The 144,179-nt window shown below is 35.0% G+C and overlaps 8 protein-coding genes and 2 long non-coding RNA genes across 30 annotated transcripts; 6 read left to right on the plus strand and 4 right to left on the minus strand.

The window, feature by feature from the left end:
• Window positions 1-17,191: 17,191 nt before the first annotated feature.
• Window positions 17,192-18,890, minus strand: LOC140008103 (uncharacterized). 2 transcript variants are annotated; one of them, XR_011815510.1, is made up of 4 exons: window positions 18,766-18,890; window positions 18,574-18,666; window positions 18,410-18,443; window positions 17,192-17,666 (listed from the first exon to the last, which is right to left on the minus strand). XR_011815510.1 is itself a non-coding variant. In XM_072051685.1 (3 exons), the coding sequence occupies exons 1-3, from the start codon at window positions 18,726-18,728 to the stop codon at window positions 17,328-17,330; spliced, it is 528 nt and encodes a 175-aa protein (XP_071907786.1). In that variant the 5' UTR covers window positions 18,729-18,884; the 3' UTR covers window positions 17,192-17,327. The 2 variants fall into 2 exon arrangements, 1 of the variants encoding a protein (XP_071907786.1); XM_072051685.1 differs by having other exon boundaries at window positions 18,574-18,884.
• A 1,828-nt stretch (window positions 18,891-20,718) lies between these two features.
• On the minus strand, window positions 20,719-26,384 carry LOC113719169 (uncharacterized). 5 transcript variants are annotated; one of them, XR_011816186.1, is made up of 5 exons: window positions 26,131-26,384; window positions 25,957-26,012; window positions 22,981-25,786; window positions 22,749-22,827; window positions 20,719-21,164 (listed from the first exon to the last, which is right to left on the minus strand). It is a non-coding gene; the product is annotated as an uncharacterized lncRNA (long non-coding RNA). The 5 variants fall into 5 exon arrangements; XR_011816184.1 differs by having other exon boundaries at window positions 20,719-24,618; window positions 25,700-25,786; XR_011816185.1 differs by having other exon boundaries at window positions 20,719-22,827.
• Window positions 26,385-26,691: 307 nt separating this feature from the next.
• LOC140008104 (transcription factor E2FA-like) lies at window positions 26,692-29,020 on the plus strand. Of its 10 annotated transcripts, none has more exons than XM_072051689.1 (12): window positions 26,692-26,812; window positions 26,912-27,004; window positions 27,135-27,211; window positions 27,366-27,477; window positions 27,564-27,649; window positions 27,719-27,805; window positions 27,943-28,029; window positions 28,110-28,154; window positions 28,250-28,298; window positions 28,447-28,548; window positions 28,678-28,754; window positions 28,839-29,020. In XM_072051689.1, the coding sequence occupies exons 8-12, from the start codon at window positions 28,114-28,116 to the stop codon at window positions 28,945-28,947; spliced, it is 378 nt and encodes a 125-aa protein (XP_071907790.1). In that variant the 5' UTR covers window positions 26,692-26,812; window positions 26,912-27,004; window positions 27,135-27,211; window positions 27,366-27,477; window positions 27,564-27,649; window positions 27,719-27,805; window positions 27,943-28,029; window positions 28,110-28,113; the 3' UTR covers window positions 28,948-29,020. The 10 variants fall into 10 exon arrangements, with proteins under 10 accessions (XP_071907790.1, XP_071907791.1, XP_071907792.1 ...); XM_072051690.1 differs by having other exon boundaries at window positions 26,694-26,827; XM_072051691.1 differs by having other exon boundaries at window positions 26,700-26,812; window positions 26,959-27,004.
• A 13,957-nt stretch (window positions 29,021-42,977) lies between these two features.
• On the plus strand, window positions 42,978-44,576 carry LOC140008789 (uncharacterized). Its single transcript, XM_072053667.1, has 2 exons — window positions 42,978-43,852; window positions 44,111-44,576. The coding sequence occupies exons 1-2, from the start codon at window positions 42,978-42,980 to the stop codon at window positions 44,574-44,576; spliced, it is 1,341 nt and encodes a 446-aa protein (XP_071909768.1).
• A 10,252-nt stretch (window positions 44,577-54,828) lies between these two features.
• LOC140008790 (protein MAIN-LIKE 1-like) lies at window positions 54,829-55,536 on the plus strand. Its single transcript, XM_072053668.1, has one exon. The coding sequence runs from the start codon at window positions 54,829-54,831 to the stop codon at window positions 55,534-55,536; it is 708 nt and encodes a 235-aa protein (XP_071909769.1).
• Window positions 55,537-55,582: 46 nt separating this feature from the next.
• LOC140008105 (uncharacterized) lies at window positions 55,583-57,087 on the plus strand. Its single transcript, XR_011815511.1, has 6 exons — window positions 55,583-55,753; window positions 55,829-56,072; window positions 56,171-56,640; window positions 56,734-56,823; window positions 56,892-56,975; window positions 57,059-57,087. It is a non-coding gene; the product is annotated as an uncharacterized lncRNA (long non-coding RNA).
• Window positions 57,088-68,607: 11,520 nt separating this feature from the next.
• Window positions 68,608-78,637, plus strand: LOC113691805 (replication factor C subunit 3). The gene is made up of 11 exons (XM_072053843.1): window positions 68,608-68,824; window positions 68,918-69,028; window positions 69,120-69,152; window positions 69,803-69,971; window positions 71,656-71,837; window positions 73,344-73,480; window positions 73,657-73,755; window positions 76,416-76,485; window positions 76,572-76,646; window positions 77,311-77,356; window positions 78,289-78,637. Exons 1-11 carry the CDS (start codon window positions 68,741-68,743, stop codon window positions 78,345-78,347), a joined length of 1,065 nt encoding a protein of 354 aa, XP_071909944.1. The 5' UTR covers window positions 68,608-68,740; the 3' UTR covers window positions 78,348-78,637.
• Window positions 78,638-81,146: 2,509 nt separating this feature from the next.
• Window positions 81,147-97,919, plus strand: LOC113692228 (uncharacterized). 7 transcript variants are annotated; one of them, XM_072053845.1, is made up of 7 exons: window positions 81,147-81,620; window positions 85,543-89,577; window positions 90,320-90,438; window positions 90,974-91,043; window positions 91,116-92,296; window positions 95,401-96,883; window positions 96,994-97,919. In XM_072053845.1, exons 6-7 carry the CDS (start codon window positions 96,284-96,286, stop codon window positions 97,249-97,251), a joined length of 858 nt encoding a protein of 285 aa, XP_071909946.1. In that variant the 5' UTR covers window positions 81,147-81,620; window positions 85,543-89,577; window positions 90,320-90,438; window positions 90,974-91,043; window positions 91,116-92,296; window positions 95,401-96,283; the 3' UTR covers window positions 97,252-97,919. The 7 variants fall into 7 exon arrangements, with proteins under 7 accessions (XP_071909946.1, XP_071909945.1, XP_071909947.1 ...); XM_072053844.1 differs by having other exon boundaries at window positions 91,116-92,269; XM_072053846.1 differs by lacking the exon at window positions 90,974-91,043 and having other exon boundaries at window positions 91,116-92,269.
• Window positions 97,920-98,822: 903 nt separating this feature from the next.
• LOC140008791 (uncharacterized) lies at window positions 98,823-100,029 on the minus strand. Its single transcript, XM_072053669.1, has 3 exons — window positions 99,576-100,029; window positions 99,350-99,528; window positions 98,823-99,182 (listed from the first exon to the last, which is right to left on the minus strand). The coding sequence occupies exons 1-3, from the start codon at window positions 100,027-100,029 to the stop codon at window positions 98,823-98,825; spliced, it is 993 nt and encodes a 330-aa protein (XP_071909770.1).
• Window positions 100,030-118,767: 18,738 nt separating this feature from the next.
• LOC140008792 (uncharacterized) lies at window positions 118,768-119,737 on the minus strand. The gene is made up of 2 exons (XM_072053670.1): window positions 119,098-119,737; window positions 118,768-118,976 (listed from the first exon to the last, which is right to left on the minus strand). Exons 1-2 carry the CDS (start codon window positions 119,735-119,737, stop codon window positions 118,768-118,770), a joined length of 849 nt encoding a protein of 282 aa, XP_071909771.1.
• Window positions 119,738-144,179: the final 24,442 nt, after the last annotated feature.

Below are 144,179 nucleotides of genomic sequence, written 5' to 3' on the forward strand. Positions count from 1 at the left end.
ACAAGTTCCACAAATGTTACTGTAAAATCATAATTTTTAAGAAATGTAGGTAGTTTTTTTAATATGCTTTTACCTAAACAAACCTAGGCAAAGTTGAAACTATAGGAATTTGCATCGTCAGCAGGTAGCAGGCCTCTCCGTGGCTACTTCCATATCCTAGCGCAGGTAAATAATTTGATAAATATTGTTGTACTAATTTTTGTCATATTTCTCCAAAATCATTTTTTTTAACAGAAATTTTGAACATTCTTTAAATCGTTGTAAATGCCCAAGCTTTTACGACGCCCAACTTTTTGTTTCCCTGATGTTATTTATTATTTTGAGTATATCGTTTTTATCAGTAATATACGTAGGAAAATTCTCACGCATAGTAGTAATTTTTTAGCAATTTATAGTTTAAGGACCAATTTTGTGGTTTTCTGAAAAATACTCACTTAATAAGGGGTTTTAAAAATTCTCTACCTTAAATTCCTCTGTAGAAACATTCTAAAAAAAGATATGAACAAATTAATTTAAAGAATTGGAAAAAACTCAAATGAGGTTTTGACCTACTAATGCAGTTAAAAGGAGACAGGTATTTGCGTAATTTTAACTCAGTTTTAAATTAGATTCTTCACCATTAACTCATTTGGATACTAGTAAACAAATTTCTAATTTTAGGCAACGATAAACAGAAAAAGAAAAATGCTACACATGAACGTTAAAACATGACTATTATTGGACATGTATCATAATTATAATCCATCCCAATAATAAAATGTTAACAATAATCAAAAAATTCTGAATTGCATCAAATACTTCTTGTTAACTCGCATATGGTCACGAAAATCAATAAACATTGACATGGATCCCAAATTTACATGCTTTTAGTCCACTCTACTTTTATGTACATAGCCTAATAAATAATATTAAACTCTAGAGAATTACTTGGAGATACGTAATCTGTAACATGAAAATAGCTGGCATGTTGGCATAGTTGGTTAAATCAATGATTTGCCACATGCGGTACTTCTTTGTTTAAGTATTGTAAATCTTATGCTGAGACTCCTTGTGCGATTATAGGCATCCTATAAGTTGGATGGGACAAATATATGTGTAGTTGTTTGAGGGTTACAAACATCAAATATATATATATATATATATATATATATATATATAAAGATAGAGTAGCCCTATTGGTTAACATATTGGGTATATCTTCTACTCCTTTTGTATGGCTGTTGGGTATGTTGTAGTTGTTAATCTTTTTTTTTTTTTTGGATGGGTTATACTTGGTAATACATGTTAGATTCACATATATAATTTCGGTGCAGACTAAGTATTTGATTTTAAAAAATTGTGGAGTCATTGTGGAAGAAATTAGCTAAATAGGCTTCAATAAATTATATAGCAGGTTCCATATACAAAAAAAAAAAAAATTAGAAGTATGGATGACAATTGGAATACTTGGGAATCATCTTCAAATTATGATGATGATGACGACGAAAACTGCCAACTCATCTAGTAGGCAATGCTTTTTCTATTTAATCCTATGGCTGAATGAGTAGCTAGATATATATTGCCTCTACTATGCAGAAATAGCATGCTAACTAGCAAAGATTATGTACAAGAAGTGATTCTGTGAGGACCCAAAAAAGTTTATTTTATATTTTCTCTTATTTTGAAAATTTTAATTTTAATTTTATTTTATTTTACTTTGCTAGTCTTAATTTGATAGTGATTTTAAAGGTTAAGTTAAAATTTTTCTCTTTTTCTTTTTATATTTTAAAGCATGTTAATTTTTATAAAGTACTAAGATAGTTTGACTAACTAGTGAGATGTATTTATTATATTTGATGGACAAGAACGAGTGTGGTACTAGAGGGATTATGTGATTAGAAATGTTAAAAGTGTATTAGAGAAACCCTAGTTATCTTGGAGATTAGAGACAACAAGAGAGACAAAGAGATAGGCTTGAAGCATGTGATGCCACTTGTCTATTCTCTAGAGCACCTTGACCAAGACCAAGTTTCCTTCCTATCCAACCAAACTATCATTCCATCACCATTTTTCCTTCTTTTCTTGCTTGTCTTGGTCGAAATTTTTGAAGAAAGAAAAGAGATATATTTAAGTCATTAACTAGATATTAATCCTTACCTTTCCCAAGTGTCAATCATCCATGGAACTTTGACCAAGACCAAGACAACTTTCTTTCACCATTAAGCTTCCATTTTACTATTATTTCTCTTCATTCTTGGTTTGGCTGGCCGAAATATTAAGGGAGAATGGGAGAGAAAAGAAACCAACTTCTAACCTTGATTTCTTGTTCAATCCATTAGAAATCCAAACACCAACCCTAATCCACATTGATTAATCTTGAGCTAAGCTTGGAGGGGAGCGTGGTGGAGTTTTTGGGAGGAAGAAAGTTCTTGTCTTGCAACTTATTTTGGGGGTTTGAGATATTATACTAAGAACTTCTCTTTTTCCTTCTTACTTTGCCATTTAGGTAACATTTGACTTTATTGTGATGGATTTCATAGAAGATTCATGATTTTTCTTAGTAGGTTGAAATTTTCAGCTTTGGGATGTGTTGGTTAGCCTTGATATGAATGGTTTAGTTTTGATATGAGGTTGGATGAACTTTTAAGCTTTGACATAAGGTTTTCTAGATTCTATATTCGAATTTCCAGTTTTAATGATAATTTCCAACTTTCATTCGAAATTTTCCGCCCATGAATTATTATTTTCCAGCTTGCTATGAAAACTTTGGGCTGTCATGAGAATTTTCCAACTTGTACATGTATTTTTGGCTTCACTTGAAGGATTTCTAGCTTTTGGTGTTAAATTCCAAGTTAGGGTTTAAATTTCCAACTTAAATATATGTCGAATATATGCTAGGTAATGGCCTAATATAGCTAGTTTTGTAGCTGAAATAAGGACCCTTTGTAACTTATAATTTGTGAACTTGTTTGGGGCTATTTTGCTATGAGATTATAGCTTGAAATTGAAGGAAAACGTAGGGAAAAACGGGGGAGATGCTGTCCGTTTATTTTCTTGTAGTATAAGTGAGAGAAAGTGATAGTGGGAATGTGATTTTTGATAATTTGGACTTAGGTTGCTTAGAGATGCTTGAGTCTACTCTAGCAGCTGTATATGAGTTGAAATTTTGCTAACATTCATACATTGTGCTTGGCGAACGTGATGACTATTTTACACATGATGTTTAGTTACATATGTCAAGTTTTAAACTTAAAATATTCTACTCGTTTTCTTTCCAAAAAACAAAGAGGGGCGTGCATGTATCTTGCATAGGGTTATTAAACCATGAGATTTATTTATATAAGTTCTATTTACATGATCTTCCTTTGATATTAACAAACGAGGATTAATGTGTACATTTAGAGCATTTTTGTTTTCCTCTTGCATATGATTTTTCTCAAAACATTTGTTACAATCTATTTCTTTGCATGTGTGTTAGTTTGAGTCAAGACAAAAGGTTTAAAGGAAATGAAATGAGTTTCTTTAAATCATTTTCAAGTCGAACAACTTCCAACTTTGCACTTTGAAAGTCTTAACCTTATTTCTTCAAACGTTTGACTATAATTGATGCTCTTATACTCCAAATGATTTTTGCAATGTGACGACCCCACCTCTCCCTAAGGCGTACCAAAGGGTTCGGTGGATCGCCTGTCCAACTCTCGCCAAGACTCACTCACTCGGATCTCACACATACATCCATAGACAATAATTAACATCACAATTCAAACTTATTATATACATCGATGTACAAATCCATATTGTACCTAATCAGGAGTTTTTAACAGGAGTCCTTGTAGCAGAGGATTAATCCCGGCATGGCAAAACTCCTGTTAGTTTTAATACATTGGTTAAAAACATATCTTTATACCATCTAAAGTCTGATAATGTTGGACATCTTAAATTTGTTAAAAATGTTTTATTAGAATTTAATTCTTCTTTTGGATTTCCTATAAAATACATTACTATGGTTACAATTAAGAATTCTGCAGCATCTGATTAAATTTGAATATTTCCTTGATCATCTTCAATTTCCTGTGTATGATCTAATATTGATAATTTATCTTGAAGTGTTAAAGCATTATCCCACCAATTTTTTAATTGTCCAGTAAATCCTGAAACTAATAATGTTGCAATATTTCTTTCTTGAATATTTTTAATTTTATAAGCTAGTCTAGCCATTCCCATTTCTTGCAAATTATTTAATACTTCATATTCTGCTTTACCATCTATATTCCATTAATAAATTGAATCTCCATCATATTTAGTAGTACGAAATTTTGATCTTTCTTCATATTGAATATCTGGAGGACTAGGTCTTGGATAATAATTTCTGGTACTTATCATTTTCCAATCTTTGTTACTATTTTTATTATAGATTCTTTTCCTTCTTATTTTATTTATTTGATTGCCTTCTTTTTCTACGAATTGTTTTTCTATTGGTAAGATCATATTTTCTTCTTCATTTTCTGAATTTATTGATTCTTCAGATGAATTCTCTTCTTCTATTATTTTTTCTAATGTATTTATCTTTAGAGTTTGGGGTGTAGTTAAATTTTGTAATGATTGAGATATTCTATTTAATATATTATCTGTACTATTTGTTTTTTGACTATTAATATTTTGGATTAACTCTTGTTCTTTTTCTTTTGTTAAACTTCTAGGTTGAAAATGAGGTGCTGAAATATCATTAGGGAATTTAGATTCTGGTTTCTTTATAGTATCTATTTTTGTATTTAATACTTCCATATGTTGAGAAATTGTATGGAGAATTTGATTAGTATAATTATTTTGTTGATAAATTTTCTTAATATCTTCTAAATTTATTGTATTGTTTGTACTTGATTCAGCTTCTCTACCCTTTTTAAAAGGTGAATATGCATGGTACTTTGAACTCCATGTGAAATAGTATTGGCCTTGTATATTCTTCCCCCCTTATTTTTTTGAGATAGGTTTGAAATCCCATAAGAACATTTGGAGGTAAAATTTCAGGTTGAGGACCGAACCATTTCCACCAATGATTGAACCAAATTGGAAATTCTCTGCTACAACTTTCTTTGAATGTAAAGAACCATGAATGATTGAATAGTCAATACAAAAAAAACACGATACCATGCCATTTTGTAATCTTGATAAGTAAATCCATCTGGAATGAATCTTACTGAGAAAGATTTCTTGGAATAAAGAGAAGTCTATTCATTAGGAGAACAAACTTTCTTTATAATGCATTTTGAATGGCTGATAATGTTTGGTTTTTTCCTGTCTGGAATAGGGAATATTTCTACAGATTGAGTATATGTAAAAATTTATTATGAAACGTGATAAGATTCTTAACCACAGGGGACAAACTCAAATGGACGAATCAATCACCTACTCCAACAACTATGCCAACCACTACAACAACTTTGCCAACCACTTCAACAACTATGCCAACTACTCCAATAAAGAAAGAAAAAGAAAAAGTTGTCAATATGGTATCCGAAGCCATTACAAATGACTTTTTGATGAAAAAAATGATGCAGGACCCAAAGATGCTTAAAGAATATTTGGACTATCTACAAAAGCAGGATAAGAATGAAGAAACCGACAGAATTGAGGAGTCAGCAGGATCATCCGAATCTACTTTCGATCCTTTCATAGGACCATGCGGACAAGACCCAAATGACTTTTGAATAAAGGTGTCGGCCACATTTCAAAGAAAAAGCAAATGAAATTCAAATGAAAATGAAATGCAAGCTCGAAGAGCTCTATAAATATATTCAACATCAGAAGAAGAGGCATCGGCGAAAAAGAGGCGAAAAAATCAGTACAAAAGTCATCTTTGTAATCCTCATCCCTTATCATTTCAACCACTCTTGTATTCCACTACCTTTGTTCCAAATATTTTTAATAAAGAAATTCAAGGTTCAATTGTCTGCAGATTTCAAGAAGTACCTTTATATTCTACACTCAATCAGATTACTCAAAGAATCTTTCCTCAAAAATGCTTTTGGCAGCCTGATGATCCTTCCAAAACTTTGGATTATTATGAATTAATTCTTACAGATACTCAATCTGTAGAAATATTCCCTATTCCAGACAGGAAAAATCCAAACATTATCAGCCATTCAAAATGCATTATAAAGAAAGTTTGTTCTCCTAATGAATGGACTTCTCTTTATTCCAAGAAATCTTTCTCAGTAAGATTCATTCCAGATGGATTTGGATTCTTCAAATATTTAACTAAATTTCCACGAATGATTGAAGATCTTTGGTAGTAAGGTTCAAATAGTAATGAAATAAAGAGATGGTAAAGCAGAATATGAAGTATTAAATAATTTGCAAGAAATGGGAATGGCTAGACTAGCTTATAAAATTAAAAATATTCAAAAAAGAAATATTGCAACATTATTAGTTTCAGGATTTACTAGACAATTAAAAAATTGGTGGGATAATGCTTTAACACTTCAAGATAAATTATCAATATTAGATCATACACAGGAAATTGAAGATGATCAAGGAAATATTCAAATTCAATCAGATGCTGCAGAATTTTTAATTGTAACCATAGTAATGTATTTTATAGGAAATTCAAAAGAAGAATTAAATTCTAATAAAACATTTTTAACAAATTTAAGATGTCCAACATTATCAGATTTTAGATGGTATAAAAATATGTTTTTAACCAATGTATTAAGAAAACCAGATTGCAATGCTTCATTTTGGAAAGAAAGATTCATAACTGGACTACCAAGCTTATTTTCACAAAGAATAATGGATAGTTTACAAAAGGAAATGGGAACAGATGTAATTTCATTTGAAAATATTACTTTTGGACAATTATTTGCATTTGTGAAAAAAGAAGGATTAATGTTATGTTCAGAATTAAGATTGCAAATAAAATATGGTTCTAAAACAAAAGAAGTAGGATTTTTTTGTGATGCATTTGGAATTAAAAGAATTAAATCACCATCAGCATACAAAAAGAAAGTTAAAAAATATAATAAAACAAAAAAATATAAAAGACTTAAAGAAGATAAACCAGAAAGAAAGAAACAATTTATTAAAAGAAAAATTGTTTGTTATAAATGTGAAAAAATAGGACATAAAGCAAATAAATGTAAGTTAAAAGAAAAAATTACAGAAATCTGTGCAGAAGAAGAAGAAATTAAAAATAAACTAATAAATTTATTAATAAATGAAAAAGATCAAAGTTCTGCAGACGATTATTATGATGATATATCTAGCACAGAAAGTGAAGAAAATTGTAGTTGTTCTAGTACTCCAAAATATATAAATGTTATAACTAAGAAGGAAGATAAAGAATTCCTATTAGACATAGTAGAAAAAATAGAAGATCCAGTAGCTAAAAAAGAATACTTAGAAAGATTAAAAAGACTAATTATCCAAGAAGAAAAAATGCCAAAAATAATAGAACCTTTTAGCATTTCGAAATTAATAGATAAATATCCAAATATAAATATAATGAAAAAAGAAACTACCAAAGATCTTCAAACAGAAATTAATAATCTTCAAATACAAGTAAAATAATTACAACAAGAAATTATAGAACTAAAAACAAAAGATTTAGAAATAGAAGCAAAATTAACATTAACAGAAAATCGGCCTTCAACTTCTAATTCTAAAACAGAAAAAATAAATATATCAGAAAGACCAACAGATGAAATTCAATATTTAAATACTATAGAAAAAATGACAAAGAATTTTGCTGTAATATATAGAATATACTATAGGCCTTTATCCTCACATTTAAATCCTAAATTTATAATGACCCCAACTCTTAAAGAAGAAACAACCTTATTACAAGTAGATGCTAATAGACCAACAACTTATACTCCAAAAAGATTAAAATGGAATGAAATTACTATACCAAGTGAATTTGAAATACAAAATCCGCAAATAGCCAGAAATATAGAACAAACTGATGTACAAGATATTATAGAAAAACCTGATGGTAAAACTTTAATAAGATTTTCATCATTAAGAGAAAGACCTAATTCAACTTATTCTTGGCTAACACCTAGACATTCTAATTATGAATCAACTGAAATTAATTTTCCCTTAGAAAGTACCTCAACTTTTAAATATAAAACTCCTGTTCCAGAAGTCATAAATCAAAATCAATCAGAATATTCCCCAACTCATTCACAAATGAAAGGAGAAATAAATGTTATAAGTAAACCATATAAAATAAATCATAAATATTTACAAGAAGATTTTGATGATGAGGAAAATACTAAAAAAAAATTTGGTTTTTTCAATTAGAATCAGAATATAAAGAAAAATTAATCTTAGAATGGAAAGATGAATTAGAAAAGCAAAAATTTGATTTTCTTTTCTTTACTTGGTTGTCATTCTATATCTCAAAAATAGGAATAAATAATGTCTATAATACACCACAAATAAATGTTCAAACCAAATTATATAAAAAATGGAAATTAAAAGATGATCAAATAGTAACATCAATACATCCCCCATTACAAGAAGTAAAAATAAATATAGGAAAAGAAGATATAATAGCCTCACCTTTTAAAAAGGGTAGAGAAGCTGAATCAAGTACAAACAATACAATAAATTTAGAAGATATTAAGAAAATTGATCAACAAAATAATTATACTAATCAAATTCTCCATACAATTTCTCAACATATGGAAGTATTAAATACAAAAATAGATACTATAAAGAAACCAGAATCTAAATTCTCTAATGATATTTCAGCACCTCATTTTCAACCTAGAAGTTTAACAAGAAAAAAAGAACAAGAGTTAATCCAAAATATTAATAGTCAAAAAACAAATAGTACAGATAATATATTAAATAGAATATCTCAATCATTACAAAATTTAACTACACCCCAAACTCTAAAGATAAATACATTAGAAAAAATAATAGAAGAAGAGAATTCATCTGAAAAATCAATAAATTCAGAAAATGAAGAAGAAAATATGATCTTACCAATAGAAAAACAATTCGTAGAAAAAGAAGGCAATCAAATAAATAAAATAAGAAGGAAAAGAATCTATAATAAAAATAGTAACAAAGATTGGAAAATGATAAGTACCAGAAATTATTATCCAAGACCTAGTCCTCCAGATATTCAATATGAAGAAAGATTAAAATTTCGTACTACTAAATATGATGGAGATTCAATTTATGAATGGAATATAGATGGTAAAACAGAATATGAAGTATTAAATAATTTGCAAGAAATGGGAATGGCTAGACTAGCTTATAAAATTAAAAATATTCAAGAAAGAAATATTGCAACATTATTAGTTTCAGGATTTACTGGACAATTAAAAAATTGGTGGGATAATGCTTTAACACTTCAAGATAAATTATCAATATTAGATCATACACAGGAAATTGAAGATGATCAAGGAAATATTCAAATTCAATCAGATGCTGCAGAATTTTTAATTGTAACCATAGTAATGTATTTTATAGGAAATCCAAAAGAAGAATTAAATTCTAATAAAACATTTTTAACAAATTTAAGATGTCCAACATTATCAGACTTTAGATGGTATAAAGATATGTTTTTAACCAATGTATTAAGAAGACCAGATTGCAATGCTTCATTTTGGAAAGAAAGATTCATAACTGGACTACCAAGCTTATTTTCACAAAGAATAATGGATAGTTTACAAAAGGAAATGGGAACAGATGTAATTTCATTTGAAAATATTACTTTTGGACAATTATTTGCATTTGTGAAAAAAGAAGGATTAATGTTATGTTCAGAATTAAGATTGCAAATAAAATATGGTTCTAAAACAAAAGAAGTAGGATCATTTTGTGATGCATTTGGAATTAAAAGAATTAAATCACCATCAGCATACAAAAAGAAAGTTAAAAAATATAATAAGACAATAAAATATAAAAGACCTAAAGAAGATAAACTAGAAAGAAAGAAACAATTTATTAAAAGAAAAATTGTTTGTTATAAATGTGGAAAAATAGGACATAAAGCAAATAAATGTAAGTTAAAAGAAAAAATTACAAAAATCTGTGCAGAAGAAGAAGAAATTAAAAATAAACTAATAAATTTATTAATAAATGAAAAAGATCAAAGTTCTGAAGACGATTATTATGATGATATATCTAGCTCAGAAAGTGAAGAAAATTGTAGTTGTTCTAGTACTCCAAAATATATAAATGTTATAACTAAGAAGGAAGATAAAGAAATCCTATTAGACATAATAGAAAAAATAGAAGATCCAGTAGCTAAAAAAGAATACTTAGAAAGATTAAAAAGACTAATTATCCAAGAAGAAAAAATGCCAAAAATAATAGAACCTTTTAGCATTTCGAAATTAATAGATAAATATCCAAATATAAATATAATAAAAAAAAGAAACTACCAAAGATCTTCAAACAGAAATTAATAATCTTAAAATACAAGTAAAACAATTACAACAAGAAATTATAGAACTAAAAACAAAAGATTTAGAAATAGAAGCAAAATTAACATTAACAGAAAATCAGCCTTCAACTTCGAATTCTAAAACAGAAGAAATAAATATATCAGAAAGACCAACAGATGAAATCCAATATTTAAATACTATAGAAAAAATGACATTCCAAAAATGGTATGCTTTAGTAACCATCACAGTAGAAGATTTCAATGAAACATATGTAACTCTAATAGATAGTGGAGCTGATACAAGTTGTATTAAAGAAGGAATAATTCCTACTAAAATTGTGAAAAAACAAAAGAAACATTAATGGCAGCAAATGGAGAAAATTTACAAGTAAAGTATTAATTTACAAAAGGATCAATATGTAACAATGAATACTGTATTAGACATAATTTTATAATTGTAAAAAATGTACATCATGATATAATATTAGGAACACCTTTTTTAATTCAAATATACCCATTTTCGGTAAGCAATGAAGGAATTTCAATAAATATAATGGGAAAAACTGTTATCTTTAGATTTCTAACCTCAGTAAAACAAAGAGAATTACAAATATTACAAACCTCTTCTATTTACAAAGCAATAAATAGTATTACTAAAATACAACAACAAATAAATTATATAAAGGAAGAAAAATCTTATTTAAAAATTGAAGAACAATTAAAAGATAATAAAATACAAAAAAGAATCTCGGAAATAGAAGAATTATTACAAAAAGAAATATGCGCTGATATTCCTAATGCTTTTTGGGATAGAAAACAACATATGGTAGAATTACCCTATGAAACCGGATTTAATGAAAAAAATATTCCAACTAAGGCTAGACCAATGCAAATGAATTTTGAACTGTTAGAATTTTGTAAAACAGAAATAAAAGCATTAATAGATAAAAAATTAATAACACCTTCAAAATCACCTTGGAGTTGTGCTGCATTTTATGTCATGAATCAAGCTGAAAAAGAAAGAGGAGTTCCAAGATTAGTAATAAATTATAAACCATTAAATAAAGTATTACAATGGATTAGGTATCCAATTCCTAATAACAAAGATTTGCTCAATAGATTATTTAAAGCAAAAATATTTTCAAATTTTGATTTAAAATCAGGATATTGGCAGATACTAATAACACCCAAAGATAGATATAAAACAGCATTCACAACACCTTTTGGTCATTATGAATGGAATGTAATGCCATTTGGATTAAAAAATGCACTATCAGAATTTCAAAATATAATGAATGATATTTTCAATCCTTATAGTTCATTCAGCATAGTATATATAGATGATGTATTAATATTTTCTGAATCAATAGAACAACATTTTAAACATCTGAATATATTTTTAAAAATAGTTAAGAAAAATGGATTAGTAGTTTCTACTCCAAAAATGAAATTATTTCAAACTAAAATAAGATTTTTAGGACATAATATATATCAAGGAACAATAAAACCAATTAATAGAGCTTTGGAATTCGCAACTAAATTTCCAGATGAAATAAAAGATAAAAATCAATTACAAAGGTTTTTAGGATGTCTAAATTATATAGCAGATTTCTTTCCTAATTTAAGAAAAGAATGGTCTATATTATTTAATAGATTAAAGAAAAACCCAAAACCTTGGACAGATGAACATACTCAAAAAATAAAATATCTAAAAGCAAAAATAGAGTCGTTACCATGTTTAAGTCTGCCTCATCCTAAAGCATTTATGATAGTTGAAACAGATGCATCAGAATTAGGATATGGGGGCATATTAAAACAAAAAATAGCAGAATCAAAAAAAGAATTAGTTAGATTTCATTCAGGAACATGGTCTGACCCTCAAAAGAATTATTCAACAATTAAAAAGGAAATTTTATCAATAGTTTTATGCATATCAAAATTTCAAGATGATTTATATAATAAAAAATTTTTAATTAGAATAGACTGTAAATCTGCTAAAGAGATTTTACAAAAAGATGTTCAAAACATAGTTTCAAAACAAATATTTGCAAGATGGCAAGCCATTTTATCTGTTTTCGATTTTGAAATTGAATTTATTAAAGGAGAAAATAATTCATTACCAGATATTCTTACTAGAGAATTTTTACAAGGACATGGATCGTGACATTATGGCTCAAAGAAATGATCGAGAATATACAAATTATTTAAGAACCCAAAGAGATTCTCCTAGACTCCTAAACAAAAAAGCAGTTCTTCAATCCAGAGGATATCAATATTTTATTCAGACCAGCAATGGAAGACAAAGCATTCCAGCCTATCAAATTTCCAACCATAATACAGTATATATTCAGCAAAGCCATTATGCAACCCTTACACCAAAAGAGAGAGCTTTTCTTCTCCAGAGAGAAATTCAAAGAAACACTATTAGAATTCAAGTTCTTTGAAGAGCAGGAAGAAATGAAGAGATTCTTCAACATTACAAAGATCAGAATAAACAATTATCTAACCAACTTAAGGATGTTGTTTATTAATTTTGCAGGATTATGGATTCAAAAGCAGGAAATTCCAGACCAAAGACTCCTTAGGATTATGAGATGAGTCTAACTCCTGTAACTCAAAATAGATTCCAAATACTACAAGATTTCCCAGCATTGACTTATAGTCAAGCTGCTTGTACTCCAACTTCTTCTCAAATAAGACCTCTTCAACAAATTCCAAAACCCTCTGAAAAATCTAATGAAAATACCTATTTCACAAAACCATTTACTCAACATATCACTTTAACCAGATTTCAAGAAGTACCTTTATATTCTACACTCAATCAGATTACTCAAAGAATCTTTCCTCAAAAATGCTTTTGGCAGCCTGATGATCCTTCCAAAACTTTGGATTATTATGAATTAATTCTTATAGATACTCAATCTGTAGAAATATTCCCTATTCCAGACAGGAAAAATCCAAACATTATCAGCCATTCAAAATGCATTATAAAGAAAGTTTGTTCTCCTAAAGAATGGACTTCTCTTTATTCCAAGAAATCTTTCTCAGTAAGATTCATTCCAGATGGATTTACTTATCAAGATTACAAAATGGCATGGTATCGTGCTTTTTTGTATCGACCATTCAATCATTCGTGGTTCTTTACATTCAAAGAAAGTTGTAGCAGAGAATTTCCAATTTGATTCAATCATTGGTGGAAATGGTTCGGTCCTCAACCTGAAATTCTACCTCCAAATGTTCTTATGGGATTTCAAACCTATCTCAAAAAAGCAAGGGGGGAAGAATATACAAGGCCAATACTATTTCACTTGGAGTTCAAAGTACCATGGATATTTTGCTGGAGTTTCAAAATTAATCAAGAATTAGAAAAACCACTTCCAATGTCATTAGTCAGAGAATTCAAGATTAAATGATGGACAGGATTTAATCAACAGTTTGGAGACCAAACAAACGTGATAAGATTCTTAACCACAGGGGACAAACTCAAATGGACGAATCAATCACATACTCCAACAACTATGCCAACCACTACAACAACTTTGCCAACCACTTCAACAACTATGCCAACTACTCCAATAAAGAAAGAAAAAGAAAAAGTTGTTAATATGGTATCCGAAGCCATTACAAATGACTTTTTGATGAAAAAAATGATGCAGGACCCAAAGATGCTTAAAGAATATTTCGACTATCTACAAAAGCAGGATAAGAATGAAGAAATCGACAAAATTGAGGAGTCAGCAGGATCATCCGAATCTACTTTCAATCCTTTCTGAGGACCATGCGGACAAGACCCAAATGACTTTTGAATAAACGTGTCGGCCACATTTCAAAGAAAAAGCAAATGAAATTCAAATGAAGATGAAGTGCAAGCTCGAAGAGCTTTATAAATAGATTCAACATCAGAAGAAGAGGCATCGGCGAAAAAAAGGCGAAAAAATCAGTACAAAAATCATCTTTGTAATCCTCATCCCTTATCATTTCAACCACTCTTGTATTCCACTACCTTTGTTCCAAATATTTTTAATAAAGAAATTCAAGGTTCAATTGTCTGCAAGCTTCCGTTATCAAAGGCTACTCTAATATTGTAAGTCCAATTTTACATCAAATTTCTATGAACATTTCAATAGACAGTAACCTGGGTAGAAGTTTAACCCGCTTGCGGGTTTAAACCTTTTTTTCCACACCTTTCCCTTTTCTTTCAAAAAAAAAAAAATACAGATCCCCTCCCCCCCAAATTACACTTTCCTTTTTTTTTTGGTACATTGGAGGGCCATAGGCCCGATTACAGACTAATTAAACGCGGGGAAGCAACTCCTCTGATATCATTACTTATAGCTCTCAAACGCAGGGAAGCAACTCCTCTGACATCATTACTTATAATTAAACGCGGGGAAGCTCTCAAAAACTCTTCCAATTCTCTTCCAATTCCAACTCGAAGTAGGGCTATTCCTTCATCAGATTGTTGAACTAGCACTTTCAGTCCCCCTCTTCTAACTCCAACTCGAAGTAGGGCATCTCCCAACATGTCGCAGGTCCAAAGAAAAAAGCAACAAACAATAGGTACTCTGTTCTATTCACACTTTCAGTTTCAATCGTTGAAGCATGAAAATTTTGGTTTCTGCATTTAGACTTTGCATTAGACTAGGTGCATCACTTGTATGGTATCAATGTTGGACTTGGTTGTTTTCTTACTCTAGCTTGTTCCCTTGAATCTTTGGTACTTTTGTGGATAATTTCCTATTGTGTTGGATAATGTAGCTTTTGTCTGTTTTTTGTTTGATTTTGCAGTATTTCTTCTTATGGTTTTTTGGATGATGCGAAAAGGGGAAAAATGTTGTGACGTTGTGATGATATATATTGATATTTTTGGATGATATATTGTTGTTTTGGAGATGTTTTTGGATGATATATTGCTGTTTTGAACTCCAGCAATTTTTCCTCCCTTTGATGATGCAATGATTTTCTGTATTCATCCACCCTCAAAATGGTAAAAATAAAAAACAATTGTTGCATCCCGCACCTTGAATAATTGTTGAAGCTAGAATGCATAAAAATGGAAAACAGGATTTTTTATTGTTGTGTTGTTAAGCACTATTCTTTTTTGTTGGTTTGTGGTAGAATCTGTTTTTTTTTTTTGTGTTGTTTCCGTGGCAGTGGTAAAGCTTTGCATTTGGGAAAAGACTAGCCATAAAACCCGCAAGCGGGTTAATCAATACTTTGTCTTCATGCAGGCCAAACTTTGAGGATTCTAGAACACTTAAAGATGATTAGAAATTTTACAGTTGGCGACGATGTGGTCGAAGTACTAACTGGCAGTGGATTTGAGAACCTGCTAAAGTTTACCGGTTTTTGTGGTATACACTGTCATTACTTGGTTCAAGCTTTTGCAACCAAGTATAATTCTAATACCCAAAGCTTCATTTTGGGCCAAGAAAATGCAGTCAAACTCTACTTTGGTTTGAGGGATATCCTTCAGATTACCTGCTTGCCAATCAGTGGCATCCCCCTTGTTTGCCAAGAAGCTCGGGGGAAAGAGATTGCTAATGAAATATTCCCCAATTTGGTTGTTCATTTTGAAATGAAGGGCTTCCATTTGAAAACGTTGCGGGACATTGCTACTCTCAAGGCTTCTGACAAAGAATTTGCACATCCTTTGGACATCAGGGTGCGGGCGACAGTATTGTATTTGCTGGGATGTTTGATTTTTCCAGATTCCTCTTGCACTCATGTGAGGGCTATATATGGATACTTTGTAAAAGACATCAACAAAATATCCGAGTATGCATGGGGGGAGACATGCTTGGTTGAGATCCACCATAGTTTGTCAAAGTTTTCATCCAGGAATGTATCAAAGGAAAAATACCTCATTGGCGGTTCGATGTTTGCATTAATGGTAGGTCATATTCAAGCACCCTTCCGTTTGAGATTTTTGCTTTCAATTTTACTAATGGTTTCAGGAAAGCTTTTTTAGCTGACATTTTTCCTTCTTTTTGTTATACTTTTTACATTCCAGATTTTTGCTTTGGAGTATATCAAGCCGTTGAGGCCAATGTTTGGAGTTGAAAATCTGCCTTGCTCGTTCCCGTTGTTTTGTGGCTGGGCTGAAAGCTTAGAAAAATTTTAAAAAAAAAAGAAATATGAGTATTTGAAATATGAAGAAAATTTTTTTTAAAAAAAAATCAAGATGCGAACTGGAGAAGCCGAGAGTGAGAAACGGAGGAAGTGAAATTGAAATGAAATGTGTCGTCTGCACTTTCTTTATGCTAGGGTTTTTTTATTTAATCTGATTTTATTTTTTAGTTAAGTATAATTCTACACAACAATACCTCATCCTTGGGCTGTGGTGTAGTGGCAACGTACCTTATTGTTGGCTCAGAGACCTGAGTTCGAATCTGGCAGTCTCCATTCTTGCTATTATTTTGAACTTATTGTTGGCTCAGAGACCCGAGTTCGAATCTGGCAGTCTCCATTCTTGCTATTATTTTGAATTTGAGGTTATATTGTTTGAAAATTTGAGAACCGCCGGTTCGCGGTTCATACGGGTTTTAGCGGTTCGTGCAGTTCGTAGCAGGTTTCCATTACCATCCGGGTTTGATATTGGACCGGACCGGTAGCATGGCTGGTTCGCGGTCGGACCGGTCGAACCGGCCGATCCGGTCCGGTTCTGAAAACATTGTATAGATCACAAGCGCACCTGATAATTTTAGGACCATGTATAAAATATTTAGATCACAGGTTCACCACTAAACTTCATCTCAATTGCAAATAACCACTATCAAACTACAAATCTCTACAGTAAAAGAGCAACAATTTAGAAAACCAATATTAATACAAAAGGTTAGCAAAAGGTTTGAGCATTACAATTCATTATTGACACCAAATTGCATAAAAGTAACAAGTTATAGCGATGCACCAAATTCACACAAAAAAGCCTTTAAACCTCGGTTTAGTAGAAATGCGATTCTAGGTACCCGTTAAGTGAATTTGGGGCTCCCATATGAAAAGTAAAACCTTTAAACCTAGGGTAGACACTCGGTTTTGGGGGCAACTTTGCCACGGAAGCTTTCTTAAGAGGCAAATTTGCCTCCAAATCCTCAGCCTCCTCAGCCGCAGCCTCCTCAGCCGCAGCCTCCATAGACATCTCTAATTTTTCAAGCTCTGTTGCAAGTTTTTCAGAAATTTGTCCATGGTTGTCCATGATTTTTGAACCAAGCTTAAAAGGAAATAGATAAACAACAACCACCACAACGACCACCACCATGGCGCCCACAGTTCCTCCGTTCATCTGAAGAGAAATAGATAAACGGGAATTAATTCTAACTCCCACATAATGAAAAAAAAGCTTGAATGCATGGCAGGAGGAAAAAACAATTGATGGAATATCCTATTGCAGCAGAAAAGAAAGATTCAGGCATCATAGGTGCAAAAAGAGGAGCTCAACAATTAAAACAGCATTAAAAAAAAATTCAGCTGAACAAATACAAAGAGGAAAAACCAACGGCAAAAAGAATGTCTTACACATATCCTACACAAATACAAAGAGGCAAATACAAAGAGGTGATACTATAGACAGAGAGGAAGGGATATGTTTTGTCATACAAGTGGATATGTTGTGTCATGTCCTGCATATCTTGAATTTTGCTTGAGTTCATTTAGGCTGTTTTTGTACCAACCATTTGTTAGACTGTTTAGCTGCATATCTTGAATTCACAAGAGGTTATTGTAGTTACATTAAAAAAAAAAAGTTACACAGGATATTATGTCAACATCTGTGCTGAAGATGTTTTTTTATAGCTGTGAAAGACAAAAGTGGTTCAAGCACCAGTGTAGTAGCTGAGGTTCCACACATCCGGGAGGAAGGCGATGAAAGTGGCTCTAGCCAAAGGTAGGTTTTTTCTCCCGTCTTTTTTTATTTGAGATATTTATTTTAGGGTTTATTAGATTATTAGTGGACTGGAAAAAAGAGTAAATTGCTTGGACATAACAGGATTTGAGTCAAGGCCAAAGATGGTCGAGAGAGTTGCTTACAGTTTCGGGAACAACAGGATTTAAGTCTAGCAGCCTGCAGAAGAAGAAAGAAGAAAAAGGAGATGTATGATCACTGGTCAGCACAAAAGCCCGCCGAAGTTGCAAGCTACCAAAAGGAAGATAGTACAAACAGAAACCCTAAAAACCAGAGCGTGAGAGAAAACCTTCTCTTCTCCTCAAACGATGAAGAACGCAGAGAGGATTCTAAAGCTGAAGAACGCACAGAGGAGAGAGGAAGGGAACGGTCAGAGGTGATACTATAGACAGAGAGGAAGGGAACGGTCAGGTGAGCAAAAGGAAGACAGTATAAACAGAACATTCAAAAACGTCTCAGAGAAAACCTTCTCTTCTCAAACCTTCTCTGCCGTATGCTTCGCCGCTGAATGTACGAGAGTTCCCTGGACTAGCAGTCTAGCAGCCTGCAGAAGAAGAAAGAAGAAAAAGCATATGTATTTGGTAAAAAAATGATCACTGATCAGCATAAAACCCGCCGAAATTGCAAGCATCCCATCAGCATTTAATGCTTCAAAATATTACATCTACTACCCTTGAGGTTTGACCAAATTACAAATCAGGCTCTGAAATGGTACTATAAATATATTGGGTTAATTACAATTTATCCCCATTAAGAATCTTGATTTTTTCACTTTACCCCAAAAGCTTTGATTTTGAGCATTTAACCCACCGTCAGCCCAAATTAGCAACTGTGACGTTAAAGCATTGAAGATAGCAAACATGGAAAATTCTTCCTCCTCACAAAATCAAAACCTCCAAAATTTGGAAATTTATGACAAAATTACAAATGAGGCTCCGAAATGGTACTATAAATACGTTGAGTTAATTACAATTTGTCCCCATTAAGTATCTCGGTTTTTTCACTTTACCCCAAAAGCTTTGATTTTGAGTAGAAGTGGCAATATGGATAAATGGTCCATAATTGGTTTTGATTTAATAGATGGTAGATGAAATTTATCCAATCCATTTGAATCCATTTAATAAATGGATCTAAATGGATTAAATAAAAACCAATTATCCATTTATATCCATTTAAATATTTTAGTTACTTTTTTTTTGTTTCACCATTTCTTGTAATATGAGGATACTCTTTTATGACCGTGTGAATTTTAGGCATATTTGGGTGAGAAAGAGGATAAAGTACTATAAGTGATAAAAAATTTATAAATTTTAAAAATCAAATCAAATTTAAAAATTTAAATGTTATACTTGCATAAGAAATAATACAATAATCATAATAATGATAAATCTCTGATTTTTCCAAAGACCTGGAGTTGTCAAAAAGGTTTGTTTTATTTTATTTTTGTCAAAAAATATTTTTTGGGGTGATTTGGTACACCCAAACTCAATACCGAGTGGCGACTCCTATTTTTCTTAAAAACCCTTTTTAGACTAAATTTTGGACCCAAATTGTCGCATTTTTAAAAGTTCCATTCTAGGTCTTTTTTTCACTTATTTTTAAATAAAAAACGCCATCTTTTGTAAACACCCACTTTTATTTTTCCATCGCGAAAAATGGGGCGCGACACCCATTAAGTATCTCGATTTTTTAACTTTATTCCAAAAGCTTTGATTTTGAGCATTTAACCCCCACCGTCGATCCAAATCAGCAACTGTGACGTTAAAGCATTGAAGATGGCAAACATGGAAAATTTTTCCTCCTCACAAAATCAAAACCTCCAAAATTTGGGAATTTACCCAAATTTTCCATTTTCTAATATTTCTACAAATATGCAGAATTATGCATATCCCTCAAATCTACCCAATATTAATGTTTTGTTAAACTCTACATAACAAAAATATGAAATATAATATTCAAATATATTTTAGTTACACACAAGTTGGACGGGTAACCAGTATTTTAGAGAGTTACCATAATCTCCTGAAACCCGCATGCGGGTTTAAAGAGTATTCGGATATTCTGATATGCACCTACGCAAATCGAATCAACCGGATATCTTATCCATATCCGATTTTTGAGGGACTAGGAGAGGTTCACCACACGAATGCGCGGTGGATAAATGCCCAATTATACCTACTTAATTTGCAAATTATTATGTAGCAGATGTAAATGATAAACAAAATATTCAGAGTTGTGTTCTTAAAAATTATATATAATTAGTTCAAAATTGTAAAAATATGAAATTCAAGAGATGAAAATTATTATACAATACCATTAAAAAAGGCAAGAAAAACATGATTATAACATACACAACTGGCCATTGACCCAATATACAAATTATATTGTGCTGTCCTCAAAATTTATGAATGAAATCTCATTCTTAAAAAGCATCAACAGTAACATATTTGCATTAATTAACATAATTAAAAACTCTTTCTCAACATATCTTGTCTTTTGAGTTTTTTAGGAAAGCGACCTCACAATATCTGCACAGCTTTGATGCTAGAGAGGTTTTACAGCATCATGGGATAAAGCCAATCAAATGAAAAATAAAATCCTCCAAAAAGTATCAAGGATACACATCATAAAGAAACCTCATTTTTTTCTTTTTCTTTTTTGGGTACATTGGAAGAGGTCATAATCTCTTAAATAGAAACAAAATGAGAATAAGCATCTGCTAACACATACGTTTCCAACAAATCTCGCATCTCTGCAGGGATGTCATCAAGAACTTGTAAACCTAATGGACCATAAATGCTACACTTGGCCAATCAATTTGTATATTGATTGCATTCCCTCCAAATATGACTCAGCTAACAGTAGCTTTAACTCTCATATCTGAATAAGAAGATTATGATTCGCTGAGTTCTGATACCTAAATTTTTTACTAAAACTTCATGCAAGAAAAAGACCAATCAAATGGATCTACATATACCATGCAATAGTAAGGGCATAGATGACTGGTAATATCCTTCACATCATGCAAGTCAATCTCACAACTATTATTTGGAGTTGTCCCATGCTGTTTCAAAAGATGCAAGCTGAATTGCTAAATGAAAGTAAGAGGTTCACCACATGCCAAAAACTCGTCAATGGTTTCCAAACAAAATTTACTCTCAGTTTCGACGTTATGTACAACTAAAAACTAACTAAATTTAAGTGCAAATATCTGCTCCAAAATCTAACTTGGCAAGTTTTCGTATAGGAGAGCAAAAGAATCAAGAAGATTTCTCAATAAAGCAGGACAAAAGGAAGTTTCTAAAAATTTTCAACTTAACTTTGATGCTCTTAGCTCAAGGACAACAAAAAATTAGAACAACCCACTAAAATAAAATATAGAAGAAACTTTTCATGAAAGGGAGAGGAAGGAAAGAAAATATGATCGGTATTCAGATGAGGAAGGGAGAAAAGATATAGCCAGAGAAGAAAGAATGAAGTAGAAGGGGAGACAACATTGGAAAAAAAAAAACTGTCTAGAGCAAGCTATAACCTTGTAAGCAACTCAAAAACAAAGATAAGATATGAAGTAATTTTCTTTTATACTGCACATTGGCCAATATTTACAGCCTCAAAACCAGCTAGAATTCCTCAAATTCAAACAAGTTGGTATCTTATTATTTTCTTTATTAGTAAAAACAAAACAAATAATATCATACTTTTCCATTCCAAACAAATTAATACAAGGTAGACCATAAAACTGCCAAGTAGTCTAAATTTTCATTATAAACTATGTGGCCAATATCGAATAGTAAAGCTACAAGTCAAAGCACAACTGCATAAGCAAATGCCATAATGAGCTTCAAGAGAAATAGGAAAAGACTCACATGAGAAATTTACGAAGCACTGACAATTATCAGGTTGATACAATTTTGGAGAAAGTCAAGGAATGAAATTTGTGAAATCCTTGCTATCAATACATCTTTAAGGAAACCAATCAGACACATAATATTATGCAGTAATAATTAGCCTTTGAATTGCAGTAGCATTTTTAAGGGAAAACATGACTAACAAATTACCCTTTGAATTGCAGTAACAATTATAATAGTAATAACTACTCTATGCTCAATTGAAAATGCATTTTAAGCATCCAATCAAATTGTTAGTCCTCTTTTACATCATTCATTTAGCAAAATATTTGATCTAAAAGCCTAGAGAATTAGCACAAACTACAAGGTGAGAAAACATATATATGTCTAGAAAAACTAAAGCAATATTGATTGATCTCTTTCAACTATTTCTTCCTTTAGATAATTGTTTGCCTTTTCTTCAACATCTACAGCTTCTAGAAGAATAATCTACATTATTTAAAAAAACCCTCAATATATGGCTATCAAAGACTATATTAGAATGATTGATAAATTTAGCATGTCAAATGATAGAACACGAGTATAATGCATAACAATTTTGAGAAAAGATATCCACCTCAAGAGTACTTCAAACTGAACCTCCCAGCTTCATATATGATTCAGATGCATAACAATTCATCTTGAGAAGGCAATAGCTAAAAAAGAAAAAGAATTGGTAAAATTAACAATTTCAACACCCACCAGACACTTCGTGGAAACCACTACATAGCACAAAAATCAGAAATTTGAAATTCAAAGTTAAGGTAATCTAGAAAGATGACCACAAAATAAAAAGAAAAGACGATAACCTGAAAAGCTAAATCTTTTTCTCCTTCTTTTAGTATTTCCTTGTGATTTTCCTCAATCTATCAAATAGGCAGCAATCTAAGATTATGAGGAGCAGCAAAACTAAAGAAGCAAGCAAGAAATTAAAAACTTCAGAAATGAAAAGGAAGCAGAAACTTGAAGGTCCAATCTAGTGTAAAATTGGAAAAATGACAAGGAAATAAATCAACAAAAATTCACAACCTGAAAAGTTAAAAATTTTTCTCCTTTTAGTAGATATTCCTTTCATTTTTTCGAACCGTTTTCACATTTGAATACTATAACGTTGAGATACCAAGAACGATATATTACATACACTAAAAAAATGACTTCACCAATAATGACTAACCATAGAAAAAAGGGCTTTAAAAATCTCATTTGGCAAATTCACATACGAAATAAAAGCTCAAGTAAGATATTGTCAATAATATTAAAAAAAACCCATAAAAGTATAAACAAACAATTATTAGATCAAACTTGGCTGTTTTGTCTTACCATTACTATGGGCAGAATAGATTGCTATTGTAGACAATGAACCACATAGTTCAATCGTCAACTCTGCTTTACCCAACTTGCTCACAAACACTTCTAGAACAAAGCCATGTAATTAAATGATAATGCTCAAAATGTAAAAGCATTTGATAAAAAAATTGATCTTCTAGTTTTTGAAACATTAATGAGGTGTTATCAAGATTAAAATGCAAAGAAGAAAAGTAAGTTTGTAAAATCTACCCATTAAACTGGCAAAACAAATTGTGTAACCTAACCATGCTATGATAATAACCAAAGTAATAGGCTCTTTGACGGGCTAAGAGAGCCGGGAAAAAAAAAGAAAGAACAGGCCAAAAAAAAAATTGCCCCAGTCCAACTCATCATTCAAGAGTAGAAAGGCAAAGAAAATTAAAAGGCACAACTATTTAATATGTTATTTTTAACTTTCACAAGCAAATGTACACGTGGAGTTTCTATTCTAGCTTTGTAACCTTCAATTGTTGAGGAAAACAATCTATCAAATAAACAAAAAAACGCAATTAGGAGATAATCTAAATCCTATCAGCATATACATTTAAGAATCTAGGGAAGGGAAAAGTTTCTCTTATTCAGGGGGAAATACCCCCAAAGAATACAAAATCAGTCTGTTTACCACCATGTATGCATTATCTTCAATGAATGTCGCACTGGTAGCTATTAAGTGGTGAATTTTTTATTTTTTATTTTTTGCATTGATAGTAAAGAAATTGTACATGAGCCACTGTAAATGAATCATTCTTTTCCGTAGGACCAATAATTACAATAAGAAAGCAAACTATGAACCAAAAGGTAAATACATCAAGACATTGAAACTGCATATAAACAAGCTAACAAATGAATTTCAAATCAAATATTAAATAATCTGCAATAAATGAAAATTTCTTACTAAAAAATTCAGAGACTACAAAATTACAAGGATCTCATGGTAAAAGAAACATTAAGTAAACAACAGTACATCAAAAGACTAAACATACCTAATTAAGTAGAAAAAGGCTAAACATAGAACAAACTTAAGTAGCCTTAAAGCTAGTGAGAATAATATAAGCAGCTTCCCTCCTATCTCTACCAGCAATCAGCTTAACACAAAATGCCTATTAAAAACACCAGATCAGTTTTGGATACTCAAAAAAACCCAAAAAGAAAAAAGAAAAAAACATTGCAATCATGGGCTCTGAACCAAGTATAATCCTTGCATACATAAAAATCTTTCCTTCTTGTACAAGATGATGGCACATAAACATTAAGAAACAATATGATTTTCCATTGATTGCCTTCTACACAGAATGTTTGAGACAAATAAATAGAGGAAAAAGTAAAAATTTGGAACCTATACAACAAATTGAACAAAAGGTGAGATGGCCAAAAAAAATAATCATAGTTAAGAGTATGGCCAAATATACATATTTTGGCAATCACTTTTTCCTCATTGTGTAACAGAATTTCTTGCACTGCACATATGTAATTTGAGAGCAAGGACTTTTTGGAATTTGATACACCAGACATGGTAAGCTCAACCAAAATCTCAATATTGTACTGAAGCAAATTACAGCATAAAAACTTTTGGTTCCGCTGCAAAACTCAGACGCCTATAAGGCATTTTAGCAATAAGTGTTAACCACACTTGTAAATGCAACTACACCACTCTATGCATACTCTAAATACAAAGTCACAACTATTGCAATGGAAAAGTAATGACAAAGACATCTATTCCAAGCACAATTCAAACAGGATCTCCCAGTACCATGTATAACTTGGATGCATAACCATCCGTGTTAAGAAGGCAATAGTAAAGAAAAAAGGCAAAACTAAGAAATAATACCTATAGCTACTTTGTGAAAACCAATGAATAGAATATAACTTGAAAGCTGAATTTCAGGTGAGCTGCAAAGATAATTGGGGAAAAAAAGATCACAACCTAAAAAGTTAAATCCATCTCTTCTTGTGGATATTTCTTGCGTTTTTCCTCAATCTACTAAACAGAAATCAAAATATGACATAAATGGAAAATAAGACTATTAGCAACAGCAAAACTAAATAACTAAACAAGAAATTAAAACATATAATCTTCAATGGAAAAGCCAAAAAAAAAAAGAAGGAAGCGGAAACTTGAAGGTCCACTTTTGCGTAAAATTAGAAAAATGGTTGGAAAATAAACTACAGAAAAATTCAAACCTTGAAAAGTTAAATCTTTTTTCTTCTTCCCGTTGACTTTTCTTCCATTTTCCCCTCAATTTATTAAAAGAAAAATGAGATCCCTATCTGTCCAATAGACAGCAGAAATGAGATCGTTAACAGCAACAAAACTAAAGTACTAAGCAAGAGATCAGAAATCAAAAACTTTTCTTACAAAAAAAAATGGAAACAAAAATTTGAAGGCTAGAGTAAAATTGGAAAAATACTGAAAAATAAATTAAAGAAAATCGCACAACCTGGAAAGTTAATTCTTTTTCTCCTTCTCGTGGACTTTCAATCCATTGTCCGCAATCTATGAGAAGCAAAATGTGATTGTGAGTAACTGTAAATTCAAGAAAACAAAGAAAGAAACAAAAACTAAACGAAAAAACATCAAAGTGCCTTATTTATTCTTAATTTTTGTTGATTACCAAAGAAGAAAAGAAGAAAGAAAACATGTAGATGAATGATAGATCTGGCCATCGTTTGACAGAGAGGGAGAGCGAGAAAGGAAGAGTGTTCATCTGAGGTTTGAGGGAGACCGAGGCAGAGAAAATGAGATGGGAAACAGTGGTAAATATTTGTCGTAGTATGTTTTCTTCTTTGGAGGCACAATGGAATCCAAAGTAAACTCACATGGGGAGCACAAGTGACTTTCAGACGAACACTCTCTAGCCAATAACGATTGGCCACATCACCAACACAAGCACCTCTTTTGAGCCATGGCATTCGCTCTTTTATATATGTGTTAATAAACGTCACAGTTGCTAATTTGGACTGACGGTGGGGTTAAATGCTCAAAATCAAAGCTTTTGGGATAAAGTGAAAAAATCAAGATTCTTAATGGGGACAAATTGTAATTAATTCAATATATTTATAGTACCATTTCGGAGCCTGATTTGTAATTTGGTCAAACCTCAAGGGTGGTAGATGTAATATTTTGAAGCATTAAATGCTGATGGGATGCTTGCAACTTCGGCGGGTTTTGTGCTGATCAGTGATCATTTTTTTACCAAATACATATGCTTTTTCTTCTTTCTTCTTCTGCAGGCTGCTAGACTGCTAGTCCAGGGAACTCTCGTACATTCAGCGGCGAAGCATACGACAGAGAAGGTTTGAGAAGAGAAGGTTTTCTCTAAGACGTTTTTGAATGTTCTGTTTATATTGTCTTCCTTTTGCTTACCTGACCGTTCCCTTCCTCTCTGTCTATAGTATCACCTCTGACCATTCCCTTCCTCTCTCCTCTGTGCGTTCTTCAGCTTTAGAATCCTTTCTGCGTTCTTCATCGTTTGAGGAGAAGAGAAGGTTTTCTCTCACGCTCTGGTTTTTAGGGTTTCTGTTTGTACTATCTTCCTTTTGGTAGCTTGCAACTTCGGCGGGCTTTTGTGCTGACCAGTGATTATACATCTCCTTTTTCTTCTTTCTTCTTCTGCAGGCTGCTAGACTACTATCCTGGGAACTCTCATACATTCAGCAGCGAAGCATACGGCAGAGAAGGTTTGAGAAGAGAAGGTTTTCTCTGAGACTCTGTTTTTGAAAGTTCTGTTTATACTGTCTTTCCTTTTGGCATATGTCCGCTGGTATTTGTGTAGGATATGTGTGGTCAGTTGTTTATGCTTTTTAGTTGCCATGCATTCAAGCTTTTTTTTCATTATGTGGGAGTTAGAAAGGGGATATGTCTGGAGGAAACGCATACGGATCAAAGGTCACACCTTCAACTCCTTTGTCCAATGCCAAAGGAGGAAAAGCAAGGAGCTGCCGCAATGACAGATCTTTGGGTATGTTTCTGTTTGTGCCAAAGAGGTTCGCAAAAAGTAGAAAAGCTAGTAGCATGAGACAAGTTATTTTCTTATTTTCCTTTCAGGTCTTCAGACAAAAAATTTCGTCAACTTGATAAAGCATGCAGAGGATGGAATTCTTGATTTGAACGAGGCAGCAAAGACGTTGGAGGTGAATAATTTGTGTTCATTATATGTCTTACTTGTAGTCTGATTCAAACTCAGTTTTATGATGTCTCAGATGTCAAAAAGATGGATATATGACATTACAAGTGTTCTTGGAGGTTGGTCTAATTGAAAAGGAATTGAAAAGTACAATCCGTTGGACGTAAGTTTTTTCATCTTTACTAGGACATGGGACATTTTGGCATTTTTTTGTTTGTTTCTCTCCCTCATCAAGTTAAAATTTATCAAGTAAATGAAGCTTTCACAACTTACATGGAAATTTCTAAATTGGCTTCTCAGGGGCCTTGGTGCGTCAAGACAACCAGATCTGCAGGCAGAAGTTGAGAATCTTTCCATGGAAGAATGAAGATTAGATGATCGAATCAGGTTGTGTAGTTTGTTATCTTTTTAAGCAAACCGTGCTCCTGAAGGTTGTAATATCATGCTAACGCTTAGGATTGTTACAGAGAGATGCAAGAAAGATTGAGGGATTTGAGTGCAATCAATCAGAAGTAATTTGTCCTCCTGCACTTGATTACATTCTCGAATGCAGTTTGTAAACTTCTATACCATGTAATGCTTGTGTCTAACATTTTGACTGCTATAGATGGCTTTTTGTGACTTTCGAGGATATCAAGGCTGTGCCTTGCTTTCAGGTACTTTTTTATTATTTTGTTGTGTGGCAATTTCTATTTAGTGTGCTGGTAAGACAAATAAGAAGGAAAGAAGTTCCTACTTTTATGTTGCATATTTGTATGTTTAAGTTTCTTCATCGAAGTAATCCTGGATTTCTTTGTATGGCAGAATGAAACTATTATAGCCATTAAAGCTCCATATAGTACTGTTCTAGAAGTCCCAGATCCTTTTGTGACTTGCGAGGATATCAAGGCCGTGCCTTGCTTTCAGGTACTTTTTTATTGTTTTGTTGTGTGGCAATTTCTATTCAGTGCGCTGGTAAGACCAATAAAAAGGAAAGAAGTTCCTACTTTTATGCTGCATATTTATACTTCAAGTAACTAAATTGTGTGCATGCAGGCGGTTGATTATCCACAAAGGAGATATGAAATGACCCTCATAAGCACAATGGGGCCCATTGATGTCTACTTTATCAGGTAATTGTTTTTAACTTTCACAAATTCTTGATCTTTTGATAATTCAAGATGAATTCTCTTTTCAGTTAACATCTGCCATTGCAGCCAATTTGAGGATGTAATTGATGAGCCCATTCAAACGAGATATGGAGGATTTCGTGGGAATGAAGCTTTTTGGTCCAAGTTGTTCAAGACTAATACAATTTTAAGTTAAAACCATGAACAGCTGTATTTGATTTGAACATGTTACCTATATATATATACTTTTGCCTAGAGAATTTTTTGCCTACTCTTGAGTGGAATTTTTTGCCCCAAAGTTCAGCCAAATTACAAAAGATCCCTCATATATAAAAGCATATAACATATTATCGCTTGCTGTTACTGTGTTACCTTTGACTGTTAAATAAAGGATGATGTCAGCATCATTTTCATTAATAATTTTAACATTAATCATTAACACCGAATGCGAGTTAAAAAGTTTTAAACAGTTACCCTAAAATCTCTTTAACCCGAGGGTTTAGGGTTTAGGGTTTAGGGTTTAGGGTTTATTTCAAACGGATGCTATTTCAAACAGAATAGTAAAGAAATAAGGCATAAAATGTATTAATTACACAAAAAATCCAAAACATCTCAAATTACAAATTAAATTACACTCAAAAGAATCATGATTAACAATTAAAGAGAAGAAATTATCATAATTTTAAAAAATAAAATAAATAAAAATCGGCCAGGGACCTAATTGCAAAAAATCAAAAGTTTTTAGGGTCAAAATATAATTATGATAAAGTTGAGGGACTGAAATGCAACTAAATTAAGGACCTAAGTGAACGAAATTTAAAGTTTTCTGGGCCTAAGTGAAATTATCCAAAAGTCCAGGGGTCAAATTGCAAAAACCGGCATCTGATAGAGAAGGGCCAAGCTATTGGGTCATTTTATTTATTTGTGTGGGCCAAAAACGGTTAGGCCCAACGACAAGAACCCATCGGCCTTACTTTAAACAAATGGGTTTAACCCACAAATCTATTCCTAAACCCAAACCTAAAAGCCCACGAAATTAAGAAAAAAATTAAGATTTGTGCCTGTACCGGATCCCTGTTCTGAGCTTCCGTACCTCTCACTTCAAATGGCACATCCCCGAATTGAACAAAATTATAAAATTTTCCGCACCTTTCCCTTTTTTCTCAAAAAAAAATATAGATCCCATTTCCCCCCAAATTACACTTTCTTTTTTTTTTTTTTTTGGTACATCCTAAGTCCTAACACAACAAAGTAGTAATTCTCTACGGTAAAAGAGCAACAATTTAGAAAATCAATATTAATACAAGGGTGACTTGTTAGCAAAAGGTTTGAGCATTACAATTCATTGTTCACATCAAATACAATTGTTTTTGCCATGCACCAAATTGCATAAAAGTAACAAGTTATAGCGACTCTTTCGGATAATGAAGTCATTCATTCCAATACTTGATGTTTGATTCATCGACTCTTTCGGAATGAGATATAATAAATTTTCAATTTTAACCCTAACTTGTATAATATTAAAAAAAAAATGGACAAGATAGACAACATAAAGAAGTTTTTATCATCTCTAGAGGATAAGATTCATGTATTTGCAAGATTTTGATAGCTATATTTAGGAATCACAAACACTAACCACCCAACTTTACCAATTCCTAACATAGAAATACAAAATATTTTAGAAGTTACAGTAATAAGTATTTAACCCGCTTGCGGGTTTAAACTCTATTGAACCAAAATCAATTTATTAGAAGTTACCGTAATAAATTTTTAACCCGCTTGCGGGTTTAAACCTTTTTTTCCGCACCTTTCCCTTTTCTTTCAAAAAAAAATACAGATCCCCTTCCCTCCAAATTACACTTTCCTTTTTTTTTTGGTACATTGGAGGGCCATAGGCCCGATTACAGACTAATTAAACGCGGGGAAGCAACTCCTCTGATATCATTAATTATTGTCACGGCCCCACCTCCCCCTAAGGCGAACCAAAGGGTTTGGCGAGTCGCCTGCCCGGCTCTCGCCAGGATTCAGTCGTTCCTTAATCAAATCCAGAATAAATCACAGGAATAAATATGGCAGCAATCCAAACTTAAAACGGAACTTATATACATTGCTATCTCAAAAGGAAGTACAGCCATCAAATGTACAAAGGTTCTCACTTCACCATATAACCAGCCCGTGCCAAGCACTAGGGCGAGAACCATTACAAAAGAAACAAAATACCTAAACTAAACTAGTCTATGCTCTCATCCTGCTCGCCGTCCCCTATTAAGAAAAACAAAACTAAAGGGTGAGTTAAAAGCTCAGTGAGGTTCCGAACAGATAATCAACAATCAATTCAATACATTAAACATGGAGTATCAATAATTCAAGAAACATTTACAATGGAAAGCAATAGTTACATTCATTAAAAGGATACAGGCTCACATAGAGCTATTCGTTCTTTCGTTCGTTCCCCTGACATTTCCCCTTATTCCTCCAATTATTTGAAAATTTCCTTTTTGAGAAATAAAACCCTCGTGCCTTTGTTCGTTCATTCATCCCTTTCCGGACATTGACCGGACTCCACCCATCCGGACGTTGACCGGACTCTACCCATCCGGACGTAGCCGGACTACAAGGTAATACTCGAGTATACCAAATTCACCCAGGGTCACCATATCGCCCGACCGAGTCCGCTTCTGGCTCGAGTCGATCGGTAACGAAGGGCAGGGCCCAATTCAGCCAAAAGGCTTACATCATGCGCAACTAATGTTTCTATCATTAAATCATTGAAAATTTCACGTTTCATTAAGGTCGAGCGTGATAAAGTACACGCTCGCCTAGAAAACTCGTTTTAGAAATTCTTGAAAGCACTTAACACATTATCAAACAACAACAACAAGTCATGAAGTCAAGGAGAATATAACAAACAAGGAACACTCACCTAGTTATGCAAAATAACGTGCAAAATATCCTTCCGGATATTACCCTTAGTCACCAATGAAACCTAAGGTTGAACAAGAGAACATATTACAGTTTATCGAGCAAAACATTTAAGAGAAACAAAGAAACCCGACTAGTTAGGAGTAAAACGTGTAAAGATGACTTTCAAGTAAGAAGAGGGTTGTTTGAACCCAAGGATGAAAAATCATGTTTTAAAATGGAAAGCCGGTCATGGTATTGGTCAAACAAAAGTATACAAGTTCAAATAGAAACCTAGCCTTCGAGCGAAAATTTGGGCAGCACGCCCTTTGTTTTTACCTAATTTTCCAGCCATTTTGGCTTCATTATTTTTCCTCAGCCACAACCCAAAGTCACACATATCATAATTCAAGTCAAAAGCCGTTCCATAGGCTCATAATATCATAAGAATAAGAATCAAAATAATAACAAGTGCTAAAATACAATCTAGCAAAAGACAGATTCGACGTGTGGTTAAGGAAATAACACATCCGAGGCTACGCTTATCGGATTGAGGTGAAACTTATGCCATTTCGAAGCTAAGACACAGGGCTACAATGTTCATGCAGATCACTTAGTCCAGTTTCCAATGCAACCTAATCAAATCCTCAATTTACAGAACCAAAATCTAACTCGTCGGCTATTAAACTACACTGCACTGGAATGGTCATATCTCAGGTTACAAAGGTCCGATTAAGGTGTTCTTGAAGGCATTTGAAAGCTAAGTCAGAATACTACAACTTTCATGTTTTGGAAAAAAGCTAAATCAGTACGGATCCTAATGAATAAACGTGATAAACTGGATAAACTGACCAAAACGGAACACTGGAAATTTCCTAAAATAGTGAGGGTATTTTGGTCTTTTCATGGGCTACGTTGCTCCGATTGAGCTGAAATTTTGTAAGAACCTATAAAATACCATTCTCTACAACTTTCATGTTTTATTCCAAGCCCAATTCGGCCTCTAACATAGGGCAATAAAAACGGGCAGAACCTAGTGACAATTTTCCAGAAATCTGAAATCTTTTGGTTTCAATGATAACTTTCTTAATTTCTTACTCCACTTGCTACCAAAACCCCCTATATAACCTTGGATACAACATATATTCATCATACATCAAGTTTAGACAGAAATTTATTAAACCCTAACTCATGTAACAAAAGGAAAAATTACCCAAAACATGATAACAACCGTAATTCATCACAATCTTGAGATGCTAAGCTAATTTAAACAAGATTAAGAGTAACAATTGGGGAAATCATCATTCTTACCTTGCTTAGTGTCTACCAAGAGCAACCCTAGCCTTCCCCTTCAAAATTTCACCAATAGCTCACTCAATAAACATTCAAGGGTGCCTTTAATCGGTTTAATTCCTTTGTTTCCTCACTTTGTGACTTGATTCAAGAAGAAATGGAGAAGCTTTTCTCTTGTTTTTGCTCTCTCTCTCTCACGGCTCTTCAGCAGAAATAATGAGGAAGAATGGTGCAATTTTGGGGATAAGAAGGTTGGACAATGTCTTGGTCAATGGCCTCTAATGGTGTGACACTTGTCACAACCCTTACCAAGTAAAATTTCCTTTTCTTTTCTTGTATTTTCAGCCTCTAATTTCGGTCAAGCTTAGCTGGAATTTAGGATGTAGACACCAAATTTTAAATAGTTTGCATGTTGCATCTAATTCATGATTTTGTTTTAGATTGTCTGCATTTTAGTTGTTATTTTTTATTTTTATTCACTTACCTTTTATTTGTCTTTTATTTGCTAATTATTTTTAGTTTTATTTGTCATATTAATTTTGTTCACGTTTTAGCTTTTAGTTTTAGTTTTAAGTTTTAACGTAAAATTTGTGAAAAAAAAAGAGAAGAGAAAAAAAAAAGAAAATGGTTCACAAAATACGTTCATTCCTCTTAAATTCAATCTTTTGGCATTTTGTTATTTTATTTTTGAAAAAGAAAGAAAAAAAGAAAAGAAAAAAAAAGAGCAGAAAAATAAAAAATGAAAAAGGGAAAAATGGAAAATGATGCAAAATGAGAAAAATGAAAAAAGGAAAAAATGGAAAGTTGCATTTTTGTTGTTTCTAGTTTATTTTTATCCAATGTTAATTAAGTTGTTTTTGTTATTATTATTATTATTATTATTATCAATTTTGTTTAATTAATTAACTAGTTGAAAAGATTAAAAAAAAGGAAAAAAAAAAGAAGGATGGCCGCGGCCGCGGCATGCAAGCTGCACATTTTTGCAGCTTACAAAGGACAATCACAGATGCCTCATCGGATGGCTGGAGGTGAAGGCAATGGCAAGCCCTTCATCCTCACCATTAGGGTGAGGGTTTAGGAACTTTGAGTTCCATATAAAAGGGATGAGAAAACAGCAGCCGCAGGAGGTTTTTTTTTTTGGACGGCTAAAACTAGGGAGAGCAGGGAGAGTTTAAGGGGTGGAGGAAAGAAAGTTACGAAAAAAAACTGGGGGCAAGAGGGTAGTAGAAGAGAGCTTCCGTGAGAGATAGAAGCAGAGATTGAGGAAAAAACTGGAAGAAAAACCAGAGGAAAGAAATCTGGGGCAAATTTACGGCTGAGTGAGGGAGAGAAAGGAGAGAAACCAACGATAAAAAAAGGGGCTTCGGAGGAGTAGAAAGGGCAAGCTTTCGGGCCGAGAAGGAAAAGCTGGGTGTTGAAGGAGACAAGGGTTTCACAGAGATCCATTGCACCAGGATTTGGATTTGGTTTAACTCCTAAACAGCTAAAGGTAATCTTTCTTTCCCGTATGTTCATAGGTTATGTCATAAGCTTCAAAATCTCCGCTGCTATGGCCATGGCCACGTTCTTTCGTTTTCTTCTTTCCTTACACTTGCTATCTGTGTATTTGGGTAAAGAAAGGAAGAGGCTTTGATTCATGTTTTGCATCAAGCAATGTTTTTTTTGTTGCAAAGAGGGAGTATGAGCATGTAGAATACATCGATCAGAGTTTTTCCCTCTAGGACAATTTATCTCATGATTTTCTGTTTCTTTTTCCCGTACAAGACTAGAACTTTATATTTAGTTGCTGAAGTTGTGAACTTGTAATCCTTTTTCGGGCCATGATTTGATGATTACGGGTAGATTGGCGTTTGTTGGTATTTCAACATGAACCTCAAAAGCTGTCAATCTTCACGCATTTTTTTTCCTTCTCTTCACGAAGTTGAATGGGTTTGGTCTGTAATTTTGGTCTGATTTTTGGGGAGGGAAGTTTGGGACTTTGCTTTTTTTCTTTCTATGGATTTTAGCTGATGGGGTTCGTGAGAGTTCATGAGGTTTGTCATTGCTGTTTGTTGAATTTTATTGGCTGTGTAGGCTGTCCTGAATGCTATAGCTGGAGGTTGCATTTCATTTCCAGATTGGCTCGACCCATTTGAATCTGTATATGTTAACTATTGTGCTAGTTTGGCGTTTTTCATCTGATAAGAGGCGACGGGTATGAAACCCAGAAAATGCAGAAAATTCTTGCCGCAAGTTTGCATGTTTGTTTCTAAATTTTGTGCCTAAATTCACAGGTTTTACCTTTGCAAAGTAGGAAGACTGTTTGGAGATTTTGTTGGCTGATTTCAAATGTGGTTTAACTGATTTTTGCACATAAATTTTGCTGCAATAAGTTCAAAGTTTTGGCTTATTGCAGCGAGGTCGACAAGACTGGTTCCTTTGGGTGATTAAAATGCTGTTGTGGTTCGATATTTTTCTGTTGGGTCTGTTCGTTGTTGGATGGCGATACCATTGTGTGCGTTTGTTGCATTTTGTTGCAGCAAAATATGGCATAATAGCAGGCCATAGCACCAGCTTTGTTAAGTACTCACTGCTCCAAGTTTTTTACTGATTCTATGTTCAGTTTTCCTTGTTGTTTTCCAGAAAAGTAAACATTGGTTTTTGGTTGTTTAGTTTAGGATTTTGATTTCTGGTAAAGATGTCTAGATTGGAGCCATGCTTTCGGACCATAAACATGCATTTGTAAATGGAGAGGCATCAAACTTTCGCTGGCAGAAAGCTTCTTCATGCCTTCTTGCTTGAAGTTTTTCTATGTTTGCATGATTCCCTTTTATGATTTTGCTAGTTCGGATGTCAATTTCATGTTTTGTGTGTTTGGTTCAAAATTTGATGTTGGATCAAGTAAGCCTTGGGTTAAGGTATGAGATCAAATTTGGATTTTAGTGTTTGAAAGTGGAACAAAGGTGCAGCAAATTTGTTTGTTTTGTTGTAGGATGTTCTTTCACGTTGGTTTGCATGCATCTGCATGAATAATTTCCAGAAAATTTGCACTTTAACCCCTCAAGTTTCCCCTTATGCCACTATGACCCAGAAATTGGAAAAATTAATCAATTTGGTCCTTGTAATTTTGCAGCAATGCTACAAAGACTCAATTGAGTTCTAGTAGCTTGCAATTTGGTCCTAGAAGTAATTGCATTTTAACCTTTACTTGACCTTTTCTTTGCTCTTGGGCCCTTGAAGTTCCTAAAATGTTTAATTAGGCTTGAGTGCTTGGTTAATGTTCACAATTGAGTCCTTGGTAGTCTCAACTTTGTAACTCGATTGCTCATTTGCTTTCATTTGTTTGAGTGGTACTTAATGCAAGAGTTTAAGAACTTTGTGTTCTAATGAGCTTGTGTTCGCCTATTTTCTTGAATTTTCTGAAATAAATGGGCTTTGGTTTTTTTTTTTTTTTTTTTTTTGCTCTTTGACTTTCAAAGTTTCTAAAATGTTTCAATTGGCTTTGCATGGTTGATTAATGCTTGCGATTGGGTCCTTGGTGGATTCCTTGATTGGAAATTATGTATAGTTTGATTTCATTTAAATTGCAATTGGGAGAGTTTTGGTGACTTTGTTATACTTTACTATTTGAGGTACCGTGACCTTTTTATTGTTTTGAAGCCATTTTTCTTTCATTTGGACACAATTCAAGGGAGGTATAACTTCTTTTATCTTTTTTGTCTCTCCTATGTGAACCAATGTGCTACATGAGAAATACATGTCTACTTTGCTTTCCTAGCTTTTCTTTAATTTCTTTTATTTATGTCATTTACTTTTGCTTTTTATTTAAGTTATTCTTTATGGGGTATGTGTACACCTCTTGGCTTGTAATAGTTAGAGATTTAATTATTTTATTCCTTTTCCCCCTTTTAGATTGTAGTAGGGTCTCCCTAATGTAATAGATAGGGTTTGGAGGAGCATTCAATGAAAACCTATCGAAGTCATGTGCCTAGCTAGCAAATGTAATAGTTAGGGTTTTAATTGTTTTATGTGTCTTGCATGCTTAGTTGCTACGTGTTAATGTGCTTTGTTAGGGCCTTGCATCTAGTCGAGCATGCTAAATGTTATGTGCTATGTGTTTATGAGTGTTTGACATGTCTACTCGCTTTCCATAGCTATGAATGAATGTGATGGATGAATGTACGTTTCCGCTAGTCCAACGCTAGTCGGAATTCATAGAATGGGCTAGTCCAACGCTAGACCCTTAGGGATTTCCCCTCGTTAGTACATGTTTGCATGTTCATTACATGTCATGCATTTTTTTTAGTTAGTTTTATCATTTTGCATGCCCCTCGAACCCCTTTTCCCTCCATTTTAGGATTTTTGCATTTCATGCTAGTTATAGGGTTTATTTGCTTGAGAGTCCCCTTAAATATGGGACATAGACGAGTGTGGCTTTTTCTAAGCCTTAGCACGCTTGTAATCCCTCTATAAAAGGGTAAATTGAGTCACGATTTAGGTCTCCCTATACCCAATATGCATGAATTCCCTAGACTCATGCATTTTTAAATCCACTCTACCATTTTATACCCTCATCACACTTTCATTTTTCCTCCCATTTTGCACACGTACACCTTTATGTTTCTTCACTTGCACACGAACACTTTTATCATCACTTGCACACATGCACTTCATATTATCATTTCACATACCGTACCTTGCCCACTCATGTGCACATTTTCATTTACATATTTATTGTCTTTTATTACTTTTTCAAATTCATGTCCTCACATTGCATACATGCATTCCATTCATTTGCATCCCACTCGCATTATTCGTGACTTCTTCAAAAGATCGTTATTGGGCTTTACAATTAATGTGATTGGCATCACTCAACCTTTGAAGAGAAATTTCCCCCAATACCCCTAGGTCTAGGGTTTGCATTCATGTAGTGCATCCAAATGTAATAAATTCTTTGGTTAAAACAAGAAAATCTTTGATTAAATCATGCAACTAGCCTTGGCTAGGTCAAAGGGGTGCCTTGGATTTTATCCTTGCCTTCCCCTTTGTCAAATGTGACTCCCGAACCTTTTTCTTTGATTTACGTGGACTAGGAGTCGTTTAAAAGGGGTTTCTTACTACTTTTTCGTATTTTTTCTTTAAAAATTCATTTTTTGGTGACTTGGTACACCTTAACTCATTACCAAGTGGCGACTCCAATTTTTATTTCAAAAACCCTTTTTAAACTATAATTTTGGGTCAAATCGTCGCATTCTCAACCCCCCATTTAGATCCATTTTTTTTTAAATCACAATTCATTTCCCAATCACAAAAAAAAATACATTTTTTAAACCATTTATTTATTTATCAAAAAATGGGGCGCGACAGTTGGCGACTCCACTGGGGACATTCGAGAGTCCGAGCAAATTTGATTTAATCAATCTTTTTCTTCTTTTAATCTTTTCATATATCACATTTGGGTGTTTAGAATTGCATTTTTCCTTTTATTAGGATTTTTGCATTTCACGCGTATCCAACTACTCCCTCGCTCACGAATGTATGATTGGTTGATTGAATGTATGTTTATTTGCTTACCTCGCGCTCGCATTGCATTTGGGGGGTGTGTCACCTTAGAGTCTCGCGTTGGTTCTTGATCCCTCCCCTCCAAACGAGCACTAGCATACGCGCATACGCTTTAATTATTTTTACCCCTCATTTATTTTTCTTTTAGTGGCTTGTCACGCCACTCCACCCTATTAGGATTTTAGGCGACCCACTTGGACATGTGATCGTATCACGACGTGTGCGTAGCATGATCCGAGGGGTCACTCGATCTTCCACTTTAAACTTTAGGTTGATGACCTATTAGTTTTTAGTCGAAGGTTGAGGATTTTTTTTAGATTCGCCCAAACGGGTAGTCGTAACACGACGTGTGCGTAGCAACGTCTGGGGAATCGCTCGAGCCACCAACAAGGAACCTTGGGAGTGATGACCCTTGGTTTCCAAGTCTGAAGGCTCGGGGACCTATGACTTATCGAGTCTAGATGCATTAGTGAACCCTAACCTCATGCATCCATTTTAGCTTGCCTAGGGTAGAGTCGACCTTACCCTATTAGGGACACTATTCACGAGGGGAGGGGTCCAACCCCTTTCTTCTTTTTATTGCTTTATTTCCTTGTGTTGATTTCGTTGCTACAATGTGTTATGTGTATTTATCTGTCTAAACTAACTTTTCTTGGTTTTTGTGTCCCCATTGCATTCACAAACCCTTAGCAAATAAGAGGTCTGGCATGACCTTCTTTTAGAAGCCTACCCTTGTAGATAGGCTATCGCACGTTTGAAAATTGTGATGCATTTTGTTCATAAATTAATGTCATACCATTTTAGGCTTACCCTGGCAAACAAAGGGCTCCTTAGGTCACGTCTCATTTTCAAGTCGCATTTTTCCTTGCTTTGATAAGAATGGCATCATGCATAAGCCTTAGAAAGGGAATGCCACTTAGGGAATGCCACATTAGGGACAAGCCAACCTAAATCCCATGGGTATTTAACCCAATTTTTGGGATTTGCACGTTTAAATTCCTGTTAACCAGAGAAATGGAACCTGTAGGTAAGGTATTTAACTCTGGTTTTGGTTTCTAGATAGAAAGCCCTCGCCGAGTGCAACAGATGTTAGTAGTGCCGCCAGAGGTACAAAGATGGCCCACGTTACTCTCACCCAATGAGGTTAACCAAATAGTCTGTCGATTAGGACACATCGGGGATTTCAAGGACATTAAGTCCGATGGATATTTGGTAGAAGCTTTGGTGCATCTATGGGACCCCACTTGTTCTGCTTTTAGATTTGGAAAAAGGGAGATGACCATAACAATTGAGAAAGTCGCTGGATTTCTCAATTTGCCGATTCAAGGAACTGCCGTGGTATTGCCGCTAGTATCTAACAAAGCTGAATTTTGCCGTTTCACTGGGTTAAAGGAATCAGTACTACAAGGGGTAGACCAAAATATAGAGGCGAAGTTCTTATTTGATCGATTTGCGCTAAGAGATGGTTTTGAGAGGCATCGAGGGGACTTCTCGTTTACTTCCAAGGAAACGTGGGATCGAAAGAGAGTCTGGGTATACGGTTTAATCATGACGGGAACCTACTTTTTTCCTAGGAAAGATAAAAAGATAGCCTTCAAACTCACTAGAATCCTGTATGACTTATTTCTCGGAATTAATGATAGGCCGTGTTCCATTATTCCTACCATTTTGGCCGACATCTTTATAGCCTGCACTACCTGTCAGAAAGGGAAAAAGTTCTTTTGTGGTTCAAATTTGATCTTACATATATGGGGAATGGAGCATTTCATGAGATGACCGGCTATTTCATCGAGTCTACCAATGTTCGCATACAACTGGATAACCACACATCACAAGAGGATTAATGGAGACAGTCTGCCGTGCAATGCATCTGAGTTTGTGGATTTCTTGAAGAACGTGACCGATCAAAATATTAGATGGGTGTTGGATTGGACCGATTATACTAAACCCGTTCTTCGCACTCAGGCATCCGAATTCATTCTCCTACTGGGTACTCAAGGGATTACCGCCTACGCCCCAAAAAGGTTTCTCAGACAATTAGGGCGTACCCAAGAAATACCACCCGTGCTTGACATGAGCGAAGTCACCATTATTTTTAACTGGGGAATGTGCCCAAATCAAATCCCTATGAAAGATCGGATTATTGACGCCTGGGTGACGCTATCTGATGACGTGAGTTTTAGATACATCCCGGAGTTCAAGCAGAAGGGTTTGACGACTTCACAATACGAAGACTGGGTAGGAGGATCCGTTGCGCAAGAAATTCAAGATGAGCCATCTGAGGAGGTGAAAAAGTTGAAAGCCATTATCAAAGCAAAGGATAAAGAAATTCTGCAGTTAAGTAAGTCTGTCGAAGCATACAAAGGGATGGTCGAGCAAAGCAAGCAATTGTATGAAAATGAACGAGGAAGGCGTCAAGAGCTGAAAAGGAAATGTGCAGAATTATATGACCAAACTGAATGTGTTAGAATTCCATATGCTAGGGAAACAAAAGACTCTGTATTAGATAGGTTCAGAAGTTTTGGCAATCTTGTACGGAATCGTCTTCGTGACATGATGTAAATATTGGCAAGTCTATCAATGAAAATGATTTTTCTTTTGCTCTCATTTTGGATTATTGTCAAAAACAGATTTGTATTACGGGTCCCATTTCGAAGGTGTTGCATCATGCTAGGCCTACCCTTGGCACAAAAAGGGCCCCCCAAATAGGACATGCATCCGAATTGTTTGAATAATTACTAACTCATGTCTTTTTCTTTTTTCTCTTTTTTTGAATAAATTGCAGAAAATCTAGTAACGATTGGTTTATCTAAAGAAGTCTTTTGCATTCTCAGGTAAAATTTCAAAATAGCTTTTCGGAAAAGCCCCATTATTACGCGATCCCGAAGTAAAGCCCAAAGGAATCGTGTAGACATGAGTACTCAATCAGAATCATCCGATAAGGCCGTTGCAACTATCCAGCCAGAAGCTGCAAGTCCTGGGGTTCAGTTGACAGAGTTACTCACAAAATTTGGGAAAATGGCGTTAGAAATGGCCGCTCAGAAGAAGTTGATTGACGAGCTCGTCAGTAGTGGAGTGCAACCTGAGCCTGTACCCACTACACAACCATAATCCGAACCATTTGTTATTCCTCCCACTCAAACCACGTTACCATTTGTTATTCCTTCAATTCAAACCACGTTTGAGGGAATTGTTAACCCGCAATATGCTTATACTTAAAATCCTCCGTTCTATCCCCCTTATGGGCAAGGATTTCAGCCTCAAATCGACCCAAACATGTATCCGAATCCACAAACTTTCCACCAGACTACCGCAGAGCCCGTTGTGCCGGAGCACACTTTTCAAAACAAGCCAGAAATGGGAGAGTCGTCTGCCCAGATTGATATGAAGTTACTTAAACGCTTGGATCGTTTTGATGAATTCATCCGAAAAAGCCAAGGTCTAAACAAACAAGGGGTGTTGGATTATGATGATTTGTGCCTGTTTCCGAACGTGCAACTGCCGGTGGGGTTCAAGACCCCTAAGTTCAATAAATATGATGGAACGGGTAACCCTAAGACACACTTGCACTTGTTTGCCAACAAGTTGGGAAAACCGGTGGATGATGAGAATTTGCCATTGAGATTATTTCCGGAGAGTCTAGAAGGGGACGCCCTTGATTGGTACTCGAATTTGAAGCCAGAGGAGGTGAAAACCTGGCTCGATCTGTCCAATGCCTTCATCAGACAATATGAGTACAACTGCGAATTAGCACCAACCCGGACTACTTTGGAAGGAACGAAGAGGCGACCGTCTGAAGATCATAAGACATATGCCAAAAGATGGAGAAAGATAGCTGCGAAAGTGGAGCCACCAATGACTGAGGATGAAATTATTCGCACATTCATAAAGGCGCATGATCCTCCATATTTCGAAGAAATTTTCCGTATGACTGGTTGTTCTTTTGCTGCAATTGTGAATAAATTGGAAGAGTTTGATGACTTTGTGAGAGCCGGAAAAATTGTTAATGTCTCTGCTCTCAAATCCCAGTTGGATGCTTTACAAGGTCAAGGAAGCAATGTGAAAAAGTCGCCGTTCAAAAAGAAAGAGGGGGATGCAACCTTTATTTGGAACCAAAACCCTTCACCCAGACCCCGATACCAACACAGCCCAATCTACCAACCCCATTACCCTTACTACTCAAATCCGCATCCTGTATATACTACCAATATCCACCACCCTCGACCTCGCCCAAGCTATCCTAACCCACCTTCAGCCCCTTTTCAAATTTCTCAACCGAATCCACCCCAAAATCGACCTCGCCCTCCATATAATCCAAGATTTTCTCCACCAAATAGACCTATTTACAACCATCCTCCACCTCCTGAACCTTACAACCGACCGCCTAGCCGTACATTCACCAATTTAGGCAGGCCTCTGGACCAATTGTATGACCAATTGAAGGCCGCAGGAAAAATTGGTACAGTACCCCCTCCTACCTACCCATATGGCATGCCCGCGTGGTATAATCCACAAGCCGTCTGTACTTATCATTCAGGGGCCGCCGGACATTCGACTATTGATTGCAAGGCGCTTAAGCATAAAATCCAAGATATGATTGAAGCCGGGGAGATTGTAATCCGAAAAAGGGAGGCGCAAGGGCTGAACGTAAATAGGAACCCTTTACCGGAACATGCCAATATCATTGGGGTTATTTTGGATGATACGGAGTATGTGGAACCAGTCAGAGAATTGGCAAGGGAAGCTGAAGTGTTTGGGGTCACAGACCAACCCTTTGTCATGGAATTGCCATTTGAAGAGGATGAAAAGCCCTTTATTTTGGATCTCACGCCAGCTGAGAGTGAGGTTTTGGAGCCGGTAGTTATTGAATTCCCCAAGCAAGAGCCTGTTTTAAGCCTGCAACGAGTGCCATGGAATTATGATGAACCTGACGTACAAATTGGGGAAAAGTCAATTGCAAAGAAGGAAGTGTCAGTGGTCACCAGATCAGGAAAGGCTACAAGTCCATTTGAAAATATCATTCCGATTCAAGCAAATAACTCCAAGCCGCCCGTTAAACCAACAATCACCGAGAAAGAAGTTTTGGATTTCCTTAAGAGAATTCAGAGAAGTGAGTACAATGTAGTTGAGAAGTTGAGCAAGTCGCCTGCCCAGATATCCATGTTGGATTTACTCTTTTCTTCAGACATGCATAGGGACGCGCTGATCGAAGTATTGACTAAAGCTCAAATCCCTAGGGACATTTCGGTTGATAATTTCTCACACGTGGTTGGGAACGTATTATTTACCAAACAAATCACTTTCTCTGACGAAAAATTGCCGGCGGAAGGCATTGGACATAACAAGGCTCTATACATAGTTGTAAGGTGCAATGGAAAAATGCTGCCGAAGGTATTGATTGACAATGGATCCGCTCTTAATATATGTCCTTGGAGCACCTTGGAAAAGCTAGGATTGCAAGACGTCAAGCTGAGGCCTTCAGGGACCATAGTCCGAGGTTTTGATGGAGCGCAAAGAGAGCCAATAGGAGAAGTTGATTTAGTAGTTGAAATGGGGCCCGCCCAGTTTCAAATAACCTGCCAAGTCATGCACTTTTCTAGTGTTTACAACGTTTTGCTTGGCAGGCCATGGATTCACAAGTCTGGGGCTGTGCCTTCTTCATTGCATCAATTGCTGAAATTCGTAGTAAATGACAAGCTGATAACTATATTTGCCGAGGAGGATTGCCTTGTAATCACCGATTCCGAGTCCAAAGAAGAGGGTAGCCGAAGCTCAACAGTGACCCCTCATAGCACATCTGATATTGTCTCCGTCAGTTGGATAACAAAGGAGGAGCAAGCTCTATCAAGGGCCAGTATCATGATGGCTAAGGAGATGATCCGTGGAGGCTATGAATTTGACAAAGGGCTGGGACGAGATCTGCAAGGAATTTTGAAGCCAGTGGAGATTATTGAGAAAAGGGATTCGTTTGGTTTAGGCTTCCGACCGACTGCTAAGGATATCAGAGAAATGAAGGAGCGCAAGAAAGCAGAGAAAGAAGGAAGGCAAAGGGCTCTTGACATTCCACCCCTGCATTATACTTTCCCGTGACCAGCCGAGGTGATCATGTCAGAAATTAACCCAGTTGACGAAATTGAAGCAAGTTTGGCCCAATTGTTCGTTGGGGCAACATTTGAAGATAGTGTTCCAGGCGAAACTGAATTTCCTGACATCCCCGAAGGATCAATTTCCAATTGGACAGCCAAGTCCCTGCCCGTTCGGAAGGAGTTTCGGTAAACTGAAAGGGGTTTATCATTCATGTGAATTCATGAAAATACTTTTGCATCTGTAAATAGCCAATGAAAACAATTTTACTTTTTGACTAACATTTGCGCATGTAAATATTGTTAAGTTTTCATTTCAATTTGCTTTCAATCAAAGGTTTTATAAAATGCACAAGTTGTTCTTGTTATATTGTGTTGTTTATTCGCTTGTTTATATTCATATTATTTGTTGTATGCTTATTTGCTTATTATCCCACATTCATTAATTCTTTCAGATGGCCAAAAATAAAATTATTTGACCCTTTGGATATCACAGTTCTGGAATACGATAATGGCAATCTCTATATCACTCACGACTTGGAGGTCTGTGAATCCGAACTCCAAAGCGAGAGTGATAATGAGGAGGTATTCGATTCTTTTGCAAAGGACTTTGAACAATATGAGGAAAAATCAAACCGAACCTGGAAGAAACAGAAAAGGCTAACATTGGCACTGAGGATGAGGTTAAGGAGGTGCAAATTAGTATTCATTTGAATGAGAGGCAGAAGAAGGAAATGCTTGAATTCTTGACTATGTTCCAAGATGTATTTGCGTGGTCTTATGATGATATGACTGGCATTTCAACTGATGTGGTAGTGCATAGGTTACCCACAGACCCTTCTTTTCCACCCGTAAAACAAAAACCCCGAAAATTCAAACCAAATATGAGACTCAAAATAAAAGAGCAAATTGAAAAATAACTCAAAACCAACATTATCATTGTTTCCCATTACCCAATTTGGCTTTCAAATCCAGTCCCTGTTCCAAAAAAGAGTGGAGAGGTGAGAGTTTGTGTTGACTATAGAGACCTTAATAAAGCCAGTCCTAAAGATGATTTCCCTCTACCAAATATTCACATTCTCTTAGACAATACTGCCGGACATGAGATTGAATCCTTTTGCGATTGTTTTGCTGGCTACCACCAAATTTTGATGGCAGAAGAGGATAGGGAGAAGACTGCTTTTATCACTCCTTGGGGCACCTTTTGCTACCGAGTCATGCCTTTCGGTTTAAAGAATGCCGGGGCTACCTATCAGAGGACCATGACCACCCTGTTTCATGATATGATCCACCGGGAGATGGAGGTCTACGTGGATGACATCATAATCAAGTCTAAGAAGGCAGAGGACCATTTGGTTGATTTGAAGAAGTTATTCGAAAGATTGCGGAAGTACAATTTGAAGTTAAATCCTGCGAAATGCGCCTTTGGAGCACCTGCGGGTAAGCTGTTAGGATTCATTGTTAGCAAGAAGGGCATAGAAATAGATCCGGCGAAAATCAAAGCAATTCGAAATATGCCAGTGCCGAAAACTCAGAAGGACGTGAAAAGCTTCTTAGGGAAGATCAATTTCATTGGGAGGTTCATCGGCCAACTAACTGCCACATGCGAGCCGTTGTTCAAATTATTGAGAAAGAATGTGCCGTTGTATTGGAATGAGGAGTGCCAACAGGCTTTTGACAAGATTAAAGATTATTTGTTGCATCCACCAGTCTTGGTGCCACCGAAGCCGGGTCGACCATTAATCATGTACCTATCCGTACTTGAAGGAGCAGTTGGTTGTGTCCTCGGGCAACATGATGACTCTGGAAGGAAGAAACAAGCCATTTACTATTTAAGCAAGAAGTTCACGCAATGTGAGGCTAATTATTCATTCATTGAGAAAAGCTGTTGTGCATTGGCCTGGGCAGCCCAAAAATTGAGACACTACCTGTTGAGCCATACCACCTATCTTGTTTCCCGATCTGATCCTTTGAAGTATCTTTTGGAGAAGCCGATGTTAACTGGACGTCTGGCAAAATGGCAGATAATTCTCTCAGAATTCGATATTGTTTTCACTTCACAAAAAGCTATCAAGGGGCAAGCTATAGCGGATCATTTGGCGGAAAATTCAAGAGATGATGATTATCAACCCCTTCATACGTATTTCCCTGATGAGAAAGTTTTATTCGTAGGCGCTACAGATGATATAAGTGAGCAAAGCCCTAAATGGAGGCTTTTCTTCGATGGAGTTTCGAATTCTCTCGGAGCTGGAATTGGAGCCGTTTTGGTTTCACCCGAAGGGAAGCATTACCCTGCCGCTGCCAAATTGCAATTTGCCTGCACAAACAACATGGCTGAATATGAAGCCTACATTTTTTGTCTCAAAATGGCTTTAGAAATGGAAATCAAAGAATTGATAGCTTTCAGTGATTCAGATTTGCTCGTGCATCAAACCTTGAAACAGTGGATAACCAAAGATTCAAAAATTCTGCCCTACCATTGTAATCTGCTCACTCTGGCCAAGCAATTTCGAAATTTGGAGTTCAGACATCTTCCACGAGCCCGAAACGCATTTGCCGATGCTCTGGCCACATTAGCTTCTATGATCCAATATCCTGATGAATTGAAGATCGAGCCAATTCCGATTCAACTTCAAGACAAACCTGTCCACTGTTGGGTTGTAGACAAGTCCTCTGACAATGTTCCTTGGTATAATGATCTTAAAGAGTTTCTCAAAACAGGATCTTATCCTCTACATGCTAGTACAAAGGACAAGAGTTTTCTGCGTAGAATGGCTTCAAAATTTTTCTTGAATGGAGAAGTGTTGTACAAAAGAACCTCGGATTTGAACCTTTTAAGGTGCATTGATGAAGATGAAGCTCAATATATGATGAAAGAAGTGCATAGTGGCGTTTGTGGACCTCACATGAATGGCCATTTGCTAGCGAAGAAAATCATGAGAACCGGATACTTCTGACTTACTTGGAGCATGATTGTATAGATTTTGTCCGGAGATGTATAAAATGTCAAATGCACGGTGACATTATACGCGCTCCACCCACTGAATTGCATAGCATGACTGCCCCATGGCCCTGTTCAATGTGGGGTATGGATGTGATTGGTACAATTGATCCTCCCGCTTCAAATGGACATCGATTTATATTGGTGGCGATTGAGTACTTTACTAAATGGGTTGAAGCGGAATCATTCAAACATGTCACGAAGAAGGTAGTGGCCAATTTCCTGAGAGATCACATCATCTGTCGTTTTGGAGTACCCGAAACCCTTATTACGGATAATGCCAAGAATCTGAACAATGACATGGTAGATGGACTATGCGAGCAGTTCAAAATCAAACACCACAATTCTGCCATTTATAGGCCTCAGATGAATGGAGCTGTAGAAGCCGCAAATAAGAATTTGAAGAAGATTATCCGCAAAATGACAGAGAGGCATCGCGATTGGCATGAAAAGTTGCCTTATGCATTGATGGCGTACCGGACTTCTATTCGGACATCGACTGGGGCAACGCCATATTCACTTATGTATGGGATGGAAGCTGTGTTACCAACTGAGGTTGAAATTCCGTCGCTACGAATCCTTATGGAAGCTAAATTGAAGGAGGCCGATTGGATCAAGCAGCGCCATGAGCAATTGACTTTGATCGATGAAAAGCGATTCAATGCTATCTGTCATGGTCAGTGCTATCAAAAACGTGTGGCCCGGGCTTACAACAAAAAAGTCCATCGGCGGGCATTTGAAGAAGGTGATAAGGTACTGAAGCGAATTTTGTCAATGCAAGATGAAGTTAAAGGCAAGTTCGCTCCAAATTGGCAAGGGCCGTTCATTGTCCAAAAGGTATTACCTGACGGAGCTCTTATTTTGGTGGAAATGGATGGACGGGCTTTCCCTCAACCCATCAACTCAGATATGTGCAAAAAGTTTTTCATTTGATCATGCAAATTTTCTTTAGAAATTCATGCAAATGGCGAAATGCAAGTCAGGCCATCTTCTTTTACACTAAAAACATTTTATCTCTACTTGTCCCCTTTGAGCCATCAGAATTTACAAATTTCGTTTGATAACCCTTGGGAATTGCAAACCCCACACTGGGGCAAATTTAGTTTAAGAAGAGAGATAAGAAGAGAAAAACCCTACACTGGGGCAAAATTAGTTTCTCAAAGAAAAATGCAAAAGTGAGAAAATGCAATGAAAAAATGCAAAGAGAGAAAATCTGATCAAACTGGGGCAAATTTTCCTCACTTTCGGAATTGTTTTTAAAGGAGTGCAAACTCAAGTTATTTCACCCCTCGTATCAAATCTGTTTTCAAGCCTTAACCTTTTTTGAAAAACACCCCACCTGACTCCATTACAAAAGCCCAAAGTCCTGGTTTTCGTCACTTGCTACATTTCTATTAGAAAATTTGCTAATCAACTGGCAGGTGATGTCTGTAATGCCTTCACCTAAAATTCATAAGGGAAGTGCATTTTACTGATGCTAACAATCTTTTAACCACATTTCTCAGTTGATCGGGAATGAGGTAGTTCTGCTTTTCTTTTAGGTGAAAACCCACAAGGGCGCCTCAAAAAAAAAAGAAAAAATGAAAAATGAAAAGAAAAGAAAGAGAAAAGAAAGAAAAAAGGAAAAAGCAAAAACAAAAATAAAAGGGTGGGGGCAACCTTGGTGAAAACCCGAAAGGGCGCCAAGGTAGGTTTTCACAACAGTTGAGCTCAAGAAAGAACAGCTGGTGACCTGGTTCATCTAGGATTTTCTTCATATTTGTGATACTTCTGCCAGTATCGGATTCCGAAAAAAATATATCCAAAGTCTTGAATATGATTTTCGTTGGCTAAACTTGTATTGTTCTTTACAAATATTCTTTTGCAAAATGTATCTTTATGAACCTCTTAGTTGTTCTCAATTATTTGTGTATGACTGCTTATGATTGTCTACATTCTTTTGCATGCTCATCTTTGCCTGACATAGGAAATAATCTTGCATATACATTGATTGTTCTATGATAAATTTTCACGCATCATTCTTTCACCATTGAATTCAAATGAATGATAAACCCTAAGGTTTGTGCAAAGATAAGGGAGTCAATCATCAGTTATAGTGAGTGACATGCAACAAAGATGCCACCTAGGTTGGGTAACGTGTTAAATCCGTATTTTATCAGTCTCAGAAATTGAAAGGTTTCAAGTTCGATTAAGGCAAACGTCGCAGAGCAGAAGTAAAAGCATCACAAGACTCATGTTTACACGATTCTCAAGGCAAATCGGATCAAATAATGGTGGCAAGTCCATTATTTCTTCTTTTCTTGCAGGAATGTTGCATTTACAAACAAAAGCAGCCGCTCTCTTTTTGGCGCCTAAATCAATGACAGGCAAAGCTTCCCAGTAAGCAAGGATCGATGTTATTTGCAAAACTCGATCATAAGAAACAACATCAGCTCTCGCTTCAATCACAAAGATCCAAATTTCCCTCTTGGTGCAAAAGTTGAACTATTCTCAGGTAAAAAAAACTCAATTCATTGTTTAAACTTTCCCAGTGAAGTCCTTTTTTAAATTCCGTTCTGGCCAGTCCCGTTTAAATTTCTGTTCGGGTCAGTCCCATTTAAATTCTTGTTCGGGTCAGTCCCATTTAAATTTCTTGTTCGGGTCAGTCCCGTTTAAATTCTGTTCGGGTCAGTCCCGTTTAAATTCCTGTTCGGGTCAGTTCCATTTTCAATTCCTGTTCGGGCCAGTCCCGTTTTAAATTCCTGTTCGGGTCAGTCCCGTTTTAAATTCTCGTTCGGGTCAGTCCCTTTTTAAATTCCCGTTCGGGTCAGTCCCGTTTATATTCTCGTTCGGGTCAGTCCCGTTTTTAAATTCCTGTTCGGGTCAGTTCCGTTTTAAATTCCTGTTCGGGTCAGTCCCGTTTATATTCTCGTTCGGGTCAGTCCCGTTTTAAATTTCTGTTCGGGTCAGTCCCGTTTTAATTTCCTGTTCGGGTCAGTCCCGTTTTAAATTTCCTGTTCAGGTCAGTCCCGTTTTAAATTTTTTGTTCGGGTCAGTCCCGTTTAAATTCTGTTCGGGTCAGTCTCATTTTTAAATTCCTGTTCGGGCCAGTCCCGTTTTTAAATTCCTGTTCGGGTCAGTCCCGTTTTAAATTCCTGTTCGGGCCAGTCCCGCTTTAAATTCCTGTTCGGGTCAGTCCCGTTTAATTTCATGTTCGGGTCAGTCCCGTTTTAGAATTCCTGTCCATTCGGATCATTCTGCAGCCGAATAACACAAGTAAGTATTTGGTGTCTACTTCTTTGTCTTAAGTTTTTTCAAAACTCAGACAAAGAGGGGCAAAATGTAGACACCAAATTTTAAATAGTTTGCATGTTGCATCTAATTCATGATTTTGTTTTAGATTGTTTGCATTTTAGTTGTTATTTTTTATTTTTATTCACTTAACTTTTATTTGTCTTTTATTTGCTAATTATTTTTAGTTTTATTTGTCATATTAATTTTGTTCACGTTTTAGCTTTTAGTTTTAGTTTTAAGTTTTAACGTAAAATTTGTGAAAAAAAAAGAGAAGAGAAAAAAAAAAGAAAATGGTTCACAAAATACGTTCATTCCTCTTAAATTCAATCTTTTGGCATTTTGTTATTTTATTTTTGAAAAAGAAAGAAAAAAAGAAAAGAAAAAAAAAGAGCAGAAAAATAAAAAATGAAAAAGGGAAAAATGGAAAATGATGCAAAATGAGAAAAATGAAAAAAGGAAAAAATGGAAAGTTGCATTTTTGTTGTTTCTAGTTTATTTTTATCAAATGTTAATTAAGTTATTTTTGTTATTATTATTATTATTATTATTATTATTATCAATTTTGTTTAATTAATTAACTAGTTGAAAAGATTAAAAAAAAAGGAAAAAAAAAAAGAAGGATGGCCGCGGCCGCGACATGCAAGCTGCACATTTTTGCAGCTTACAAAGGACAATCACAGATGCCTCATCGGATGGCTAGAGGTGAAGGCAATGGCAAGCCCTTCATCCTCACCATTGGGGTGAGGGTTTAGGAACTTTGAGTTCCATATAAAAGGGATGAGAAAACAGCAGCCGCAGGAGGTTTTTTTTTTTTGGACGGCTAAAACTAGGGAGAGCAGGGAGAGTTTAAGGGGTGGAGGAAAGAAAGTTACGAAAAAAAAACTGGGGGCAAGAGGGTAGTAGAAGAGAGCTTCCATGAGAGATAGAAGCAGAGATTGAGGAAAAAACTGGAAGAAAAACCAGAGGAAAGAAATCTGGGGCAAATTTACGGCTGAGTGAGGGAGAGAAAGGAGAGAAACCAACGATAAAAAAAGGGGCTTCGGAGGAGTAGAAAGGGCAAGCTTTCGGGCCGAGAAGGAAAAGCTGGGTGTTGAAGGAGACAAGGGTTTCACAGAGATCCATTGCACCAGGATTTGGATTTGGTTTAACTCCTAAACAGCTAAAGGTAATCTTTCTTTCCCGTATGTTCATAGGTTATGTCATAAGCTTCAAAATCTCCGCTGCTATGGCCATGGCCACGTTCTTTCGTTTTCTTCTTTCCTTACACTTGCTATCTGTGTATTTGGGTAAAGAAAGGAAGAGGCTTTGATTCATGTTTTGCCTCAAGCAATGTTTTTTTTGTTGCAAAGAGGGAGTATGAGCATGTAGAATACATCGATCAGAGTTTTTCCCTCTAGGACAATTTATCTCATGATTTTCTGTTTCTTTTTCCCGTACAAGACTAGAACTTTATATTTAGTTGCTGAAGTTGTGAACTTGTAATCCTTTTTCGGGCCATGATTTGATGATTACGGGTAGATTGGCGTTTGTTGGTATTTCAACATGAACCTCAAAAGCTATCAATCTTCACGCATTTTTTAGTTAGTTTTATCATTTTGTATGCCCCTCGAACCCCTTTTCCCTCCATTTTAGGATTTTTGCATTTCATGCTAGTTATAGGGTTCATTTGCTTGAGAGTCCCCTTAAATATGGGACATAGACGAGTGTGGCTTTTTCTAAGCCTTAGCACGCTTGTATTTCCTCTATAAAAGGGCAAATTGAGTCACGATTTAGGTATCCCTGTACCCAATATGCATGAATTCCCTAGGCTCATGCATTTTTAAATCCACTCTACCATTTTATACCCTCATCACACTTTCATTTTTCCTCCCATTTTGCACACGTGCACCTTTATGTTTCTTCACTTGCACACGAACACTTTTATCATCACTTGCACACATGCACTTCATATTATCATTTCACATACCGTACCTTACCCACTCATGTGCACATTTTCATTTACATATTTATTGTCTTTTATTACTTTTTCAAATTCATGTCCTCACATTGCATACATGCATTCCATTCATTTGCATCCCACTCGCATTATTCGTGACTTCTTCAAAGGATCGTTATTGGACTTCACAATTAATGTGATTGGCATCACTCAACCTTTGAAGAGAAATTTCCCCCAATACCCCTAGGTCTAGGGTTTGCATTCATGTAGTGCATCCAAATGTAATAAATTCTTTGGTTAAAACAAGAAAATCTTTGATTAAATCATGCAACTAGCCTTGGCTAGGTCAAAGGGGTGCCTTGGATTTTATCCTTGCCTTCCCCTTTGTCAAATGTGACTCCCGAACCTTTTTCTTTGATTTACGTGGACTAGGAGTCGTTTAAAAGGGGTTTCTTACTACTTTTTCCTATTTTTTCTTTAAAAATTCATTTTTTGGTGACTTGGTACACCTTAACTCATTATCAAGTGGCGACTCCAATTTTTATTTCAAAAACCCTTTTTAAACTATAATTTTGGGTCAAATCGTCGCATTCTCAACCCCCCATTTAGACCCATTTTTTCTTTTAAATCACAATTCATTTCCCAATCACAAAAAAAATACTTTTTTTAAATCATTTATTTATTTATCAAAAAATAGGGCGCGACATAGGAGATATTTTGCTCAAATATCAATAAACTTGTATGGTAAGAAAGTGGTGGTCAAGTCGTGCGTTCAATCGGTAGTGCGCGGGACCCGCCGATTCGCGCCGTTTTTCTTAAAAACACACGTACTAGGGTTTTTACTTCCCATTCACTAACCTTATATCATTGCTCCTAATCACATATTATTTCTCATTTAAAAGTCACTTTTAATCTTCAAATTTAATCCTTACTCTGTACCGAAAATTCATCCGGCGAAAAATCGCGAAAACCCTAATTTTGCTCCAAACTTGAAACCGAAGCGTGAAACTCTACTTTCTAGGTTTATTTGCACTTCTTGTGAAAAGATTGGGTGGTAGGGCTTTAATAAATAATAATTTCCAAATAAAATGGTATTTTTGAGAAAAAAAATACAAGAAATTTGCGAGCCCTCACACTTATAGCTCTCAAACGCAGGGAAGCAACTCCTCTGACATCATTACTTATAATTAAACGCGGGGAAGCTCTCAAAAACTCTTCCAATTCCAACTCGAAGTAGGGCTATTCCTTCATCAGATTGTTGAACTAGCGCTTTCAATCCCCCTCTTCTAACTCCAACTCGAAGTAGGGCATCTCCCAACATGTCGCAGGTCCAAAGAAAAAAGCAACAAACAATAGGTACTCTGTTCTATTCACACTTTCAGTTTCAATCGTTGAAGCATGAAAATTTTGGTTTCTGCATTTAGACTTTGCATTAGACTAGGTGCATCACTTGTATGGTATCAATGTTGGACTTGGTTGTTTTCTTACTCTAGCTTGCTCCCTTGAATCTTTGGTACTTTTGTGGACAATTTCCTATTGTGTTGGATAATGTAGCTTTTGTCTGTTTTTGGTTTGATTTTGCAGTATTTCTTCTTATGGTTTTTTGGATGATGCCAAAAGGGGAGAAATGTTGTGATGATATATATTGATATTTTTGGATGATATATTGTTGTTTTGGAGATGTTTTTGGATGATATATTGCTGTTTTGAACTCCAGCAATTTTTCCTCCCTTTGATGATGCAATGATTTTCTGTATTCATCCACCCTCAAAATGGTAAAAATGAAAAACAATTGTTGCATCCCGCACCTTGAATAATTGTTGAAGCTGGAATGCAGAAAAATGGAAAACAGGATTTTTTGTTGTTGTGTTGTTAAGCACTGTTCTTTTTTGTTGGTTTGTGGCAGAATCTGTTTTTTTTTTGTGTTGTTTCCGTGGTAGTGGTAAAGCTTTGCATTTGGGAAAAGACTAGCCATAAAACCCGCAAGCGGGTTAATCAATACTTTGTCTTCATGCAGGCCAAACTTTGAGGATTCTAGAACACTTAAAAATGATTAGAAATTTTACAGTTGGCGACGATGTGGTCGAAGTACTAACTGGCAGTGGATTTGAGAACCTGCTAAAGTTTACCGGTTTTTTTGGTATACACTGTCATTACTTGGTTCAAGCTTTTGCAACCAAGTATAATTCTAATACCCAAAGCTTCATTTTGGGCCAAGAAAATGCAGTCAAACTCTACTTTGGTTTGAGGGATATCCTTCAGATTACCGGCTTGCCAATCAGTGGCATCCCCCTTGTTTGCCAAGAAGCTCGGGGGGAAGAGATTGCTAATGAAATATTCCCCAATTTGGTTGTTCATTTTGAAATGAAGGGCTTCCATTTGAAAACGTTGCGGGACATTGCTACTCTCAAGGCTTCTGACAAAGAATTTGCACATCCTTTGGACATCAGGGTGCGGGCGACAGTATTGTATTTGCTGGGATGTCTGATTTTTCCAGATTCCTCTTGCACTCATGTGAGAGCTATATATGGATACTTTGTAAAAGACATCAACAAAATATCCGAGTATGCATGGGGGGAGGCATGCTTGGTTGAGATCCACCATAGTTTGTCAAAGTTTTCATCCAGGAATGTATCAAACGAAAAATACCTCATTGGCAGTTCGATGTTTGCATTAATGGTAGGTCATGTTCAAGCACCCTTCCGTTTGAGATTTTTGCTTTCAATTTTACTAATGGTTTCAGGAAAGCTTTTTTAGCTGACATTTTTCCTTCTTTTTGTTATACTTTTTACATTCCAGATTTTTGCTTTGGAGTATATCAAGCTGTTGAGGCCAATGTTTGGAGTTGAAAATCTGCCTTGCTCGTTCCCGTTGCTTTTGTGGCTGGGCTGAAAGCTTAGAAAAATTTTTAAAAATTTCATACCACAATACACGGCTGCAGCAAATAAATGAGTGTCTAGATGATTTGACTGAGGTAAGTATCCAGATTCCTAATTTTATTTTGACTTGGACTGTGTTGGAATTGACATAACAGAACCTATATATGCAGGATAACATTGAGTGGAATCCGTATGATAGGAAAAATCTGCCTATGCCAATTGCATATGGTAAACAAAGGTATATGGAATTGGCTATCATACCCATGTATAAGGTTGAGGTGTGCCTGTATCATAAACCATTTATTGGTTGGAAGCAATATCAGCTTTCCAAAGACTTGAAATTGGAGATGCAAAAATGGCTTCAAGGAGTGGAGGGAAGAAATAAAAATTTTCGTAAGTGCAAAGGCTTGCAAGGTAAAGATAGACAATGCAATTTTTGTTTTACGTGTTTTCTAAGTTAGAAAAAGGTTTTGATTATTAAAAAATTTGAATGTGCGTGTGTTATGCATCAGGTACCGGGAAAAAAAATTACATGGAAATTTGGGGCAAAAAACTTGGTATGGGTTTGCAAGAAAGAGAAAAAATCAGCATGCAAACCTGGGTTCAACATCAGGATGATGGACATGAAGCACATGTTGATGGAAATCAACATGCAACCCTTGAAATCAGCATGCAACCCTGTGTTCAATAGGATGATGGAAATGAAACACATGAGGATGATGGAAATGAAACACATGTTGATGGTGCCTGTAGTCCTAAGAAGTCCCCAGAACAAGCAATGCCAAGATGGGCTGTACAACAAATCATTTCTAGACCATTTGATACGCCTGAACAAGAGGCGAGGGTCCGGAGGAAACCAGAAAAATTTCATGGAATGGTGACATACGAAAGAAAAAAATGAAAAGCACGAGTACAAGACCCTCAGCATGAAAATTTGAATTCTGAGGTTGTTTTTATAGAAGAAATTCCAGGTCATAATGTGGTAAGTGCATGTCAATTGCGCTCTTTTTAATCCTATTGTTGCCTTTTTAATTCATGTCAACCAGAATGTTTAACGTGGTTCTTTTATTCCTAGTTTGGAGAAAATTTGAAAAAAATTACACAATTGGTTGGTGCCTTGGAGGTGAAAGAGAAGACAATGGAATCACTAGCATTTCTAAAAGATGTAAGCCGTGTTCCTTGTGTTTTTCTAGCCCGATTTTAATTTATGTACTAATTTCAGCTCTTAACCAGTGTCATGTAGAAGTTTTTGGAAATTTGGAGCGTGAGTTGGACGCAGCTATAGAATTTTATCTCAATGAGTGTTGAATCTGCAGAGTATGTTGCATTCTGGTGGCCTTAATCAATGAATTTACTGCATTGTTATGTAGCATTTGTGATTTCTTTTTCATCATGCACAGTTATGTGGAGGAGGTAGATGAGAGTGCCGTTCTAGAATGTGCAATGTTTGTGCAGATGCAAAGGAAGCAAAGAAAGAAAAGAAAGGTTGAAGGCCAAAGAAAGCTATTGCATTGCATTCAAAAAATTATACCATTTGTTTACAAATGAAAGGGTTTGGCCTATTTATAGGCAAGCCAAGAAGTTTTTACAATACTCTTGAAACTTCTACATAATTGCCCTCTAAAATTAGTCTTTAGAATGTTCTGTATAAGGCAAGATTCTTATGTGCAAGTTCTAGATTATTCCTCAAGACTCTTTAAAGGATTAGAACACTCTGAAATATTACTAAAATATTTCAAGAAGCATCTAAGTATTGGCCCTAACCTCTATGGCTTCCCATTTGTTCATTGAAGTAGATGCATAGTCTAATTCAATGAATAAATGGAAAGCCATGGAGGTTAGGGCCAATACTTACATGTTTCTTGAAACGTTTTAGTAATATTTTGGAGTGTTTTAGACTGTTTAAGAGTCTTGGGCAATAGTCTAGAACTTGTATATAAGAGTCTTGCCTTATATAGAACATTCTAGAAACTAAGTATAAAGAACTAGTGTGTGGAAGTTTCTAGATTATTGTAAAGACTTCTTGACTTGCCTATGAATAGGTCGAGCCCCTTCATTTGTAAACACATGGCGTAATCCTTTGAGTGCAATACAAGAGCTTTTCTTACCCTCTAACCTTTCTCTTTTTGTTTACTTCCTTCACTTTTGAATAATTTCGCATTTGAAAGTTAGGTTGAATGAGCAACTGTTCATAGTTTAAGCCTTGAATCTTGCTAGTGCTGCATATGCATTGCGTTAATAAGGAACTCAACTAAGGATGCTTAAGAGGAGCACGCTACAAGATAGTTGAAGAGGGTTGTTCATGGCAAAGGCAAAAAGGACAAGTCAGCCGTTTTGATAACCACTAAGGTCATGACTTGGTGCTTATCAATAGTTACATTAACATACATGCAGCCTCAATACATGCAGCCTCAATCTTGCCCGACTACCACGGATTGGATGGGCTTGATGATTTGTGTGCATGCTAACCTTCGTTCCCCAACTGGGTTAGACTTTTGAGTGATTGCGTCCAAATAGCCACGTTGTAGGCAATCTTGTGCATAATACTCCTTGCTTTTGCATAGGATGCACACATCAAAATTTTTGTTTGACTTTTCATTATGACTATTCTTGTCCTTTGCCGTCTTGCTCTCGTGGATGTCACCTGATCGTGTGATTTGTTTAGAATTGTCTTCTCCACTTTTTCCATTACTAGACAGCTTCTTGCTTTTGTCCTAGGTTGAGTTCTTCTAGAACTTGAGCAACTTTTGAGCAGCTCTCATTGCTTGGGAGGCAGATCCTTATCCTTAACCCGCTGCCTTGGCCATGGCTTTAAGCCATCAAAGAATGTAAAGAACGCATTTTTGGAAAACATGTTAGGAATCTTCAGCAATAAGTTGGAGAATTCATCCACGTACTCTTTCATACAGTAGTCCTTATGCTGAGACGGCAGAACTTGGCCCTAACTTCATTTAGCTTTAATTGGTTCACACTTCACCTTTAACTCTACTTTGAATATGCCCCACATGGTAATGGCATTTTCTCAACTACGTCCATTATCACAACTTCTCCTCTACCATATCAATGCAGAATTCTTGACATATAGTAAAACGGTATGGAGCCTAGCGTCATCCCCAAGAATGCCAAGCATATCAAAATAACTTTCCAAACCAAAGAGAGAATTCTCTATGTCATGCACTTTCCTTACCCCAACATACGCCTCTAGATGTGGAACCTCGACACTTAATGCAGCTACTGCAGCACCAGACGCCTCTTGTGTCCTTATCACATCAACGTCGACCATCAAATTTGCAACCTCCTCATGAACGAATGATGGCTTCTCTGTGGACACACTAGCTACCTTTGCTAGTTGGGCTCTATGCATCTCGAGCTCATTCTTTAGTTGGACAACTTCATCATAAAGAGGCTCGACTAAAAGTCTAATGACATCATCCTCCTTGAAAAGGTAATCAATGGCCTTGTTGAGTGGCCCTTGCATGTCCTCTCACAGCTCCTCACATAATGCATCCTTGTCAAGCTAATCCATGCGTTGGCCCAACTCATCCCACCGGTCCAACAAGTGCAAGTATTTTGATTGGATTGATGAGCCAAAATGCCTAATAGGAAGAATTCTTATACCTGATTTATTGAAAAAAAGTGAATAAAATTGAAGAAAATATTGAAAAAATGTAGAAGACAGAGAAATTTTTTTTATTATCATATAATTATAGTGTTAGTTGTCTTGTTGATTCTGAGTTGGAGGAGAAAAGGGAAAGAGAAGCAAGTCACTATAAAATCTAGAATGATGCTTTGCTAAATTTGCAAAAGAAAATTTGAAAGTGTCCTTATTTTATTATCAAATGGAAATTGCATTTTGTGAGAGAAAAATTGCAGAAAAATGGACTTTTTTGTTTCTAAAAATGTCTAAATAAAGTCTACAAAATTGATGTAGAAAGTAGAATTTATGATTGAAAATGTATGAGGTATATATTTTTTATGAAGAAATGGGCATGTTTTATTTATAAGAAAGTAGTCTCCATTTTATATTATTATTGTTCTCAAATATCTCGTCCCAATTTTATATTAAAGGGTCCTTGTGACACGAAAGTATAAATCAAATGAAAAAGTTACACGAACAGGTCCTAATTAGAATTAGAGATTCTAGGAAATCTCTCAAATATTGGAGTAACCAACAAGATTTTGTTAAGTTTGAATAGAAAATGCCTGAAAATAACCTAGGTTTTGCCTTTTACAAATAACAAGATTTATTAGCGAAAAAGAAAGAGCAAGAAAAATGATTAATGACATATAATCCCACAACTCAATCACAATATTCTTTAAATTACAGGCGTGCTTTATTTTGAAATGACATAACCAGCCTTAACTTTCATCTAAAAGACTTTGCTCCAGAAGATGTGCCCACGTTTTATGTTGAACTATCCACTAATAAGGCATACTTCTCACGTGATACATTTTTAACCAAATTGTTTGTGTTTTTGCCAATTATCCTCAATTGACTAAAACTGAAAAACTTTGAGGATGAAATATGTTTTCGGTGCAATTTCAGAGATGAAATTGATCAACAACCCACACATTAGAGATGAAAAGTGTATTTCTCTATATGTCATATACCATTTCTCTTGTTAGACCGCATTGAATAAAGCATAGTTCAGATACCCTAAAAATTAGGGATTCACTTGCATTATCTCTACAATAATAAAGCTATTGCATGTAGTTTTGAATCATATAAATTTTCCTATCACTTTTTATATTTGAAGTTTACCCTCACTATAAGTGTTCCACTGCTGCTCAAACACTGCATACAAAATAACTATTTCAATCCAATAATCACGTTCTCCTCTACTAATCAACTCAAGTATTTGTATTGTGACTAGCTGTGAGTATTTGACACATGCACCCGAATATGAATAAGGAACAAATTAATAGGAGGAAACTATAACACATAAAAATTAAATAGAACAATTCAAAAGGCAATAGTTAGCATGTATTATGCCTAGCATGAGATGATTCAATCAAAATCGTCAAGGCAATTTAAAATCCTTTGTTGAATCTACTGAATTGATATAAGTAAATTGTACTCTCAACCGGGACAGAGCTATTTAGTGTTAAGGGTGGGCAATTGCTCCCTCCTCAACTTTAAAAAAATATTCTTGATATAAGGTAAAATTTCACGTAAGTTTCATTATTTGCCCCTCCCCCTAAAATAAAAGGAATGAGGGGCAAAGTTGTGAAGCAAAAGTATGATGGCCCACCATTATTTATTATGAGAGAGATAATGTAGGAACCATATTTTGTACTTGTATATAGTGGATTCTTGACTGAATTCATTCTCAAAAATTAGGAGACATTTATTCCCTTAAACGAGGAGAATTTATGGAATAGGTAAACAATAAACACATGTATTGGTTTGTCTAACGAATGCCCTATATTTTTGGAAATATAAAATTAATTAGGAAAATATAAGATATAGTTCAAGTGTTATATTTTTTAAAATAAAACACATATATCGTTAAGATATATTTCAAGTGTTATATTTTTGGACATATAAGATTAATCAAGGAAAGTAAATAAATACAAGGGAAGGTAGGCAAGATTAAATAGGAAAAATATATAAATACAAGAAAGAATAATAATTGTTAGTATGTGTGTGTATGTATATATATATATATGATAGGTTAAGTGAATACCAGTTGTGTTAATAAGTGCCCTAAGGGTACCTATTAGAAAAATTCCACATATATTAACTATATCTCTCAAGTTTCCATACATGGGAACTTTTCAATGATCAATCTATTCCTAATTTTTAGGGAAAAATTATAGAATAACTAAACAATTAATGTCTATTATACATGAATTCCTATTTCATTTTTAGTAAAAATTAAGAAACAACTAAATAGTCTAGATACGAAATAAAGGTATCGTGAATTTGTTTCTAATTTATAGCAAAAAAAGTTAAAAGTAACTAAATTGACTTTCAACTTTAGGAACAAATTTCACAAAATCACATGTTGTTAAAACATCTTCTACCACAGCTTTACATCTAGAAGAAGAAAATCTCCTAAAACATTTCATCAAAACAATAATTCTCTAAATGGTGTAGTTAAGTCTTACAAAATTAACAAGAATTATTTCTTGCAAAATTTTTTTCACAATTCACACAGGTCAGTTGAACAACTCAACATATCTCTTCATATTTATTTGATTTTTTGATATTATAACTACTATTATTCTTTGTTGTATAACACTTTTATAATTTTATTCTTATAGCATTAATTTTATCTATCGATTTATTTTTATCTAACATAGAGAAAATATATTTTAACTACTCATAATTGAGTTCTTAGTATATGTAATTAATTGTAGTATGCCTCATATTTGCATAATTTTAACTTTTGTCATGATTTATTCTTTTAAATAAGTGATGGAAAAATATTATGCAAGAAAATTAGTTGAAGACAAACAAGTTGATGAAAAATAGATCCAGTGATTTAGGGCAAAGCTCTACAAAACATCGAGTTGAGATAAATTTATATGATTTTTCATCAGATCCTAGGTTACGTGTCAAAATTGTGAATTATGATACAAATGATAGAAATAAAGTTGGAAGAGCATACTTACAAATAGGGCCTACAATTCATCAGTGCTTAGAATCATTTATTGAAGCAAGTTAGACTATTTTGCAATAACTACAAGATTGAAATTCTGAATATAGGTGATATTCATGTTCTTAAAGAGAGGTCACGGCATAAAATTCCAAGTCATAAATTTACATGTCTACAAAGTTGATTTATTCAACAGTGTTGTAGATATGCAACTTTTGGAGGTTAGTGATTGATTTTCAGAGACAACTACTGAATTGCTTCTTAGCATGGAATGCCTTAATCGTGATAATTGTTTCTCATATTTTAACAAGGAAAAGGTGATGCATTTTTCTCAATTTTATCCCTTGGAGTTTTATCTAATGGATTTAATGGCGTTGGATAACCAGCTATACATTTATGCTTAAGAAAGGATTTTACAAACTTAAAAGAGATTGGAAGTCTAGCTAAGAAATTAGTTGAGACAAAAAGAAACATTGTTTATCCATTGGTTTATTTACTTATAAAATTGGCATTGATTTTACCTGTTGCTACTGCTACTACTGCTACTGTAGAAAGAGCATTTTCAACAATGAAGATTGTAAAGAGTTGGTGGCATAATCGAATGGGAGATTGTTGGATGAATGACTGCTTGATGACATACATTGAGAGAGATATTTCCAATAGTATTGACAATGAAGATATAATTCAGCGTTTTCAAAACATAAGCACTCATTGAGAACAATTATGAATTTTATGTATTTATGTAGAAATAGTTTCATTATTTTATATTAGAATTCAATAAATATTGTACTTAATGGCATTTTTTTAATGTAACTGACAACTTTTTAAATAAAAAATTACTTCAGGTTCTCAATTTTCTTTTCTTTTTACATATTCAAATTTTTGTCATTTTATTGCCAAGTGAACTAATTAATGAATGTTCCTCTCCTAAAAAAGTTGAGCAAACAGGTTAACCACAACAATTCTTAAATTATAGAACTCAAAAAATTCATTAAAAAGATATAGGAGATAAATTTCAAAAAACAATATATTTGGGGAGGCAATTTTACATACACAAGAATATGTGTGGGAGAAGAGAAATAATACTAACAATAATATATTAATCGCACATCATAATAACAAAATTAAGAAAACCAAGAAATTCAAGCAAGGAAGACATTTAAATTTTGTGAAATTACGTAAGTTTGTTTGTGAGTTGTCATGGATAGGGATTTTGTCAAAGACAATTATTAAAAGAAAAGATATGATTTGTTATTTTTTTTACCATTGTTTCAATAATGATCATTTGAGAAATCGTGGTAGTTTCATTGGTGAATAGGTCAATATGGAGGAATTCTTTGACAAGGCAGAATTAGCAACACATTTGTGTACAAAGTACAAGTTGAATCTACTCCCATGTGTAAAAATAAAAATGGGGAACAATTTCTCATTGTCTACACTATGGCGAAACTTGAAATGATGATTCAAGTTAGAGATGATATTGGATTATACGGAGTTTGGTTTAAGGGAAGCAATGTTGACAAAAAAAAATTAATCAAGCTATTTAGAATTTTAATAATTTTAGAAATTGATTTGTTATTTGATAACTAGATTAGAATTGGTATCAAAATTGGTTTAGGAAATGGAGTCAAGTCATGTTTTAGTATTACAATTAGAATAGGTTTCATAATTTTATTTTCTATTTAAGGACTTGAAATCTACGTTTGTAGGTTGAGGAAGTCATCAGTGAAATAAAATTCTTAGTCTCTCCAAACTATCTTATTCCTTGAGTATTGTTTTTATTGTTCTTTTCATCTAAGAGTCTTGTCCACTTAATATTTTACGTTGTTGCTTTGCCTTCTAGGTGATACAGTGTCCCTTTATCTTTTGAGTGATCAATTAGAGTCTTGTGGCTTAGTATATTCATATCAAATATATTTTTTGAGTGGTAATTTATCCAAATTTTCATACATTGCATAAATACTTCAGTTGCATGATTTTTTGTACTAATAAGATTGCCTCAAACCAATGTATTCAAATTTCACTATACTAAGCATTTTTCTCAACCATAATGCTTGAATAGCACTATGTAAAATTGCCATATATTTCGCTTAGACTATGGATAATGTCACCACTTGTTGTTTCTTTGAAAATTATGAAAATATACCCCTACCTAAATAACAAGGCATAATCTGAATTACTTATCCTTTGAATTATGTCACCAACCCAATCACTATATGTAAAGTTAATAAAACTAAAATTATCAGCACATGGATAAAAGCTATCATCAGATTGTGTATCTCTAATGTATCTCAAAATCCTCTTGACTTCTTGTCAATGTGATTGGCATGAAACTCCATAAACCTGCTAATTAACCCAACACCAAAAGTAATATCAAGTCTTGTTGAAATCAAATATCTAAGACTTCCTACCAATCTCCTAAAATTAGTGACATCAACAAAATTTATCACTACGGTAATGTTTCACCAACTTCAACTTCTTTTCAACTGGAGTCAATATAGGCTTGGCAATATTTTTATTTTAAGCTTCTTCAATATATCACATACATACTTCTTCTGTGTAATAAATATGCTATCATTTGTTTGAGAAACTTTAATGTCAAGAAAATACGATATTAATCCTAAATCAGTCATCTCAAAGTGATTAATCATAGCCTCCTTGAACTCTGAAATCACCTTGGTATTATTATCAGTAAAAATTAGATTATCCAAATATAAACGTACAATAAGAATATCACCATCAAAATTGAATTTGATATACAAAGTATGAAATCCATTCCCAACAAGATAAGAGTCGATACGAGTATACCAAACTTAAGGAGTTTGCTTCAAATCATATAAAATTGTCTTTAACTTGTAAACTTTATTTTTTTGGCCTTTCCTCATATAGCTTGCATATTGCTTAACATATATTTATTTCTTAAGAATACCATTTAAGAAAGCAAACTTCACATCTATTTAACAAATATTCCAAGAATTATTGGTAACAATAGATATAATCATACGAACAGTATTAAGTTTGAGAATATGAGCAAAAATTTCAAAGTAATCAATGCCTACCTTTTCATTGTATCCTTAACAACTAATCTCGTTCTGGAATGATCCACTTCTTCAGTTGGCTTATACTTGGTCGTGTAGTCCCATTTGATATCAATTGGCTTTTTCCTATGTGTTAGAGAAGTTAGCTCACACATTTTGTTTTTCTTATTTGCGTGCATCTTTTCGTCCATTGCTTGATTCCAATGATCATCTTTGATAGTCTCATCAAGCCTAACTGGATCACAATCTGCAAATAAAACAAAGTTTATAATATTTTCTTCAGATAAATAATTATCATCACCAACAACATACTCATACAAACGAGTTGGCATGTGACGTTCTCATTATGGATGACTGAATAATTGTATAGAATTTGATTACACTCTAGAAGATGAAGAATCATCAATACGTTGTCTAAACTGCTCTACTAGTTTATCAAATAAATTCTCTTCCTCCAAATATGATAATATTGATGGATATTTTGGTGTAGAATTTGACATTTTCTTATGCCAATCTCAAGCTCCTTGCTCATCAAATATGACATCCTTGCTACTAATCACCTTTCTTATGTCTGAATTCAACAACCTATACCCTTTGGTTTCATGACTATAGCCAAGAAGATACACTTTTTACCTTATCATCCAACTTTTTGATAACATTTGTGATATTGGAATAGGCAAGACAATCAAATACTTGCAAATGAGAAATATTTGATTTTTTACTAGTCCATAATTCCTGTGGTGTCTTCCAAAAATTGCATTGTATGGGAGATCTATTAGAAGCATATATAGCACAACCAATAGCTTCTACCTAAAACCCTTTAGGTATATTCTTGACATGTATCATCAACTTCATTATGTCCATTAGAGTTTGATTTTTTTCTCTTTGCCACTTCATTCTGTTGAGGAGTGTATCTGGCTATCAACTGGTGCTTAATCTCATATTTGTCCAAAAAAATCATCACAGATAGTAAATTCAATTCCACCATCAGTTCTCAAAATTTTAATAAAATGGCCATTTTACTTCTCAATATACACTTTGATACTCTTAAAAATATTGCAAGTATCATATTTGTTTTTCAAAAAATATGCCCAAGTCTTCCTGCTAAAATCATTAATGGAGGTAATAAAATATTTACTACTACCATTGAAAGGTATCTCAACAGAGCATAAGTCAGAATGTATTAACTCCAACGGTTAACTAGCCATCCAAACCTTGCCTTTAGAAAAAGGATCCCCTCAAAATACAAGACTCGTGCTGTTTAGCAGAAAATCAATTGAAGGCAACCCATACACCATATTTTTCCTAGCAAGATAACTCAAACTCTCAAAATTCAAGTGGCCAAAATGCCATGTGTCACAACCAAGTATCATTAAATACAATAGAATTAAAACAAGGCATATCATGACAATTAAGTAATATAGGCCATAAATGACTAGGTTCATATATACCTTTACTATTAGTTCCAGATGATTATTAGTAATAATACCAATGCCATACTTAAATCGCAAATTATATCTTTTCTCAGATTGCTGCCCAAAATTCAGCAAATTATGATAAAGGTTCGACACATAAAAGACATTAGAGATAAAATTAGATTTACCATTCTTCAAAGTAATACCAATTTTTCCTTTTCCAAGCACATGCATCCTTTCATTATTACCAAATTTAATGAAAGATCTAAAACACTCATTCAAATCAGCAAACATATTTTCATCACCACGTATCTGGTTACTGCAGCCATAATCCAATAATAAAATAGTCTCTTCTTTTTTTTACTATTATTCTCTACTATATTAGCATGCCCACTTTATTGTCGGAATTGCATCAATACTCAATTTTATAGTGACCATTTTTTTTACAATTATGATACTGAATATTACGTTTGTGAGAATTATTATTATTTTCTAGCTTACTATTGCAATTATTGTTACCTCTCTACTAGCAAATATTGCCTCTACCAGGACCTTATCCTCTTTCTCTGAAATTTTAGTTCTGCTAATTCGAAATATCACCTTTCTCTTTGGATTTATTTGTCTCCACTTGTAATCCTCTTTCTATCTTTTCTTTCTCTGATACCAAGATGTGAGCCCTCAAAATAATATTTTATCGAATAACTCACAAATAGTGCTATGAGTCGACTAGGGGTGTAAATGAGTCGAGTCATTTCAAGCAGTGCTATGCTCGAGCTTGAGATCAAATTGATATAGCGCTGTTTGAAATCGAGTTTAATTCGATCGAGTTTGAAATTTTTACAAATCAAGTTTGATTTGTTAAGATTTTTGAGATGCTCAAGTTTAACGCATTTGGGTTCGACCAACCTCGAGCCTAATCGAGCTTGAACTCGAGTTCAATTAGAAAAGGAAGTATTTTGAAAATTTACAAGAACTTAGTACTTGTTTAAGTAAAAATGATTAATACTCGACTCGTTTGGCTAAACGAACCACTTGAGATCGACTCAAACTCAGTCAACGCCAAGTCAAGTTGATCGTTTGACCAATTAGCTTGCGAGCAGTTTGCAAACTACTTAGGTCGTTCCATCCCTACACAAAATAAGGTGCAAGGCTTTCTTGATTCTGTGAATGAATGAAACCCAAAAGACAAAAAAAATTCCCAAGTCCAGAAAAACAAAGAAACATAGGGCAAAAACTAGAGATGGAAATTCGGAGGCTTTTTATTAACAATCTTATATTTTCTCTCTTACATCAATGAACCAAGGGGGAGCGATTTTATATAGACTATCAACTAACAAATCCTATTAGGACTAAACATACCAAATCGTACTAATAATCAAAACCACAACTAAACAATGAAATAAGTAGTTTTCTAAATAAAAGAAACTAAAATAAAAGGATTTGGTTTAAATATCCTACATAAATTCATAAAAGTGATGTTATGTTCCAAAATTCTCAACTTTTCCGGATCTTTTTACATACTCAAATTTTGCCATTATCTTGCCAAGTAAAATGCTAATGATATTAAGAACTAATTATGATATTTTGTATTGAAACTTTATCATTTACTTGCTAAGTAAAATGCTAAGGATGTTAAGAACTAATTGTGATCTTTGAAGCGTATCACTAGTTCATATAAAAGCACTACACTGCTTTGATTCTTCATACTTTACAAACAACTTTTACATAGTCGAACCTATTTGTTTAAGTTTTTTACACTTTCCTGGGCCAATTTTCACTACATCCGCAATTATTGAGCCATACTTCGAGGACTTCTGTTTGTGAGGACCTCTTTTGCAATTTACCAACGTGGGATTCCGAACTTTTACCCACCATAGCCAAATCCCCCGTTCCCGCCACTTTCACAGCCACCCCCCCCCCCCCCCCCCCCCCCCCCAGCCCCAGCCACAACACACCCAAACAGCACAAAGCCCAAAATATAATATCGTCATCTCCATCTACTCTTCTCCGCAAAACCCAGAGGAAAAATGTTGTGGGTTGACAAGTACCGCCCAAAAACCCTAGACAAAGTTCTAGTTCATAAGGAAGTCGCTGAGAATCTCAAAAAGCTGGTAATTTGTTTGTCCGATTAAGCATTTTTGGCAATTAATCTGTGGTTTTTTCTTCTTAAATTGGATTGTTTTACTGTTATTGTATATTTCTAGGTTACAGAGCAAGATTGTCCGCATTTACTCTTCTATGGGCCATCTGGGTCAGGCAAAAAAACCCTAATTATGGCCCTCCTCCGCCAAATGTTTGGACCTAGCGCCGATAAGGTGATTTTTTGGGCTTTTAGATTTTCTTTTAAAACTTTTAGATGTTAATTTCTGCTAATTTTAATTGGTTAATTGACTAATGTGAGTGCAGGTGAAAGTAGAAAATAAGACATGGAAAGTAGAGGTAAGATTTTAGTGCTTTGCTTTTTCATTTTTCTTTCCTTGTGTTCTCTGCTAAATCTCTCCACCTGCATATATACGTTTGATAAAAAAAAAAAGCTTATGCCTTTTAATATTTTCTTTAGTATTTTTGGGAAGCAAAACTTAATAGCTCAGAAAATTTAGGTTCTTGGCATGTTCATGGTTATAGGTAAGATCAGAACTTTTGGCATTTTAGGTTAATATAGGCGAATGAAGATCTATGTAGTGATAAATTTACTTGCTTTTTAGTTTTTCTTACTAAACAGAATACAGGACTCAAGCTGATTGTATTATAGATGAGAATTAGGTAAACAAAAATAAGATGGCAGATGAGGTATTTGATAGAAAGACTTGCATTTTATACGATTATCTGGTTTGGCAGGAGAAGGTTTTAGTCGAGTTTTACTGTTGTTTGTGTTTGCTTTTAATATTGCATGTCTGATTGATGAGAAAACTTCCAATGAATATAACTCCATTTGAGTTTTATTGGCTCATGTAGAATTGACGAGTGGAATTTTACTCCTTGCAAACTTAAGTGGCCATTGATGATACATTTGTGTAGGCATTTAGATTTTGTGGCTTGATGCATTAGCTGTTCTCATTTGTTTTCTTTTTGATGGTTCACATTTTCAGGCAGGGACTCGTACACTTGATATAGAGCTTACAACATTGTTGAGCACCCATCATGTGGAAATGAATCCTGCTGATGCAGGATTTCAGGACAGATATGTTGTTCAGGAAATTATCAAAGAAATGGCAAAAAATAGGCCACTTGATGCTAAAGGAAAGAAGGGTTTCAAAGGTAAAATAGTTGTTTGGGCTTTTAAAGTTCGCTAATTCATGGACAGTTCTCAGAATTAGTTTAGAGGTCATGCTGATCTGTTGACTATTTTTGTTGCTAAAATGTGGAGGAAATACTATGAAGCCTGGATGATTGACTTACTAATTTTGTGATGAACCTTTTCCCATTTGTGATGTTGGACCAGTTGATAGCATAATGATAATTTATGAACCAAAAATCCAGACAAAGGAAACTTAATGGAAGACAGATTTGAGGAATGTAAAAGAAGAATGGAAGTAAATGCATTCTGAATGCTGAAGTGCTTGGTCATCCAAGGCATCTAAATAAATTTGTTGTAGGCTTACAGAATGACCAAATAAGGAACACCAGTCAATCGGAAAGTGATGCCTAGAAACACGGATAATTGTGTGTGAGTGTGTCTGCAAGTCTTTTTTCATGAATCCAAGCTTGAAAAAAGAAACCATAAAATTCATCTTATGTGCTACTGATAGTTAACAAATCAAATTTCTGCCTTTCTGTTTCTTCTTTGAAAGATTATATGAGCTTTTTATCTCTTTATGCTCATCATCATTAGGATTGGGGGTGCCGACCTTGCTATTAGTTTCATAGGCTCTTTTCTTTTGCAGTGACTGATTATAATATATATGAACTGTATTATTAGTTTTGCAGGCTTTTTATTTTCTGCAATGACTGGGTATATTGTTTAAGTTTATGTGTGGCTTAGATGTTACGTTGCTTCAGCTTCTTTTAAAATGTTTACCTTTCTCCAGTTTTTTTTTTTTCAATTTATTGGAAAACTGTTTTAGGCATTCTTGGTGCATTCTCAGTATGCATACCTCACCTTCTTGAATAAATCGAAAAGGTTATTGGCGCATGCCTTTCGCTTTGAGGCATAGCCAAACCTAATAGGAGGCAGTGATGTAACGGTTTCTGAATTGTTTGTAGAATATGAATAGCTCAAATTCTTATTTCAGGATGTATAAGCATATTTTGTTGTCCCTTTTACTGGGATTTGATCAACTAAAGTTATTCAACAAATAAAATGCTAATTGACATTAAACCACTATCAGAATAAATACAAGCTGTTAACAAGCACAATGTTCACAGCTTTTTTCTTCTCCCTTTTTTTTTTTTTTTTTTTGCTTTTTCAGTTTCTCCAGTCACATGCTAGAATAAAGAACTAACTTCTAAATCTTGGCACTGAACCTTTGGCCTTGGTGATCTAGAATTCTTTTGCAACTCTTGTTACTGGTTCATTGGTGTGCTCTCTTATTGTCCCTTATTTTTCTTCCATCTTCTCAAGCTAAAATCTTGTAATGAAAATTTGCATTGTTTATCATCATCATCATCATCATCATCTTATTGTTATCCTGTTATCTGTTATCATCACAGTCAGCTATTATTATTGCTCGGGCACTTTTTCGTGGATGACCATTGAGAATCTATATGTGTCCAATTACTCTTGCGAAGTTTCTCAGGAGCTGACTCTGTATTGCTGGTTCTAAAGTAATGCTTAGCCTCTTGCTTTCACACTTTAAAAACTGCTTGGGGAGTGTGACATGTATTGGTCAAACATATAAACACATGGATAGATAGCTTGGTGCTTCGCAGATCATTCTATGTAATGTTGCTAGCACTGAACATTAACTTTTGCTTTTCTCCTTTTTTTTTGGTTGTTCTCCAGTATTGGTGCTTAATGAGGTTGACAGACTTTCTAGAGAAGCCCAGCACTCCCTTAGAAGGACAATGGAGAAGTATAGTTCATCGTGCCGTCTGATATTGTGCTGTAATAGTTCTTCAAAGGTTTCTGAAGCAGTTCGCTCTCGCTGCCTGAATGTTCGAATAAGTGCACCTACTGAAGACGAGGTTAGTGATGAATTGCTCTATTTTAATCAGAACAGCTTTTTTTGTGACACTGCTGTTTTCCTTCTTCTTTTTGGGCCTTTGGTTGGGGGGCGGGGTGGTGGGGGGGTTGTGTGTACTGAAGAAAGTAAAGTAGAAATTTTGGACTATTCAGCTCTGTTTTTTTCAGTTCATCCCTGTGAATAAATAATACCTGTACCATACTACTTTTGGTAGATTGTTTATTAACTAGGCTTGCCCGTTTCATAGCTTAAGTATGCAGTTATAGATGTTCTAAAGTGTAAGCTGCTTTTGAGAACCCATAAAATATAAATCTGAGTCAAAGTGGATTTATGGCCTGGCTGGGAAATTATCATAGTTTTTTTGTCTGTGGCTTGGCTTAACATATTGATTTGTGATTTTTACAAAGGGAGATGATGTAAAGAATTGTGAAAAAATAAATTCATACTGATTGTTCATACATAAATTGCAATTAACATATTAAAGCAACTTGGTTTTCATCCTTGCTGTAAACAGGACAGCTTATTGTACTAGCAATGATATGATACCATAAAAGTAAAATTTTATATAGAAGCTTGATATGAGTAGAGAATAGATTAAGGTCTGTAAAGGCCAAGTGTACAAGCTAGTATTCTATAAGCAATTTTGGGCCACAGCTTGAGTTGAGAGTCAAGTATGCTATTTTTGGCCATTGATAAATGGTTGTCAAGTTAATACCTAAAATGGTTTTTGGTTTTTCAGAAAGTTTGAAACAAAGTAAAGCTTTCAGTATGCTAAGCAGCTTTTTAAATATCATTCATCTTCAAGCAGCTTTAGCTGAAGCAATTAGAACTGCTCCTAGCATTCGTGAACTATTGATTTTGTGACTCTGTGTTGGTTAAATCATTGTCAGTGGAAATAGTATAGTGATAATTGTGCATCAATTATCATAATATCCAATGAAATCAAATACAGCTAGCTTTGAAACTGAATGATGAATCACTTCTGTGCACAATCATAATGGCCGTTTGTTGCTTTCATTCTTTTTTTGGGTGTAAATTTTATAAAAGTATGATTGCGTGTTAGAAACTGAGTTTCCCTTTTCCCAGTTGGCAAAAAATTATCTTCCAGGATAATTCAAAGAGATAAATGATCTTCAAGATTATTTGGGATATTTAAAGAAAAAAACTACATCTATGGCCTGCTCATTATAATTGGAAGAACTAATTCCTACGTTTAGCCTTGTGTTATTTTCTGCAAGTTTTGTTGAATATTTTCCGAATTTCAATGGCATATCACATGTAAGCATGATGTTTTTATATTGCTAAGTCTGGAGGTTGTAATATTTTCATTGACTTGCATTGCTTGCTGGCTTGAACCTTTTTATTTGTCAATCATTTTTTTCTTTGTGGCTTAATCCTGTAGAATGCTACTATGAGTACAATAGTATTTATCTGGAATCTGGTTACATGCATGTGATTTTTAGAATTTCTTATTTCAATTCTTACACCCACTGTTTATTGGATGCAGATGGTCAGGGTGTTAGAATTTATTGGAAAGAAAGAAGGTTTGCAACTACCTCCAGGATTTGCTGCACGCATAGCTGAAAAATCAAACAGGAGTTTGAGGAGAGCAATATTGTTATTTGAGACTTGCCGTGTTCAACAGTTAAGCTCCAAAAACATCTGGATAATGTGAAGAAACTTCATGAAATATTGCATCAAACACCTGTGGAAAATATACTGAAAATTCATTACAATTCGTACCAAGCATTTTGATATATAATGTATTCTTATGATTTGGATTTGTACCAATTGTCATTTCTGGTGGTTTGTTTCTTTAGGTATCCTTTCACAAACAACCAGGCAATACCACCCATGGATTGGGAAGAGTACGTTTCAGAAATTGCATCAGACATAATGAAGGAGCAGAGCCCTAAAAGGTGTGCTGAAATTCCTGATTGTTGCCTATGTTTTATTTGAATTTTTTTCTTTGAATTTTTTGGAGTGTGGTTTATTTAAATTCCCTTTGCTGCGATTGATTAATTGTTTGCGGGAACGTTGTGATTTTTTTCATATTGTTGGAATAAGAAATAAGAACATCAGGGAAAAGTAAGCCTATGAGTAGAAAAGAGATTTTCATTTATTTATTGGAATTGGAAGAGGTAAAATAGGTGGAGAAGAGGTAAAATTGGTGGAAAAGAGGTTCAGATTTTTGGGTGGTACAACAATATGTTTTAGATGTCTTCGGATAATATGGAAGATAAAAGTGGAACATAGAGGATTACAGATCTTGATGGAGAATGGAGATAAACAAGGTGAACCAAGAGAACAGGGAAGAGTTTAACAGAAAATGAAGAAGGGGTAAATGACATGAATTGCAAGAGGAGGGGAGATCATGAAGCATCAGTTGTATAATAGTAGACCAGAGGCTTAGTTTTCTACAGCGTAACTGTTACCCAGACTTTTACCCACAAGGAGTAAATGGGGAATCATTGTGATTATAATGGCAGTATCTGGGTTACTATCTCCATATTAAGTTTTTAATAAACTTTTAAAACTATTGCCGCTTTCATTTGGCTTTCAATGGAAGTCAAACTTTGCTATCATCATCATCAGAGTTGAATCTACAAAATTCGACATTGCTTTAATAGTGTGACCAAGTTTGAATTGTAACATTTGGGAACTGAAGTCAAGGTTGCAGTTATCAAATTCTCTAGTAATTAAGAAAATAATAATGAAAAATATAACCACAGGCCCAAGTGATTTTGTTCTCCGCTTTGCTGCGACATGCTTCAGATGTGCCTCCTTCTTGACCTGCTCACACAAGAGAGCTGAAAACTCCTCTCTGGTCCTCCATCCTTTCATGTTAAAGAGATGGTCAAAAGGACCTGGAAGTCTGTGCCTCATCCTAATTATGCCAAACTGCTCCTATTCTGTTTACTGGAGTACATATATAATGTGCCCTTTCTGCCTCCAAGAACTGAAATGTGCCCTTTCAGCCTCAAAGAACATGATTTTAATTGCAAGTCCATGGTTATCTTGTGGCCAATTGCATGTTTTTCAAGTCCAAGAGATGATAAAAAGGACTTTTAAATTTGTTTCCATGAGCAGAAGCGTAGAAGAAAGAGGGACTGCAACTCCTTGTGTTGAAGCACAGAAGAAAACCTTTTTTGTTTGGTTATGAATTACTAAAAAAAAAGTTAAAGGTTGTCTTTTCTAAGTTTGACTTCAACTTTGACTTTAAAAGTCAATACATTTAATTCGTTTTGGAGATTGAATAAACACTTTTGTTTGCTTTAAAATTGATCAAAAGCCTAATAAAATATATATCTTAACCATTAATTCTATTTGTTCCTAAAAATGTAATACAGGTGATTAGTTGTAAGGGAAAAGAATGACTACATCAAACTAAAGATCGTATTCATGCTTTGTCCTTTCACATACAGAAATATACTCTCTATTGAACATGAGCAATAAATTAAGGTGTCTGTCTTTTCTAAATATGTTAGTCCTTACTTGCAAGTGTGCAAAATAAGACACCACCGCGCACGTCTGACTCTTTTGTGGCATTGCCATAGACACATACCTGTATGGACATCTGTACCTGAGTTCATCTAACACAGCTGCCTAGAATCTGAACCAGATCAAACATGTTTCCATTCCCTTTACTGATTTTCTGGAGTTCCAGATCTCCTGACAATTGAACAGCATGTATGTTTTACAACCGTAAAATCAACACATAGAAACAGATTTCAGCTAGAAGTAATGACTAGTTATATCCTAATTGGGGGTAGAACGCAATTTATAACTGTCTTCATGGTACTTGCTTGAAGTTGAACCAAATTACTAATATGTGGTATGTATTCACTTCTCTAGAACCAATTATGGACTGCATAATCTGTTCTAAGGATATTGGAGCATTACAGTTTTATGTCTTAGATACTTACTTGACTTCTGATTATTCTTTCCTTGTGGTTTAAAATAGAAAAGTATATCTTGTAGCTTCTAAAAGAGAACTATGTATTAGCATTGATGATCCTATATTTGGTTGAAAAAAAATGAAAAATGAAAAATAAAAAAAAATCAACTTAACATTTATGTATGCTAGTTGCTATATTGGAACTTCAGCTGTAATGTGCAGTCAGGCAAAGTACAAGGGTTTGAGGTGCCCATGACTTTGAGATGCTTCTATGGATGACTTCTCCTAAATCTTGGAGTATGAAAAATGTTTCAATACATCCTGCTCCTAATGGATCTTTAAATAGCATGCAATATCACCAAAAGATTAGAAATACTATCAAAAAATTGTCTAAAAGTGAGCATCCTGCTTCTGTTGGATCTTTGGAGTGCATGCGTTTTCACCAAAGGATGAGGAATGCTTTTATGCCTACTTATGATTTTCTATCTTTAAAGCTTCAACTTTGGAGTCTCTAATCTGTTGGATAAAATCCATTGCTTTTTCTCCACTGCAGGTAGTAGGGTAAAGGGATTTATAGCTGGCATGATGATTATGAAATGTTTATTGTTGAGATTGGTTTGATTTTGTTTGCCACTATGTGTTCAGAAACTTTTATGTTAATGGGACATCACTTGTCTCTAGATTGTTCCAGGTTCGAGGAAAGTTGTATGAGCTTCTGACCAATTGCATCCCCCCTGAGATCATATTAAAGGTCTTCCTCATTTCCCTGATGCTCTAAATTTCCCTCTTACTGGTTAGTAATTTTTACCGAATGTGTTAATATGTTTTTGATTTCAGAGACTGCTTTATGAACTCTTGAAGAAACTAGATTCTGAACTGAAGCATGAAGTCTCGTACTGGGCGGCATACTATGTAAGTGCATTTTATTGTCGAAAATTGTTTTTTTTTCCCTTCAATTTTTTGTTGACAAATGCTGTTGAATCATTTGAGTAGGGTCTACGCCAGATGTTTGCATTTGCCAACTGACTTGATGTGGAACTTATCTCCCTTTCTGTGTATGCACTTGTGTCTATTATACACATGTAACACGTACATTTATGTATGTACATACATCTATTCATGTATTACATTTATCATTCTTAGTGAACAAAGTTTTTCTTTTCTGTTTCTTTCTCTGTTTTGCTGTTTGGTCATTACTCTATGGTCTCCAGCCTTGGGAGTTAAAAGTTAGTATTTTCACAGCGTGACCTTGTGCCATTGTGTGCATCATGTTCTTGTGCTAATTAGAAATTTTGGTTAGCCAACACTATTTTTTATTTATGAACTGATACCAGTTATTATTCGCCAAGCTTTTTATTTAGAAAAAACATACAATCTATGTGAGGCTAACAGGAGTGCTTGTTTGCTGAGAATATTTTAAAACACGAGAGGACTAATGAGAAGTGGTTTAGAAAGGATTGAACAAGTTCTTCACAAAGAAACTCAGGAAACTTTTGTAGTTTGCTCAAAAACTCTGCAAATTTATTTTATTTGTCATTATCGTGATTTATTTATTTATTTTGTTCTTTTTGGGCAGGAGCATCGGATGCGCCTTGGACAGAAGGCAATATTTCATCTTGAAGGTACAATACTTGCCAGAATCTGTCTATTCATCTGCATGTATAAGAAAACACTAGTTCACATACTCTGGAATGCCTCATTTTAAAAATTTATTTATATATACTTGTTTTTGCTGCTTGGAATGCAATTGAGTCCTACTTCCTGTTTTCTGAAATGCGCACTAGGGAAATGAGTTAATTTGTCTGATTAGTTTTGTTGGCCTGTTGCATGTATGTTAAATTGTCACTATGATTAAGTGACTTGAAAGACACATTATCAGTATTTAGTGGACTATCCATGCTGTGGCCTTTTTGTTTGGCTAAGAGACTTTTTTACATGTTGGTAAGTTTGAAATTCTGGCTTAATTACTTTTTCTTAACTATCACATATCGAGTTAACATAGAATTATCTGTTGTTAGCAGGTTTCTCAGTGGTTGTCTTTTCTGTTAATCAGTAGGAACTCTTTAAGGTGTTTTGCTGTTGTTCATGTCCAAGCCTTGTCTACTAAAACCTTCCTAAAGGCAGAAGATGACCAGCAATTCTTATTTAGAAAATCATGAACTCTCTTCTTTTTCCTACTTCTGGAAAAAGTTTTGAGTTTTCTTCCTTGCATTGTTCAAAATGCACATGCTGTTTGCATCAGCTTAATTTCTCAGCATAAATTTATGCAGGGTTTTAAAAATTTTCTTTTAAAGGGCTCAGAAACTAAAGCTCCTTGCTTTTGATACTTATTTCCCGTAAAGAGCTGCGTTATAGAGATTATGCTTGTGTTTCTTGGAAAGTAAATTTACTGGTTTTCCATTTGTTGTGCGTACATAACTGATCCAGTTATGCTTGTTATGTTATCAAGTGCAAGCTAGTAAGACATCTGTGATGTAGGTCGTTTGCATGTTTTGTACTGCGTTAGGCGTTTGAATGAGTACCATTCTCATTGGTTTTCTTATTCACGTTGCAGCATTTGTGGCCAAGTTCATGAGCATTTACAAGGGTTTCCTCATTTCAACATTTGGCTAAAGGAGATCAATGCTGAATTTGTTAGCTTCAACTTTCAAAGATAAATCTTTCTTCGTTCAAATGCTTTGCAGCGATGAAGTTTCAAGTAACGTATGTCTTGGGACTAGTCAGTGGTCACTAGTGTCGAATTCTAGGCAGCAGAATGAACCTGGCTTGGGACTTGGGACTAGTAATTACTTGCGTAGTTACATGTACGCGTTCTCATTTTCTTGTACATACATGGTTATTCTGATATTGTGTTTGTATTTGCACTGTAGAATCAAGTTAAGCTATGATGAATTCCTTGTGTACGCATTGCTGCTTCGATATCGTAACTCACTTGAGACTTGACCAATAACCAATGTCATGGAAGCATATCCTCCGTTTGGATTGGCCTATTTTCAAAAGTAAATTTTTTAAATACAATATTACAGTAATACACAAATAAAAACAATTTAAAAAAATATTTCATTGATATAATATATCAAGTATTTCAAAAAATATTTATAGTAAAAGTTTTTCATATATACTGTTAAAGTAAAATATTTAAAAAAAGCACATTCAAAAACAGAAAATCCAAACAGAGTGATAGTTATTAAACTCGACCTGATAAGGAATCTGATAGAGGGATTGGATCACTGATTCAATCAGTGTGTTACTGATTAAATCGGTGAGTATTAATATAATATTTATAAATATAAAAGTAGTAATTCTAATACATATAAAATATATAATAAAGTGCTTTTTGATACTAATTATTATACTTAGAAAGGCATATAATAAATATATAGATATTAATAGAAGATTTAATTTTATTTTGTCATACTTTTAAATAAATAAATAATATAGTCAAGTATAAAACAAATTTATATCAATTGTTTTAAAAAAATATAGCATTATTTTTTATTATTTAAAAACAAAGTAATTTTCTAACTAATTAAATATTGTCAGTTTAAAAGTTAAAAGATTAATTGTATAATAAAAAAATAAACAAGTTTATTAAAAAAATGTAGTTATCAAATAAAAATTAAATAAGTGGTAAAGTCTATATATATTTAAATGAAGATCCAATGTACAAATCTTATCCAAAGCATATATACATTTTGTTTAAAAAACAAAGACCCATAAATTTTTTTTTCTAAAAAAGGTAAAACAGGTCGATTGAAAAATTGGACAGGTTTTCGGTTGAACCATTGGGTCAACCGAGTTTGTTCGGATTTGATTGGATCAATTTCTTATCCAATCAAACTAGAGATTCGGCTTGGTCTAATGATTGGATCATTGGGCCGGGTCGGGTTGAGTTGGATTTAATAACTATGCATGGAAGGAATAAATAGATCAGTGTACAATTTATTTTTAGCACAAATCATCTAAACAACATTGAACTATTTATATAGTATGTTTTCAAAACTCTGTACTTTTTATGCTTAAAATTGCGTGATATTTATGTTAATTGATGAAAAACTTGTTGAATATATTTCTTCTTTCAGTTTTCTTTTCTTTCACCTTTCCTTACATCCGTTCCTAATTCCTACCAATGTGGTTGACTTGATGGGCAACGGTATTTAATTTTCTTGAGATTTCTTACAATCACAAACTCCACATCCAACTATATAAAAGCGGGAGTTGGCACCTAAATTGGCTTGAAATTGCCACTTTAGGTGGTAGCCTTAATTGGTTTTTTTTCGATCGAGTCTCTATTCACATCGAATCCCCCTCCCCTTCCCCCTAGATTAGGTTATAAGAATTCTACCGTTTCGACCAAAAAAAAAAAGCCAATGAATAGTCACTTTTTTGTCAAGCGGTTATCACGTAATTTTCAGCAACTTTGATGGCTTTTGTTTTGGTTGGTTTTCTTGGCTTTTCGGCAACTCCATTTGCATGAGGCTTTTGTGAGGACCCAAAAAATATATATATAAACCTGTGCATATTTCATTTGCATTTTCTTTAATTCTTTAATAATTTCTAGCATTACTTTCACCTGTTTCCAAATAAGTTCGTAAAAACACTTTTCATGCGAGAAATAATATAATTTTCCTAAGTTATGAAATTTCTTGGTTTTGTTAGACTAAATTAAAATCTTTAGGGTTAGATTAATTTTTTCGCCTTAACATAAAATGTTAGAATACTTAATTCCTTTATGCTAAATTAATGATACTTGAGTCGATAGCTTTACTATCTTAAAATAAATTATTTAAGTTCCTATGATTAATTCCAATTAGTTGCTAATGTTAAATGTTAATAAGAATTTCCGCGTTAAGATGAACACCAATGAATTTTAGATAAATATGATTCTAATATACTAAACATACTTAAGGCGTGAAAATTCGATAAATATATCATTATCTTTCTTTGTTTTCACAATAAGTGCGTAAAAATAATTTTTATGTGCAAATTGACACCCTTGGATTTAATTATCATTTCACTTGACTTTATATTACTAAATCGATAAATTTCGAGTTAGACTAACTCCACTTCTTGAGAAATAATAATTGGAAATTTTAATAACTAATTTAATCGCTAAATAATATAGGAATTACTAGGAACCTTAATATTAAAGTTTAATCGAGAATTATTCGATAAAAATGGTTTAGGTATATTAGGGTATAATTAGGCGTTCAAATCACACTTGGAGATAATTTTTAGAATTAAGTTGGATTTGAGAAATTAAGTTGAGGTTAGGGAGCAAAGTGAAAAGACTAAAATGCCCTTACATTTCCATGCAAACCAAACGAAACCTCTGACAACAATTTTAATCACCGCAACTATCGGCCAATCACATTTTCTCCAATTCGATACGCAACCGATTCGCACACACGCAACCTCTGCTCCAAAACCGTAAACCATTCTTTTTTCCTTCTCCAAATCCGCGGCACCATATTTTCTACTTCATTCCTATATCACAAACCACTACCGCAACTCCATTCCATTTCCTCTGCAACAATTCACTCAGACCACACTCCACCTTCACCTCGTTAACATCGACTGAGATAGAGAGGGAGAGACTGAGCCGCACTCTGCAATCCGAGAGGGAAGAAAAGAATCCGCGAGCTGCAAATTTTTCCTGCTCTGTCCGTGAGCTGGAGAGAAGAAAGGGGAGCAGCACTGCGTGAGCTCCACCCCTTGTCGCACTCTTCACCTTCCACCAACCACAACCATCTTCACCGCAACACCATACTAGCTGCAATCAGTTTCCAGCAGCAACTACTGCAACCAAAATCTGCTGCGTGCGTGAGAGCCGAGAGGAAGGAAAATTTTTCAGATTTCCTGTGCGAAGGCTTAGCTTACTGTGAGGTAATTTCTGGACCATTTTAGGATTGATCGGAAGTAGATTGAGCCATCTAGGGGCATGCATGTATTGTTTGTGTCCGGATGAGGAAATCAAAGAAAAGGAAAATCTGATTTTTGATGGAAATAGTTTTGCCGAGAAGCCGAAACAGAAATGCAGCTTTAATCTTGTTTCTTTGGAGTAATCTGAGCTTTTAAATGTTGTTAACTAACTAAGAACTAGGTGATTAAGTCTTGCCTGAAGTTAGTTAGTTCGGATTAAGCTAGAAAAGAAGAGATGAAACAGAATCGGCTTGCCTGCAAGCTCATCCGAGAGTGGCCGAACAACTTGCTGGTTGATTGATGAATTTTTGGTAACAACCGAGCTGAATCTGGACTGGAAATGCTAGCTAATTAGTTCAGTAGTTGTGCATGTGAGATTTAAGTGCCAAATACAAGGTTTTAACCGAAGGAAAATTTTGTTTATGACTGAGTAAATGCTGGAAAATTTACGTGACTTGCCAAGGGAGTGAAACCAGAATTTGCAGTTGTTTCTGGAATTTTTTCATTAGCAAACAATGTTTAGAAATGCATGAAATATATGTGTCTTAAGTCTTGTAAGATATTCAGTTGTAAAGTACTTGATCCGTTGGATAAATTGACCAAAAATGGTGAAACATAGCTGCTGCAATTTTTTTTCCAGCTTAGCCGATGGTGGCTCTTTTGAGTTTTAATGGAAACTTGGTGAGTGGGCTCTATGAATTCCCACAATGACTTGGATGATCTGATTAGCTAGTCAAGTATTTGCTTGTCGGATTTGAGTACTTAATATCATGTATTAGCCGAGTAAAAAGTTGGATTTATGACCAATTAGCTGCTGGAAATTCTGTTTAGCCGATGACAGATTTATTGTGGTGGGATTATTTGCCGAAATTACATGTTATTTGTTTTATTTCATGTCGGAAAATTTTGATGGTGGGCTCTATGAACTCCCACCCTTGGATTAACGATTGATGATGGATATAATGCTGGTTTAGTGCTTAAATGGGTAGATTAATGATACCTAACTAGTCTCGACTTCAAGGGATGTGTAGTTCAAAAATGTTCAGGTTTGCCCTGTTTCAATCGCACCCCTTTTTGCAGAATTTTGAGGGTTTCATGACTTATATATCATGTTTATATGTTGAATATATGGTGTATAAAGTTTCATTTAAAAATATTGAGGTTTGGTTGGTCAATGGGATCAATTTCGTGAAGCCAGTAAATCTGGAAAACTGTTTTCGTAATGCTCTGACCCGCTTTTGTATTTCGGCCATAACTCTGTGCTCCGATATCAAAATCGAGTGCCGTCAGCGGCATTTGAAACTAGATATCCCAGCCTTTCCAACGGTATAAAATGTATGTTCTGGTTCCATGTGTGTGAGCCAAACCAACCATTTAAAGATGACTACTCTGTTTCTCTGTTTTACAAGAACAAAATGCTGAGGCTACAACTTGTGGCTCGAATTCGAGCTAGTTGGGTGCCGAATTTCAAAATGATTTCTTCTGTGAAATTATAGCTCTATGACTATGTTTTCCAATGCCATAACCATGCCAAATTCCGAGTTAATTTGAGTGACCTGTGATCAAAATATGAAACCTGCTCTGCTCTTGAAAACCATGATTTTTAGACAGATTTGATGCAAGGCTTGGTTTAGACTTGATAATTAAATTTCTTGGTGTTAAACACCCACCAAAGGTACCATGAATGTTCTTTAGATTTTGCCTCAACAAATGAACCATGTTTAGAGGATTTTCTCTTGGTCAAAAGTTTAGAAAAGGAAATTTTCATACACAAGGCAGCCTTGCCTTAAAATTTTGGAAACTTGAGTGATTTTGTTAAGTGACTTTCCGTGCATATTTTTCTATGAAATTTGACAGAGGAATAACCCTTATATGGTAGTATTATACTGCTAATTATGGTGTTATTCTGAGGCCGTTTCATGGGTCAAATAAATTACCAAAGTTCGAGACTTGATTTTGGAAGACCCTTGTTTAACAAGAAACTTTTAGTAACTTTGAGCTACCGTATCTTGGTGCTCAAAACTCCGTTTCTCATTCCGCTTGTTTTACTGTAAACTTGGATTGCGACTCTAAAAGAGTATCAAATTTAAAAGGCTAGTTCCAATCAAGTGAATTTTGCCGAATTTTCAAAGTTGGCCAAAAACCAACTTAAATCTGCCTTATGAACCAAAACAGTAACTTTGAGCCCATTTTTGCCTATCTTCCATTTAGAGTCATGGAAAAGTGTATTCTAGGAACTTTTAGTACTTTCAAAGAGGTTTCCAATAGTACCAAGTTTTCCAATTTTGGGCTCGTAGAGAGTAAGATATGATGTTTCAAAGATTACTTGTTAAATCTGGAATTTTCTAACTTAAAGGAAACTAAGGGGTTTCGAACTCTTCATTTCTTTCAATATCATTTGATTGTTTTACATTTGAATCCAGAGATGGAAATCAGATTTGTCTTGTGTTCTAAAACTCCACTTTTGAACCTCGAGTTACACGAATTCTTAGGCTCGTCTCCGCGTTAATTTCTTAGATTGCACTAGCGTACAATCTTCATCAAAAACTAAAGAATTCGTAGCGATATTGAGTGGTACTTGAATTATTGTTTGCTCAGGCAACCGAGGAGATCTCCAAGAGGAACTCGGAGCGGACGCCTAAAACGCTTGTTTGAGACCTATTGCGCTTGTTTGACTAGATGAGTGTTCCATATAGGAATACATAATGGAATAAGTCTAGAACATGCTCATTTCATGATTTCTAAGTGTTAAGTACTATGTGTTAAATATCTACCATACCCATGCTTGAAAATGCTCGAATAACATGACTTGGTATGCTATGGTTGCATACGTCGTTGGAGTGAATCTCCTCGACTCTCACATGGTAAAAGTGGGATAACGGCCAATGATGGCCTATTAATACGGCAAATGCCTGCCAAATAACCATCATTACTCAACCGTTAACTGCCAACCGTTAACCGTTAACCGTTTACCAACCCACATGACTACCTGATTACTTGACTATTTGCTCACATGATTTCTAATCTATATGATTATTCGATATCCGTGAATTACATGCTCCCATGAAATCAACTTGTATTGCTTACGTGCTAAGTATCCACTTGATTACTTGATTATCATGAATCACATGTTATATGAAGTTGTCCATCATGGTTAGGCGAGTGTGTACTTCACCTCACTCGACCTATTCAAATGATGAATTTTACTTTTTGTCGAATTACTTGATTACCTGTGCATGTTGTAAGCTATAAGCTGAACTTGGGCTCTGTCTCGGTTACTGACCTACTCGAGCCAGGACTGGGCTCGGTCGGGTAGGTTGGAACCCTGGACAACCGTTTCGGTATACTCGAGTACTATCACTGGAGGGATAAGGTGATGGCCAGTCAATCGAAGGAGTTACCGATCGGAGTTATAAAGACGGGAAGTGGACCGAGTACTGTATCCTTTTGTGCTTGCTTTGCTATTAATAATGTTATTGCTCTCCTAGTTGACATTTCTCGGGTAAGACTCCTCATGAGCATTAATCTCTGAGATGAAGCAATCCTTGTAATGTTCTTCTAGTCAGACGAGCCACTATTTGTTTGACTAAAAATTCATGAAAATATATTTATATGGTCATTCATTCCAAAAATTACGTTAGTAATTTTAGATAATTTACGAGTTGTACTCATAGTAAAGTTACCAGCAAAATGTACTACCACTACATGTGTTTTCAAAGTAGCAATTACCCGAGTAATGATTATCACCTCATGATAACCTGCGATTGTGTAACCTCGAACCATGCATATGACATGCACAACTTTCTTGATTTGTTTGAACTGTTAGAGTGTCTTGGAACCTCGCTGGGCTGTGTAGCTCATTCCACGTTGTGATTTTCTTTTACAGGATTTGAGACCAAAGGTGCTCGGAAGTAGTACTAGATTGTTTACTTTCATGAATGTAATTCGAGTTAAACATTGTAGTTTTGCCTTAGGTTGCCACTTGAAGCTGGAAAAGTGTAAACCCTGGATTTGTATGTGGCTTGTATGAATTTGTTACTTGGCTTGTAAGGATATATTTGAATTGATGTTTTGTTTCTTGGGTTGTATTCGGGAAGGTATTTTAAGAATCGATGTTGGCTATCTTAAGGCACTGTTATCTCTGAAGTTAATGTGATTCTAGAAACCGGCTTATTTGGAGGGAAACGATGTTGTAATAGATTAGGTTATACTTCGGAAGGATTTTTGCTAGCTTGCTTGCGTGAGTCCTGGCGAGAGATAGGCAGATGGCCCGCCAACCCTCTGGTTCGCCTTAGGGGAAAGTGGGGTCGCCACAGCTTTGGCTTCCTCATGTCATTAGTTTAGCCTTAGGTTTGTCTTATTTTTCAGTTATGCCATTCATTTTTTCCTTCCCTCAAGTTGCATGCTATAGTTGCTTGATTGTTTGGTAATATTGTTGTCTTCCAACCCTATTTTTTGTTGACTCATTGTTCACTTTTGTGGATGCCTCACTTTTTGTTTCTACATGTTTCTTTGAAACCCGCCTCTTCTTCATTGGAAAATTGCCATTTTGACTTCGTTTTTCTTTGGTTCCCAGTAATACCGTTGCTTTTCCTTTAGCATTAAATGCTAATTGTCCTTTCAAACTAATACTTCTGTCGAGTAATCTACTTTTTTGTACTTTTGTTGTGAAACTAATAAAATAAACTATCAAAAGTGGGGATTGGAATAGTAGAGTGAGAAGAGGAGAGAGATATAATTATTATATATTTTACTGATCAAAGTACTTCCAGATTTCAAGGTTACAAATGAAGTAAGATTTACCCCTATATATAGGTGATCCAAGATCAAGGTACATGAACCCTATTAAATACAAATACATGAATTTAGTACATCAAGTACATCCATAAATGGGTTCATCCAAAATACCAATGAATCTAGAGAGAATACAAGTATTTATCTACTTGAGAATATCAATGGATATTCACATCTTTATCATTATTTCATAATACTCCCCCTTGAATGTCCATTATACAAAGAATATCTCTCGTTAAAACTTTACTAGGGAAAATCCCAGTGGGACAAAAATCCTAGTGAAGGAAAAAGAGTACACTATTCTTGTGTAGTAATTTCTCCCCCTGATGCAAACTTTATTTGAGATCTTTTAGCCGACGCATTCCAATATTCTTCACCAGTTTCCCAAATGTAGCAGTCGGCAATGCCTTGGTAAACAAATCTGCCAAATTATTATCCGATCGGATTTGTAGCACATCAATCTCACCATTCTTCTGCAAATCATGAGTAAAGAAGAATTTCAGTGAAATGTGTTTCGTCCTATCTCCTTTAATAAATTCTCCTTTTAATTGAGCTATACAAGCTGCATTATCTTTATATAAAATTGTTGGAGGATTTTCCTTCTCGGAGGATAACCCACAACTCTTCTGGATGTAGTGGGTCATTGATCTTAGCCAAACGCATTCTCGATTGACTTCATGAATTGCTATTATTTCAGCATGATTTGATGAGGTGGCAGTTAAGGATTGTTTTGTAAAACACCAAGAAATGGCTGTTCCACCACAAGTAAAGAGATAGCCAGTCTGAGATCGTGCTTTATGTGGGTCAGACAAATACCTAGTGTACGCGATTAAAATTTCAAGTCTACAAAATGACAAGAAAAGAGAAATACACGATAAATATGTAATATATAAATTTAGAAATATGTGGGTACAATCTATGGAATTTTTCTCAAACTTATAGAGAACTTCCTTCGATTCTTCTCCTCGAACGCTAACCCAAGGGCTTCGCAGCTTGTACTTGGATCAACCGCCGATTCTTTCAAATCTTGATATAGAAGATTTGAAGAACTTGAAAATATTTGAAAACTCAAGCTTTGATATATGGAAGACTTGAGGAGCTTGAGGACCCAGACCTTCGTAGCTTGGAGCTTCAATGCTTGAGCGTATGAGATGCCTCTGGATGACTCTAAGTCTCTGTGTGTCCCTGATTTGGTTTGAGAGACCCCTATTTATAGCTATAGCAAGAGGTAGAGGTTGAAGACCTGTGTACCACTTTACTTGTCTTGCAAGACTTGCAGTCACATTAAGATTGTGTCAGCCAAATATTATCTCTTCATTTTATATTTATCAATAAAGAGATAGGTAATTTCTCGATTGGCCAAGCTTGTGGGGACAAGTGACGTGGCACCGTCTGATTGGACAAACCATTGCAGTATATAAAAGATATATATGGATCAAACGACTCTAAATATTATCTCTTTAATAAGAAATAAATACTTAGATATTTATCCAATAGACATGTGACATGATATGATTTAGTTGGGGGAGATATCCCTGCAATTTGACTTGATTTGGAACACCTCACCTTGACACATGGCAAAATATATTTGGCCATTTAATAACTAATTTTCCAAGTGTACATGAGATGCCTCTGGATGACTCTGAGTCTCTGTGTGTCCCTAATTTGGTTTGAGAGACCCCTATTTATAGCTATAGCAAGAGGAAGAGGTTGAAGACCTGTGTACCACTTTACTTGTCTTGTAAGACTTGCAGTCATATTAGGATTGTGCCAGCCAAATATTATCTCTTCATTTTATATTTATCAATAAAGAGATAGGTAATTTCTCGATTGGCCAAGCTTGTGGGGACAAGTGACGTGGCACCGTGTGATTGGACAAACCATTGCAGTATATAAAAGATATATATGGATCAAACGACTCTAAATATTATCTCTTTAATAAGAAATAAATACTTAGATATTTATCCAATAGACATGTGACATGATATGATTTAGTTGGGGGAGATATCCCTGCAATTTGACTTGATTTGGAACACCTCACCTTGACACGTGGCAAAATATAATTGGCCATTTAATAACTAATTTTCCAAGTGTACATGACATATGGCAATATCCGATTGGACAGAAACAAGCCATAAAAATAATTTATAGACCAATGGTAATTTCAAGAATTAATTAAAATTTCATTGTCTACAAATGCCCCTTCGAAACTTGTTTGCGAAGAGTAAAACTTGAACGGGTAAGTTTCGACTTTATAATCTCCCAATTTGTTAAGCGAAATACGTTGATTTTCTCCCTTCACTCGCCATTTAAGGAAACCGACCTCTATGCTCCATTAAGAATAATAATAATAATAATGGCCATCAACTTTAATTATAACCTTTTGTCCTCAAGAAAGCCAATATATTCATATGGGGAACATTGCATATTGCTTGCTTAACCATTCATGTGCAAGGCCTTTCAAAGATGAAATCATAGGAATCAATTGATCTTCCATGCATCTTGTTTACCAATCACACTCGGAAATCATAGGAATCCAATTGATCATAGAAATCATGGGAACCCACAGAACTCCACCGCTTCCAAACTTCAAGACCACTTCTTCTTGTCGGTCTCGGGAGCTTGAGCGGCAAATCATCAAAATTCCTCTAATATGACTAGGACTCTTGAATCAACAACTTCCATTCCTTGTTAGTCTCGAAGTTCAAGCAATTTAGAAGTCTGAAACCCAATTGCAATAGAGACCACCATCAGTGCAGAGCCAATCTCCCCAAAACTTACAAAGACCTCGCGAGAAATTTCTTTCCTTCGGCCGAGAGACTTCCAACAGAGACCTAATCCTATTCGGATTAAAGCCACGCTCCTGCTCATCTTTCATAGGATTTAGGATCAGTCCCCCATTATAAATAGCTAAGTCCAGGCCATTAACTCCTTAATAATAAAGAACTTGAAAGAGTTTATGCTTTGCTTCATCGAATCCTTGCTAGTGTGGCCATTGCTATTACAACCGCCACTTGCTTGTTCGTCAAACGCTGCTGCCGTTGCTTAACACCAACCACTATTGCTGCTACTCAATTGGTATCTACCCACTATTTGCGTTCTGACGGAAATGGTTCCCATTTATCAGGTACCCCAAAACTCTACTTTCGGCACATAATTGTTGAGAGAAAACTCGACAATGGCTTTTGCATGTTTTACTTGGATTCACCCTTGGTGTCCTGCACACGAGTGATACTTGGAACTTGCATCTTACGCATGTTACGTTTTGAACCCGTAGGATAACATAGCCTTCTAGTCATCTTGCGGCATGGCTTCAATTTATTTCAAATCCAATGTTTAGCGTCATATCTGATCTACTTGTTTCCCCATTGCGCATTCAAGAATTTGGTTTCAACATTGTAGACTTGTTCCTTTGTGTAGTCTTATTGATAGCCACCTTTGTCGAGACACTTATGGGCTAGTTGAATTGGAGGTACATGTACTAAGCTTTGTCTACTAAGCATCACATGTATCCTCTTCTTTATTTATTTCGCGTGAAGCTTCCCACTGCAAGAACTGATCATATTATGGCTGCCCGTCGTCTCTTAATGTGAATATTTGACATTTAGGTGCCCCAAGACTTTTTTCGAGCACTTAATCATTAAAAGAAACTTTCGGCAATAGATTTTGTGCGCTTATTTTGACACATCCTTGATGTTGTGTGTCTAATGCGACGACACTTTTGGCCAATATCACCATGATTAATACTTTTATATTTGCATGCAGTATTCACAGCTACTCTTCATCCATGATTGTTCTTTCGAATGCTCATACCTTCGTTAAATTGCCCATTAATAGCCCCTTTTTGTCGTGTTTGTTTCCGACACCAGTTTCCAACAGCAATTCTCCAAAAGGAAGATTATCCTCGGGGGAACTTTGCCGAGCCACAAGCATCAATCATCATTCATCGGCTGCACTTCAATAATTTTTTTTTCTTTTTGCTCATCAGGTACTTGAGGCTTCACCCTTTTTTACTTGCAATATTTAATTATTACAAGAAACTTTAGTCAATTGAGACGCTTAGAGCCCCCACGATTTTACGAAATAATTCTCAAAATATTATTTGAGAATGAAGCTCGGGTCTCGATTGAAAGACTAAAATTGGCCGAATGGTGATTGGTGCCTTTTTAAATATTATTCGAGATCATGTATGCCATTTAAATATTATTTGAGAATGAAGATTGGCTCCAAAATATTTTTTTTTGAGCTATTCCTCAGGGCTGAAATTTAATCTCGATTTTCGTACCATTTTTTTTCATCTATTGGGATAATACCAAATATGATACTTGAGCCCCTTCTCTCTCTCTCTCTCTCTTTTTTTTTTTTTTTGCTCGTCCAGTAGGATAATACCAAATATGACATTTGAGCAAAATCTTTTCCCCTCGTTTGCTAGAACTCCGACCTTAATTGTTTTTCTCTTTTTTTTCTCCCCTTTTTTTTTGCCGCAGTGCATGTCAATATTTTACTAATTTGTTCTTCTGTAGATAACCCACCTCGTGCCCGAAAAGGAGCTTAAAATAATTTTGGGAATTTGAAGAAAAGGCAACCAATTAGGTAATTTAATTACCAAACTTTTTTGCACGAAGCTCCCTGCATCATCTAATATTTTCTTTTACAAAATTCCAGCAATCATGCAAATTAAGGACTACACCGTGCCACTGCCGCATATTTCACTGACGGATAAACGGGGAGGAACTCAATCAAAGAGCTTGTCACTACATGTTTACAAACCAGCAATCGGCCCGCTCGCTGAATCCTTCATACCCCTCGAAGGATGTTTTCATCTTGAAGATTGGACTAGCAAGTGGACTAAGGAAATGGTGGCACCGTCGACTTTCTCCACTACGTCGAGGGAAGAAGAAGTGGTCGTATTAAACTCGTCACTTCACAATGGAGATTCGGAAATAATCAAATTCACGCTTCCGTTCGTGGGATTGAATATTGACAAAGCTACATGGAAAATCCCTTCGTCCTTCTTCGGTGAGGCGTGCTTCACCTCCCATTAGTGGAAGTGGGTTGAGGACATGCTTGGAATGTATAAAGAAATACTCACACGCGCTAGCATATTTGAAGCCGTCTACGCATCAAGATACTCCTACGACCGCTGTGAAAATATCTTGCGAGCCTTCTTCAAATATTGGTGTCCTTCGACGAACACACTTCATACGCCCGTTGGGGAGTTGTCCATCACACTTTGGGACCTTTATCGACTTGGTGGCCTTTCGATCGATGGCACGTTTTTCGATGAAGTTGTTCCTTCGGCGCAGGAGCTCCTCACTCATGACAAAGAAGGGAAGCCACTTCTCCCCGAGAGTTGTAGGTACCTCTTTTCCACCTACTACCACCTTTGGACGAATGACCAAAGGGTATGGATGAAGGATTGGATTCGCTTCTGGTTTAAAGGAGAGGGTAGGTATAGGGCTCCTCCGAGTAGAGCGAATAGAAGGAAGACCACATCTAAACCAAAATTGACTTACAACCCTTCTGGAAACGTGGAGCCTTACGACCTTGCCGATACGAATGACTTCAATGTCCCTTTTGACACCCTGGGTATCCTATGGTCTCTAAGAAAGGAAACCTATATTGCGGCATTCATAGCGTGTTGGATTTGCAAGTTCCTTTTGCCAAGCAAAAAGGTTGATCGTATTCGTCCAAGTGTCTTCAAGGTTGCATGCTTAATGGCTACAGGGAAAAAATTTTGTCTTGCAATTCCCGTCCTTGCAAGCATATATCATGGGTTGAGGGAGATCATCCACGCCCTTAACCTTGGAGAATGTGGGGTAACTTTTCCAATCCATTACGTCTATGTGAGAACCTCGAAAAAATGACTACATACATATATACATCTAGGCATATTGCATTGGTATTCTTGATTATTAAATAAATTCTAGCTTTATTTCTACTTGTTCTTAACTAAGTAAGTGAAAACAATTCTCAGGTTACAAGTAATATAATTGTGCTAAAATATTAAATTACTTGGTTTTGTTAAGTTAACATCTCTTGAGGTAGATTATTTTATAGTCTTAATATAAATTCTTTGAATTCCAATAGCTAATCTTAAGCGTTAATAATGATTAAGTGTTAACGAGAACCTTAGCATCAAGACGAAGTCGATATATTTTGGAATTAGATTAGGATTGAGGACTTAAGTGGAAATTCGGATGAAATGTGAAAAGACCAAATTGGCCCTCCACCATCTCGGATTTACCATGCAACCACCAAAGCTTCATTGGCCAACTTTAAAACACAAACATTTTCATCTTTGCCGGATTGCATTTCATTCTCCACTCACACACTCCATCTCCTTCATCCGCGATTTATCTCTCCATTTCAGCAACTCCAACACCCCACAACACCATTCCATTTCACTCCATTCCCTGCCTTGGTATCATCGACGAGAGGAAACCAGAGAGAGAGCTGTGCGAGTTGCGAACCTTGAACTGTCCGAGAGAGGGTGAGAGCAAGAGATAACCGTGCGAGCTTCATTACTTCCTCCATCACCACCGAGAGCTGTCATTTCATTCTTCACCCTCAACCAGCCATGATCAATTCAACCACAACCACCACAGCTGCAACCACTGAACTCAGACCAACCATCCTCGCGTGCGTGAGCAAAGCCGAGAGGAGAGAAAAAAAATTTTCAGCTTTCTGGTCGCGTGAGTGAGCTCCATTTGAGGTAATTTCTGAACTGAAATTAGCTGATTATAGGCATATGAGGTCAGCTATGGACTTGCATGTGATGCTTGTGCGTCCGGATGTTGAATTGCAACATAGGAAAATCTGATGTGAAGAAAAATGGGTTGCGGCTGAGAGAAGGGGTTGAACATTTGATTAGTTTTTTTTCGAATTTGTAGCTAAGATTTTCATATGGGATGTTTAAGATTTGCTTGTAGCTTGCTAATCACCTTTTGCATGTTGAGTTGAAGAAAAAAAAAATTGAAGAAAACTAGGGACAAAAGCTCTATAAATAAACTACTATATTGCTGGAAGTTGGATTTGGAGGCCGGCCGAATTAATTGAGGTTTTTGGGTGAGGTTATTTTCTGGATTTGTGTGTTACTTGTTTTGGTTTTGGTTGGATGGATTATGAGGTATATATTTGGTGTTTCAAGCAAATAAAAGATGGAGATTTAATGGATGTCTTGAATTGGCAATTGCTGGATTTTTCTTGATTGTCGAAACAAGAAAAGAAAATCTGAGTTCCTAAGTGTATTTGTGAGTAAGCTAACCGTGACTTTCTTTTATGTTTGAGTTAAATTTCTAGTTGACTTGTTGTAAGAAATATTTGTTTGATGCCAAGAGCTGATGATTGATGAAACTCTTGGCCATTTGAGTAATTTTTTTTGCAAGAATTTAATTTTTGGTGAATTCGTTCAATTAGTTGGCTGAAATATACTTGGAAGGTCCAAGAATTGTGGTTTGGAATCGTTTGATATCTTGGACTTCCTTTGTTTAATTTTGATTGGATTTGAATATGTTGAAACCTAGGGCTAATGATTGATAAAGCCCTAGTGAAATTGATGTTTGGTTTGTGATTTTACTATATTGGTGACTTGGAATTCAAAGTGCAAATGAGTTGGAATCGTGAAGTCCGTTTTGGTCTTTTGAATTCGAGTATTTTTGATCAAGATTTATTGAAATATTTTATCTTAATATCAAGTTATAGAATTATGTATAGTACGATAAAACTAAAATTTAAATGTCGGGATTTTTTTTTAGAACCTTGCTAACTAGTTAATTCTTTTCTTCGCTTAAACTAGTTCTAGTATTTTTAAGAAATAATTGTATTAACTTCCAAACTTTAAGTTTTTCATAAAATTATCCTTGGCTAGTTGTTTTAGAGGAAAATTGTTAAAAACATGAGATTTTAATACTTAAAAAAAAAAAGACTTAGAAAACCTGTTCGGTAAGAAAACCTGTTTGAATTAAATTGGTTTTAGTTGTACCTCTAGAAAGAAAAGTAGCTTTAAAGGAATCATACGAAATATTTTATTACTTTACTAGCTTTAATTCTAAGAGATTTATTGATTTATTCCGAGTAAATAAATTAGTTTTATACCAGATAATCTTTTGTATATAAACCAAGGGGTTGTTTAGTAAAACTTATAGTTTTTAAAACTTGGATTTCTAGGGTTTAGCGAGGGCGTGGATTTCGATTCCCAACTTGACTTTTGAGCTTCACTTTTGGTGAGTGTCCGTGCTTGTTCTCTGATTAACTTGTTAAAGTGCTTTCTTGACTTGTTATGTGATATTTGGAAAGTGGTTTTCCTGATCCGTCGAAGTGGGCAGTGTGTACTTTATCGCACTAGCCCTTTTGAGTGGTGATTTGCTTGAAATATTTTCTCGAATATCTTGCTTGCATTAGTTAAGTACTGAGTGGGGGAATATACCACACCTGAGGGTGGGAGGGCCTCTTATCCTATCTCAAGTACTAAAACCTTGAATTTGTTGACTGGAGCGTGGACTCGTCAACTAATCTACCAGGCAGGGGAATGTACCACACCTTAGGGTGGGAGGGCCTCTTATCCTGACCTGGTAACCACTTGTTGTGACGTCGTTGGGTGAATCCCTCGACTAGTTTATAAAAAGGTATACTCGAGTAATCCAAACTCTTTCGTGAGGTGTGCGGGCCTGATGGGAGTAAGTTGGTTGGAGCGTGTTAAGGAAAAAATAATGAATCTACATGGACTTTAGATAGTGACAATTGACGGAGGGTCAACTGCGGTTAATTTTGATCAAGCTAGTGGAAAATGGCTCCTGAGAACCCCTGTGTCCTACCCTGTGCTGTTATACGCTTTTCTACTTGCTAAATTTTATCTTGAAGTTATTATTTACTGTTTGTGTTATATGATTGCATGTTTTGGGCACTACTGAGCTTTAACTCACCACACGATATTTGTTTTCCTTAACAGGTTTTGGCATTCGAGAGATTTGAAGTCTGCTTTTAGCTTTTGTACTGTTGTGTTGGATTGACTATGTATCTTTTGTTTTGGGTTGTCACTTGAAGCTGGAAAAGTGCAAACCCTAAGTTTTGGCTTGTATGAATTTATTTGACCTTTATGAGTTTACTGTGGGGTTTGTAATGTATATTTGTAGTTTTGTGTTGAGCTGGTCGGAGATGTATTTAAGAGTGAACGTTCAGATGTCCAATGGCAATGTTATCTCTGAAATTAATGTGTTTTAGTATTCCGGTCGTTTAAAGGTCTGGCATGTTCGGATGACAAATTTTGTGTTCGTTTAAGTTATACGTGGAAAGGGTTTAGTCAGTTTTCTTGCATGAGTTCTGGCGAGAGTTAGGCAGGCGACCCGCCAACCCTCTGGTGCGCCTTAGGGAGAAGTGGGGCTGCCACAGTCTATGCTTGGATTGGCCAATACTTCGATGTATATTACGAAAATTATCAAGTGAGTAGCCACCACGCGCGCATGACAAGATTTAGTGGTGAGAAAATGATAATATTTTATGGCCAATTGGAAGTTAAGGAAATTTTCAAAGAAGTGAATCCTTTGATGCTTCCTAAATTGTGCTGGACTGAGAATAAAGAAAAGGCGTTTATCGATGATGGATCCTTATCATCAAGACTCACGAGCTACTTTATTAGTCAACGCTCTTGCCATTTAACTCTACGTAAGGACAATACTTTTATTATTGAAAAATATAATCCTTATAGGTTCAGCAGACAATTCGGCTTCTGTCAGGACATCCCCAACAACTTGAAAGAGATCACTCACACTTATACTTTGGGTGAGGCTATTCAACTATGAAATTCTTCAGTTCGCACGCAGACGTGATCTCGGATGACTATACCCACACACAGGAAGCATCCATTGATCACAAAAGACTATGATGCCTGGTGGTCGACTCGGTCAAATAGTGTCTCTTCAACTCCCTTAAAATTCACCGCTAAAATCCCTCAGCAATCATCGAAGAAAGATACGGTTACCTTCGCCAATGAGTTAGTGCATTCTAATGGAGTTATAGAGATTGTAACGGATATTACCTCATCCACCTTACGGAAGAACAAAACCGTTAGCAGTCCCTTGAAAAACATTGTTGCAAGAAATAAGTCTTCCAAGAACTCTCGACAGGCCATCAAAGAGGCGCAACCAGTGATTCCAGCAAAGAAGATGCCGCCCAAGGTTTCAAAATCTTTATCAGTGACTCACACAGAAGAAGATGTCGAAATTGAAACGATGGACGGTCGTGATTCTATCGAGGCTATAGAAGAAGAAGGGACTCAAACTCAGGGCATCGAATCTACCCAAAGAGGAGCCCATTCGTTGGCGAGTGGCAGTAGTAGCCAAGACCGTCATGGGAACCGATCGAAGAAGAGGATATCTTCTGATTTGGAGGAAGTTTCCTTTTCACCACTGTCGGTTGGAGTGTCGCCACTTAAGGTAATCATATCTTCTTTTTTTTTTTTTTTTTGCAACCTCCTTTTTTCCTTTCTTTTTTTCATTCCTTTTTTCCCCTTTTTTTTTAACTCTGATAACATTTTTTTTTCCAGCCCCCACTTCTTGAATTCCGCCAAGAAGATGTTGGTACCAACTCACCAATTGAACTTGAAACTGATGCTATAATTTCAAACAAGAAAGGTGACGAAGTCGTTATCAGCATCCCAAAACAACTTGCCCCCAGTGGAGGTGCCTTGTCAAAGAAGGAGCTGACTAATTTGCATGAAATCCGGAAAAAACCTAAGGTAGCATTGGTTTTAGAATTTCATGGTCAAAAATTGATCCAGGCTCATCGAAGAAAGTACTTGTAAAGTTTGTTGATGAATTTTTGGGGACAGATTTTTGACACTCCAATTGAGCAGATCTCTTTTTTAAAAGAGTGTGCTGAGGAAATCATTGCAGAAATCACAAGAACGGATCCTACCAATGGTATCTCTTTAAAAGACCACTTGATAGAATTGTTTGTCAAGGCGGAGGCATATGATCTTTTGGCATCTTCATCGTGGGAAAGGATGAGCAAAGAAACACACGGAGAACTCCTTTCCAAAGCGACCGTCCAACTCAGAAGAGTTAAGGCAAAGGAAGAAGAACTAACGTGTCGTTTGCAAAGTCTTGAAGAAAAGTTTCAGTCCATTGAAGATAGGAAGAAAGCTTTGCAACAGGAACTTATTGATTTGGAGAAACAAAGAATGGAAATCAGCTCAACCATCGATCATAAGCATGAGACCTTCAACGAGGTCCAGACCGAGATAAGACAAGCACATGATGAGCTCTCTTCTATTGAAAATACCAGCATCTTGACTGATGACGCAGTGAAGGAACTTGAAGATATGAAGTCTGCACTTGAATCATGCAAAATAGCTGTAGTGGATTATTAATTTGACATTTAGACTTTTCACCATGTCCTTTTCTTGAATTTGTTCCATTTTTTTTCTCATGTAATGAATTTTTTTTTGAATAAAATGCTTTCCGTTCCTTATCTCTTGTTTTTTTTCTTAAAGATACAAGAACTCGAATAGAGCATTTTATTTATTTTATATCTTTTTTTTTGGAAAGAGAAAATTCTCTTTTTTTTTTTGCAAGGAACAAGGATTTGATTTGGAGTGGTGTAACTGAACTTAGAAGTTGCCCTCCAAACTGCCTACGTATCCCAACAAGGAATCAAATCACACGTAGTTCCTGCCGTTCACATTTTAACCTCATGCGGGTCAGGAGTATCTATTTATTTACCACCTTAGACTTGGTGGAGTGTTTCAACAGTTTAACCATTTACTACACTATTGGTGGTTGCCATCCACAATTTTAGCTCATGCAGGTCAGGAGCATCGTGAGGTTCCAATTACGCATATTACCTTTTTAGGTACTTGCCATTGATGGGGCCGACCCTTAACCCGTGTTCAGTAACCAACTTGTATAAGTCATTTGTATACACTTCTCGAACAACATAGGGGCCATCCCACTTAGGAGTAAACTTTCTTTGGCCGCCATTAGTGAGAATGATCGGTTTCCGAACGACGAGTACTAACTCTCAAATTTGGAAAGAGCGAGGTCGGACGTGCTTATTAAATGCTTTTGAAAGGCGAGCCTGATAGCACTCGATCCGTTGCTGAGCTTCCAATCTCTTTTCGTCAAGTGCTTCTAACTCCTAAAGGTGAAGACGAACATTATCTTCTTCACTGAGCCCTTCTTGAATTGCAATTCTTAGCGAAGGTATTTGACTCTCAAGTGGAAGAACAGCTTCAACACAGTAAACAAGCGTGTATGGGGTTGCTTGTGTGGGAGTTCAAAAAGTAGTTCGGTATGCCCAAAGTGCTTCTCCAATTCGAAGATGCCAATCTCTTTTCGATTTATCCACGATTTTCTTCAACAGATTACATAAGGTCTAGTTGAATGCTTCAACGAGTCCATTTGCAGCAGCATAGTACATGGACGAATTGTATTGTTTGAAATGAAACTTTTCACAAAGTTTGTTCATTGCTACATTGCAAAAAGGTTTACCATTATCGGTGATGATATAACGCGGGACTCCATACCGATAAATGATGTGCAAGCGAATGAAATTCGTTACATTCTCCTTTTTGACCTCTCTTAGAGGAACCGCTTCAACCCACTTTGAAAAGTAATCTGTCGCCGCCAAAATGAAAATGTGTCCACCAAAAAACTTTGGAAGTGGTCTAACTATATCTAAACCCCAAGCATCGAACGGCCAAGAAGCCACAGTTGGGTGCAATGGTTCAGGAGGCTGATGGATGAAATTGCCATAGAATTGACAAGTTTGACATCTTCTAGCAAAGTGAATGCAGTCCTTCACCATTGTTGACCAGTAGTATCCCATTCTTTTAATGCGAAAGTGTAATTTTGGGCCAAACTGGTAGCACCACATATCCCAGAGTGAGCCTCTTCCATTACTTGCATGGTCTCATCTTCTCCAAAACATCGTAGAAACACCCCATCGAATGATCTTCGATAAAGCGTCCCTTTGTAGTAAATGAAACGTGGCGCTCGACGACGTATATCAACCCTTTTCTTAGGATCTTCTGGTAACTTCCCATGATTAAGGTAATCAATGATGAGTGACGCCAATCCTCCTTTTCGATCTCATGGACAAAAATATGATAAGCATTTTCTTTCTTACCATCATCTTCTTCATCAAACATCGGAGGTATGACCCAATTTTGACATATTGAAATTTGATTTCGATGAGAGGGTAGAGTGATCATGGACGCCACCCTTGCCAAAGAGTCAGCTTGTTGGTTGAAACTTCTAAGAATATGTTCTATAGTGACATCATCTAAATATTCCATGAGTTGTCTTGCATACTTATAGTATGAGATCAATTTAGGTTTCTTAATATCATAAATACCAAGAAGTTGATTTACCACCAATTTTGAATCACCATAGACTCTAAGATGCAACTGCTTCATGTCTATAGTCGTTTCAAAACCGAGAATTAATGCCTGATATTCGGCCACATTGTTTGAACACCGACGTGTTAAAGTGAAAGAGTACGGCAATATATCTGTTTCAGGAGTATAAAAGATAACTCCCGCACCAGTTCCATTACGGTGAGCAACTCCATCGAAATACATTGACCACGACGATTCGACCACAAACACTTCTTCATCGAGGAGTTCATCAGTCAACTCCTACTCGGCAGGTATGGGATGATCGGCTAAAAAGTCTACCAATATTTGTCCTTTGACAGCCTTCGCAGGTACATAAATAATTTCGAATTGTTGAAACTGGAGGTACCATCTCGCGAGTCGATCAGACAGTACAGGTTTTGCCATGACATATTTAATGGGATTAGACTTAGATATGAGTCGAATAGTGTATGCTTGAAAATAATGTTTTAGCTTCTGAATGACAAATATAAGTGCCAAACACAACTTCTCGATGGGTGAGTAATTCAACTCATTAGGTGTCATCATCCGACTCAAATAATACAGCGCATTCTCCTTACCTTCATCATTTTCTTGAGCAAGTAAGACCCCAACCGACCGTTCTTGAGCGGAAATATAGGGAATTAATGGTTTTCCTGGGATGGATGCAGCCAACACTGGGGGATTTATGAGGTACGTTTTGATGCTTGTAAAAGCATTCCTACATGATTCATCCCACTCGAAGGGCACTCCTTTCTTCATCAATCGACTGAAGGGTTGGCATCATCCGGCCAAATTAGAGATAAATCTCTGAATATATGCCAACTTCCCTTGAAAGCTCTTCAATTCATGAATATTTCGCGGTTCAGACATGTTCACAATGGCATCAACTTTAGATCGATCGACCTCTATCCCCCGTTGATGAACGATGAAACCGAGAAATTTGCCAGAAGTGACTCCAAATGCGCACTTCAAAGGATTCATCTTTAATTGGTATCTCCGAAGGCGTTGGAAAACTCTTTGAAGATCTTGAATATGATCCTCTCGCTTCTTTGATTTCACCACAAGGTCATCAACGTAGCACTCCACATTTCTATGGAGCATATCATCAAAAATTCTTTGCATTGCCTTTTGATATGTCGCTCCAGCGTTCTTCAAGCCAAACGGCATCACTTTATTGCAATAAATTCCCTTGGGGGTGCGGAAGGCAGTGAGTTCCTCATCCTTAGGTGCCATACGTATTTGATTGTAGTCAGATGATTCATCGAGAAAAGATAGTGCTTCGTGTTCGATCGTAGCATCTACCGTCAGTTCTGTGATGGGGAGCGGAAAATCATCCTTAGGGCAAGCCTCATTTAAGTCTCGAAAATTAACACAAATTAGGATTTACCCATTCTTTTTCCTCACAGGGACAATACTTGAAATCCATGTTGGATATTTCACTTCTCGTATGAACCCAGATTCAATTAGTCTATTTATCTCATTTTCTATCAGAGGAATCAATTCGGGCCAAAAGCGCCTTTGAGTTTGCTTGACAGATTTTGTTTCTCGCTTGACAGATAAATTATAAACAGCGACTCTAGGATCCAAGTCAGGCATTTCTGAGTAATTCCAAGCAAAGACATCTTTGAACTCGAGCAGCAAATCAACATACTCTTTCTCTTCTTCAGGAGTCATACAAGAACTTATGTAAATTGGACGAGGGTCGTCACATGTGCCAAGATTAATCTCTTTTAGGGCATCGACTGTATTTTTTACTCCTTGTTCAAATTCAGCGGGAGCGTCATCTGCATCTTCTTCTTCTTCTTCGGGATCACTGATCGTGATATGATGGCAAGAAGCAATACTTTCTTGATCTTGTTCTTCAAAAATGGTTTCAATTCTTACATTAAAGAAGTCTCCATAGTGCATGAAGAAATTGGAGACTTGCTTTCTTGGTCCGTTCTTCTTTATTGGAGTAAGATTTTCTTCCTTAACAACTTAGTACTCTTGCTTTTTACTGCCTAATCTTTCATAGATAGACGGTTTCAAATCTTTCGGCTGTGGGCCAAGTCTGTCAAACACAGAAGTACGTTTTGATTTATTGAACACAGATTTCCTTCGGCTTGTGACCTCCATTTCCTCGTTTACGTAGTTATAACTTGCCCTTTTGATCATTATACGCACTGGAGAAGACGGTTGATAACCAAGACCCATTGACGAACTTTCAACATTATAACCTTTTTCTTTCAACATTTTCTGCGTAAGTGTTAATCCATGAATCTTCTCGCCAGTCACCTCAGGAGGGAGTTTGCCTAATGTATGCTCCTCATTTGGGTTATAACCCGTCTCAGCGAGAAATCTATATGCGTTTGGATCAAAACCTTCTTGAATCCGATTAGTTAGTAGTGAGTAATGTTCTACCGCCGGTTCTTCTTTGGGACGAACAAATTCTTGCAAGCTCGATTTCTCATTTTTAACAGGCTCTATTTTGGTGAGCGGAACATTTAATGTACCATTCCTGATAAAAGAAGACTGACCTTCCTCTTTCCTTGATCTTGGAATATATCGCAAAATGGGTACTTTGAAATCTAGACTTTCTTCCTTCACTGATTCTTTTCTTTTTGCTTCTTTCTGAAGGTAAAATTTGACGTCGGTAAAGTGAGCCTCGGTCTCAGTGAAAGGTTTATCATCGGCAACAACCTTGTTAACTATACCGTCTCGACAATATTTGAAACATTGATGCAGGATAGATGGTATAATTTCATTCTAGTGAATCCAGGGTCGTCCCAAGAGCATATTATAAAAGGTTTTGGTTTCAATGATATGAAATAACGCACTGGAAGACAACTCACCAATGAGCAATTCAAGTCTTATGAGACCAATTGCTCTTTGCCCCTCTTGGTTAAATCCTTGGATCATGAGGCGAATCTGGAAAAGTTCATCGCTTGAGATTTCTAATTCTTTCATAGCATGTACGGACATAATATTGACAGCAGATTCCCCATCAATGAGTATCCGATTCATTTTTTGTTCTCGGACATACACACTAACAAACAAAGGTCGATTATGGGTTTTGAACTCAACAGTTAAATCGTCATCATCAAAGATGATAGTTGTTGCACAATCTACTGGTGGTTTACCATCGATTTTGAATTTTTTCTCAAATTTAGTGCCAATTTGTGTGACCTGAGGATTTTCAGCTTTGATGACATTACAAGAAGTGGAATTATCAATATCGTCACTTAAATACCTCTTGGGTACAAATTCTCTCAATGTCACGGGCTGTCGAATCTCTTGAAGAAGCTGAAAATCTGAAAGAATTGGCGTTGTGGCCGCTCCCTTTTGTTTTTTCGGTACATTTCGTTGTTTCATTGTCACTTTAGGCTTTGTCGAATGAATGCTTTTTGAAAAAAATGTGCTTCTTTACTCTTGACTTGCAAGTCCTCTTTCGAGTGACTAAAGTTCATCCTTCGTCATCATTTTCAATAACGTTTTCAATTGAGGATTTTTTAAGCTTCTTGGACGAAGCACTGCTTGTTGTGGCTAAAACTTCTATTGGACAACACACAGACCCAAACATTATTGTTGTTTGGTTTGCCGATGCTTTATCTTTCTCGAGAAGGATTTTCCCTTGACGGGCCAATTCCATAATTTTGTTTTTAAAGACAAAACATTTAGTGAGAGGGTGGCCAATCAGGCGATGATAACAGCAATAATTTGGATCATTGACTCGACCAGCTTCCTCTGGACGCTTTATTTCAGGAAGTTCAAGGAGTTTCTCCTTGAAAAGATCATCAAACATCCCTTGTAAATCAGATTCAAAGAATGGGTATTCTTTTTCTTGCATCTCTTTCAAAGTGGGTCTTTTTACCGACCTATATTGAGGGGAGTCTACCTTTTTAGTGACCTTTTAGCTCACCTTGGTAGCAATTTTTATGGGAGCTGTGTTTATTGCCATGGACTCCTTATTATTGAATCTTGAAGGAGGCTTGCCCCCTTTTTTATTTTTTTGCCTTTCATTACTTTGACGAGGCAGCTGCACTCGCGGAGCTTGAATAGGAAGCCCATCAGTCGTATTGGTCGTGATGTTTAACTCCATATCATGAACACGAGTAGTTAATTCTTCAAATATATTCGGACGTATACCCTGTAGAATGGAGTTTAGGTTCCAATGCATTCCTCAGATGCACATTTCTATGGCAGAGGGTTCAGACAGTCTGTCCTTACAATTGAGACTCAGACTTCTCCACCTATCAATGTAGTTGACCACAGGTTCATTCTTCCATTGACGAGTGTTAGTCAACTCCAGCATACTAACGGTTTTTCTAGTGCTGCAGAAGCGATTCAAGAACTCTTGTTCCAACTGTTCCCAACTGTCGATGGACTCTGGAGTGAGATCAGTGTACCAATCAAATACGTTGCCCTTCAAGGATCGGGCGAACTGTTTGACTAGCAGGTCACCATAGGTTCCAACGTTATTGCAGGTTTCGATGAAATGGGTCACATGCTGTTTTGGACTGCTTTTTCCATCGAACTGTTGAAACTCAGGCGGTTGATATCCAGCAGGCATTGCTAGGTTATCAATTCTAACAGTGTAAGGTTTGGAGTAGGTAAAACTTGACTTCGAACCACCCCCATTTTTGTTTTTGATCACGCCTTCAACAAGTTCCTTCAATTGTTCCACGGGAATAGTTCCATCAGCGGTCACATATACTTTTTTTACCTTGTCTTTGCCTTTAGATGAGGGAATTTCACGCTCTTGGTGCTCCTTAGAGTTCACATGGCTTTCTTCAGGAGCGTGATCTTTCTGGGTCAGCAGTTGAGCGATAAGAGCATCTTGATCCTTGATGTGTTTTATCATAGTTTCCATCATCTTGGACATGTTCGAAACTTGTTCTTCGAGACTTAAAGTGTTTGTCATCATGGCAGGCATCACAGCAGAAGAAACAGTAGAATCTTCAATAGAAAGTCTTGAATGAAGAGTTTCATGTGAAGAGACTGATCCAGTGCTTGATGAATCATCATCATGCTTAGAAAATTTGGATTCGGATCCAAATTCGAGCATGACAAGAGCCTTCTCAATCGAGACAGGAACGTCTTGGATTCCCATCGTGGAAGAATAGCTCATTGGTGATGTTGACCCAAAGACGGGAGTTGGCGCCGATGGAGCTTCCATGCTACTTTGGGCGGAGGCTCTCGTCATACTCCTTGTCACAGGACCAATAGCGCGAGTATTGGTGGCAACATATGCAGCTTCCTGAACAGGCTTAGCATCAGTAGCCTTGGAACGTGCCATCATGATTTTGTTGTTCTTTGGTGCCATTGATGATATATGTAGTTGAATATTTGGAGAGAAGAGATGGAAGGCAGAGATGGTCCCACTGGGCGTGCCAAAAATTTGTACGCGATTAAAATTTCGAGTCTGCAAAATGACAAGAAAAGAAAAATACATGACAAATATGTAATATATAAATTTAGAAATATGTGGGTACAATCTCTGGAATTTTTCTCAAACTTATAGAGAACTTCCTTCGATTCTTCTTCTCGAACGCTAACCCAAGGGTTTCGCAGCTTGTACTTGGATCAACCGTCGATTCTTTCAAATCTTGATATGGAAGATTTGAAGAACTTGAAAATATTTGAAAACTCAAGTTTTGATATATGGAAAACTTGAGGAGCTTGAGGACCTAGACCTTCGTAGTTTGGAGTTTCAATGCTTGAGCGTATGAGATGCCTCTGGATGACTCTGAGTTTCTGTGTGTCCCTGATTTGGTTTGAAAGACTCCTATTTATAGTTATAGCAAGAGGTAGAGATTGAAGACCTGTGTACCACTTTACTTGTTTTGCAAGACGTGCAGTCATATTAGGACTGTGCCAGCCAAATATTATCTCTTCATTTTATATTTATCAATAAAGAGATAGGTAATTTCTCGATTGGCCAAGCTTGTGGGTCAAGTGATGTGGCGCCGTTTGATTGAACAAACCATTGCAGTATATAAAAGATATATATGGATCAAACGACTCTAAATATTATCTCTTTAATAAGAAATAAATACTTAGATATTTATCCAATAGACATGTGACATGATATGATTTAGTTGGGGGAGATATCCCTGCAATTTGACTTGATTTGGAACACCTCACCTTGACACGTGGCAAAATATAATTAGCCATTTAATAACCAATTTTCCAAATGTACATGACATATAGCAATATCCGATTGAACAGAAACAAGCCATAAAAATAATTTATAGATCAATGGTAATTTTTAGAATTAATTAAAATTTCATTGTCTGCACATAACATCAGCATATCCAAGCAACTCAGGTTTAGATTTATTTGAATAAAACAAACCAAGATCAATTGTTCCTTTGAGATAGCGAAAAATGTGTTTAATACCATTCCAATGTCGTTTTGTAGGCGAGAAACTAAATCTTGCTAATAAATTCACAGCAAAAGATATATCTGGCCTTGTACAATTAGCAGGATACATAAGCGCACCAATTGTACTGAGATATGGTACTTCAAAACCAAGTATCTCTTCATATTCTTCTTGTGCCCTAAAGGAATCTTATTAGGATCCAATGATCTGACAACCATTGGGGTACTTAATGTATGTGTTTTATTCATATGGAACCGCTTTAATATCTTTTGGGTATAAGCAGTTTGGTGAACAAAAATTTCACTTTCTAAATGCTCAATTTGTAAACTATGATAGAATTTTGTCTTTCTAAAGTCTTTGATCTTAAATTCTTTGTTCAAATATACGACAGTCTTTTGGATGTCTTTAGGAGTTACAATCAAATTGAAATCATCAACATATATAGCAATAATCACAAAATTTGACCCATTTTTCTTAATAAAAACACATAGACATATTGGATCATTGGTATAACTTTCTTTAGTGAAGCATTCATTGAAACAATTATATCACATACGTCCAGATTGTTTGAACCCATACAAAGACTTTTGTATTCTAATAGAATACACATCTCTATAATTTGATTTACATGTTTCAGGCATGTTGAATCTTTCAGGGATTTTCAAGTAAATATCATTTTCAAGATTTTCATACAAATAAGCAGTGACAACATCCATCAGACGCATATCAAGTTTTTCATGCACTGTAATACTTGTTATTCTTGATTTTGATAATCACAAATCACTTTGAAATGTTTATCTAATTCTCTTCAAATATAAGTGCTTTGCTTTTAAGAGAATCAGGTACAAAGGTGTCAAGAAAAGAAAATCAACCAAAAGAAGAAGCAAAAATAGGGCACTCATGTCGGACGTCCTAAAGGAAGCTGTCGGACGTCCGAAAGAATGAAGAACATCAAGAAGGAAACTCTTTCGGACGCTCGTAAGGAAGCATCGGACGTCCGGGAGGATCGGACGCACGCTTCGGACGCACATCGATCGCATCGGACGTCCGAGAAATTTCGTAAAGTTTTGATGACTCTCTGACGACGTTCAGACGCAGATGCTGTCGGACGATAATATCCCATCGGACGTCCGAACGACAACTTGGCTGATTTTCGGACGATGGGATCGGACGGTGATTAATCTGTCGGACGTCCGAGGACCCCAACGTTAGCTGACTCTTCATCTGCCTACTATCCGTTGGAAGCATTATTGAACCCCATTTTTGGTCCCCTTTAAATACAAATGATTCTGAACCAGTGGGAGATTTTTGCACACTTCGTTAACAAGATTTCAAGAGATATTTTAGCTAGAAAATAGTCTCCCTAGCAAGATTTGTTCTCCAAGTAATGTGAATTTCTTGTAAGCACTTCTCTTGTGTTTGAAATTTCAATAGTGTAGCTTTGTTGAGGGTTATCTGAGTGATAGTAAAACTTTCTAACTTGACTAAGTGAGGCTTGGGGCAAGGAGGAAGTGATCCCTCCATAGTACATTGAGTTGCTTATTGTTCATCAAAGAGAAAGTGCTCATCTTTGTGATTAGTCTTTAAGTTTGAGGAAAACTTGGTAGACAATCGGTTTGATACTCTATCTTATTCTTTCTATTTAATAAAATTCCCATTGCTTATATACACTCTCTTTTCTGATCAACATTGCTCTCTTTTTTAAATTTATTTGGCTGGTCACTACTAGAAAAGAAGGTAAATTTTTATTAAAGAAAAAGTGCATAAACTAAATCAAGTAATTTTAATCAACCTAATTCACCCCCTCTTAGGTTGTCTTTGGGCCTTACAATTGGTATCAGAGTTTGGTCTCCTTGAGATTAAACTCAAGCGGCTTGGAGTAAAGATGACAATCAATCATGCCATGTTTGTTGAGGGGCAATCTGTCACTAGGCCTCCCATGTTTACTGATTCCAATTATGTTAGTTGGAAAGAAAGAATGATTATCTTTTTGCAATCCATTGATATTGAGCTATCATTTATTGTGAATGAAGGACCGCATGATGCTAACATTCTTGATGCAGATACAGGTTTGTTTCGACCAAAAATAAGAGTTGAGTTGAATGCTCAAGATAAAACCAATCTCACATTGAATGCCAAAATCATGAATGTTCTTTATAGTGCCTTAGATTCAAATGAATCCATTAGAGTAAAAGGATGTAAATCTGCCAAAGAAATGTGGGATAAGTTAAGAGAAATTCATAAGGGTAGTGACAACGTGAGAGAACAGAAAAAGTTTATTTTGGTCACAAAGTATGAATCATTTAAAATAAAATCCCTTGAGAATATTGACAAAATGTATTGCATGTTCAATGACTTGATCAAAGATCTCGAGGTGTGGGGCAAAGAATACACCTTGGGAGAGAAAAACAGGAAAATTCTCAATGCATTGGGCAAAGAATGGGAAAGTAAAGTGACTGCAATAGAGGAGGCTAAGGATTTGAATTCTGTGCTTATTGAATCTCTCATTAACTCACTAACCTCCTATGAGTTGAAGTTGAAAACTAAAGTGCAGGGGGAAGAGGACGCGAGAGCAAAGAGAAACATAACTCTAAAGGCAGTCCAAGATGATGATGATCCAGCTCTGTTGGATGATGAAGACTCGGATGGTGATGACAACGATCTTGCTCTCATCACAAAAAGTTTCAAAAGAATCTTGAATAAAAGGAAGTTTAGAAGGGGAGGACCTAGCAATCAATTCCAGAATCAGTCTTCAAATGCAAGGAATAAGGGAAAACAAGAATTCAACAAGAAACAATTGGACAAATGCTACGAGTGTGGATAGTCTGGACACTACGCAAACGAATGCTCTCTAAAGAAAAAGAAAGATGGAAAAGCTGATCGAAAGCCAAGGTTCAACAACTTCCAGATTACATGGAATGAATGCAACTCCGAAGGCGAAGTTGAAGAAGAAGAAAAATCAGCTCAAATGGCCTTCATGGCTATTGGAGATAATGAGGTAACTTCCATACACTCTCAATCTGATAGTGATGATGATCTTGAATCCTTTGTTGAAAAATTGCATGATGCCTTGAAGGAATCTTATGATAAAAACAAGTAGCTAAAATAGAAAATTATTTTTCTCATTCAAGAAAATGCAAGACTTTTTCACCAAAATAAACAACTAAAAACTGACAATGAGTGATGTTCAAAATAAATTTGATAAAAAGACAAGTGTTTGTGAAAAGTTAAAGAAAAGACATGGTGATTTGAATAAAAGGATGGACAATTTGGATGAGATCTTAAAAGATAGAAAACAAGATTATCTAAAAAAGAACATGTCAACCACCTCTCTTATTGCTCATAAAAGAACATTAGCACACAACAAAAATGCACATAGTTTCACAATATATAAAAGGAGTGAATTGAGATTTATCAAACCATTACATACTAAAGACTCTTCCATTATGTGTAGTTTTTGTTGTCAAAGAGGGCATTTGAAAGGAGATTGTTATATGAAAAGAAATCTGAACAAAGGAGGGAAATGCATGTGGGTAGTTAGACACAATACTAACTATTGAAGACCCAAAAGTTAAAGGGTACCAAACACTCTCTCTTTTCAGGGAAAAGGTTAAAACAAATCAAAATGGTTCATTGACAGTGGCTGTTCAAGGCATATGACCGGTGATCCTTCGTTGTTCATAAAGCTAAAATCAAAATCAAGTGGAAAGGTAACATTTGGTGATGACGTGAAAGTTAAGACAATTGGAATAGGTGATATTGATAAGGATGGTGAAACTTTTGTTCATAATGTGCTCTTAGTTGATAACTTAGGTTATAACTTGTTTAGTGTTAATCAATTATGTGATAAAGACTTGAATGTGTTGTTCAAAAAACATGAATGCATTGTACTTGACTCTAAAAATAATGTTGTGTTCAAAGATAAGAGGTTTAACGATATTTATATTGTTGTTCTTGATAAACTTGATTCATCTTGCTTCCAATGTCTTAAAGTTTCAAATGAAGATCCTTGGTTGTGGCATAGGAGACTTTGTCATTTTAACATGGATTTACTAAAGAAAATTTTGAAAAAGGAGTTGGTTAGAGGCTTGCCAATAATCAGTTTTGAAAAGGATAAAATTTGTGATGCATGTCAATTTGGGAAGCAAACAAAAATTTTCTTTAAACCAAAGAAGTGTGTATCAACTTCTAAACCTTTGGAACTCTTGCATCTTGATTTATTTGGTCCTACTCAAATTACTAGCTTAGGAGGTAAGATATATTATTTTGTAATTGTTGATGATTATTCTAGATATATTTGGGTGATATTTCTTGCTCATAAAGATGATGCCTTCAAGAATTTTACTTCACTGTTTGCTAAAATGCAACATCTACTTGGTTTAAAAATTGTTAAGATTAGAAGTGATAATGGGATGGAATTCAAGTTTTGTGATTTTTCAGAATTTTGTGATCATAATGGCATAACACATGAGTTTTCTATTGCAAGGATTCAACAGCAAAACGGTGTTGTAGAAAGGAAAAATAGGACACTCCAAGAGGCTGCTAGAACTATGTTGAATGAATGTAGTTTGCCAAAATATCTTTGGGTTGAATCGGTAAACACCGCATGTTATGTGATGAATAGAATCCTCTTGAGACCTATTTTGAATAAAACATCTTATGAACTGATTTTTGATAAGAAACCTACGATTGGATATTTCAAAGTTTTTTGTTGCAAATATTTTATTTTGAATTTAAAGGAACATTTTGGTAAGTTTGATAAAAAGTCTGATGAAGGAATATTTTTGGGGTATTGTGTGAACAAAAGAGGAAATAGAGTTTTTAATAAAAGAACTCTTGTGATAGAAGAAGTTATACACATAACATTTGATGAAACTAATGATGATAATTCCAAAAGTTCGTGTGAGGATGATGATGTAGGTGTTCGTGAAGGAATGAAAAAGCTAACAATTGGAGATGAAAGAAACTCTAAACCAGCAGCAAAGGAAATGGAGGATGAAGTTCATGATGATCAAGAAAAGGAAGATGAAGACAAGAATGATGATTCATTCAAAGACCTTCCCAATGTTTGAAAATTTAGCCAAAATCATCCAAGAGAGTTTATAATTGGTGATCCATCCGAGAAGGTAAAGACTCGTTTCTCATCTAAGAAATTGATAGACAATTTTGCTTTAGTCTCTCTTTTTGAACCCAAAAATATCAATGATGTTTTAAAGGATGAAAACTGGATTTTGGCAATGCAAGAGGAACTTAATCAATTTGAGAGAAATAAGGTTTGGACACTTGTTGATAGATCTCAAAATCAACCTATCATTAGCATGAAGTGGATATTTAGAAATAAGTTGGATGATAAAGGTGTAGTTGTAAGAAATAAAACCAGATTAGTTGCTAAAGGATATGCACAAGAAGAAGGAATTGATTTTGATGAAACATTTGCTCCCGTAACTAGATTAGAATCGATTAGAATGCTTCTTGCTTTTGCTTGCTTCAAATGTTTCAAATTATTTCAAATGGATGTTAAAAGTGCCTTCTTAAATGATTTTATTGATCAAGAAATATATGTGGATCAACCTCCCGATTTTGAAAATACAAAATTTCTAAGTCATGTATTTAAACTCTCAAAAGCATTATATGGATTAAAACAAGCTCCAAGATTTTGGTATGAAAGATTGAGTGGTTTCTTGATTGAAAATGGTTTCAAAAGAGATATTGTGAACACCACACTTTTTACTAAGCAAGTGTTAAATGATCTTCTTATTGTGCAAATATATGTAGATGATATTATTTTTGGTACTACTAATGAGTATCTATGCAAGGATTTTTCCACCATTATGCAAAGTGAATTTGAAATGAGTATGATGGGAGAATTAAATTTCTTCCTTGGACTTCAAATACATCAAGCCCTAGAGGGAATTTTTATAAATCAAGCAAAATACACCAAGGAATTGCTGAAAAGGTTTGGCATGGAGGACTCAAAGCAAGTTGGAACTCCAATGTGCACTTCTACAAAACTTGACAAAGATGAAAAAGGTAATCATGTGGATGAAAAGCACTATAGAGGTATGATTGAAAGCCTACTCTATTTAACCGCAAGTAAACCTGATATTATGTTTGCTGTTTGCTTGTGTGCTAGATTTCAATCTTGTCCAAAAGAATCACTTTCGAACGCTGTTAAAAGGATTTTTAGGTATTTGAAAGGTACATTAGACTATGGTCTTTGGTATGCTAGATCTTGTGAATTTGATCTATATGGATATTCGGATGCGGATTTTGGTGGTTGTCGTGTGGACAGAAAAAGTACTAGTGGAACTTGTCACTTTCTTGGTAATTACTTAGTTTCTTGGTTTAGCAAAAAACAAAATGCAATCTCTTTGTCTACAACTGTAGCGGAATTTATTGCCGTTAGTGCATGTTATGCTCAACTTTTATGGATGAAGCATATTTTGAATGATTTTGGATTGTTATATGACTGCATGCCTATATTCTGTGATAATACTAGTGCTATCAATTTGACCAAAAATGCAATTCAGCATTTTAGGACAAAATATATAGATATAAAGCACCACTTTATTCGCAATCTTGTTCAAAAAGATGAAGTTTGTGTGAATTATGTTTGTTCTAAAGATTAGATTGCTGATATTTTTACAAAAGTTTTGCCATTGGATCAATTCATTCATCTAAGATCAAAATTAGGGATAATCGAAAAATCATTTTAAAAATTTTTCAAAACCTTCGGACGTCCGAAAGCAGATGAGCGGACGTCCGATAATGTTCTTCAGCTATTTTCCCAGAAAGCGCTTGTTCGGACGAAACTGTAGGACGCACGACTTCATTCGGCCGTCCGACAGTGCAACGGTACACTTTTTAAAGTAACTTCCCTCCTCATTTGCTTCAGACCCTTCTTCTTCTCTTCTCTTTCGAACGAAAACTATCTCACCTTTCACTATCAATTCATGCTTTTCTGAAGCACCTAGTCCAAAATTGGCTCAACAAAAAACTTTTCCTGATCATTGCGAGTTCATTTTCCTGATTTTTTCACCAAATATCATCACATTTCGACAATTTCCAAATTTTCCTCAAAACCCTATTTTCCCATAACCACTCTGATCAATCATCTTAAAGGCTCGTTTACTCCAAAATTCTTGTGAGATTCGCTCCCATACTACTGTGTGCATTATTAGCATCATACATCTCACGCATTTCACACAATGGTGAATCTAAGAGGAGGAAAAGTACCTGCCGGACGCAAACACACACTCAGGGATGAGGATGCTAATTCTCCTAGGGCCAAAAGATCCTCCAAACGTTTCAAAAAGGGAGCAGTAAAGGCTCAAACTTCACAGCCTTCTGCTCAGCCTGAATCCGGACAAGGGACTACATCTCAACCGCCCTCCCAATCAACCACTGTCTCCCCATTCTTTGATGATGCTGCCAAAGAAAAACACTCCTGGATAATCCAAAAAGGTTTCATTCCTCAACGCACTATAAATCCCTCTGAATTTCGTAAGATAGGTTTAGAGTCCATTCTGCGTCTCTTTGAATTCCAGAAATGGTCACATATCATTTCCATGCCTAACGTTTATTACCCTGAAATGCTATATCAATTCTTTGCCAATCTTAGGAAAGGCACTGACCACACTGAAATTATGTCCAGGGTAAATGGGGTAGATTTAGTGTTTGATCCTGAGATTGTAAATGCTATTTTAAATACTGTTATTGAACCAGGATGCAAAAGTAAAATTGCCAATTTCTTTTCTTATGAAGAGCATCCCACTGCTGATAATCACTTTGACAGTGCTAAGATGTTGTCCTATTTTCAAAAGAAGTTTTCTACCCCTGCTGATGCAAAACTAAACGACCTTACTGCTGTAAATCTCATTGCTTTCTCAATCATTTCAAATTTGCTTGTGCCTACCGATGGTCATAGGACAGATGCCAATAAAATGGAGCTGTATTTTTTTTATTGTTTTCGAGAAAAAATTCGCATTGACTTTGACTTTGTCATGTGCAAGTTTTTACTTCGCTTTACCACTGATTCTCGTAGAAAATTGTCTTATGAAAAATTTCTTCAGAAGATTTTTGAGTTTTCCAAAGTACCCATCCTTGGTGTTTGTCCCAAAGAAACGTTTTGTTCTGCCTTTAATAAGGTTTATTTTGAGCGTAAGAATCTTGTCTTTAGGGATAATTTGTGGGCTTATAAGGGGGCCACGTCTAATGAACCTAGATCTAAGGCTGCACATGATCCTCTTCACACTCCATCACTGACTTCTATTCATCCTAAGAAGACTGTCACTAAGGCATCTTCTTCTTCAAATTCTAAAGTGGTTGAGCTCCTTCGAAATCTTAAACAACATGTTCTACTTCTTGAACATGGTCTCATGCTCACCATGTCATCCGAGCAACAAGCAGACTTCCAGGATAAAAAGAATCTTCTCTTTCCCCCACCTGTGGTTGAGGAAGTTCCTCATGGCAAAGAGCCGCGCTCTACTGATCCCAGTTCATCAGCTCCTATTCGCTCTATGAGTCCTGCTCCCATTGACCTCACCTCTACTCCCGTGGCACCTCATGATCCTTTCACATTTGACAAAGGCAGGAAACCAGTTGGTGAAGATGCTGAAAATGATGAAGACACTGAGGAGGAGGATCTCTCTCAGTATTTGCTCACTCGAAGGACCCCTGGGTCCACTTAGTTTACCATTTAGGATCACTAGTCCTATTAGAATCATTTGCATTCTGTTTGACTGTTTTCTATTTGTTGGATATTAGATGGCTGCCTCGGATTTTTTTGTTGTTTCTTTAATTCTGGTGCTTGTAATGTTCAAAACTGGATATGTGGATGTAATGTTATGAATGTTATGAATATTTAGTTTTTGTTATGAATGTTTAGTTCAAAACTTTGTTATGAACGATCAGTTCTTGTTCATGTTACTGCCTTTTGACTTTTGTGATGACAAAAAGGGGGAGAATGGATATGGCTGGACAGTTGGTAAAATGTCTGGACAGTTGGACAGTTGAATTGGCTGGACAGTTGGTAAAATATCGGGGATAAACTGTTTTAAATAAATCTGTGGAGTAGTCAAGTGAGGGGGAGTTTTTCAGTTTTTGTTCTACGATTGATTAAGTAAGGGGGAGCTTTTGTCAAATGAAAAAGGGGGAACCTATTTGTAATCATCAAATTTCATTTCAAACCATTGTTTTGTCATCATCAAAAAGGGGGAGAATGTTATTCTTGATTTTGATGATCACAAAGCACTTTGAGATGTTTATCTAATTCTCTTCAAATATAAGTGTTTTCCTTTTAAGAGAATCAGGTACAAAGGTGTCAAGGAAAGAAAATCAACCAAAAGAAGAAGCAAAAATAGGGCACTCATGTCGGACGTCCTAAAGGAAGCTGTCGGACGTCCGAAAGAATGAAGAACATCAAGAAGGAAACTCTGTCGGACGCTCGTAGGGAAGCATCGGACGTCCGGAAGGATCGGACGCACGCTTTGGAAGCACATCGATCGCATCGGACGTCCGAGAAATTTCGCAAAGTTTTGATGACCCTCTGACGACGTTCGAACGCAGGTGCTGTCGGACGATAACATCCCATTGGACGTCTGAACGACAACTTGGCTGATTTTCGGACGATGGGATCGGACGGTGATTAATCTATCGGACGTCCGACGGCCCCAACGGCTAGCTGACTCTTCATCTACCTACTATCCGTTGGAAGCATTATTGAACCCCATTTTTGGTCCCCTTTAAATACAAACGATTTTGAACCAGTGGGGGATTTTTGCACACTTCGTTAACAAGATTTCAAGAGATATTTTAGCTAGAAAATAGTCTCCTTAGCAAGATTTATTCTCCAAGTAGTGTGAATTTCTTGTAAGCACTTCTCTTGTGTTTGAAATTTTAATAGTGTAGCTTTGTTGAGGGTTATCTGAGTGATAGTAAAACTTCCTAACTTGACTAAGTGAGACTTGGGGCAAGGAGGAAGTGATCCCTCCATAGTACATTGAGTTGATTATTATTCATCAAAGAGAAGGTGCTCATCTTTGTGATTGGTCTTCAAATTTGAGGAAAGTTTGGTAGACAATTGGTTTGATACTCTATCTTATTCTTTCTGTTTAATAAAATTCTCATTGCTTATATACACTCTCTTTTCTGATCAACATTGCTCTCTTTTTTAAATTTACTTGGCTGGTCACTACTAGAAAAGAAGGTAAATTTTTATTAAAGAAAAAGTGCATAAACTAAATCAAGTAATTTTAATCAACCTAATTCACTCCCCTCTTAGGTTGTCTTTGGGCCTTACAATACTCACAAGATATCTAAATGTGGTCGTATCCACTACAGGTGAATACATTTCATCATAATCAAACCCAAACCTTTGTAAAAAATCTTGGGTTACAAGTCTTGCTTTATATCACACAATTTTATTTTTTTCATTCATTTTCCTCACAAAAACTCATTTATATCCAATTGGCTTTCCACCTTCAGGTGTTTGGACTACAGGTCCAAAAACATTTCTTTTAACTAGTGAATCTAATCAGATTGTATCGCATCTTTCCATTTTGCTCAATTATTTCTATGTCGATATTCATCAACCGATCTAGCCTCATAATCCTCGTCATCTATCATAACATCAAGTGCTACATTATATGCAAAAGTACTATCAACAATTATTTCTCTTCGGTTCCAACTTTTTATTGTTGTGATAAAGTTTATCAAATTTTCTATAACTTCATTCTCTTCAGAAGTTAGCCCTTCGGGAGCTGGCTCTTCAGGAGGTTGAATTTTGTCACTAATTATTGATCATTTGATCTTCTTTTCTTTCGAGAATTTTTATCTTTGGAACCAAGAGGTCTCCCGCGTTTCAGGCGTGCTTTAGATTCATTAGCACTTGTGATTTGTCCTTCAGGGACATTTATTTTAATCGGAGCATTTTCAGCAAAAATATGTGATTTGGTGACTCTTCTGGAGTCATTAAATGCATCCGATAATTGGTTTGCAATATTTTGCAAATGTATGATCCTTTGAACTTCTAGTTCACATTCTTTTGTACGAGAATCTAGGAAATCCAATGAAAATTTTCAAATAAATTTCCTTTTACGGTTGATCTGTTCCTCCCCCTAATGTCGAGAAATGTGATTCATCAAAATGACAATCTGTAAATCTTGCGGTAAATAAATCACCTGTCAATGGCTCAATATATGTAATTATAGAAAATGATTCATACCCGACATATATTTTCAATCGTCTTTGGGGGCAATTTACGATGTTGGGGCGGTGCAATAGGAACATAAACCGCACACCCAAATATTCGTAAATGAGAAATATTAGGCTCAAAACCAAATACTAATTGTAGGGGGAATAATTATGATAACTAGTCGACTTGATTCTCACAAGTGTTGCAGCATGTAATATAACATATCCCCAAGCAGATAGAAAAAGTTTAGACCTCATCAACAATGGTCTAACAATTAATTGTAGCCTTTTAATAAATGATTCGACTAGATCATTCTATGTGTGAACATAGGCTATAGGATGTTCAACAGTTATCCCAATGGACATGCAATATTCGTCAAAAGCATGTGACGAATATTCACCAGCATTATCTAAACGAATTCTTTTAATAGGATAATCAAGAAACTGTGCTCGTAATTCAATTATCTGATCAAGCAATCGCGCAAACGCTATGTTGCGAGTAGATAACAAACGTATATGTGACTATCTAGTTGATGCATCAATTAGCACCATAAAATATCGAAATGGTCCACATGGTGGATCTACAGGTCCACATATATCACCATGAATTCGTTCTAGAAATGTGGGAGATTCAGTCCCAACTTTAGCTGGTGATGGTCTAATAATTAATTTTCCTTGAGAACAGATAATACAGGAGAATTCATTTGATTTCAATACTTTTTGATTTTTCAATAAATGGCCATACGAATTCTCAATTATTCGTCTCATCATAATAGACCCAAGATGTTCGAGACGATCATGCCAAATCATAAAATTATTAGGATGAGCAGACTTCTAATCTGCTAGGTGATGAATTTCAATAGCACTTATTTGTGCATAATATAAGCCAGAAGAAAGAGAAGATAATTTTTCTAATACACATTTTCCCCCAAAAATGGTATTTGTAATTAATAAAAATTCAACATTTGTCTCATTTATTGTTTCGATGCGATATCCATTATCGCGGATATCTTTGAAACTCAATAAGTCTCTCCGAGACTTGGGAGAGAGTAGTGCATTATTTATGACAATTCTAGTTCCTTCAGGGAGAAATAGAGTGGCTCTTCCAGAGCTCTCAATTAATTTTGTACTACCACAGATGGTATTAATATTTGTCTCTCCCATTGTTAAACAAGAAAAATATTTTTTTATTTTTCAATATGGTGTGCGTAGAAGCACTATCAACGAGACAAATATTATCATCACTATTATTTGATCCCAAATATTCGGCATTCATTTCTTCTTCAAGAAGAAAAATTCAAACAAAAGCTAAACATTAATAAAGATGCGAAGATAAATAATGAAGGAAAAGAAAATTACATGAAATATATAAAGCATCATAAAAACATCTAAACAATTATGGGATATTTGTTGACATCTTCAGGATGTTCAAAGAAATCAGTTATATTGAGGCGTGTCATATCAGCATCATCACCATTATCATAATCATTCTTTTGATCAATAAAATTTGTCTCAACACCTTTGTCTTTCTTTTTCAATGATGCTTGATAGAGGTCAACAAAATGCTCAGCCGTACGACAGATACGGGACCAGTGACCTTCCATACCACACCGAGAGCATTTTTCTTCATAAACTTTTCTTTTCGCCATTTTTCGAATCGTAGTTATTTTCCCTTTTTTGAAAAATATTTTGTTGCTTGCCACGGTTATAATTTTTACGGGGCACAAATCTACTACGATCACGTCCACGGTCTCTTCCACAGCCACGTCCACGACCTCGACCAAAATTTTGAAATTGAGCCCCATTTGCTTCAGGAAATGGACTTGCACTAGTTGGCCACAGAAGACATGCAATAAGTTCAGAATACTTCTTAAATCCTTTCTCTCTATATTGCTGCTGCAGGAGCATATTAGAGACATGAAAAGTAGAGAATGTTTTCTCTAACATTTCTTCATCAGTGATTTTTTCACCACACAATGATAATTGAGAAGTAATTCTGAACATGGCTGAATTATATTCGTTGACAGATTTGAAATCTTGTAGCCGTAAGTGAAGCCAATCATATTGAGCTTTTGGAAGAACGACCAATTTCAGGTGGTTGAATCTTTCTTTCAAATCTTGCCAAAGGACAAGAGGATCTTTAACAGTAAGATACTCTATTTTTAATGCTTCATCTAAATGACGACGAAGGAAAATCATGGCCTTAGCACGGTCTTGGTTTGAGACATCATTCTCATTAACAATAGTATTACCAAGACCCATTGCCTCAAGATGAATTTCAACATCTAAAACCCACAATAAATAATTTTTTCCAGAAATATCAAGAGGTATGAACTCTTGTTTTGCAAGATTAGCCATAAGACTATGCAATAGATTCGTAGGAAAGAATTTTACCTCGATAAGTAGTCAAAAGTTGTTTGGGCAGAACCTTGACATGTCTTGTGCTTAACTTTTGCTTCGCGCATTTCTTTCGCTCAAAGTAGAGATTCGTGTTTTTCCTTCGCTCAAGGTAGAGGCTCGTGCTGATAACGTGTTGTGAAACTAATAAAATAAACTATCAAAAGTGGGAATTGGAATAATAAAGCGAGAAGAGGAGAGAGATATAAAATTATTATCTTTTAGTGATCAAAGTACTTCCAGATTTCAGGGTTACAAATGAAGTAGAATTCACCCTTATATATAGGTGATCCAAGATCAAGGTACATGAACCCTATTATATACAAATACATGAATTTAGTACATCAAGTACATCCATAAATGGATTCATCCAAAGTACCAATGAATCTAGGGAGAATACAAGTATCTATCTACTTGAGAATATCAATGGACATCCACATCTTTATCCTTATTTCATAACAACTTTTGATTTGTTTATGTCATTTGGAAACCTATTACAGAGATGAAAATTCCCATATTTTCCTTCCTCTTAATCATGACGCTTGTTAAATTTTTCCAATTTTTACTTTTATTCATGCTTATTTATATTCTTTTATTTTACTAAATATCGGATGCCTTTTATATTCTTTGCTGCCTACATTCTTTACATCTAACTATATAATGAATATATTTATGTGATTTAATGTTATTATTTACCTTTTTATTTAGGCTCTTTAAGTTGGAATGTTGAATTTAGTGATATTTTTTTTTACTTTTTAAACATAATTTAAAAGTTAGTCTTGTATTTTGAGTAGAAAGTTAATTTTGTGGTTAATTATTTGCTTTTGAAGTATTCTGCAAATGCACAATTATTGAGGAAGTAATTAATAAATTATTGTTGGCTTAACATGAAATAAAATTGTTAAGTGTTCTATAAATACACAAGTATTGAGGAAATAATTAATAAATTATTATTGGCATCGGTGACTTTAAAAAATGGATTTTGTTACTGTGACATGAAATAACATTGTTTGCAAAAAAATGAAATAAAATAGTGTTCTGTAAAATTGTTAAATACAGTGGTTGTTTAGCATGTTCATCAGTAGCTTTTGACTGCACGATTCCTAAAAATTGAACAGCAGTAAAAGAGAAAAAAAAAATAGAGAGAGAGAAAGCGAAGTCCAACATTTTGTTATCACAAATAACCAAAATCGGTTAAGGTGTCAAGGGTTTGGACTAAAAATTGTTTCTAATCCTACTACTTTTTAAAACATACAATTATAAAGATATATTAGTCTATATATCCATATTTACTCTATATAATTATTACAAACTTTTAATGCCCTTGTTTTTATTCTTATTATTTTCATTCTATAAAAAAGAATAATTAGTTTGTTATTTACTAATAGCTCGGATATCTAATAACAATTGCAGGATAACTGCTTGACAAAAAAATACTGTTCATAGGGCAAATCTCACTTTTATATTGTTAGATAGATATCCATATTTAATGTATATATAATTATTATAAAATTTTTAGCATATTCATTTTTCATAATGGCTATAAATTGAAAAGCAATGTTGTATGCTATTTTTTTTATTATTCTTTTAGTCAAACATGCAACATTAATTAGATCATTTCTTACATTAAAAAAAATTAAAGAACTGTAAATTTCAAAAACAATGTATAATACATGGATCTTAATGTGGATTAAATGATCTAATATTAGTGAGAAGCATTTTACAAATATATGAAAGAAAAATAATTGTTGTGATAATATTGATTAAATATTTTAATTTGTACAAAAAAAGGAAATAGGCATATATTTATGGAACTTAGTGATTAATAGCGATATACATAAAAATAGATGGGTATCTTTATAATTATCTCACCTATGTCACATAATTTATACAAATCATACCACACAAAATGTCGACACTACATTGTCTCAATTATAGTACTTTATTAACCATTATATTACAAAATATCTTCCATACTACACAAACTATTAACATTATATTCACTCTACCAATTTACCACCCTATTATTTTATAATTCAAGCCAAACTTATAACAATTATATGACTCTCTACATTATAAGAAATATATTACGACTAAAAATTAAGCAACTTAACACGGGAAATATTGCCCTCCTGCACATCGCGCAGGCCGTCTCACTAGTAATTTTAAAACGCATTGGTTTCTCGTCAATTGTCAACCTATTGTTTCTTTTTTAATGGTGATATTTCTTCTCGTTAAAGGCCCCCAAAATACATCATCAAAACCAAACAAGAAATGAAAAAGGGAAAAAAAAAAAGGAATAGTATACCCTAAATGCTTGCAAATTTCTATATGTTATTTGCACTTCATTTTTTGTTTTTTGCACTCCCATCATTTGTTTTATTATGTAGTATAATAAATAAAAACTATATGATTAAAATGATAGTGAGAGTATGATTAACACAAAATGAGAGTCCAAATAACATTTCCTTAGTTTTATTACAAAATTATTTGTACAAAATGAAAACCTAAATAGTGAAGTGCTTAAAAGAAATGCACGATTGCAAATGAAAGTTCTCTCATATTATATGAAATTATTAATGGCTATCATATAGGTTATGTTCTCCATGAAAAGTAATTGTTGCAGTTGCAAAGGAAGGTTCAACATAGTAAAATTAATTAACTGAAGGTTATGAGAGAGTCTTCCACTAAAACCTTAAATTACATGCCATAATACAAAATTGACAAAATTGTAGCCTAATAATTTTTTTTTTCAAATGAAATTCAAATTTACTAATATAAGAACATAGTTTACCTGTTTTAATTTCTCTTGATCTTTTTTTTTTTTTTTAAAAACTTCTTTCTTGCATCGTGTTATATCTCATTGAGTGTATTTGGATTAGGTGTTTTAGAAAAACTTTAATTTAGATTTCACTTGTTTAAAAAAATCTTTGCATGAAGTTTTTTTTAGAGTTTTTAGAGTTATTCAAAACCAACATCCTTTCCTTCCTTTCCTACTAGCTAGCCAACCATTGCTTCCTATCAGCTTCCATCCTCCTACCATGGGACCAATCTCCTAATCATTCTTACAAACTCATTCTCTTTTTTCCCTTCTTCCTACCAATCTTTATAGCGCACCTTCCCTCTTTTACCCTTCTCACCTCTCCCCAACCTTCCTTCCGTCCCCATTCCTTCACTTTTATCTTCCTGTCTTTACCACCCAATTTCCCCTTCCTATTCTTCTAAACTCTTAGGTAGCTCCCCACCTCTATCCCTCAGACCCTCCTCCATTGCCTTTTCTCCTTCTTCTCCCTCTTTCTATTTTCCTCACCAATTAGAATAAAGCACTATCACAATTTTTATGTAAAATATATTATAATATCAAACATCTGTAGTTTGCTCTTATATGCTCACAAGAATTACATACATACGTGTTAGGATCCAAACACGAAGCAAATGACTATTAAAACATCAAGAATACAATAATTTAATGACAAGTAAGCCACAAGTATAAAAGATAAATAATACAAAAGATTTAACATGATTCAACTCCATCATTAAATCTACGTCCACGAAAAAAATTTATTATTTATTATGAGAGGAAAACTATATACAAGAATACATATTGAACCCAATTTTAATCCTTTTATACTATTTCTCATTTTCCAAGAACTCTCTCTTATCCCATGTATAAGCCTACATGTCGCCCTTATATGCTCCTTTGTAGTTTACTAACCTACCTATTTATAGATAACATTATTTGGTTAAGAACCAAATAACAATAGGAAATCAACACTAATTCCTATTCTCATACAGAATAGTAAATTACTTCTAATTTCTAGACTCATACAAATAGGAAATTTCTTCACTATTACTTCAAGTCACTGAAACCAATTAGAAAACTAGTTATTTCCACATAAAACAAGAAACATGTCTAAGAGAAATTAAACTAATTTCCTAACAAATCTCCACTTTGGCAAATATTTCTTTTAACAACCATTTACCTTTAACTACCAAATGATGTGGTACCAAACTACAAATTCGAATCAATATAGTTTCAACATCAAATTGATTCAGTCGTAAATGAATATGTGTAGTTACACCGAGTCTAACTTCCTGTTGACTCGCAAGAAGGTACCTCAATTCACCATCTCCCTTCGCAGGATTTTTTCTCACTACCAATTGCAACTAGGGACCCTCTTCTGTGAGCTCTATTTCTAACCGTTGAAGCAACCAAATGATAAAATCACCATACTTTTTTTCAGAACCCCACATGCAACTTAAAACTCATAGCCATCAGAGTCTTCTGACATTTGAAAATTAGATTTTTTTTTTTGTTTCTTTAGGACATATGCCACACCACCTAAAGAACATAATCCGAATCTAACAAATAATTAGGATGAAGTATCAACCGAAGAAGTTGTGAGAAAGTCTCTATCGATTCATATCCAAAATCAACATTAGATTTCACCTTTTTCTTGACTCTTGAATCACTTGCCTAAATTCACCCTATCAAATATCTCAATGCTTTTCGACTTCTCATTCTTCACCTTCAATGCTTCTTGCCAAACCAATGAAATAAGGATATCAACCATTAAATTGTTCAATTGGTAACAACTACCAACCCACTTGATTTCAATAATCAACTAGAATTTAACCATGAGTCTTGCTCTGATACTAGTTTGTTGGGATTCAATTACTCGTGAACTGTCCAGTCTCGCAGTCAAGTTCTGATACCATTTGTTGGGGATAAAAAGATCGAAAGAGCCCATTAAAAAATCTAATATATAAGTCAGGAATTCAACTCTGACCCAAAAGGTTAAACTATTAGGTCTCATACCCTTACTTATATATTAACCGCTCTTTTTTCATCTCCCGAACCAATGTGGGATATAATTCTTTACTCATGAATATAATAATCTCCTTTTTTATGAGTAACCTCTCACATTAATCTCAAGTTTATAAGCTCTTTTTCGATCTCATTTTAATACTCAACGCAAAATCTACCTTAACACTTAAGGTCATCTTTTCTTCCAATCATGAATCCACTTTTCTTCAACATTCAAGCTAGATTTAAGACCCACACCAACCTTGATCCAACACCAGTCAAACTCCTTGGCACTTCGGTCCACCACCAAAAAGAGAATTTTTACTAGGCTCAATTCTGAGAAGAATCCACTTACTAATGAGTAACTCAGTCTCGCAACCAAAGACTCCGATACTACTTGTTGGGATCCAAGAGCGGAACAAACAACTATTGAGATATCAAAAATATAATAATTGAATAATAGATAAGCCACAAACATGAAAGATAAATGACACTTTGACTCCATCGTTAAGTACGTCTATGGAGAGAAACATTAAATCTACGTCTATGGAGAGAAACACATTTTTTATTATGAGAGAAAAATCCTATACGAAAATGCATATTAAACCCAATTTCAACCCCTATATACCATTTCTTATCTCCCAAAAATGCTCTCACCCCATGTATAAGGTTACATGTTACCCTTGTGTGTCCCTTTGTAATATGCTAACTTATCTATTTATAAAGAACATTATATGGCCAAAAAACCAAATAACAATAGGAAACCAACACTAATTTCTATTCTCATATAAAATAGTAAATAATTTCTAATTCCTAAACTCATACAAATTGAAAGTTTCTTGGCTACCACTGCAAATACCTAAAACCAATTAGAAAAGTAATTATTTGCACAAAAAATAATAAATATGTCTAAAAGAAATTAAGTCAATTTTCTAATAATATGCATACATATAAGTGTGTGTATGTGTGTGCGTGTGACTGTGTTAGTCTTTTTTAAATAGTAGTAATTGTGATCAACATAACTACCATCCCTATTGGTCTTAGAGTCTTGACTTCTCAAGTATTTTATTAAAATATAATATAAACATGTCAATTTTACACTATCATAAAATAAATTTGGTAAGTGAAATTCAAACTTAAAAATGGATTAAAACAAAAGCATAAAACACCAAGTTTAGTTATTTTTCATATTAATTTAGAACTTGATGGTTTCAAATTTTCAAGGAAAAATTTTGTAATTGAATCCATATTCGACCTCAAAACAGAAGAGGAAAAATTTGAAGCAAACTAAAAATTTCACATAACCAACAATTTGGCTTTACACTTTTTTATTGGTGTAAACTTCTCCATGTTCAATAACCACATTGGGCCACGAATAATTCAGAGTCAAGCACTATCATACCTCTTGGCTCTCCCAACATAATTTTCTCCATCAATAAGATTCAAATTTGAGACCTTACTTAAGAGGTATCATGTGAAACCCCCAAGTCCCACATCAGAATTGGGAAAGAAAAAAGAATGAAATATATGCTAGGATCTATTAAGCTAGTGCTTGAGCTTGGTCCAAGTTGGATTACACTTCCAACTATGCAAAGAAGCGCAAGTAGTTAAGTCCTATGAAGGGTTAAGCGCAATGTTCGATGGAGGTCACCTCAAGAACTTGTAAGACTGAGTGTCATGTTGGACTAGAGTCACCTCTAGAACCCATACAAGCTACTACTAAAGAAGAGCAAGGCGTTAAGTACTATAAAGGGCTAAGTGCCACGTTCGATGGATGCTATATTTGACGGGGACTTCTGGAACTTACAGGACTAAGTGTCACATCGGACTAGAGCTACCTTTAGAACCCATACAAGCCACCATTAGAGTCTTTGCACAATTGAGTGCACATGGTGATAAGGCTTTGCAAGGATGCAAAGATTCACATTGGACTATAGCGACCTATATAGCCAATACAAGCCACCGCTAAGAAAGTGCAAGGAGTTAAGTCCTATGAATGGCTAAGTGCCACATTCGATGGATGTCACTATCGATGGTGGTCACCTTTAGAACTTGTAGGACTAAATGCTATGTTGGACTAGAGCTATCTCTAGAACACGTACCGCTAGAGTCCATGCATAATTAAGTAGATATTTTGGATTGTGATAAGGTTTTACGAGCATGCAAAGATCGAAGAGGGGTGAACATGAGACCCCCAAGTTCCACATCAAAAGTGGGAAAGAAAAAAGAATGAAATATATGCACGGGCCCATTGGTCTAGTAGTAATTTTGGGTTAGACATGTTGAATCCGTGATTTCAATTCAAAAATTTATTAGACCAACCCAGTAAAGGCATTACATATGGTTTTACACTTGCAAAAATATACTTAGCTTTAACTTTGCATTTTCAAAATATAAAAGCACTATATTTAGTTGTTTTTAACATATATTTGAATTGAATAATACCAAATTTCCAACAAGAAAATTTTATGGTTTAGTTATTTTTAACATAAATTTGAATTGAATAGTGTCAAATTTTTGAAGGAAAAAGTTTATAGTTAAATCTGTATTCAACCTCCAAAGTAAAGCGATCAAATTTAAAACTAAAGAAAAAAATCCCATAACCTACAATTTGATTTAACATTTAAAAAATATACTTAACTTTACCTCCCATACTATTAAAACCATATGAAACCAAAAAATTGATCACAATAGTTGCAAGTATTGGCGTTTGGAAACACAAACAAAAAATTGATAAATGTTTAGATGGTCTATTTTTTTCTTGTTTTAGAAAACAAAGTTTGTTCAAAACACCATCTACAGTAACATTCAAAAACACCCACAAAGTTTAGAAAAACACAAAAAAAAGAATATGTTAAATAGGGAATTGGTGGTGGAGGTAGGTACCAATGGTGAGTGGAGGAGGTTGCCAATGGTGGGTGGCAGGTGGTGGTAGAGGGGGAAAGATGGTTTTTGGGAAAATAGAGGATATTTTGAGTATTTATTACAAACACCAACATTTTTTCTAAAATTACTATAGTAAGTTATGATCTTGATCCCGATTTTTTGATACTTATAAAACAATTGGATAATACTAATATTTTTTCAATAAGAAAGCTTTTCAACTCTGAAGAAATTTGATTCAAAAAGCAATTGAAAGAAGAAAAAAGGAGTCGAAAGCTGTCGGACGCTCACAATGGCAATACCGGACGTCCGATAGACAAGGAAGACACAGAAAGATCATATCGGACGAAGAACATCATCACCGTACGTAAGTATCGGAAGTACCGGACGTCCGCAAGAATTGAAAAGATTTTTCAAAGCTCTCTATGTGAGGACTTGTAAAATCCTTTATATTTTTCTTAAAAATTTCCTTTTATTTGAAATTTATTATGTTAAAATAGCCTTACTACTAATTCACCTCACAATAAGTTAGGATTACAAACATAGAATCAAGGGTTTTCCTTTTGTTTTCTTGTTATCGTAAATTAGGATTTTTACGTCTTTTTGTAGTGTGAGTAATCGGTACGAAGTGTGTATTCAATTTGGTGATTAAGAGAGTGATTAAGAGTGAATTTTAGATGATATTAAATGGGTAATTAGAAATAAGAATAATAAGTTAATGAATTATAACTAAAAACCCTAGTACGTGTGAGTTAAGGAAAAACGGTGTGAACCGACGGGTACCGTTCACTACCGAATGAATCACTACTTTCTTAACTTAATCTCTTTGTCATTAGTGCAAAATATCAGCTCTAAAACAGATTAAGCTGGCCAAAATTTTTGACTTCAAAAAACCAAGAGAAAAGAAAAAAAAATTGAGATATAAATTGGTGGTGACAAGTGAAAGCAATCCATGCATCTTTAACCCAAACTAAGACCAAGCTTCTTATACCTTTCTTGGAGCTCAAATTCTGTCTTCTAAGTTCCATTGTGGCCGAGACATAGAGAGGGAAAAGAGAGAAAGAAACCAAGTGAGCAACCACCAAATTTCACCTTGAGTCATCTTCATTTGAGCAAAATCACCGAATCCAAACCGATTAAACCTTCATTTGAGTGCTTGGGTAGTTGTGTGTGGTGGGAGGAAAGTGTTTGATTCCACACCTACAAGGAGTTTTTGGAAGGTACGTGGCTGTCTTTCTTTATCTTTTACTTAAACTTGATTAAGTTGGATAACAACTTATACTTGTGCCAAATGATAGTTATTTCAGTGGTTTGGATAGATGGTGCATGTTCTTGAGTTAGCGATGAGTTGTTCAACTGTATTTTTTGTTGTTTAGATGGTATATGATGTCTATAATCTTGTCTAGTAAGTTGAAGTAGCGAATTAAGCTAGAAATGTGAAGTTATCTCTTGAATAAACTAAATTCCAGACTTGAAGGCAGTTTCTGCTCTGTTCTGACCAGTGTTGGACGACCATGTTAGAGGCTGAATTGGGTTTAGTTTAAAACATGAAATTTGTAGGAAATGATGTTTTATAGCTGCCTGTAAAATTTCAACTCAATCAGAGCACTGTATCATGTAAAATAATGAAAATACCTTTGACTGCCATAGGTAGAGTTCTGTGGACAGTTTTGACATTTTATCATTATGGCCTCATTTTTTCACCTTGATCTGTATTAAATTAGTATTTGACCAAAACACAAAAGTTGTAATTCTATGTTTTAGCTTTCCAACGCATCTAAAAACGTCTCAATCGGACTTTGTGGCCTGAGTTATTGTCATTTGAACACAGTGCTGTTAATCAGCCTGATGTTGAAATTCTGGTTCAGTAATTTATAAATTTAACCTACACTATGAACTAGGTTGAGTTGTCTTCATCAAAGTTATAGCCCTTTGGCTTAGCTTCAAAATGGTATAAATGTTACCCCAATCCGATAAGCGTAGCTTCGGTTGTGACCAATGGGTTAAGAGACGTCGAACCTGTTTTTTTTGTTTTATGTCTTAAACCTTATTTCCGGTCACTTTTCTAGTTTGGTTTTGTAATTATATGACATTGAGTTTATTGAACAGATATTGTAATGAGATTATTTATGTGTGATTTTGGGGGCTGATTGAGGAAAATAATGAAACCATAAATGGCTGAAAAATAGATAAATACAAAGGGCGTGCTACCCAAATTTGCACTCGAAAGTTAGGTAGACGTACGCGCGACTTGAGTAAGGGTTGAGGATGAAACTAACTTGGATCATTAAAGGTATTCAAATCTTCTTTAATAGAGGTTTATAAGTTAGAATCCGGTCGAAACTTGTACCTTTAGAAAAATGAAATTTACGACAAATAGAAAGATGTTTTTTTCGTTTCTTCGACTCAAATGGTATTTCAAAGTATAATTGTTACCAAGTTTCACAGTTTGAATAGCGAGCAAGAGTTTTACGAATATGCTCCAAATGAATTTCAATTACTTGATGCTTGGTAAACGAAACGTCTAAGTTTCGAACCTTAGTCGAATTTCAAAGCTCTTAAACGGTATTTTATTGCAGATTTGGACTCCAAGCCAGGAGTACTACCTAGACGTAATCACTAAAAGCACTACATTTTTGGTAAGTGCTTCCGAATACCTAATTGAACTGGACCCTTATTTTCAATACTTGACCAATGTGATTTAATGATATGTAATTTGTTTAATCGGGCAAGAGTGTACTTTATCGCACTTGTCCTAATATAATATCTACTTGTTTATTGTTGCAATTGATATTTGTGTATAAGGTGCGCACTTCCTGGAATTCCAGAAACCCTGTGGCGAGTTACTCGAGTCGAGCCGGCAAAGGCTTGGTCGATTGGGTAATGAACCCTAGGTCATTTGTTTTGTCGAGTGGAGTGATATCTCCTCAACTAATCAGTATACTCGAATATTACCACCAGTGTTTATTGAGGATTTTGGGCCCAATAGGGGGTTTGGATGGTGGATGGAGAGTAGTTTAAGTGGTGCTCTATTGGATTGGTTACTTACTTGAAAGTTGACGGAGTGTCAATTATTACTTGATCAAGCTCTGGTGAAGCAATGGGAATTTAGCTCCTGAGAGCCATCAGTATCCTTATACTTTGGAATGATTAGTACTTATCGTGTTATTGTTTCATTTTAAAAGAAAAACTTTACACTCGCTCTTTTTGAGATTTGCTACTTGAAGTATTATTGCTTACTTTTATGAACTTTTCATGCTCATTACTTTGCTACATTGCAACTTTTACTTAAAACCAATGGTCGATTTGCTATTTAGAACCTCACTGGGCTTTTAGCTCATTCCACGCCATTTGTTTTCCTTACAGGGGGTACGAGCGAGGCGTGAGACCAATACAAACAGCATAGTCTAGTTTTTGAATTTTGTAATTGTACTCGCACAAGTCGCTCGATTAGAGTTGAATGTATTTAGAATTCCAATCTTTTGATGTATTTGGGATTGTATGGATGATTGAGATAGAAATGAATGTATTTATATGTTCCAAACTTGGAAACTGTTATTTCGTTTATTATTGAGGTTGCACCCTATTTTATTTGATGTGAGTGAGTGAGTCCTGGCGAGAGTTGGGCAAGCGACCCGCCGAACCTTGGGGTACGTCCAAGAGGGAGGTGGGCCCGTCGCACTCTGTCCGCTTTCGGAAGCAAGTATCGGAAGTATCGAACATCTGATACTCCCAACGACTAGTTGACTCTTCATCTACCTTCTATCCATTGAAAATATTATTAAAATACTTTCTTGGTATCATATAAATAGTTCATGGTCAGAAATTTCAAAACAATTTTTGCATACTGGATAAAAAAATAAAAAGTAGTTTTAGTGATAAAATACTCTCTAAGGAATATTTGTACTCTTTGTGGTGTAAAATTCTTTGTAAGCTTTTCATTTATGAGAGAATACTTCAATAGTGTAGTTTTGTGAGGGTTATCTTGAGGAATTGTAAAATTTTCTAACTTGACCGAGTGAAACTTGGGGCAAGGAGAAAGTGAACCTTCATTTGTACACAAGATTGATTGTATTTCATCAACTTGAAGAAGTTTGTTTTGTAAGTTGACCTTTGAGCTCAAGAGGAGTTTGGTAGTCAATTGATTTGCAATTCTTTTCCTTTTTATTTATCATCTTATGAATCTTAAATTACATATCTCTTCTACTTCTCTTAAATGATATTACTTATTTATTGATTAACTCATTGTGTGATCACTTAGAAAAGAGGGTAAATTTCGTATTAAGCAAAAAGTGCCTATAACTTGATTAATTTTTTTAATCAACCTAATTGATCCTCCTCTTAGATTGTTTTCGGGACTAACAATTGATAACAGAACTTGGTCTCCTAGAGATTAAGTTCAAACGACTTAGAAGTAAAGATGACAACCAACAATGTCGTGTTTTTTGAAGGACAATCTGTAACTAGACCTTCAATGTTTAATGAGTCAAATTATGTAAGTTGGAAAGAGAGAATGATTATTTTCTTGCAATCGATTGACATTGAATTATGGTTTATTGTTAATGAAGGTCCAAATGATGCCTCAATAGAAGATGAAAATACTCATAAATCTAGACTAAAAATAAAAAATGAATTGACTACAGAGGATAGAGCTCATCTCATCTTTAATACAAAAGTTATGAACGTGCTATATAGTGCTTTAGACTCAAATGAATCTATTAGGGTCAAAAACTATAAGTCTGCTAAAGAAATTTGGGACAAATTGAGAGAAATTCATGAAGTTAGTGAGAATGTTAGAGAACAAAAGAAATCTATCTTGGTTACTAAATATGAGTCATTTAAGGTGGAACCACATGAGAATACTGATAAAATGTATTGTAGATTTAATGATCTTATTAAGGATTTAGATGTTCTGTAAAAGGAATACTCCTTAGGAGAGAAAAATAGAAAAATCTTGAATGTTTTGTCTAAAGATTGGGAGAGTAAAGTGATTACTATTGAAGAGGCGAAATATTTGAATTCAATGCCTATTGAATCTCTTATAAACTCTCTAATTTCTTATGAGTTGAAACTTAAAACCAAGGTACAAGAAGAAGAAGATGCAAAAGTAAAAAGGAGCATTACTCTAAAAGCATTTCAAGATGAAGATGACTCGGTTTCATTGGATGGTGAAAATACGGACGTTGATGACAATGATCTTACTCTCATCATAAAAAGTTTCAAGAGAATTCTCAACAAAAGAAGATTAAAAAAAGGAGGACCTAACAATTCAAATTCCAATCAATTCACCAATGCAAGAATCAAAGGAAAGCAAGAGGCCAATAAAAAGTAAGGTGACAAATGCTATGAATGCGGCCAACTTGGACACTACATGAGTGAGTGTCCAATGAAAAAAAAGAAAGAAGGAAAAGTTAAAAAAAAAAAATCAAGATTCAATAACTTCCAAATCACATGGAATGAATACAACTCCGATGGTGAAATTGAAAAGGAAGAAAAATCTGCTTAAATGACTTTTATGGCCATTGGAAATAATAAGATAACAACTTATAACCCTCAACTTGAAAGTGATGATGAAACTGATGGTGAAACTGATGATGATCTTGAATCCTTCATTAAAAAATTGCATGATAGTTTGAAAGAATCTTATGTTAGAAACAAGGAATTAAAACACAAAATCAGTTTTCTTCTTCAGGACAATGCACGTCTTTTTCAAAAAAATAAAAAATTGAAAACTGAAAATGATTACTTGAAAAATGGTAAGATTGATCTAAAAAATGAACTTGATAGAAAAACAAGATTTTGTGAAATGTTCAAAGAGGAACAAGGTGATTTGAAAAGAAGCGACAATTAGAAGTGACAAATGGTTCGGAATTTAAATTTTGCAAAAGTTCAAAATCTGCTTAGCATGAATATTGTTAAAATTAGAAGTGACAATGGTTCGGAATTTAAATTTTGTGATTTTTTGAAATTTTGTGATCACAATGAAATTACATATGAATTTTCAATTGTAAGAACCTCTCAACAAAATGATGTTGTTGAAAGAAAAAATAGAATTTTTCAAAAAATCGCAAGAACTATGTTAAGTGAATGTAACTTGCCAAAATATTTTTGAATCGAGACCATAAATACGACATGCTATGTAATGAATAGAGTTCTCTTGAAACCAATTTTGAACAAAATTTCTTATGAGTTAATTTTTGATAAAAAATCAATTGTTGGATATTTCAAAGTTTTTGGTTGCAAATACTTTATTCTAAATATCAAGGAGTATCTTAGAAAATTTGATAAGAAAATTGATGAAGATATTTTCTTGGATTATTGTGAAAACAAAAGAAAATATAGGGTCTATATGTCGCGCCCCATTTTTGAATGAAAAATAAAAAAAATTTACAAGTTTTAAAAAAATGAATTTTGATTTGATTTTGATTGAAAATGAGTTTTTGATTTTTAGAAAATAAATAAAGAGAATGGGCCTAAATAGGACTTAAAATGCGACGATTTTGGCCCAAATTAAAAGTTTAAAAAGGGTTTTTTAAGAAAAATTTAGGAGTTGCCACTTGGTATTGAGTTAAGGTGTATCAAATCACCTAAAATGAATTTTTAAAGAAAAAGTAAAAGAAACCCTTTTTAAACGATTTCAAATTTTTGAAAATCAGATAAAAGTGTTCGGGAGTCACGTTTGAAGAAAGGAAAGGTAAGGATAAAGTCCAAGGCACCCTTTCAACCTAACCTAGAGTTAACTGCGCGATTTAGTCAAAAATTCTCTTATTTTAATCTAAGAATTTATCACATTTGGATGTTACTATATGGATGCAAAACCTAAACCTAAGAGGATATCGAGGGATCAACATGTCTTTTCGAATTTTAGTTTATGCAAATCGCATTAATTGTAATGCCCAAAAGTGCTTATTTGAAAAGGTCACGAATGTGTAAAATATGAGATTCGAAAAAAAGAAAAGAAAATAATAATTATACAAATATATATGATCTAGAGGAATGCATCATAACGGGTGCGGGGGCTAAAATTCGTGACTAGATTTTCCCTTTTAAAGAGAGAATATGAGCGTGCTAAGGTTAAAAATCCATACTCGTCCATATCCCATATTCAAGAGGTATTTCTCCTATCTAATCAAGCAAATAATCTAACCTAGTTTAATTTTCTTAAATGGAATGCAAGTCTATATGTCATGTTTCACATATAGGGGGTAAGGAATATACGTATAAGGGAAATATGGGATAAGAGATATACATATAGGGGGAATATGGAATAAGGGATATACATATAAGGGAAATGTCATGCAAAAAAATCCTAAAAAGTAGAAAATATGCATGAAAATGTAGTGATTGTCACACAAACATAATCTAACGCGTGGATGGCCCCTAATGGTCTAACGTTGGACTAACCCATGTCTATAAGTTCTCACTAGCATTGGACTAGTGAGAAATCAGAAAGAAGGGCCACAACTAGCGTTGGACTAGTGTGGTGACGTCATGTATTTATTATAATCAAATAAATCATATAAAACATAATAAAGCAAATAAACACGTAAATCACATAAAACACATGGCACATAAACATGATATCTAGATGCAAGACCCTAAAAAAGCGAATAATACGTAAACACACAAGCATGCGAAACACACAAAGCAAATAAAGCGAATAAAAACCTAACTATTACATTTGGGGGCCCTAACTACAATCTAAAAGGGGAAAGAATGAAATGAAATGAAATAATAATCTAACTAGTACAATTTGGCATTTAAATGCCTCCCAAATAACTAAAAATTAAATTAAATTAAATATACAAAATTAAAACAAATGAAATGAATAAATAAGTAGATGAAATAAAAAAATTCAAAAAAACCGTGCAATTACACACATAAAGTCATAGGATCAAGTAAAATCAAAATAAATGAGTAGAGTGTACCTCCCTTGAATTGGTGACCTAATGAAATGAAATTTTTCTTATTTACCCTCCAAAACAAAGAAAAAGCTCAATGCATCACTTTAATTAATAAATAATCACATGAAATGGAAATAAACACGAAATTGAATCAATCAAAACATTTAAATAAAAGTAAACAACCCATATTCAACAAATTAAAACAAACAAGTACCCAATTGAAAGAATTAAAGAAGTTTGACAGGTCAAATCATTATTATTACAAATATTATGGGGCAAAATTAAAATAAAATAAAGTTAAGGATTTAAGATGATGCCTACCAAAACTAAATACTTAACTTCACAAAATGAATAAAAACCCATTTGCTATAATTAAACAACAAAATTACCCAAAATTTTACTAAAATCCAAATCAAAACTATAAATCTATCAAAAATTATTAAACCTTCAAATTTCATCCTAAAATTCACCAATAATTTATCCAAAAAAAACACATTGAGGCATGTAAAAAAAAATTAACATTTTAAAGGGATAAAATTGATTATTTTTTCCAACTTTATGGGCCGTAGTAGCATTACTTGAACAATTAGGGGAGTTAAAGTGCAATTTCTGAAATTTTTTATGCATCATGCTCGATGGCTTTCTTCCTCATTCGCTGGGTTTCTTTCTGCAAATTGGCAGCTGCCATTTTTCACAACTCTCAGCTACTCAGATCTATTGCACATTCAACACAGGGCAGGAAAGAAAACTATAGCATGCCATTTTTACAAAAAACAAACAAAACCCAACCCAACCCTCTAACAAGAACACCGACTACCTCAGCTTTGTGTAAACCAAATTTCCAGGACAAGAACACGCAAGACAGGAGAGAACAAAACAACGGGAGAAAGGAAGAAGAAACATCAGCCATGCACAACTAGAGGAAATTCAGTTCTAATCAAATCAAGCGCAACTTCGGTCATCCTAGAAAGAATGCAGATGGAATGGTCTAAATACGAGACCCAGCATCTGAGCAAGAACCCAAGTCCCAGCTTAGCAGATTGGATTTCATATAGGAATGGAAATGGGCAAGAAAAGGGTGGAAAGTTACCTGTTTCACTGCCTTTGGACTTGAACCCTCAGCAGGAACCCGCAAGAAAGTGATCGTACCCCACAGAAATTGAAAGAGATCAACTGCAAACTTTGATGAAGAAACGCAAGCCTGGGATTTCAACCTCAAATTTGAAGGCTTCAATGGCTTTTTTACCACAAATTTCCTAAAGGAGACCTGCTCTTCTACAACTATAAGAAGTGTAGAAACCAAAAGGAGCCCCAAACTAGCTTGAAACAAACAAGAAAATCACCCCCAAGATGGCCGGATGATCAGCTTGTTTTGCAAGTTTTCTGAAAAAAATTTTCTCTTGCTCAACTGCGATCTCTCTCTCCCCCCTTCCAGACTCTCTCCTCCTCCCTTTCTCTTCTTATTTTCCTCTCCTCCCTTCCCCAGTTTCTTCCCTTTTCTCTCCTTTCCCTTCTTTCTTTTTTTGTTTTTCCGAAACCTCAGATTTCCTTCATTCTTTACGGCAAAAACCCTTTTTCCTTCTCTGGTTGTCTTTCTTTTCCCTCTAGCCGAAGCTTTTCTCCCTCTTCCTTGCTTGCTCAGCCACCCTCACTCTATCTCTCACTCTCCTTCCCTCTTTTCTGTTGTGGTACAGAACCAGAAAGGAATGGAAGATGAATTAATAGAACAAATATTGAACGTTCAAATGTGAAGTGATATCACCTCTCCTTTTATTGATGAACTTCAAACTATTACAGAAGAAGAATTGGTGGGAATAGGAAGAAGGGGAAATAAGAATGCAGGAAAAGTGGGAAAGGATAGCAGAAGGGATATTCCCTCTGTTGCTGGAATAACAAATCTTAACCAATAGATAGCTAACCTATTACATGATCGTATCTTTTATAGAAGCTACTCTAACTAACTTCTTAAAGTAACTAATGAGGGATTGACACGTGTAGGTAGCATCTTCTAGCTCGATGGAATCCAGTTTCAGCAAGAACAGCATGAACCCCAGTGAAGGCGTGATCGTTGGAATGCGCCTTCACCTATTCTTCTGCGACTTCTCTTTTCTTAACTTCGCGTCTTCTTCTTCCTTGTACGGCTAGCTGTTGGTTCTTAATCAGATCGCAACTTTTCTTGACATCTTCCTCCTATTGACATGCCTTCCCTTGTCTTGCCTTCACACCTTCTACTACTGAGCTACTGACTTCATCACAATTTCTTCCACCTTTCCCTTGGCCCCTTTTCTTCTTCCTTTTTCCTACGAAACCCTCTTTTCTATTTTTTCCTCGCCTCCCTTTTGGTTTCTTACCCGCAGCCTTTTCTTCATCAGCCTCTCTCTGCTGCCCTAAACTTCCCTCACTCTCCCTCTTTTTGTTCCAGATCCTTCTCCTCCAGTTGCCCGCAGCTTTTTCTTTTGCTTCTATCCTCCTTCCTCCAATTGCCCGTAGCTTCTTTTTTTACTTTTTCCATGGTTTCTCTCCAAAAATCCTCAAATCAACAAGTGTCATCTTACTAATCAAAGAGTAAGGACACTCGTCTAAAGCTTCCCTAACACACTTGCCTAATACTTCCCTAACACACTTGTTTACCATACAAGCCCCCCACTTATCTTCTTATTTTTATTTATTTATTATATTTTTATTTTTCAAAATCAATTTAGGTAAACAAGAATGTTAATTCCTAGATGCAATTGAATTGCAAAATTTTTATTTATTTTAAAGAAATTGCATCTAAGAGGATTAAAAATAATTTTTTTTAAATTTTTGTGAGAATTTTCCTTTTCAGAAATTTAATGCAAAAATATCTTTAAAATAAAAATGATGAACCTAATTTATAAAAATAAGCAAAAATAAACACTAACTATCATTTAATCAATTAAAATAAAATAAAGAATAAAACAAGAATAAAAAATAAAACTAAAATTGAATTAAATAAAAATTAAAATTTTGGTGTCTACACTATAATACAAGGATTCTTGTTATAAAAAATGTCATACATGTCACATTTGATGAAACTAATGATGATATTTTCAAAAGTTGTTGTGAAGATGATGATGTAGGTGTTCAAGAAGATTTTAAGAAACTCACGATTCAAGATGAAGAAAATATTCCACTAGAAAAGAAATCAAAGGAAGATGATCTTCAAGAAAATCAAGCATTAGAAGAAAATGACAAAGGTGTTAGTATACCTAATGATCTTCCAAAAGTTTGAAAGTTTGTTCAAAATCATCTCAAAGAACTCATTATTGGTGATCCATCCGAAAAGGTAAGAACTTATTCCTCATCTAAACAATTAATGGATAATTTTGCTTTAATATCTCATTTTGAGCCTGAGAATGTCAATGGTGTTTTGAAAGATGAAAATTGGATTTTGGCCATGCAAGAGAAACTAAATCAATTTAAAAGAAATAAAATTTGGACACTAGTTAAAAGACTTCAAAGTCATCCCATTATTGGTACAAAATGGGTCTTTAGAAATAAATTGAATGATAAAGGTAAAATTGTGAGAAATAAGGCTAGATTAGTGGCTAAGGGGTATGCTCAAGAAGAGAGAATAGATTTTGATAAAACATTTGCTCTCGTAACTAAACTAGAATCAATTAGAATGCTTCTCGCATTTGCATGTTTCAAAGACTTTAAATTATTTCAAATGGATGTTAAAAGTACTTTTTTAAATGGATTTATTGATCAAGAGATTTATCTTGACCAACCTCCCGATTTTGAAAATGAGACATATCCAAATCATGTATTGGTTAAAGCATTGTATGGGTTAAAACAAGCTCCAAGAAGTTGGTATGAACGTTTAAGTAATTTTTTGGTTGAGAATGGTTTTAAAAGGAGTATTGTGGACACCACTATTTTCATAAACAAAGCTCCAATGATCTTCTAATTATGTAAATATATGCGGATGATATTATTTTCGGTGCTACTAATGAGTATTTATGCAAGGATTTTTCCACTACTATGCAAAATGAGTTTGAGATGAGTATGATGGGAGAGTTAAATTTCTTCCTTGAACTCCGAGTGGTTCAAACTCAAGAGGGTTCATTCATTAATCAAATAAAGTATACAAAACAATTTCTCAAAGGATTAGGAATGGAGGATTCAAAACAAGTTGGAATGCCTATGTGTACATCCACCAAACTTGACAAAGACGAAGATGGTATGAAGGTTGATGAGAAGAAATATAGAGGTATGATTGGAAGGTTACTTTATTTAACCACAAGTAGATCCGATATCATGCTTGCCATTTGCTTGTGTGCTCGTTTCGAATCTTGCCATAAGGAATCTCATTTAATTGTTGTTAAAAGAAATTTTAGATATTTAAAAGGAATCTTGAATTATGGCTTTTGATATCTAAAATATCATGAATTTGCCCTATATGATTTTTCGGATACTGATTTTAGTGGGTGTAGGATAGATAGAAAAGTACTAGTGGAACATGTCATTTTCTTAGTAATTGCTTGGTATCATAGTTTAGCAAGAAACAAAATGTTCTCTCTTTGTCTACGGCGGAAGCGGAGTATGTAGCCGCCGGTGCATGTTGTACTCAATTATTATGGATGAAACATACCTTGAATGCTTTTGAACTAGTGTATGATTGTGTATCTATATATTGTGATAACACTAGTGCCATAAATTTGATAAAAAATCTCATTCAACACTCTAGGACAAAACACATAGACATAAAGTATCATTTCATTCGTGATCTTGTCCAAAAGGGTAAAATTTGTGTAAAATATGTTTGTCCAAAAGACCAAATTGCTGACATTCTTACAAAAGTTTTACATTTGGATCAATTTATATTTTTAAGGACAAAATTGGGCGTTTTGGAAAAAACTATCTAAAATTTTTCAGTCAAATTTTATCGGATATCCGACAGCTGATGAACGGGCATCCGACAGTATTCTAAGCCATTTTCCAGAAAAGTTTTGCATCGGACAACTCTCTTCGTTCAGCCGTCCGACACTCAAAAATGGCGTATTATAATTGGTGCTTCTCTTCATTTGATTCATATGCATTCTCTCTCTCTCGGATGCACCCCTTCTCTTCCCTCCAACAGCAAAAATTCAAATTTGTTTCCTCTCAAGACAAATTTCTAAAAATTGATTCAACAAACAATCTCACAACCTCTTTGCAAACATATTAGCATCTAAACCTTTTTCTAACTGTCAAACATTCATCTGATCCCAAATTTCATCAAAAAACCTAGTTTCTTAAAAACTCACCCACTTTGACAGATTCCAGCATTCATTTTCATCTAGATAGCAAAATTAGTCCATTTCATCCATATTTTCATCACATTCTGCAAGATAATCACTCGGCATTTCACTATGGTACGACTAAGAGGTGAGTCTTCCAGTATCGGACACACAACCTTACTAAGAGATGAAGAAACTGTGGTGCCATCAACAAGAAAATCTGCACGTCGGTCTGAAAAATGCAGTGATAAAAAAGAAATGGACTGATCAAATCGAGCCACAATCTACCCCATTGCCCAGATTCATTGGTGATGATGCCAAAGATAAATTTGAGTGGATTTCACAGAAAGGTTTTATCACTCAAAGAACCATCGTTCCTTCTAAATTCCGTAAGCTTGATTTAGACCCTGTTTTTAAGCTTTTTGAATTCCAAAAATGATCTCATCTTCTGTCTCTGCCCAACACCTGCTACCCTAAAGTGTTACATCAATTTTTTTGCCAATCTTAGGAAAGGTAACTCTCATACTGAACTCATTTCTCGTGTTAATGAAGTGAACATTCTGCTTACTCCTGATGTTGTCAATCTTGTTTTGAAAACAAAAATTGAAGAAGGCTGTCGTAGTAAAATTGCAAATTTTTTCTCATATGAAAAATTTCCAACTGCTTATCATTATTTTCACACTGAAAAATTGATGGCTTACTTTCATACTCACTTTAATACATCTGTTGAGGCCAAATTGGAGGATCTTAGTTCTCAAAATCTTATCATTTCTACAAACATTTCAAATATGCTGGTTCTTACTGGCGGTCACAGGACTGATGCAAAAAAAATGAAACCTTACCTGTTTTATTGCTTTGTTAAGAAAATTCGAATTGACTTTGGTTTTGTCATGTGTAAATTTCTGCTCAAATTTAGTACTAACAGCCGTAGGAAACTCTTATGAAAAATTTTTAACTCCAATTTTTGCTCATTTCAAAACTCTTTTCACCGGAGTATCTTCAAAAGAAACTTCTTTCTCTGTTTTCATCAAAGCATATTTTGAAAGAAAAAATATCAAATTTTTTGATGGCCACTAGTGTTATAAGGAAGTTATCTTGGAGTCTCGAACCAAAAGTCATCATGAAACCTCTGTTACTGCTAGAACTTCCAAACAGTCTCGTCTTACTTCACCCTTTTTCATTTATCCTCGCAAATCCTCTTCTCAACCCATTTCATTCACTGACGAAGTCATTAGGCTACTAGAGGATCTCAAGAATCATGTTCTTTTTCTTGAAGATGGTCTAATGATGACCATGTCACCTGAACAACCGGCTGCATTTTTGGATAAAAAAAATCTGCTTATGCCTCCTGTCCCACAAGAGGAAGAACCTACACATGAAAAGGAACCACGAACTGAGTCCATTCCTCCCACTGCTGAAGTAGATTTCTCGAGCTCTCAGCCTACTCCTCATGATCTCCCATCTTCAGAAAAAGGCAAGGCTCCACCCACTGAAGGAAGTAAAGCAGATGATGAAAAAACTAAAGATGAATTCGATCCCTCTCAGTTTCATCTTGCAAGAAAAAGGCCCGGATCGTCTAAGATCACACTTTAGGCATTCTAAGGTCATTTGCACTTCATATTAGGATGCATTTTCAGTTTTCTTTTGTAATGTTTTTTGATGTTTCTGATGTTCCGTACTATGTTTCCTTGACGTTTTTGAATGTTACCATTAATGACTTTTGGCTGTTATGAATGTTGGTATCATTGATGTTTCTTAATATCTGTTGCTATTTTGTTCATAGTGGCTATTTTCTGATTTTAGGATGACAAAAAGGGGAAAAATCACTGAATGATGCTGAATTGGTTATGGATGCTATGTGTAAGAGGGAGTTTTTGATGAAAATTACTTTGCTCATGGCTTTACTCGTGTTGGTATTGAATGACTTTGAATTGGTTATGGATGTTATGTGTAAGGGGGAGTTTTTTGCTCAAATTTTTTCAAAACATCATCCATTGTTTAGTCATCATAAAAAAGGGGCAGAATGATGATCTTGATCCCAGTTTTTTGATACTTATAAAATAATTGGATAATACTAATATTTTTTCAATGAGAAAGCTTTTCAATTCTGAACAAATTTGATTCAAAAAACAATTGAAAGAAGAAAAAGGAAGTCGAAAGCTGTCGGACGCTCACAATGACAATACCGGATGTCCGATAGACAAGGCAGACATAGAAAGATCATATCGGATGAAGAACATCATCACCGAACGTCCGAAAGAATTAAAATGACTTTTTCAAACTCTCTGTCCGCTTTTGGACGCAAGTATCGGAAGTACCGGACGTTCGATACTCCCAACGGCTAGTTGACTTTTCAACTACCTTCTATCCATTGAAAGTATTAATGAAACACTTTTTTGGTATCATATGAATAGTGCATGGTCAGAAACTTCAAAATAACTTTTACACACTAGATACAAAAGATTAAGAGTAGTTTTAGTGATGAACTACTCTCCAAGAAACATTTGTACTCTTTGTGGTGTAAGATTCTTTGTAAGTTTTTCATTTGTGAGAGAATACTTCAATAGTGTAATTTTGTGAGGATTATCCTGAGGGATTGCAAAACTTCCTAATTTGATCAAGTGAAATTTGGGGCAAGGAGAAAATGAACCATCCTTTGTACATAAGATTGGTTGTATTCCATCAATTTGAAGAAGTTTGTTTTGTAAGTTGGCTTTCGAGTTCAAAAGGAGTTTGGTAGTCAATTGGTTTGCAATTCTTCCCCTTTTTATTTATCATCTTATGAACCTTAAATTGCATATCTCGTCTACTTCTCTTAAGTGATATTGCTCATTTATTGATTGGTTCATTATGTGATCACTTAGAAAAGAGGGTAAATTTCGTATTAAACAAAAAGTGCCTATAACCTGATTAGTTTTTTTAATCAACCTAATTCACTCCCCTCTTAGGTTGTCTTCGGGACTAACAGTAAGCTATAATAAAATTTTACACAATCACCAAAAGACACACCATGCAAATGGAAATAACTTATAATACCCCCAACAATCACCCAAAAAAATAGAAATAGATTTGAAATATAAAGTGTTACATATTTACATCTAAATAAAAGAACAAGAATACACAAACTAGTTTATCTATTACACTATGCACTAGAACTACAAATGGTTAAAAACAATCTAAATTTTAAGATAAAATATTTAACATTGATATTATTGTAAGAAACTATGTAAAATTTCTACAATTACATGCAACTAAACGATTGTTTTTTGTATATAATTGTAATGATTTTCGGTAAATTTTTAATTTTTTTAAATTTTTGGAAGCATTAAAGTAGTAAAATTTTCTATATAGATAGGCTTTTTACTAAGTTAATTTAATTAAACTTTTTTCTACCTAAATTGTATGGTTTAGAAACTTGAATAAGACTAACTAATAAACAATAACATCAATCAACTTTATTAAAGAAAAAAAATCATTCAAAAGATATTAGAAAATGACACGTGTTAGAGTATTACAAACTTCTAGAACATATTAATTGGTAAATAGTATAATACTAAAAACTATTA

This window comes from Coffea arabica, chromosome 6c (assembly GCF_036785885.1).
Source record: "Coffea arabica cultivar ET-39 chromosome 6c, Coffea Arabica ET-39 HiFi, whole genome shotgun sequence".
NCBI lineage: Eukaryota > Viridiplantae > Streptophyta > Magnoliopsida > Gentianales > Rubiaceae > Coffea > Coffea arabica.

Bases quoted from the DNA above. Each gene is read 5' to 3' on its own strand.
- LOC140008103 (XM_072051685.1), bottom strand. From the start codon at position 18,728: ATGTTCTGTTTATACTGTCTTCCTTTTGCTCACCTGACCGTTCCCTTC. The intron at 18,444-18,573 runs GTTTTCTCTCAC...CTTCTTCTGCAG, and splicing joins TCGTTTGAGGAGAAGAGAAG to GCTGCTAGACTTAAATCCTG. The intron at 17,667-18,409 runs GTAAGCAACTCT...ATTTCTCTTCAG, and splicing joins ATCCTGTTGTTCCCGAAACT to ATGAACGGAGGAACTGTGGG.
- LOC140008104 (XM_072051689.1), top strand. From the start codon at position 28,114: ATGCAAGAAAGATTGAGGGATTTGAGTGCAATCAATCAGAA. The intron at 28,155-28,249 runs GTAATTTGTCCT...TGACTGCTATAG, and splicing joins TTGAGTGCAATCAATCAGAA to ATGGCTTTTTGTGACTTTCG. The intron at 28,755-28,838 runs GTAATTGTTTTT...CTGCCATTGCAG, and splicing joins ATTGATGTCTACTTTATCAG to CCAATTTGAGGATGTAATTG.
- LOC140008789 (XM_072053667.1), top strand. From the start codon at position 42,978: ATGCCCGCGTGGTATAATCCACAAGCCGTCTGTACTTATCATTCAGGG. The intron at 43,853-44,110 runs GTGCAATGGAAA...TTTGCTTGGCAG, and splicing joins GCTCTATACATAGTTGTAAG to GCCATGGATTCACAAGTCTG.
- LOC140008790 (XM_072053668.1), top strand. From the start codon at position 54,829: ATGATTAGAAATTTTACAGTTGGCGACGATGTGGTCGAAGTACTAACT.
- LOC113691805 (XM_072053843.1), top strand. From the start codon at position 68,741: ATGTTGTGGGTTGACAAGTACCGCCCAAAAACCCTAGACAAAGTTCTA. The intron at 76,486-76,571 runs GTCTTCCTCATT...TTTTGATTTCAG, and splicing joins CCCCTGAGATCATATTAAAG to AGACTGCTTTATGAACTCTT. The intron at 77,357-78,288 runs GTACAATACTTG...TTCACGTTGCAG, and splicing joins GGCAATATTTCATCTTGAAG to CATTTGTGGCCAAGTTCATG.
- LOC113692228 (XM_072053845.1), top strand. From the start codon at position 96,284: ATGACTATACCCACACACAGGAAGCATCCATTGATCACAAAAGACTAT. The intron at 96,884-96,993 runs GTAATCATATCT...TTTTTTTTCCAG, and splicing joins TTGGAGTGTCGCCACTTAAG to CCCCCACTTCTTGAATTCCG.
- LOC140008791 (XM_072053669.1), bottom strand. From the start codon at position 100,029: ATGTATTTCGATGGAGTTGCTCACCGTAATGGAACTGGTGCGGGAGTT. The intron at 99,529-99,575 runs GTAAGAAAGAAA...GAGATCGAAAAG, and splicing joins GTTTGATGAAGAAGATGATG to GAGGATTGGCGTCACTCATC. The intron at 99,183-99,349 runs GTAATGGAAGAG...TTCATCCATCAG, and splicing joins GAGAAGATGAGACCATGCAA to CCTCCTGAACCATTGCACCC.
- LOC140008792 (XM_072053670.1), bottom strand. From the start codon at position 119,737: ATGGCTAATCTTGCAAAACAAGAGTTCATACCTCTTGATATTTCTGGA. The intron at 118,977-119,097 runs GTAAAAATTATA...GTGGTATGGAAG, and splicing joins TCGTAGTAGATTTGTGCCCC to GTCACTGGTCCCGTATCTGT.